Source organism: Oryzias latipes, chromosome 13, assembly GCF_002234675.1.
Source record: "Oryzias latipes chromosome 13, ASM223467v1".
NCBI classification, from domain to species: Eukaryota; Metazoa; Chordata; class Actinopteri; order Beloniformes; family Adrianichthyidae; genus Oryzias; species Oryzias latipes.
In genome coordinates this window covers 21,162,200-21,306,378 of record NC_019871.2, presented here as the reverse complement: position 1 = coordinate 21,306,378, position 144,179 = coordinate 21,162,200, and the positions used below count along the sequence as shown (strand labels likewise).

The 144,179-nt window shown below is 38.8% G+C and overlaps 2 protein-coding genes across 4 annotated transcripts in view; one reads left to right on the top strand and one right to left on the bottom strand.

The window, feature by feature from the left end:
• dync2h1 (dynein cytoplasmic 2 heavy chain 1) overlaps nucleotides 1-21,550 on the top strand; it is a gene marked incomplete in the record, with an annotated part of 109,720 nt that extends 88,170 nt beyond the window's left edge. Inside the window, 11 exon segments of the mRNA XM_023961587.1 lie at nucleotides 2,181-2,256; nucleotides 3,328-3,545; nucleotides 3,734-3,838; nucleotides 6,108-6,224; nucleotides 8,222-8,329; nucleotides 8,524-8,625; nucleotides 12,183-12,272; nucleotides 15,396-15,505; nucleotides 15,596-15,677; nucleotides 16,964-17,080; nucleotides 19,199-21,550. Of these exon segments, the coding sequence (XP_023817355.1) occupies nucleotides 2,181-2,256; nucleotides 3,328-3,545; nucleotides 3,734-3,838; nucleotides 6,108-6,224; nucleotides 8,222-8,329; nucleotides 8,524-8,625; nucleotides 12,183-12,272; nucleotides 15,396-15,505; nucleotides 15,596-15,677; nucleotides 16,964-17,080; nucleotides 19,199-19,360 (1,287 nt within the window).
• A 34,156-nt stretch (nucleotides 21,551-55,706) lies between these two features.
• On the bottom strand, nucleotides 55,707-125,485 carry pdgfd (platelet derived growth factor D). Of its 3 annotated transcripts, none has more exons than XM_011482783.3 (7): nucleotides 124,982-125,485; nucleotides 89,861-90,071; nucleotides 88,214-88,391; nucleotides 76,183-76,242; nucleotides 73,757-73,880; nucleotides 64,077-64,294; nucleotides 55,707-57,915 (listed from the first exon to the last, which is right to left on the bottom strand). In XM_011482783.3, the coding sequence occupies exons 1-7, from the start codon at nucleotides 125,109-125,111 to the stop codon at nucleotides 57,781-57,783; spliced, it is 1,056 nt and encodes a 351-aa protein (XP_011481085.1). In that variant the 5' UTR covers nucleotides 125,112-125,485; the 3' UTR covers nucleotides 55,707-57,780. The 3 variants fall into 3 exon arrangements, with proteins under 3 accessions (XP_011481085.1, XP_011481083.1, XP_011481084.1); XM_011482781.3 differs by having other exon boundaries at nucleotides 73,664-73,880; nucleotides 124,982-125,484; XM_011482782.3 differs by having other exon boundaries at nucleotides 73,664-73,880; nucleotides 89,861-90,050; nucleotides 124,982-125,484.
• Nucleotides 125,486-144,179: the final 18,694 nt, after the last annotated feature.

Here is a 144,179-nt window from a genome sequence, read left to right as displayed (position 1 = left end):
ACACACACTTCATCTACAATGTATTTTTTTGCCGCTTTGACTTTCTCAATCAACACAGAAAGAGCTAAAGATATATAACATTAAAGTCGTCATTATTGTCCTGGTTTTTCATGAAGAGGTGGTGCTTTGCTTTTGCGTAGCTTTTCGTGTGTCTCTCAGTATTTTTTATCTTCACACGTTATTGCTAAAAAGAAATGGACAGAATTTAATTTGGTTTTTAAAGTTTTTATCACATGGCAATAAGATAATACGACAATAATTTATCAGAGATAAATACACGGGTACAGAACACTGCAGGTGAAGTTTTCCAGACTCCTTGTATTTCTTGCAAGATAATTCCAGTAATTGTATATTCAAAATGTGTACAAACAAACAAGTAAACTAGAATTCCTGTCAAATTCATTCACATTTTAGTTTCATAAAGTTCAGCTCACTGTTGTTTTTCCACATCAAAATAATCCAAAGGGAACATTATTAGAACATTCTAGCACACTTTATGGTCACATGACTTTGCTAAATTCAACGTGTTTCCACACATTGGACTGTAATGATGGACAGATCATTTCTTGCTGACATCACATGTGGGTTGTAATGGTAATGGTAAATGGCGTATACTTGTATAGCGCTTTTCTGCCTACAAGGACAAAGAGCTTTTACAGTCACAGTCCCATTCACCCAGTCACACAAGTGTGATGCACTTGGTCATTTTTACACTATAGTAAAATAATCCTACTATCTCGCTATCCAAATGCTATTTTCCAACATTATTATAATCGATGGATTTCATGTTGTTTATAATGATAGTTGTTTATAATGATAGGGGGCGAGTTAATAAACAATTTGCCCCAGGCAGATCGATCTGGTTGGATTGTAGGAATATAACTCGATTCATCAATTAACTGTTACACCCCTAGTGGCCAACAATATATCTATTCAGCTGTATTTGGTGAATGCAGTGCTAGGAAAAACACATATTTAAGTCCGTACATATTGTGATAATAACAGGGCTGTACCTGTTTGACTGATATTACTAAATATAGTAATAAATCACTGATTAATGTACTACAAAAGTTCAACCTTCACAAAGTCAGTCCTCTGGATTTAAGTTATTATTATTAAGGAGTTGATTTTTTGTTTTCTGTTTGCAGAGACATACAATAACCAGCTTGTAGTGCAGTTATTAGCAGATTCAGGCAGACGTGCATTAGCACAAGTTAGCAAACTTGGCTGTGAGCACATTCCTCAGATGTGGCAAAAACAGGCTTTAAAACCATAAATGAGTATGAATCCAAACCAAACACAGCCTGTCTTTATCATTTAAAGAATGATTAGACACGCCCACAACATTTTCCTGAATAACCTCTGTCACCCAAAGCGTCAGAACAATTGATGAGTGAATCGGCGTGAAGTGCAACAAACACATTCTCACACACTCCAGCAGCCTTCACATTCTATTATGCGTCACCCTGTCTGGGATTTGTCTGGCATGGTCAGTGCTTTGATTCTGCATGTGTGCTAAAGCATGTGTTCTTTTGTTCTTGCATTTGCAAGCGTGTTTTCTGAGAACAGCAGTCGTGTTCTGTCATCCTTAAAACTTACGCATTATTGCCTCGATTGTCTGCGCTCCAGGGCGCATCTTTGAACATATTTGAGCTTGTCTTCGCTCATGCAGAAGTGCTGGTCATCTCACAGTTTAAGGTGAAAAAGTTTACATTTTTGACAATTAATTTTGGCTTTATAACAGGCACAAACACAAAAATTACACTTTGGATTAGTAAAATATAGAACTATAGATTTTTTACATATTTACAACTCTGTGACCTAGGGTTAGAGCGTCTGCCCTGAGACTGGAGGGTTATGGGTTCAAATCCATTGTTGAGTAATTCCAAAAATGGGATCAAAAGCCTTCCTGCTTGACCCTTAGCATCAGGGGTTGGAACCATGAAATGTTTTCCGAGAGCGACTGCGTCTGCAGCTCCCTGCTCCTTCAAAAGATTGGTCAAATGCAGAGAACTACTGGGTATTCACCTTGACAATCCTGTTTTTGTTTGTCTTTAGGATCGAGGCCTTAAAAGCAAGGAAATAAAAACATAAAAACAGAATAAAAAAAGCAAACAGCAAAAAAAAAACATTTTACACTGAAATATGAGTAATTCTTTATATATTTTTCTCATTTTTAGGGCTGGACAAAGTTTCATGAATTTTCTTTGTCGGATCTTCGTGCTGGCTTTGACATCATTGACAGACTGTTTGAAGGTAAGATCATGTTTCAGCATCATGTTTCAGTACAGTACAGTTCCAGGACATGTTGTAAAAAAAACAAGAACTACATTGTAGAAAGTGTATTTTTTTTTTCTAAGGCAACATACCGGTAGCTTGTTTTTCCTCAACTTAGATCATCCTGGATTTATTCTAAATCAAGACTGAGGAGTATTCTAACATCCCAGATTTGGTTTTGTTCACTATCAAAATGCAGCTGTAATGCTCTAACAGAAATTAATGTTTTATGTTGTTAATGAAAACATAGTTATTTGATTCTATTTTAGTTTGCATGCTGTCACAAATGGTGGATAAAATCATGTTTACCAATGTCCTTGTTGGATCTTAAAGTCTCACTCTGATCATCTTTTGATCTATTTTCAAAGCGATCCCAGTGGTTTTCTAGGACGCAGTTTCTGCAGAGTGGCAGTAGTTGTGTACGGGACTGTTGGTGAGGAGAAACACCTCCCACCCTTTTCCCTGGAACTCTTTGTTTTCATGCTCTCCTGCTGGTTTACAGTCCCTCATACCCCCAAACTAATATTACCTGTATAACAAAAATGGCAAGCAGTATTGGAGCTATCCAGCCGTAAAGTTTGGAGCCAGATGCCAGCTCAGACGAGGTAAACAAAGACGTACATGGATCTAGTCGTCTGCGAGTGAATATATCAGAATGGAGCAGAGCACAGAGCTTGTGGCCCACCCACCCTGAATACTACATAACAAATATTATCTTTTTTCAACTGCATTTTTTCATCCACTCCTGCTTCACAATGATTTGCACAAAGAAATAAACAGAAATGCTAATTTTAGCTTTTTTTCCTTTTTTTTTAATAACACAAAAAAGCGACAAGAACATGTCAACACCATTTTCATCAAAGTGGGTCTTTAAGACCAAGTTCTTTATGCAATCAACTTCAAAATGTTTTCCAGTCACACCTGATACAAGATTTAGCTTCTCCACAGTTTAAACCTTCTTCCCACGTCATGCTGGTTCCTAAATTGTGTACAAGCTCTGCATGGTTGTAACTGTTTTTCCTCCATGTGTGTGTGTGTCTTTCATTCCAGCTGGTAAAACTGTCCAGTGGGACTTTGTCCACGGCCTGTTCGAGAGCGCCATCTACGGCGGTCGCATAGACAACCCAGCGGATCTTCGCATCCTGCGCTCCTACCTCAAACAGTTCTTCTCTGCACAGTTCCTGTCCTCAGTCGGACAGAGGAACAGCAGAGAGGAAGGGAACGTCTTTCCACCTCAGATCGTCCTACCAAGCTCCTGCTCCATTTTGGTTAGTTCTGATTACAAAGTCGTGGATCCATGGAGATGCCACGCAGAAAAAACTTTGGTGCAGCGAAAGTTTTGCTTGTTTTCACTTTGAAACTTCAGCTGAAATATGTTTCTTTCCTTATAAGCATTCAGAAGCTGCCCTCCGGGAACTTTTAGTGGGGACTTGTGTTTGTTTTTGCATCTATCCAGGACTACCGCAGAGTGATAGAGAACCTCCCAGAGGATGACAGACCTGCATTCTTTGGTCTTCCCGCCAACATAGAGCGGTCCTCCCAGAGAATCATCAGCTCCCAGGTGCGCTCTGTATCTCACCGACCAGCTTTCTGTTTGTTTCCATGCAGCTCACACAAATGAGGAGGAAACCTCTCGCAGCGGGGTCATTTCTCATTCACTATGCATTTCAAAGCATCTTTCCATGCAGCATGTAAAGTCTTTTACCAGAGAGTCAAATGATGTTAGGAGTGCTCAACTTTTCTGTGTTTTAATCATGTGATTAAGCTCTGCAGCAAATTATTAAACTAAGAATATTCATTCAGACATGCCTGAGCTTTTTATGACACATTTACATTAACCCTTTGACACATCTGCTGCTTATTGCCTTTGGAGAGTAATACACACAATCAGTGTGACAGGCATCTTATGGACACCTGCGTATCACGTACACACCCTGTGCATGCTGCATTCGGTCAATAAGGAGTCAGGGCTCGCACCCTACTAATGACTAGAGTGAGGACACTATACGACAGCATCAACCGTACGCCGTAAGCACGTGCAACTTCTAATAGCTGAATGGGTCCTTCATGATATACTTACAACACACATGACAATGGGACATTCCTTTGTCTTGACGTCCCTTGAGATGACTGTACTGGCCTCAAGAAGACTGCAAAATACAACTGTGTTCCCAAGATGCACCTGCTCCTCTCCACGAGCTTTCATGGGCTCGGACAACACTAAAACCCATAGCACCCATACAGGTCGACGGTCCCATATGGGTGCATGTAAAGCTTTTATATAATTCTTTTGTCATAAATTAAACAATATAGTAATAGACAATCAATACCAGGACACTTCAGCAGCTGATTGTATGTTGGTGTTGTCTGCAGGTATTCATTGACAAATATCTTGATCAAAAATAGTCCCCATTTGTTTTGGCACCTCTTAAAGTGTTTGGTGGTGTGTGTGTGTGTGTGTGTGTGGGGGGGGGGGGGGGGGGGGGGGCTGCACTGCTTGTTTCTGTTGGGAATTTAAGGGTTTGATTGTTTTTTCTGTGAGTTATTTAACACTTTTGGCTTTGAGGGAACCGCGATAGTGTCACCCACTATGTGCTTTTTCCAAAGGTGACTATTTGTATGCACCTTGTTTGAAGGTGGACAGGTGGATCTCATCTAGTATGTGTATATGTAGAATTTTTAACATCCAACAAAAAGTTATAATAATTATGTCATTGTTGTAATGGGATTTCAAACATCTTTTTATGCTAGAAAGAAAGCTAAATTTGTAGAGAGAAGAGAGTGGAAAGTTTTGGGTTTTTTTTCTCTTCTGTCGTGTCTGATTCCTCTCTACAAACTTGAAGGCTCATGACGGTCTGCATGCTGCGCTTGTGCAAAATTCCTTCACTACTGTCACTGTGATCTGCTGATGACAGGAACAACAAACCCCCTTCCTTTGTTGCTGAGACTGCCACTTATGCAAATCTGGGTTTGTCTCTGGTCCCCCCTCCATCCGTCCTCCACATGTGTGATTATCTGCTGTCACCCGTCACTACCATTTTCATGCTCCCTCCCTCCCAATATTTTCCAACAGACCGCTGTCCCCTTTTTTTCAAGTTGATTGTGTAGCTGTCCATACACACTCTCTTGCTGATACCACTCATAATCAACGTGAAAGTGAATGATCTGGTTTTGGTAAAAATATCTGACGCCATCTTGTTTACAGACATTGGCTAGGACAACGGTGTGAGCACAGCTCTTTTGCCTGGATTTAATATTAAGGGAACACAGGAGGGATGGTTCAACACGACTCGGTTATTTTTCTGAAATTGTTGACCTATGGATGACCTATTGGGGGCCATTATTTGACAAGGCCATCCCTACATCATACATGCATGTAACTTACATTGGCCTTACTTACCACATGCACAACAATGTTACATTCCATTTTCATGAAGACCCTTGAGGTAGCCGTTCGAACCTCATGGGAGCTGCTGGACACAGGGTCTTCCCACACACTCTTCGTCCCTCTTTGACCCTCAAGGTGCCCGGACAACCCTAAAACTAGGAGAACCTGCACGGGGGTTGTGACTAAGGCTCAAACCTAATCCTACTGGGAACTTCCGTTATGGTTTTGTTTTTAATACCTTGAGTCAGAGTGACGGTTTGTTAAATCTTGCTGTTTACTTTTGAGGTTAGTTTTGTTTTAAATATGCTGAGTGCTTTTTTGATGTGCCTTAATGATGTCTTCTTTCTTGCCATTGTGCATAAAACACACAAGGTCAGCTTAATGAAGTAATCCATTTGTTTTTGTGTTATGTTTTCTGTTGGTCTCCTTATCGTACAAACAGGTGATTTCTCAGCTCCGAATCGTCAGCCGTTTGGTGGCGACAGGTTCAAAGTTTGACAGGGAGCTCTGGTCCAGTAGTCTTTCACCCATCCTTAACTTATGGAAGAAACTCAACCAGGTCAGTCCTTTGCTTGTTTAATTTTTTCTATTTCATTTTCTTTTTCAATTTTTCTGAAAAAAGATGTAGACCCTTTACATCAAACTTTCAATCAGACTTTATTCCTTATAGCAAGTGTGGTTCTGTTTTGAAAAAGCTGTACTTGGAATTGAATTGGATTGACACTTACAGATAGCACAAAGCCTCAGGATTCCAACAGTATGAACTATTTTAAGACAACAATGGTTTCAGCCATTTTGCATTGTCTATGCATTAGAGAGTAGCCCAGGGATAATTGGAAATTAGTAGTCAGCAGCCGTCACATGCAGTGTAACAGCCTCTGGCATACCCACTCAGACAGTTCTGCTCTGCACAGTTGCTTAGAGACCGTCTCTTTTCTTTTTTTAGAAAATCAAACGGACATGTACCTCCAAATTCAATAATTTAACCTCCATTATTCCGTTTTTTTGCCTAGCTTCTTTTATGTCGTCTCATGTTGTAAGGCACACATGCATACTGCTTACTGAGCAATTTTGCTCCCTCTGCCTCTCAGCCTCTTTTTTTCTCCCATGCTGGTTCTTTAAAGGCAGAGCTGTCTGAAAGCTAAATGAAAGCTGTATCACCTGCTAACTTCCTTTAAACGACAATCTGCCACTTCCTGCTTTCACTTTCCCTGTTTTCTCAGTCCGACTTATTTAAAAGGTAGGATTTTTTTAATCAACTTTTTGCATAGATATGTGGGTTAAAAAAAAAAAAAAATTATGGAAAAGTGAGAGCTACACGACAGAGCTCTGCTGAAGATCCCCGTCTTTTCAGGAGTGGTGTGTGTTTGACAAAAAGTTTGCAAGCTGTAAATGTGAGGTGTGTCTCAAACGATGCCGCTTGGCCAATTCTACAAACAGCTCATCAAAGATGACAGACAGCTGCACAGTTCAGTCAACTCTTTATGCCATACAGGAATGTTTGCTGTCAGATTAAGGTCTGTAGGAAAAAAGATGAACTAAATGATTTGATAACAGACAATAAAGTCCACATTATTAAAAATATGACTCCCATCTCCACTGATACGCGAATAAAAGTTGTTATATTATTATTATTATTATTATTATTATTATTATAATGGTGGACACATAATGAAAATTTAGCTTGAAATTGCTTTTCTTAGTATTTCCTTATTCAAATTGTTGTGAATTGAGAGCAGATGAAAAAATGCTGTTTAAAAACGTCCTATTTGTGACCTACTTGTAGACAAATTGATCCATGTACGTGTCGGTTTTTCTCATCTGAGCTGGGCTCTGACTGACTGTACGGCTGGATAGCTCCACTATTACTCACCATTCTTGTTGCACCGCTAATGTTAGGTTGTAAGCTAGCGGGAGAGAGTGTAAAAAAGTCCTTTTAGCTCTCAGTAATGTAGAGGGGGTGAAGGGTTGCTCTAAGGTAAATTTCTAATGAACTCCTGCTGCTCTGCAGAAACTATGTCCAAAAGAAAAACACAGTTATTTGGGTTTTGGCTAAAAACTGCATAATCACAATTAAAAGACCACTGGGAATGGTTTGAAAATAGAACACAAGATGATCGGAGTGGGACTTTAAATGGTAAAGCTTTAACTTTAAAGTGACTAAATTCTTCAGAATCCTTCTTTGTGGCAGAAGAAACAATGGCAATCCCAACAACAATAAGCACTGCTACAATTAGCACTTACAATTACTTATAGCTGCAGGCTGAATCAAATGGTTTGTAGGTAAAAAACCAAACAGAGAAAAAGAGGAGAAAAAAACTAAAAATTTGGAAACTAAAAATGCTGGCTGGCAATCAACAGAAAGAGGTCAAATTCTGTGGTGTTCCATCTTATTACCATCTTACAATCTTTTTTCTCTTGCAACCCATTTTTTAAACTTTGCCCCTTTTTTTCCATCTGTGTAAATAAAGTGGAAAAAAGAAAATCTGTCCTCAAATTCTTTTATTGTGTCTCAGTGAAGTTACACGCTGACCCTTTCCATATTTCCTCTTAAAGGGATCAAGTCTGATTCATCAGAAAGTGGATCCACCTGTAGAAGGTCAAAGGTCTCCAATCTTGTCTTTCATTGTTCTGGAGCAGTTCAATGCCATTCGCATGATCCAGGTGTGTATCCGCCTAAGTCAATCTTAACTTTTTGTTTTGTTTTTACTTTTAAAATATTCAATTAACACCATTAAAAATTAGTATAGCTTTCACTTTTTTTGTAAAACAAAAAAAGATAAGCAACTTAAGGTCAAAATGTCCCAACCTATTTACATGTACTCCTGCTTGGAGAGTAACTTTAACTTCTTTGACAGAGTATTCATCAATCTTTGGCTGCTCTGAGCAAAGTCATCAGAGGAACCCAGCTGCTGACCCCAGAGGTGCAGAAGCTGGCCACTGCCCTGCTGAACCAAGAGGTAAAAACTGAACAACTGCAGAAATTAAATGAAATTCAAATGAATGCAAACAGCAAGGATTCCTGTTTACATCAAGGTTAACTACAAAGAAACAGTATTTATTTCTTTTGTGTTGTACTTTTTTTCACAAAAGTATTGTCATATGTAGGTTTAAAATAAAAAGTACAAACATGTCATTCATACAAAAAAATGTGGAAAATGTAAAGTTCTGAGCTCCAACAGTGACAGCTTTATAAACTTTTTTGGACCTTTGCTTTATGTTTTTTTCACAGATTTTCATTTCAGTTTGTTTTAGTCAACAGAAAACACAGCATATCTGCCGTTTTTGGAGAGGGACTCTTATTCTACTGTGAACCTAAGGCCACAGGAGAAGATACACATGCCATATAGAACTTACTAGTAGATATTTTGCAAACACATCTGGATATTTTCCCCTTGAGCCAATTAAAGAAAACTGAAAAATAATGAGGTAAAAAAGTAACAAACTTTTAGCTTTCACTGCTTCCATGTGTTAGTCCCCTGGGATATGAAGCCTTGAGCAAAATTTCTTCTTCGCTGTGTTTGTCTCTTTTCTTTTTTATATTAATTAGCAGGTGTTAGACCTCATACTGTTTTTTGCAAAGCAACCTTTTTACTTTGCAAATGTTCATTTGCTGTATTTTCTCTGAATTTCTTCGTTTTGATGTCTAGCCAACATACTATACTAATAACCCTGTGGCTACAAGTCATTGCAGTTGCTTACCTATTGCCTTAGTCACAACTGCCCTTACGGGTGGATACGGGGGAAAAATAGGCAAACCTGTATGCATACAGTTGCAGTTTAAGCTTTACCTTTTCATATCCTAAAAGATAGAACATGTGGGTTTCAAACTATTGATTTTCTTTAAAAAAAAACAACAATTTAGTCAAAAATCAGTGGAGATGGGAGTCACATTTTTAATAATGTTCACTTTATTGTCTGTTATCAAATCATTTAGTTCATCTTTTTTCCTACAGACCTTAATCTGACAGCAAACATTCCTGTATGGCATAAAGAGTTGACTGAACTGTGCAGCTGTCTGTCATCTTTGATGAGCTGTTTGTAGAATTGGCCAAGCGGCATCGTTTGAGACACACCTCACATTTACAGCTTGCAAACTTTCTGTCAAACACACACCACTCCTGAAAAGACGGGGATCTTCAGCAGAACAAAAAGCAGTTTCAATGATTTAAACTAATTTAATTTTCTTTGTCCTTGTTGCCCAAAATGAAAAGATGATTTCTGTCGATATTGAATTACTGTTGTTATTTTGAAGCAACACTGCCATAAATAATACTGGATTTGTTTCATTTTGAAGTACTATGTGCTTCCCTTTAACAAACGGCTTTTTATTAATATAACAAAATTAAAATTTCTGCCAATAGTTTTCCTCTGCATCTAAATCTTGAAAAAACATTTTAGTGTTATCAGTTTAAATCTCCTATTTTAGATCCCATTCCTGTTTGATCCAGAAGGAAAAAAAATAAGGATGAGCTGCAAAGATGAGTTATGTATGTGGAAGATGGACCGTCTGTGGTTGTAATAATGTAAAAGTATATGGCAGGCGCAGCCATGAAGAGATTGGCTCCACCACTCCTCTTCTCAGCTTTGCAGTAAAACATAATTAGATGCTTGGAAGCTGCCCAAGCCACCCATCGAAGGAGAGTGGTAAGCAGTGCAGCAAAGCAGAATAGCAGCACGGCCCTCCGTCAGTGTAGAGATCATTAGTATGAAGACATCATGAGTGATGCTGAGGCCAGCGATGCACCAGGAAGTTCTTCAACTCCAGCTACAGAGTCATTACAACATCAATATTTTTGTTTTAAGGCAAACATTTACCTTGAAATATTTGCTGAATAAACACAACATAAACATTGTACACCACTTTACATTTACACAGCAAAAGCAGGTAGGCTAAAAATGAAAAAAAAGAACACTAATCTTAAGAAGAAGAACACTAGAAAGTAGCAAAATGATCTGTCCATGCATTTTTACATAACAAGAAATCTTACATGGAGGACTCAAAATCTCGACACAAGGATCTCCACACAAGCATTCAAAAGGGAAAAACAAGATAAAAAAGCAACTGTTGGATAAAATTACTTCAAACTGAATGTTATACATCCCGATAAATAATTTTTTGCTAGTTCTGAGCAGATGGTTTGTATTTTTGGAGTTTTTACGAACCTAATTGTTGTTTATTTTGATTACAGTGACAAAAGCTAGTTAGATAAATAAAGAATGATTTTAGAACAGAGCAAATTGAGAACATTCGTAATAAATCCTCATATAATCTAAAAGCAGTAGCCCTTATTGTTAAAACATAAATCAGCATTTTTGTTTCCAAAGTAATTGTAAGACTGTCTGAGAGATTTAATGTGGCTTCTCCATGTTATGATGTAATTCTTTTTAAAAAAATGCATTTCGATGTCTTATGAACATCTCTTAAATCAGGAAATCTAAGTTGTTGTTTTTTTTTTTGTCTTAAATTAAGTATTTCTATGATCATTTTAATACTAATTTTTTTATTTATAGATCTTAGCACTTAATGAGACACAAAACTCAATTGTGTTGATTCTGAGAAAAGCTTGATAAGGTTTAGAGCAAAGAGAAGTTGAAACAACTTCATACCTGGTAAAATACCTTGAACATCCAAATATATGGTTTTAAATCTTTGCAAGTGTCAAATAGTTTGCAGTACTTGGTGTTTTTGGGTTGGAAGCTCATTGATTTTAATCAAAATGTAAACACTGACCTATAAGTGAAATACTTCCTGTGTGTTTGTGCCTGGCAGCACAGACAGTGTTGTAACTTAACCCTGCATGTTTGTCTCTGGAGTGTAAAAGCTCACAAGCACACAGCGGGGGGGCCGAAGGAATGATTGACCTACCGCAGAGACGCTTACAAAGTATTTCAATTATGACTAGTGAGCCTGGTTCTATCAAACCCTCATTCAGCCCGCTGCAACTCTGTCTGTATGTGTGCCAGCGCGAAATCCCATTATCTTTGTTTTCTATTGTCTTCATTGACTTAAATAGCTTATTTGTATTCCATCGTTTGTAATGTTCCATTGATGGGACCTTTCATTTCTGCACCCTCACCTCAAGATTTAGCTTTTTGTTCTTCTCCTTATGAAGCAGAGCTTTGGAACATTTACCCTTTGCAAGACTTTTTTTTACGTTATTTTTTTATAAATGAAGTCTTTGCATTAGCATTTAACCACAAATGCTCTGAGGATCTAGTGGCCCATACTGTCCCCTGTTTTATAAATACCAATATGCATCTTTATTTACAGCAGTGCAGTGACTCCTAGGATGTATTGAGCCGTGCATAAATGCTTCAAGTAGTAAGATGTGCTTCTGCAGAGCAGTTGCCACTCTCTAGGCAACAGATTTGTCCCCTAAATAGAAGTGTGAATAACTTCTTCAAACAAACAGCAACTCAACTGGAGCAGACCATTTCTCACTATTAAAGGAAATCTAAAGCTTGTTTTTCTTTTCTTTTTGTTTTTGAAATGACTTCTTCTTCTCTCCTTTAGTGTCCCATAACATGGCAGAATAAATGGGAAGGACCTGAAGAGCCGATGCAATACCTCAGAGCTGTAGTAACTCGGGCTCTCGCCATGCAGGTAAAGCAGTGAAATGACATTTTTCTCTACTTGGATTCTTTTGCTGTTTCTGCACGATAACAGGAACAATGTCAAACATAAAAATGAACACAGCGTCTTCAGCTGAAAACACAGAATTTGGTTTAAAAAAGTTCAAGATTTTTGTTCTTTTCCGAAAGCATTACTTGAATTTGAGTCTGGCTCTAAAACTTAAATCTAGCGGGGGTCCTGTGGTAGTGTATTCTGTGAACTGGAGTAGGGGGCACAGATGTGGACATGTCCCCAAAATATCATTTCCCCACTTCAGTACAAAACCAGATTTCTACATTGCATCATTTTCTCTTTCTTGTCACATTAGTGTGTGTGTGTGTGTGTGTGTGTGTGTGTGTGTGTGTGTGTGTGTGTGTGTGTAGGAAGGGGGAGGGGTTGTCTGCATTGTCTAATGTCTTAAAGGTGCTATAGAAATAAAGTTTGATTTGATTTGAATCAAGAATGACAACAAATTACTCCAACCCCCTTTTTGTGTTTTTTTTGGGGAGCCTTAATACACCACTATACATTTTACATTCTTCCTTGGTCCACAATAAACATGTTATGTTTATAGAAAGAATGCTAATGTGAAAAACGGAACACAATATTCAGCAATTAGCAAATAATTGGCTTATTATTACTTTTGCGAATATTCATAGCGCTTTCCACACTTTCAGGCTAATTACTTATTAACTTATTGGGCATTTTTTGCGAGGTCTGGCAGATTTGGGATGACGTTTGAGCTGGAAACTATGTCTGGCAACACTGGCTGTTAGCCTCAGGGGGTAATAATAAAGCGCATAGTCACCCCTGGTGCTGCTTGAACTGAAAACTGACACCTGAGTCTCACCGTTTTTACAAACAAGCATCAAAAGATTCCCACTAAACCCTTTCACATTATCGTCTGTTCTGGAGGGTTATCATTACTGAAGATTATTATGGGATTCTACTGTCATCCTAAAGATCAAAAGACTCTCCAGGTATCTTAACATGAGGTGGAATAATTTATTTCTTTTCAAGTATCTTCTGAAATGTCAAAGAATTCCTGAGTTGAGAGGGCTTCAAAGGCTTTTAGGGTGATCAGGTAATGCACTTGTTTTATGAGGCTGGGCATTATTATGATGTTTCCATCTATATTATGTGAAAGTCAAGTGTTCGCAAGATTTGAGTCAAAGTTATGTGGCACAAAGAGATGGAGGTGGGTTGCGGTGGAAACGACTGTCTTTCTCACTCAACTGTGTCTGACTGCACGCCTACCTCAGAGTGCCTCGGCAGACTACAAATGCACGCGGACACTCAGAGATTCACAAATAATTTATGTCTGTGTGCATGTTGGTGTGGAGGCATTTTAATATCCATGTGGAAGAGCGAGCGCTGCCTTTGCCGTCTCTGTCTGTGTGCTGGCCTCGCTGCCCGCCCATCTGTCTGCATGTGCGACGGCCTGACAGCTCTCACTTTTTCTTTCTGCTAACCTTCCTGTCTACCTGCACCCCATCTGTTTCCAGGTCTGCTCTGCTTATACCTGTCTCTTTCTGCCCATCAGAAATGACTGATAACTGGGTTAACAGCCTGTTATATCCCATCAGCCAATCAGTCTAATAAAGGTGGAACCATCCAGACATCCGGAGCTGTTGTTGCTGATCTGTTGAACTGACAAGAGACTGCAGAGTTTGAATGAGAGCTGATGGGAGCAGAAGACCTTTTTATCTGCCTTTTATTTAGAGTATAATGGATTTACTGGTGTGCATAAATGACAGATTTTTTACTTAATGACAGACTAGCAGATCGATAGAATATAATGTATAAAACAAACTGGATGTTTTTTTACCTTCATAGTGGCTCCTGTAGGCATCAACTGTGAAATCATTGCAGGCTTTTTTCTGTTTGGAAAGTCTTCTGTAAATGACTTCTGCAGCACTGACAAAAATGAATTCTAAGAGTAGAGCAGACAAATTAAAAGTCCGGTAAGCTGATTTAGCTGTGCTGACTGTAAAAAAACTGGGCGGATTTGGTGCATTTACTGAACATGACAAGAGGAGTTAAAGAAAAATTACCTTCTGGTTGTTTTTAGACTAAAACACTTCCTGGTGTTTCCTTCTTCAGATGTTAGCAAACTTCAGGACAGACATTCAGTTTGAAGGTTAACTTATTGGAAACTGTAATCCCAGTTTCTGTGTCCATGATCCGAAACTCGGATGGAAATCTGCATGATTAGTTATTAATTTGTGTGTGTGTGTATGTTTGTGTGTGTATGTGTATGTCTGCACACACGTGCATCTTTCAATGTAGATGTGTTTGCTTATTTGTTTTGTATGAGTATGTGCGACTGTGTGTGCGTTTATTTGGGTGTGTACAAGTGTGTTTTCATGTGTGTGTTTAAATTGTTTGTGTGTGCGTGTTTACATTGTGTGTGTGCATGTGTGTGTGTTTACATCATTTGTGTGTGCGCATGCATGTGTGTGTGTTTATCTCTGTGCTTATGTGCACACACGTGCATCTTTGCATATGTCTTCAAGTGTGTTTCCATGTGTATTCTTACGTGTTTGTGTGTGTGTACATGCACACATGGGCGTCTGTGCATGTTTGTGTGCATGCTAGTTTGTGTATCAAGGGTTTGTATGAGAGTGTTTGTGTTCATCCATGTGTATGTCCTTGTATGCACATGTGTACATGTATGCTTCCATGCTTGTTTGTGTGTGTATGTTTGTGTGTGTGTGCTTGTTCTTTGTTCTCATTAGCATGTAATTGAGGTTTCGGTGTTATCAGCGTGTTGATGTGGTGAAAGGCGAGAAGTGATTGAAAAACCTCTTAACCGAAGACTTTTAGCACACAGAAACGTCAGTAACACACATCCATGTTTGTTCTGATCGTTTATTAACTGCACAGAATAGAAACTGTGATTATTAAAGAGAAATGCTGAGATCACACTTTTTTTTCTTCTTTTGCTTATTACACCGTCTGAAAGTCAGCGAAACCTTTTTCCCTGACTCCTGCCTGAAACTGATTTCATGCTTGAATTAAATGTTGTCTTGGAGTGTTTACTTGTAATTTTCCAAGAGGACGGTTCATTAATCTGTGTGTGTGTTTCTTGGTATGGTTCTGTTTTGTGAACAGAGTTGGGTGGAACGTGCGAGCAGACAAGCTCTTCTTTCCAACATCCTTGATCTGTCAGAGCTCTTCCATCCAGACACCTTCCTCAATGCTCTGAGACAGGAAACAGCCAGGTAACCCCAGAGGCACTCCGCCTTATGAAAGCTGGACAGCGCTGGCCATGAAAACCTAAATAATGTCTTCTTCTTTTTTTTTTTTTTTAGATCTTTGGGTTGCTCAATGGATAGCCTGGTATTTGTGTCATCTTGGAAGAGTCCGCTAGCCCAGGCCAAGCTGCAAATACAGGTACCATCCAAAGGAACAGATTTTAATGCAGGTCATGCCTGCAAACAGCAAACACTCACATCCAGCTGCTGTCAACAAAGCGCTCCACACTGGAGGGATAATTGTAAAGTAATTGAGTGAAAGACAACAAGAGCAGATTACAGATAAGAAGCGCAGAGCCAGCTGCAAATATCTAAATGTCTGGATTTCTTTAGATTTGTTTAGAATAAGCCTGAATCTGAATTCTTCCCCTACCCCTCCATTTGTAGGGGTATTTGGGGGGGGGTAGGGCCGTCCAAAATAGATTTTTGAAGGGAAACCTAAGTGGCAGTGGGCTCTGTGTCCCTCCGCTGCAAGGTTGTTCCACATCACGCCGGGGGAGAAACACGTTTTTTTTCCCACGAGTGTGATCTGATGCACAGACGTTTACATGTAGATTCAAGCAATGACTTTTTGTTTCACCATGACCTCTTTAAAGTTCTGAAACCGATGTCATTCTGTATTTTCCAAGCGTTGACAGCTACGCGCTAACGTGGATGACTGGTGAGTATTGATGACATCATCAAGTGAAAGTAACGTCCTGCTTCGTAAGAAACTATTTTTCCATAAGTTTGGAGGTCTAAATGTAGGGGTCGCGGGAGAATTGGGATTCGGCCGAAGAGAAATGTTCCAAACATGATCAAAAACACTTTCATTCAGGCTAGTGTTGAGGGATTTTCCACAGGTAATAAAGTCCACATGTCTGGCATAAAATCAAACATTTATGGACAAAATGACCAGTTTAGGCCAGCAAAAGCAAGTGGGAGATAAATCTGTGTTTGTGCACGTGTGTGTGCATGTGTGTGCGTGGGTGTGTGTGTGTAAAACATATCTCACAGAGCTCATCGCCTTCCAACAATTATCCGTTCTTTTTTCTTTTGCCAGCGCTGGGTAAAGGCATGACAGCAGTTTTCTGACTTTAAAAAGGTCACGCTAAATCAAAAAGTCCTTACTTACATTTAAATGTAAACTTCTGTGCTTCCACACCCAACCACGTGAAGGAGTGCATTTCTCCTCCAGCGCGATGTGGATTACCCTCGGGACGTAAGGACACAGAGCCCTCTGCCGCTTAGGTTTCACCTTCAAAAAACTGTTTTGGACAGCAACAGAAGCTCGAGGGGCAGGGGAAGAATTCGGATTCAGCGTTAGAAACCTCACCGCGCTCTGTCTCTAATGTCTTTTCTTTGTCCTCTGGTGTTTTTTTTCCTTTTTTGGACTTTTTAAGTCATTTTTTACTTTTTTATTTGACACCCTCTGGCGGGTTTCAGGTTGGAGGTCTACAATTGGAGGGGTGTCGTTTTGATGGCGTTCATCTAAGCGAGAACCAACACCATTCTCCCAGTGTGTCGGCAGTTCCAACGTGCTACATGGCCTGGGTTCTGCAGGTACCCTTCTGTTTTAGTGCTGTCCTCATAGAAAACTAGAAAAAGTCAGTTTTTTTTTTTTTTTATAAAATAAAATAATAAAATACTTCGATAGATGATATATTTGTTTTATTTGGGCAATTTAAACCTTTGAGGTTTACAAAATCTGGTTTAGGAAATGCCCTTTTTTTTATTTTTTTGTTGATTTATTTGAAGACAATGGCTTATTCCCTACATCCATCCATTTTCTGAACCCGTTTTGTCTCTGGCGGGGTCACGGGGCAGCCTTCGCCTAACCCAGACACTGTTAGGCGAAGGCTGGGTACACCTTAGACAGGCCGCCAGTCTGTCGCAGGGCCACAATCACACACCCATGCACACACACATTCACACCTATAGGGACTTGTATCTTATGAGTTATAAAACAATGACTGCTCAGATGGATTCATACCTGGTGTTTTAAGCTCTGTGGGCCACAGATACTGCGACCATGTTATTTAGAGAATTTAAAACAGTCTGGAGAAAAGTTGCGAATGCATTTCTCTCCTTCTCCAACCCATTTTAGTGGAGTCCACAGGCGTGACAGGCAGAAGGTTTCAACATTAGCATCACTTGGCAGATGGCGCTCAGGGGCCTGCCTTGTTTAAATGCCAGACGTGTTGTATATCACATGCATCCCAGCGCAGGTTAAACTTTTGATGGACCGGCTCTTTCTTCTGTCAGTCACCATCCGTCTGGTCAGCCTGCGTCCCACCTGAAAGGAAAGGCCTGCAGCGTTTGAGTGTGGCCTCCTGCGGTGTCAGAGACCAAGTCACTCAAACATCTGTCACAACAACTGGCTGCTTGTCATTTAGTGTCATCTTCCTGACAACCGCAAACCTGTTACCCTGGGATGTTTCTCGGTCAAAAGTAGAACTAGTCGGTGTTTGTCCCCATTTCTCATTTCTTATTTGTTTGCATATTTGACACAAGGAAATGGTTCAGACCATTAAATACACGAAAATATTAGGCACATAAAATAAACACAAAATGCAGCTTTTTAAAAAAAAAAAAAAAGGTTTGTTATTAAGAAGACTATTTCCACAGCATGTTGGATGAAGTTCAGGACGCTGTCTTCACTAAAGTCCTTATTTTGTTATTCTATGTCCATTCAGAGACTTGCTTTTGTTTTGGATCAGTGTTCTTCAGCTCAAAGTGTTCTCCTTTTGCAGTGATTTAGTGGACTGCTTCTTTAATATCAAAAGCAGGATTGGAATTATTTACAACTCAACATAAATCAGGAAACAGACATGGATGAAGCTAACTTCTGCTCTGAGAGACCATCAGACTGGATCCATGTATTTGCCTAAACTGTGTGCTTTTTGCACAGCAGTGGGTCTGACCCTAAACTCTGCCATGCCATTGCTGCTCTGTCAGGGTTATTTTGGTCGACTGGTAACTCCCGGGAAGATTCACTACCAATCCATGTTTCTCCATTTAAGGATAGCTGCTCCCCTTGAGGTTCTTTGGACTTTCATGGCTTTAGACATGGCTCCCAAACCTTTTCCAGACTGACACATCTCAATGACTTTCTTGCTTATGAATTTCTTGAGATGTCGGAAGGATCGTGATCTTTTTCGAGGATTCTTTGGTTTGCTCTACTTTGTCAGGCAGGTCCTATCAAAGGGATTTTTCTTTTTCTTTGTGTGGTAGTAACCAGGGCTGGTCTGGTTGAAGAAACAACTCATTTTTCCAAAGATGAGCTCAATCCCAGTTTCCATTTACAATAAACAACATCATCAAAAAACTGCATTCTTTGTTCACTTGTGTCATTTTTGTCTAATGGTTGTTTGATGGGAAACTTTTAGAAGAATCGCTTTTTCACATCACTATAGTTCCTAACTTCAGCCGTCTGTCTTTAGACTGTGAATCACTTAAAGTTGACACTTCTGGAGAAGTGCAGGAATCTTTTCCTCCCAGAATTCCCTTCACTCTGCAGAGCTGTGGTTACTTCTGTACGCCACAGACTCCTATTGTAACAGAGCCGTCAAACCTCTGCCGCCTCCTCTGAATGTCTGCTTCCACGCTAAGAATGAAAGTCTGGGCTGAACAATCACAGATCTCCATCTGTGTTCTAACTCCACGTTCCTCCCGTTCTAGAACGCCGCTGCAGACCATCCTGCTTCAGAGGAAAAGATCTGGCTGCCGCTGTACACCAGCTCAGAGAGAGTGAAGGTGGTCACACACATCCCTCTGCCTTGTGGAGCAAACGCCAGCCACTGGATTCAGACCGGAGCTGCTCTTTTTCTCAAACAGCAGTGAACAGAACCGACTTTATAAGGACTCATGTTTTGGTGTCGGGTCACATTTGGTGTAAAGCTGCAAACCTCAGCATTTTTTGTAGATGTATTCTGTTACTGAAGTGCTTTTTTTTCAAGCGTATTTATTACTTTATTTTCCTAAGAATTCTGTCAGCAGTAAGTGTTTAGTAAAGTACGACTTATTTAATGTATCTTCACTTTGTGTTGTTTTGTCCTCGCGGAATCAGTTTACCAAAAAAGTGTTTGCATCGCCGTTGGTGTGATCTTCCCTCAGTGTGCAGAATTTTTAATCTAGTGGAAAAACAACCAAAAACACGCACACAGACACACACACACATACGGACATGTTGGTCCCTGACTGCTGTGTGATTGGCTCTGAGTCGAGGCTGAATGGAGTCAGTGAAGCTGTGATGGATGGCCACAGAGCGCCAAAGAGGAGGGAGGGGGGGGATTTTTTGAAGAAAAGGTGTTGAAGAAAAGGTTCCGATTAAATGAAGCCTTCTTTATTCCTCTCTTAGTTTTTTAATTGTGTTGAATCGATTGTGAATAAATTCATGAATGTGGAGTTTCGTGTTTGGGCAGACAGGAAGGAGTTGACATGAGGGAGGAGTGGGTTGTGTGTGCGCGAGCACTGCGGTGTGACAAAGTGGGAGCGAAATGGAACAGCAGGTTTAAAAAAAGTGAGAGGATTGGATTTCAGAGAAACGAGGCCCTGTGGGTCACGGAGGGGGAGAAAAAGACGGAGGGATGAAGGCAGCCGAGAGAGACGGATGATGCAGGAAACCGTTGGAAAAGCTGCAAAAAAGTGAAATGCATGGCAGAGAAGCAGGAAAAAGGCTGGGGTCAGAAGTGACGGAAGGGCAAAGAGGGGGGGGGGAGGTCGAAGGGAAAGATAGCTGGCAGGGGGCAGGTAGTGAGTGATTCATGTGAAAATGAACAAAAGGTGGAAAAAAACAAAAGAGGCAGATGGAAAGTTAAATTCAAACTCTGACTTCACTCACATTGCAGACCAGTATCACAGCTAATGTATAATAATCCAACTTACATTTTGTCAACCACACAAAGTAAATAAATACACAGATGAAAACATCAAGAACAGAAAATAAATGTAAAAAAAGCAAGTAACAAAAAATAATTCATAAATACAAACAAAATGATGTACGTTTGTAAGCATGAAAATAAGAATGTAAGTACATATATGTGTAAGTACTTAAGGATCTAAGTAAAACAAGTAAGCTAGTAAAGAGAGCAAGCTAAGTAAGTGAAATTAGTTAAATAAGCACATTAACTAAGTTAGTAAGTAACTTAATTGGGTTCATAAAGTAAGCTAGGAAGTTAAAGGAAGGAAAACAAATTAATACACAAATATTTTGCAAAATCTTCCAAAGAGCAATCATTCTGTGCTTACATTTTACTTTTGAACTAGAAAATGAAACCTCATTTTCAAAAGTCCCCCTGGCTCCAGACATTTGGTTTCTAGAATAGTGCATTTATTTGATGACAGCACCAGGGGGAAATCGACATAAATGAAAGATGCTTGGAGTGAGGAGTTGGGCATAGAAATGTCAGAATCAATATGGGAAAAGTGTTTATCCAAGATTCCCTCTTGCTCTGTTAACAGCAGACATCAACTGATACAATTTCAAATCATCCATCGGCTCCACTACTCCAAAGTACGATTGCACAAAATCTATCCTTCAATTACTCCCATTTGTGATAAATGTCAAATATCTGAAGGCACATTGGTGCATGCTTTTTGGTCTTGTCCCTCATTGGCTGGCTTTTGGAACAGAATATTTGACTCGTATTCCAAAGCCTATGGTTGCTTTATTCCACCCGATGCAGAACTTGCCATTTTTGGCTGCATACGTACCAGAACTATCCCGAACTATCCAGCAGCCACTAGAACTTGGGTTGATGACTGCAAAAAGACAAATTTTGTGAGAGTGGAAATCTACGGCTTCTCCCTACTTTACAGTGTGGCTCACTGACATGCTATCTCTCATTCACATGGAAAATATTCTCCATGTCAGGACTGCCTCAGTCAATGTTAACAATAAACTCTGGACACCATTTCTAAATCACTTTCAGAAAGTTAAAATTATTTAGCTCTATATTGAGACTGCATTTTTCTTTCTTCTCTTTATGTCCTATTTGGACGGCCTGTTAATAAATATTGAATATAATGTAACTGGCAATTATTTATTTACTTGTATTTTTGGTCTAAAGAGCACCTGAACTGTTTGTTTTGCTTGTCTGTGATTTTGTATATTTGAAAACGAAAATGAAATATTGAAAATGAAACCTCAGAGTTCCTAGCTGTCAAAGAGAAGAACATTATTTTAAGACAGACTGCAGGCAAACAAACTGGTCAAAATAAACAGAATTGGTCAATTTTCCAGCATTTAAAATCATGAATGTGACTATTTTCTCTGGACAGCTGCTGCCACTGCGACTATGAAATCTGTGATTGAGAAAGATTTCTTTATTGGACAGAGGATAGTAGTTCCTGTTCTTTACTCAATTACATATACCTAAAGATAGTAACTTTATCTCTAAAAAAAACTTGTTAAAGTACTTTCACTGAGCAGTTGTTTTGATTTTAGTAGATCTATGATTAAAACAACTCTCTCATTACAATGAGCAGGCCCTGGTTCAAATCCCAGCTGGGACCTTCCTGTGTGGCGTTTGGACGTTCTCCTCTTGCATGCGTGGGTTTTCTCTGGGCACTCTGACTTCCTCCCAGTCCAAAAACATGCTTCATAGATCATAGATTAATTGAACTAACTGTGAATATGTGCTTGTGTGATAGGGTGGCGACCTATCCATGGTGAACTCCGCCTTTACCCAGCAGTCGCTGGGATAGGCTCCAGCAACCCCAAAATGGATTTAGCAGATTCAGAAGATAAATGGATGATTACAACAGTCTGTTTACTCAGCCTTATTGGGCTGTTTTATATTTTTTTTCTACTCTTTTGTAGGGACACGAACAAAGTTAAAACTAGATTACCAGTAGAATGGCAAAAGTAAGGATAAAATAAATTTAGGAAATGTCTTATTCATTTACAGCATTGACGATTTAATGTTATTGATCAAATCTGAGAAATATTGACAGTGTTTCAGAGATGGCCTAAACACTTGCAGTTTGCTTTAAAGGAATCACGGATAAGTGCTCCCAAAAAAAAAATATTTGAATACAATAGATTCATGATTAACTCTTAACAGAAAAAACCTAATGTTATTCAATAAAGGGCAAACAAGTAAAAATATTATCTAACAATATCAGCTAATACTAGTGGAAAAAAACTTTTATTTTAATTTTCTTACCAATTTTATTCCGCAATAAAAGACTAAGCAGATATTCAGTTAATCACTTTTTTTTTCTTGCATCTGAAAATGCCAGAATTTTCACATTCATTTTATACTTTTGTTTACCTGATTAAAAAAAAAATGTTATCCATCATTTCAGTAATTATTTATTTATTCTTTTTACTTCTACCCAAATAGTATTACTTTGAAGTACTGCTACTTTTTTTTGAGTACTAGCTTTAGATTCTCTATTCATCTTTGCTTTGGAATTTAGTGATTAAACCTTTAAATCTCACAATGAAACACAAACTCACAGGAGAAATTGCACACAATGAGACGCAATTTCCAAAGTCCTGTAATCTGATTTATTTTTTCCTGCTTCAGCAGCAGTATGAACAAAGTCTGGAAAATGATTATCTTCACCCCACCACTGATTAGATCTGCTAAAAAGTTCACTATAGAAACTCACAAGCATGTGTTGTTAGGACAGGTCTCTGAATGTTTAGATTACTTTAAATCCTCCAAGCAGAGGGAAGGGAGGAAATGTGACGTTGCAATCAGAGAATATCAGCTCGTTTCCTTGGTGATAGAGGAAGTTTGTCCTTTTTAAGAAAACATACCTAGTTCACTGGGAAACCGGAGTATTTTTGCTCCTGTGACGTTGTTCTGCAGCTGCTTTTGCTGCATTTGTTTGGACTGTTAATCACAATCCCACACAGTGTGAGTAATCCACTTCAATACCTGAACATTTGTTTGAGACGAGGGTTATGTGATCTGAAAAAGGACCCGTTTACCTCAGCAAGATTTAAAAATACATCCAGAAAATAAAAGCTTGTTAAGTTAATAAACATGATGCTTTCTTACCCCCATCAAGACTGGCAGGGGACATACTGCTGTGACGGAAGAATTAAAATCAACAAGATCTCCTCTGAAGCTAACAGCTTAAACTCCCATGAGGGCCGACAGAAAGAACAGCCCCCCCTTACATTTTTTAAATTCATTTTTGCTCCAAGTCAGTGTTTTAATGATTCATAAGAGCATAGATAAAGTGCAAATTTAACAGTTTGAATTGTGTCACAGGTTTAAAGACACAGTTTGGATCATTTTTCGGATCAGTAAAAGGAAAAAGGAAAAAGAACACGGCAGAAACCAAAAATAAAAGCTTTGGATTGTTTTTATTGGAACACTTCCGAACAAATATACACTCCTTGGCCACTTTATTAGGCACTCCTGTTCAACTGCTCGTTAACAGGAATTTCTAATCAGCCAATCACACGCCAGCAACTAAGTTCATTTTAAGACATGTAGATATGGTCAAGACGATCGGTTGCAGTTCAAACTGAGTATCAGAACGGGGAAGAAAGAAGATTTAAGACGCTTTGAATGTGGCATGGTTGTTCTGATTCTGATTGTTGGTGCCAGACAGGCTGGTCTGAGTATTTCACATTCTTTTTTTTATTATTACAACCTCTCTAAATCCAGTGCCCTGGGCAGGGAGCCAGTTAGTGACGTTCAAATGGTAAGTGTTCGCTCCCTGCCTGCAACCTAGACAGACACTTATGGATCATGTGCACACTCAGTAAGGGGGGCAGTACATACACCTTACGACTAGAGGGTGGCGTAAGGGCACCGTACGGTCGCATCACCCATACGTCATAAGTGTGTGAAACTTGCGTTATTCTCACAAATACTTCAAAATACACCTACCAAACGCACAACAATGGCACGTTTCATTTTCCTGTCATCCCTTGAGGTGGCCGTACGAGCCTCAAGGTAACTGGAAGACACACCTGCGCTCCTCTCTACGACCCTCCAGGGGCCCGGACAACCCCCAAGCCTGTAGCACCCAGACAGGCCAACCCCTCATATTAGGGAATGTGACTAAGGGTTTGGGTCATGGATGAGAAAAAGATAGATAGATAGATAGATAGATAGATAGAGTACTTTATTAATCCCGAGGGAACTTGCATAAAAAGAGCTAAAGATTAATTTCAGTTTGGTAATCTTTCTCAAACTTGTCAATTTGATTAAACCAACAGTAGAAACTAGACAACAGGAACAGAATATATGAAACCCTTTTGATTGGCTTACTTTCACATTAGAAATGTAATCCGTCCAGCTCAGACTGGAGTCCCATTCGTTCACTCAACACAAAGCTTTATAGCTCACTCTGGTGTTGTGGGATAACTCAGGCTTTATCTGGTGGGTTACCTCAAAACAATGGAGATTTTTTTTTTGGGCTCCATTTCATTAAAGAACCACAGAATCCTGGAATGATCCACAGCTGGCTGCTTGAAACATCAGCATGCGAAAGTTCAGACTTCAATCCCACTGCTGCCAAACACTGAAATCATCACTGCAGCATCACAGCGTTTGTCAGACGTAGTTAAACCAAACTGATATGAGAGGCGTTGGAATTTTTTTATTTTTTTCTTGCTTTATGCAGCATCTGTGCTGTGGAATTCCAGGGCTGGAAACGGCCCTCTGGGACTTCAAGTGATGACACTTCTGTTCTCTACCTCTACCTTCATCAGCTTCACTGTGCACAAATGGAATTCAAGCGTCTCACTGAGCTGCTTCCCCAGTAAACATCCCAGATTACATAAGAAAGCCACACAGTCCCAGCTCGGCAGAGGGGTGACAGGGACAAAATGTGGGACCAAACACGAGACTGTCTTCACCTGAGGAGGAAGCAGCTTCTGGGCTGCATGTAGCATCACTCCAATACTATTCCAGTGTCTTCATGGGAAGAAAAACACAAGTTAGATGGGTTCTTCTACAGAGACGGTGTGATCCCAGGGCAGCTCAAAGTATGATAAACTAAAACAACGGTTACTACAGTGAGCATAAAATATTTGAAAGTCAAAAAATAACGCATGAAATCACATTTTTCATGTTTTAAAGAGTTTATTTGTATAACCCTTGTGCTATCTTAGATGACCCCACCCTTGTATTGATGTGTTATTCCTACTCCCATGACAAAGGTGGATAAAGGTGGAAAGATTTCATGTAATCCATGGACACCAGTGAAGATCACAAATCATTGAAGAAAAAAGGTTCAGCGCACTGTTAAACCAAACATGTCCAGGCATGTCTAAGGTCCTCCAGAGACCATTTGGATGATCCAGAGGAGGATTGGGAGAAGGTCAGAAACAAAAAAAGGCAAAACTTGAAACACTCAAAAATCACGAGTGTATACATATACCAATGCAAAATTTTACCAGCAGTACCTTAGGTTTATAAAAGGCTGAAAGGGAGCAGAAAAGTAACTTGGTGAAAAACCTTTAATTACGTTTTTTCAATAAGGAACCGAAGAGCTGCACAAAAGGCAAACATCAAACTGAGCTAGGTTCATTATCGTTGTACATTATCAAGTTCAGTCCAGTTCATTTTAATGAGCCCAATTCACCTTAAATGTTCTTTAATCAGTCAATATTAGTGATTTTTCAATCAAAGGGTTTCTAATGGTCAACCAAAGGGCGCCAGTAAAGAGGAAAGAACCTTCTAAATGAGAGATTAGGAAGAAATCTTCAGCAGGACCAGACCCTCCACTGCGGGGTCAAACGGTTTTAAAAGCCAAACTTTGTTATTCAAAAACACGACTGGATTTCTCAAGTCTGCTAAGTTCATCTGACGTGAAGAAGCAGAGCCACAGAAATCTATTACTTATTTCCATAAAGGCAACTTTCCAAATTTATTGTGTAATTGTCAAATCTTTTGTCAAGTTTTTCCATTTTTATTTTGATTGAGCATTTACACATAAACAGTCAGGACCATAAATATTTGGACAGAGACACATTCTTTCTAATTTATTTTCTGTACATTACCACAGTGAATTTTAAATAAAACAACTCAGATGCCATTGAAGTGCAGACTTTCAGCTTTTATTCCATGGGTTGAACAAGAAGATTGCATAAAAATGTGAAAAACTAAAGCATTTCTTGGGCTCGTTAGTAATTGGACAATTGACTTCCATGCTATTGGATGGGCAGGTGTGGGCAATTCCCTTATGTCATTATTACTGAAGCAGATAAAAGGCTTGGAGTTGATTAGAGGACTCGTGCTTGCATTTTGAAGATTTTGCTGTGAACAGACAACATGCGGTCAAAGGAGCTCTCCATGCAGGTGACAGGAGCCGTCATTAAGCTGAGAAAACAGAAAAAAACATGCGAGAAATTGTTAAGGTATAAGGAGTGGCAAAATCAACAGTGTGGTACATCCTGAGAAGGAAAGAAAGCACTGGTGAACTCAGCAACGCAAACAGACCTGGACGTCCACGGAAGACAACAGTGGTGGATGATGGCAGGATCATTTCCACGGTGAAGAGGAACCTGTTCACAACAGCCAACCAAGTGAACAACACTCTCCAGGAGGTAGGCGTATCAATATCCAAGTCTACCATAAAAACAAGACTGCATGAAAGTAGATACAGAGGGTACACTGCAAGATGCAAGCCACTCATAAGCCTCAAGAATAGGAAGGCTAGATTGGACTTTGCTAAAAAGAATCTACAAAAGCCAGTACAATTCTGGAAAAACATTCTTTGGACAGATGAAACCAAAATCAATCTCTACCAGAATGATGTCAAGAGAAAAGTATTGAGAAGGCGTGGAGAAGCTCATGATCCAAAGCACACTACATCATCAGTAAAACACTGTGGAGGCAGTGTGATGGCCTGGGCTTGCATGGCTGCTAGTGGCACTGGGACACTAGTGTTTATTGATGATGTGACACAGGACAGAAGCAGCCCAATGAATTCTGAGGTGTTCAGAGACAGACTGTCTGCACAGATCCAGGTGAATACAGCCAAACTGATTGGGCGGCGTTTCATAATACAGATGGACAACGACCCAAAACATACAGCCAAAGCAACTCAGGAGTTTATTAAAGCAAAGAAGTGGAATATTCTTGAATGGCAAAGTCAGTCACCTGATCTTAACCCAATTGAGCAGCATTTCACTTGTTGAAGACTAAACTTAAGACAGAAAGGCTCACAAACAAACAGCAACTGAAAGCCACTGCAGTAAAGGCCTGGCAGAGCATTCAGAAGGAGAAAACCCAGCATCTGGTGATGTCCATAAGTTCAAGACTTCAGGCTGTCATTGCCAACAAAGGGTTTTCAACCAAATATTAGTAATGACCATTTTGTTTTTAGTTATTTCATTTGTCAAATTACTTAAGAGCCCATGAAATTGAGTTTTTCACATTTTTATGCAATCTTTTTGTTCAACCCATGGAATAAAAGCTGAAAGTCTGCACTTCAACGGCATCTTAGTTGTTTTATATAAAATTCACTGTGGCAATGTACAGAAACAAAACTAGAAAGAATGTGTCTCTGTCCAAATATTTATGGTCCTGACTGTATACATTCATAGTGATTGGACATTATTCATCTTGCTTTTCAATTTCTGAAAGACTAAAAAACAAAAAATTCTTAGTTCTTTGTGACTTTAATCTCCATTTTTTAATTTAAAAACACCATTCTTGTATTAAGATGTTGTATTACTGGATTCAAAATCATAAATAATGTGTCATTCCTGTCCACATTTGTTTCAGGTCTACTTACCAGAAGGAAAAATGTCAATCCAGAGCATCTATCTATCTCTAGACGTCTTGCATTGTAGAGTTGAAATTTAGGACTGTTGTCTCCATATTGAATCAACCTGTGCTGGAAAGCAGGTTTTTTTTCTTAAAACTAGTTTGATGAAATCTTTCGATCTGATCCTCTGAATAATTAGAAAAGTGTGTCTCAAACTTTCTGTCTAACTCTGAGGTTCTTCTTGTGTCTACTAAATGCAGAAACAGTTGATGCCGTCATAACTTTTTAATTAGTCTTTATGTTTTCCACACTGACAGAATTCGATGTCCTGCTGTGAGTGAAGTCCACCACAGCGGTATTGGTTCTGCATTCACAGCAGTTTCCTATCAAAACTTTCTGACTGTTGGAAATCTTTTAGTTTTAATTACTCTGATTACTTTTCCATGCATCCGCAAGGGTCCGACCCCCCCCCCCCCCCTTACAGGGCAGAGTCTATGTTGCCCAAAACGCAGCAATTAATGCGTGCGACATATTTACAAGAACTCAATGAGGCTTACAAACACTGATAGGTCAAACTCTGCAATCTGCTTGGACTACTGTCCTTCCACTTGCAGATATGGTTTTTAGCAGACAGATGGCCTTTCAGAGCTGATGACCGCCACGAGACGTGGTGGAACAGGCTGTCCGTGTCTTTACGTGAAGCGGAGCTTCTGCACGGTGGCCAATAAACTGAAATAGGTGGACCATGACATGTTCATGTTCTCTCCAGGCATGGTGGGTTATGCATAAAACTAACATAAAAACATTTGAGGAGGAATTCACAAGTACAGATGCCAGCAAGACTCAACAGAAAAACCATTAAAAATACACTTGCTTTAAAAGAAATATATATATTTTCACCTTTGCCTTTAGATGTGCATGATAGGAAAACTGTCATGCACATGTGTATATTTTCTCCCCTGTTTGATGCACACTGGTTTGTGCGTTCAAGCTGAGATGACTCAGAGACAAACATCTCCTCCTTTTTCTGCTCCCTGATTCTGTCAGGAGGAACAAATGCTCCTAAATTAAATTGTTACTGCTTTGACACATTCTGTCAGGTTTTCTCTTTCATTTCTTACATTTTCTTTGTTATCATACCTTTGTTGTGTTTATGCTTATTAAGGAAAACCTTTTTAAGGAGTACCAACTGATTAAAATAAGTGAAGCAAATTGGAAAAAAAGATTCCACACGCTAAACACTAAGTGTTCGATTGATTAAAGATTTAATGAAAAGTCTTTTAAAAGACTATCTGTTTGCTGAGGTGCACTTTGCTACAGCTGAGGTCTAATGATGCAGCACTGGAATAAAAAATAACAATATACTGCCAAAGGTCAAGAATGTGGAATCCAATGGAATAAAAAGGAATTTACAAGTTAGATTACGGTACTTAAAAGGAGGTTGGATTCTGAATTCACGTTTCACCACACCTGACATTTGACTTCACGTTGCTCATTGTGAACCACGTAGCAGCAGCAAGTTTAACAGCAGGCGGCAGAACGGAAATAGTGGACAGTGGGAGAAACAAGAAGTTGTTAAAGTCCCACTCTGATCATCTTTTGATCTATTGCAAAGTGTTCCCAGTGGTCTTTTTATTATGATTGTGCGGTTTTTGTAGTCAAAATCTTTGTCGTTTCCTAGAACGTAGTTTCTGTACAGAAGCAGTAGTTCATCAGAAATTCGCCTCTGAATTTTGGATAGCACCGTTGACGTGGAGTAAGACTGCGCTAATTTGCCATCATCTCTTTGTTTCCACTCTCTCCCTGTGGCCCCTCACAACCGCAACCTAACATTAGTGGTGCAACAAAAATGGCAAGAAATTTCTATTTTTCTACAAGTGGATGCATTGGTATGGAGCGGAAAGGGGAGCTTGCTGCCTGCCAGGTGTAGTTTGTTTGTATCAACGACAAGCTTTTTTTACTCAGCATTTTTTGGACTGCTCCTGGTTCAAAACTATTTAAGTAAGTACATAGAAATGTAAATATTATCTTAACATATGTCCTCCATTATCAGAAAAATGCTACAAGAACATGCTAAAAAAACCCAAACCACAATTTTCCTCGGAGTGGTCCTTTAAAAATTCTCCATAGCAGAAACTTTGGCCCATTATAGCTGCTGGCTTCTGTCCACGCTGTATTTGACTGGAAGAAACATCCGATTGGATGCATCATTCCATCAGTCAGAGTTTAGTATCTAGGAACAGAATTTAAATCAGAGTAACAAACCCGGAAAGAAAAAAGTGGTTATGTATAAAACTTATTCTCATGCACCTGTATAGGGGTCGACCCGTATAGATGCTGCAGGATTTTGGGTTGTCCAGGCCCATGCGAGTCAAAGCGAGGAGAGGCTGCATCTTAAAGGGAGCGCAGGTGTGTCTCTTAGTTCCCTACAGGCTCATGCGGCCAATGCAAGGAAATGAAACGCAATGAAAATGAAACGTACTCTCGTCGTGCATGTGGTAAGTGTATCGTAAAGTATTTATAAGGCTAAGCTAAATGTTTCACTTAGTTTAACTTAGCCTTAAAAGCCGTATAGCCTTATAAACACCTGTTGTTTCCATGTCATTTCCAGGCTTCCTAATGTGGAAAATAAATCCTCAAAACTAAAAAGTAATGAGACATATTCTTTCAGGTTTCTGATGCTGTTTACAAAAACCAACTGTGCCTAAGGGAGAACCACACCAGCTTCCATTGTTGCTGCACAGTGTATCCGTTATGTTCTCCTCTGTAAGCAGGAGCTCTGAAAACAAACTGGAGAAGTTCAAGTCCAGCTTCTGAAAGAGTGCGGGATTCTGTTCCAGATGCAAAGCCCTCTGCCGAAGCCACGTCCATACAGGTATTTTACTGAATACAGTGAAGACGCAAAAGGTTTAAGCTGATCAAAGGAAAAAAGTGGATATGAAATAGATTTTAGCTACGAGGTTGAGCTAAATTCAAAGACGGTCTGGGATTTTTGAGTTTGTTCTACATGAATATTTTCGCTCAGTTGCAGTGTACGTCCTGGGAATTTGGGTGAAGAGGTCCTGAGCTTCTAGTTTTGCACCTTATTGTGCTAAAAGCGAAACGCCTGTAGAAACCAAGTGTGGTTGCAGATCTTTTTCAGTCACTCAAATCTGTACGGGCATTGTCCCTTTTGTTGGTAAAGCTGGTTCCTTAACAGTGTGTTTTGTTTTTTTCCTGCAAACTGCCTTTTGGCTGTGTCATAGGAAGCAATAAGTGCATTGTTGACACTTTATTTTCCTCTCTCTGTTTGTGAACGGTGATAATCTTGGAAAATTGTTGTGATTTATTTACATTTTCATTCACATCCCCAGTAACGTCTCGGGGAAGACTATTCAATGTGTTCCATCTGAATCACACCTGGAATGCTGCAGGCTACACAGGATTAAATTCACTATAAAGACTTAATTAAGCGCTACTAATTATAATCCCTAAATGTTTATTGCTGACCATTTTAGTGCTTTGTCTGTGCTGTTTAGTGTTTTTTCTTTTTATCTATATTGTAAAGACTTAAAAAAACGGAAAAACTGTGTTTTAACAAGCTGTGATGGGAGCAACAATTATTCCACATAATACACCCTCAGTAACTTGTTTATGATAAGACTAACCTCCAAAATGTAAGTATTAACAGCAGCGAGACCACGAGGTGTTGACCAAATGAAAGAACCTGCCTGCCTGCACCATCCAGCAAGCACCGTGCGTGAGTCACAAGGTGCTCGACATAAAAGACGTAAATAAAAAAAAAGGTGAAAACTGAAAATGACAACAATCAAAAGAAGAACATCAGATGGTGGGAAATGTTGTGACATATAGTTTGAGAAGGCCCTCAACAGATCAGGGGAGTTCAAATTTTCTGCAAAGAGGGCCACATTTGGTGAACCCTTTTAGTAAATGCAAACAAGTAGTTTAATTTGAGTTTTTTTGGTTTTGCAAGGGTATTCTTTTCATTTCTCCAAATGGAGAAGAAATATATCTGCTCCATTTGGGCATTTGGGATTTGGGGACAAGAAATAAAATTGAAAAAGTTTGTAAAAAAAACTTTTTTTAAATCTGGGTTATATGAAAAAAAACGTTCACTATTAAAACTCACTGTAAACTTCTAAATGTAATTATTTTGTTGGCCCGTAAGGCTCTGAAGGTCAACTAGCCACAGGTTGCTGCCACAGGTTTATCGTAGCTTTAGAAGGCGCCAGGGCTGCGTGTTTTTGATTATGACGGGAGCAACCGGGCCGACTTTGGACATGCCTGGTTTAGATTAGAATATAGAAGAGTAATATATGTTCAAATGATAAACCATAAAAGCCTGAATAAATAAAGAATTTAGTTACATGATTCAAGTAAATCATGTAAATGCTAGCTCAGTGGCCTTGTGGTAGAGTGCCTGCCCTGATACTGGAAGGTTGTGAGTTCAAATCCACAGCAGAGTCATAGCAAATCTCTAAAAAATGGGATCCAGTTCCTCCTTGCGAGAGACTCAGCATTAAGGGATTGGAACCACTGAATGGTTCCTGAGCACAGCTGTCTCTGGACCGTTCTGCACCCCATGGAGGAGTCAAATGCAAAGAACAAGTTTTACACACCGAGGTTTGTGACAAGCTAATTTGACAGTAACTTTAGGTTAAACAGATCGCTTAGGGAGACCAGGTAAAAGAAGGTGATGACAGTCCAGTCAAGAAGGGATAAAAGCCCGGATGTGCTCATTTTGGAAAGAAGAGTTCTGACTTTGGAAATATTTTCAAATGAAAACTTTAGTCTTAGTTGTGTTTGAGAAGGGATTTTTAAAGATCTGCAAGTTTTCTTATATTTGTTTTATTGCTTGTTGTCAGTCACTGTCATTTCTTTATTTCTCTTAACTTAAATGACTAAACCATATTTTGTGTTTGGCTTCACAGATTCAAAAATGTAAAACATTAGTTTTTAAAGAGTTTTTGAGGCAGTATTATTAGTTACATCACTCAAATATTGACAAGGCACTTCAATGAGACGTTAGAGACAGAAGAAGTGTCTCTAAATGGACGAGAGTTTAAAGTTTCAGGAGTTTGAAGTTTTTGTTCTTCATTCCCTTTTTTAAAAATGTGCAGACATTCGTCAGAAAACCTAACTGGCAGTGGGCGTATTATTTTGTTGGACAGGTATTAAGGTAGCTGTATTCCAGAGATGAACAGGAAGTTAATTGCTGTGTTGTAAACAATACACTGAAAAAATAAATAAAAAGTAAAAAAAAACCTATTGGACAGATAAATCTAATGTTTTGAGAATGCAGTTTGGCCTCAGTAATGATATGCCCTCCTTCTAATTTTGAAGAATGTTCCAGATTAAAGAGTTGACAGCAGCTAACTGACCAGCTGCACAAGCCCCTCCCCACCGCCGTCACAGCCAATGGAGCGGCGTACATTAATCAGCTCTCAGACCGTTGGCCAATTACCGAACTCTCATCTCTGCAGTCAGGGATGCCCTTGAACAAACTCATGCGCACACATTAAAGCAACACACACACACACCACTTAATTCAGCCTCCTCTGAGGGCAGCGGGGAGCTCACTGCCGATGTTTATGGTTTCTCTGAACCTGCAAATCACCGTGGTTACAGCTGGGTAAATTTATGACCACGGCCTGTCTGCCAGCCCGGAGACAAACCGTGGATCATGCGCTCAAACAGACGTGCCCTCACAAGAGGGGAGGATCTTGCATCAAAAATTCTCCACAGCTCAGCTGACCGTCGTTTGCAGCCGTGCAGCCTGACTACAAGTCCTCCACCAGCCTCTGCATCAAATATGAATGCCGGCATCCATGCAGGGTTTTCAGCTTGTTTGGAGAATTATGTGCAACTCAGTAAGAACTTCACATAAAAAAAGTGGATCTTAGTCCCTTGAGGCAAAAGTGCAAGGCTTAAAGATTTTCAATAGTGCATGGGACGAGGTGGGTGTTTGCAACGCAAAAACAGCCCTTTCATCAGTTTTCTCTTTTCTCATCTATACCAATTTTGTCTTGTGATGAGTCATCATGACCTTGGCTGCAGCGATGTGAGTGCAGAGGCACAGTCGGGGAAGTGTCACTAACAATCAAGCAGCGAACGCCCGCTGATTCAGAGCATGTGTGGGCTGACACGGGATCATTTGACTCATAGATTCCTGAAAGAAAAAGAAAAAGAAAAAGAATAAAAAAACCTGCAACTTTATACAAGATCTTTGTAGCAGTGACAGAAATCTTTGGTTGGGAACCCAGAGCTCCCATGGTCGTTGTGATGAAGCCTATTTACTTTAAATCCTCAGGCAGTGCAAGGTAGAAAATAATAGCCTTTCAGGATGTGATGTTATAATTATGTATTCACCTTTATATAACTCTGAATGATTCATTTAACCTTTACTGTTTTAAATAGATATTTTTTGTTTGTTTTTATGTTTCTATTTAAATATTTTGTGATAGTTTTTAATGCTGGCAAGGGGATTTTAGTCTTGTGGATTTATTAATTCTTTGAGCCTTTAAGATCTATCAGATAACTAATATAGATCTATTGTAGTACAACTCTATTGTGTTACTCTTTTAGAGGTGTAACCAATATTGTTCTGAAAGATATCTGCATACAGAGGTCTCCTGGTCTCCTACACGTGTACTTATAGCCGTGTATTCTGTCAGAGGACTTTTTTAGGCAATTGCTAAATATGAAATAACAATGGCGATTTTACACTTGGTTTTTTTTTTTTTTTTTTTTTTTGGATCACAGATGACTAGGAATATGAAAAAAGGTGCATTCCAAGAATTACCAAATGTTTCTACTGAAACCTTTATCCATATGTGACTATCAGATTCAGTCAGAAGAACCAGAACAGCAACATCTTCATTTTTAAACATCTTATAAGTCAAAACCTCACTTGGTACATTTTAAACACTAAATACACTAAAATGGGGTGCAACAACCTGCTCTAAATACATACTTGATCAGGTTTACTTTGATCTGTCACTTTCACCAAAGTGATCCTGTTATTAGACACTATAAGATCAGATCATTCTTTAGCAAAACAGATCTTGCTGTCTGCCTCTTTATGAGTTTTCTGTTGCATTAAGATGCCCTTTAAAGCACACAAAACCACCATTAATGCACCTTCTAAATGATTCGTCATGTTACTTAGTTAACCCATTTAATGAAACCCAACCCTCCATCAGAAAAATGGCTGCTTGCACGATGTGACTGCAATGCCATTATCTGTGGAAAAGTCAGTGATGTGCAACAGGCTTTTATGAATCGATGTCTATTGGATAAACATCAAAATAGCCGTTATTTAGACATCATATACATGCGTCCATCCCCAGTGGGTTAGTGTTTTAAAATCTGATAAGGATTTTAAGGAAATAAGGCTTCGTTTTTACTCAAAGATTTGATAAAATTCTGCTTTTAATGTGGAATATGACGAGTCGGCACCCTCTGCAGAGAAGTACATGAAAACATCTCAATACAAAAAAAAAAACTTAAAAGGGAAAATCTGAACGCTAAATATTCTAAATAACCTCTGGAACATGACATAAAGTAATGCTCTTCCTGTGCACAGAATTCACAGTTTTTAGTCAGTACACAATTTTGAGCTTTGTCTTGTGTGTGTGCATGTGCATGTGCACGTGACCGTCTTTGACTTACGTCTGTATCGTCAGCATTGCATCAGCAGAGGGTTACTGAAACTAGTCACCCGTTAGGCTCCTTGGTTCCATGTTGAGGAAAGTCAAATGTTGGTGCTAAAATAAGTTCCTTAAATGTTCTTTCATAATTGAAATTCCTCTAGAAATATCACGTTGAGCTCAGTGCTGCTGACCCTACATCATATCTGTATTTCTTAAGAATGTAACTGTAAGAGTTTTTACATCAGAGGCCTTTCCTGACCTCATGATAGCTGCTGTGTTTCTGTTTTCATCTTAGTCCTTCTTTGGGGGGTCTGTGAAAATGTTCCCCCTCCTGAACACTTGAATGTCTCTTGGATGTTGAAGGGCTTTAACGCTGTCAGTCAATATTGCAGTTGTCCCTTAAATGAAGCAGTTGGGAATTTTTGCCTTCTTTTCTAGGACTAAAATTCTTATTTGTATTTTTTTCCCACGCTGATCCACTTTTTGGAACAAATTGTTCCATTTTGTAAACAAAATGGGAAATAACATTTAAAGGGAATCTGCTGAATTTCTGCTGAACCAGAAAGTGGAACTAAAGGCACTGAATGAAGATTCTGCTAAACTGTTGAAGAAATTCCCAGAAGGAGAATAGTTTGCTAGTTTTATAGAAATATGGACACAACAACAAAACTCATGGCTTACTGAGGCAACTTTTTGTCATCGAAGCAACGCTTTTTGAAAAAAAAACATAATTTATTTTTTATTAGCTGAAGTAAATAGATTTTTATAAAATAAAATTCTAACAAAATATTTTACTTTCCTTAAAAGCTCTTTTTTTTCTTGACCCTAACCTTTATAATGAACGCTCTTTGACATACAATAGCTGTTAACACGATTAATGTTATTTAGCTGATTCTGGCATGGTAAAAAGTAGCTTTGCATAGCTCCAGAGTTGAAGGGTTCAAGATTGTTTGTTTCGTGTTGCAATCAATGTCAGAATTCCTAATTTTCCTGAGTCAATTTTCTACTTAAAGATCCAAAAAATGTGATTTTGGATGGAAGTTTGACAATAAATATCCAATGGAATAGTACATTAACATTAAAAGAGTGAAATTGAACCAAGTCAGTAGTCTAGCAATAAACTGATTATCTCAAACTAGTCCATTGCTAACTGATCCTTTTTGTCTTAAAGGGAAGTTTAACTAAAGCACCTTCCAGGAACAGATAACCATAACTACCTTAGACATGTAGGACCCTTGGTAGGGGGCGCTTGGAGCAGGAGATGTCTTCTCAGTTCCCTGCCCGCCAATTTTAACTGCACCATTTATCACACACACTCCTTAAGTCTGAACAATATATACTCCAACACACACACACACACACACAAACAACACATACCTTAATCATGGAAGGTGGGACCTCTGACCATCTGTCCCCTACTCCATCCCTGGTGGGTGGAACCAGGCCCTCAGCAACAGGGGCTGTGTCCCTTGGATGCTGGCTTCGTGGGCCTGGCAGCCCTCTCTCCATGTCTGGTGGGACCATAAACCGGGAATTATGTCCCATCTGAACCGGGGGGTGTCCTTGTCCCTGTGGTGTGGGCTCTTTGGCGTTGTGGGTCCCTGCGGCGGTCCTGCTACCCCTGGTCTGGGAGTCTAGATGGACTGCCAGGTGGGCGGATTCCCTCTTTCTGACAACCTTGATATTTCCTGCATGAATTCTGCATATTTATATAGCAATTTAACATCTTTTTATTTGTGAATTTTGTAGCTTAGAAAATGTCTTGGGTTCACTAAAAATGCTTAAAACTTTTTCTTTACAGAGTTGAGGTTTTGCCGCATGATATGAACCCGTTGCTAAAGCAGCTGTCTCGGGCTTTCATGTGCACCTGCTTGATGTTTGTGCTTGATGCACAGTCAAGCTCGTCTGCATTTGTGATTCCAAAAAAGCAGTGTAGCCAGAGTCGCATTCGCTCAGAGCCTCTGTCACTAACAAGCTTCATTAGTGAAGACAAATGCAGCCAAGGCTGCAGGCAGATCCGCCTGAGAAAGTGCTGGACAACACTAACACAACACAACTTCATGAAGGCATCCCGCCTTTAGTTTTTATTATCCAATGAAATGCTTTAAGATTTAGACATTTTCTGATTCTTCTAATGATGTAAAAAATTAATTGATTTTGGGATGAAAGGTCAAAAAGGAAGATGTTTGTGAACCCCTCCCTGAGGAGATAAACTCTTAAAGAAAAGAAAGATTTGGGTTTTTTTTGTATTTTTTTTCTAACTCAATAAAAAAGTGACAATGCTTGTGAAAGTGAGACAAGGATGGAGAGGAGGAGGTGGAGAAAGGAGCTGGAGGAAAATTACAGCTTTAATGGAGGAGTGTGAGGTTCTTCTTTTCATCCAACATGAGCGTTGTGGTTGTGATGGAGGCAGATACATGTTTACCGCTCACATCATCCAAACATCAAAGTGAATTGCTGTAAAATGATGTGAAAGTAGACCAAAAAATGTTTAATGTCCCCAAAGGACCATTAAACACTCCTTCCCACTCAACTCCATCTCCTGCTTTCTCCAGGCTTCTTATATAATTCTGAATCGTCTGTCTGGAGCTTAGAAAAATGATGATGTGTCATGTTGTTTTTGGTAGAAATGATGGACAGAGCATCTCCACTAAATTGGTTGGCGTTTTCCACACACATACAGTATGGATGTCCTGATAATTTGACATCTTTGCAGAATTTTGTCCATTTGATTAACCAAACCAATCATTTGTTATTACTATGATTAAACCTCTTCCTGTGATGAACCCTGCCTTTCAGACCATTTGTTCCTAAAAATAGAGACTGAAATCTGATAAATGCCTTCGTTTTAACATGATTTCACTCTTTCTCTATAGTCTAAAGGCTCTGGTGTTTTCTGTTGATTCGATGGTGCGTCTCATGTAGAATTTCTTTGCCTCTTCTTGTATTCATTTTTTGGTAGCAGCAAACCAAAGCTTAAAAAAACTGCGCCGAGCATAATTTTATATTTTTTAGTAATTTTGTGAAATTTGAAGAAACATCAATATTTTGACAAACTAATACTCAGAAATGGCCTGTCTTTTTGTGCAGTTTGATATTTAAGGACACACTGATGAAAATGCTGTTTTGGTGTTTTTAACATGTTCTTGTAGCATTTTTCTGATGATGGACATATATAGCGAAAATTCAGATCAAAATTACGTTTCTGAGTATGTTCAAAGTTCAAATTGTTTTGAATCAGGAGCAGATGAGAAAATGCAGTTTGAAAAAGATCGTATTTGTGATGCGGAAAATACGATACGAAAATGCTTCACCTGCAATAAAGCAGTTTTGATCACATGTTTTCCTCCTCATGTGAGCACAACTTAAGTTAATTCCAGGTCTTTATCTGCTCTTTCGTTAGACCACAAAAGGCTTCTATAAAAGACATTGTTCTATTTAATTATTCATTCTGTCAAGGTTTGCATATTCACATCAGAGAATTCACTGATGCTCATTTTTATCTCCATTTATTCTGTCCAAACATTGTTGAACAGTGTTGGTATCTTGATCAGAAGCAGCAAAGAACTGGCCAGAGTTCAGAAAGGTTTTGGACGTGTAGTCAGACAGATTTGTCTTATAGCACATTGTTCTGTAGGAACAATGAAAAAAGGTTTTGCACAGACGTGAAAAATGATCCAGGAGTTTCCAACAGCCTCAACAACAGGTCAGAGACTGGCTATGAATTATTTAAGCAAGCACCAGAAAGGTCAGGCAGTCTGGACTTTATTTAGCGATAGTGTGTCTTTGTGTATACGTTTATATGTGTGTGTGTGAGCACAATTTTGGTGGTAACGGATTACAAATTAAGGAATTACTGTAATTTATATACTTTTGTCGGAAACAGAGGAATGTAACAAATTACAGTTCAAAATTCTGTAATTAAATTACAGTTATTGGACTACAGAAACCATCGTTACTTACTTAGGCTTTGTAGGCTCTGACATTTCCCCCCAGTTAAATTATACAAAACAGAGGTTAATAACAAAACAAACCAAAAGAAAAACTGAGCTACTGGTGCACACGCCCATGCATGCATGTGTGCATTGGTCAAAGTACAGGCATGCCCTCATTGCTGCAGTCACATTGTTTCACCAAACTGGCTCAAAGATGAGATAAAAAGAGATGCTGCAAGGAGTCTTCTCATCCCCGAGGAGCAGCAGGTGAGCAGCAGAGCAGAGACCCACCCTGTATACTGATGTGTCGGTTGTGAATGAAACAACTTTAAAGTCGGGTCTTTGGTGTTAAAGCCAAGAGCTTTTTTCTATATTATTTCACACTTTCTTACCTTGTTTTACTCTCTAAGCTGCATGTGACTGCGTCTCTGGTCAATGCACAAGGGGAGGGGGTTAGTTAGGTAGTCTTGCAGCAGAGCAGAATTGTGCACAAAAGGCAGATGTAGGCAAAGACACAGGTGCAACTCATTGTAATGCAAAACCTAAAGTCAGTGAAAATGAACATGGCGGCATTAAATAGTTCTCTGTGTTTTCAAAACATTGGCTTAATTTCAGATTTGATAGATGTATTGGCACAAGGTTTTTCCACAGCTCACTTTGAGCTGTGGCATGGACCGCATATGTTGTAATTTATGTTTGTATCAGTAAGCCAGGTTATGTCTTAAACCAGGTTCATACTTTGCACAAAGTCATTGCTTTAAAAATAAAGTTAAATGAAACACAAGAAAATCTTGTTTGAGCAAACTGTTTTTCCCTTGAGAATTTGTATATGAGAGGAAAAAAAGTAACAAGTAGTAGAATTACTCTTTCAAATAAGTAACGAGTGATGAGTAAGTAACAATTTTAATCCAGAAACTAAGTAAAGTAATAAGTTACATTTTTTAGAAGTAATTTACCCAACACTGTGTGTGCGCGTGTGTGTGGGTGTGTGTGTGTATGTGTGTGTGTGCGGCATCATGCTAGTGCGTGGACGTGTCTCTGTGTACCGTGATGGAGCAGTAATTCAGGACTTGTGACGGTCATGCTAAGGCGTCTTCCTCTCATAATGCTGATAACCAGCCTGCAAGAAAGACATGCTAACATACAGACACACACATGCATACAAACACACTCCCATACACACAGACATCTATGCTCTCACACACAGGCATGCTAACCCACATGCACACACAGGTCTGCTGTGATCATAGTTTCCGTAACAACATGAAGTTTGTTTTACAGCATAAGGACCCCTCTGGACTCGGTTTTTGACTCTTTTTTTCCCCCCACAATAGTTCCAGTTTTCACCTTTAGACAGATTCTTTTCCCCACACAACCTTCAGTATTTGCACAGCAGTGTAGATACTGGTTGTCACTGTCTGAGAAAATTGCAAACATTCTTGAGGGACGGTTTGTTATTCGACTGTCCTTTGCCTGTCTGTTCCACTAGACTTTTTTGTTCTTCAGGAGAAAGTAAGTAGAGAGTCTAACAAAACCCAGATTGTTTGTTTTTGCAGCCGGGGGTGTTTTTCAGTTCATATTTGTTTTCCTCCGAATATAAGGTCATTCCTCGTTGGCCTGGCTTTGCTCCTTTTTCAGGAGAAGGTTTTGGACGTGTAGTTCTACAGATTTGTCTTGGGTTTTCCAACATTGTTTTTCCTTTTAGTAAAATGTTAACTCAAAAAACAGACATCTTTTTTTGTTTGCTTTTTCTTGCATGACCCTAATTTATTGATGCTGCCGGTAAATAATTCCTCAACAGAAAATATCTGTGACTTTTCATGCAATGTGCAGAATGTTACAATGCTTGCACACTTCAAACTGCATTCATTTACTGAGATTTAGGTAAGATTATGATTGGATTTGTAATCTGCAGCCTGATGATGGAGAGTTGTCATCGGGACACAGCCATTGTCTGTCATGTTTTTTAAAGGTCTCTGACGTGTTTTTTAAAGGTCATGTATGTTATCTAAAACAGAAACATGAGAACACAACGTTACTCTGATGACAGGCTACAAATAATATGTCCTTTCACATTTTACAGCAGCTCCTTAGAGTTGTAGCACAGAGAAACAAAGGACATATATCTGGGTTTGTTAACAAATCAACAAAACAACAGTAAACATCAGTAGAACATGACTTTTTTCATAAGCTGGGCAGCCACAGACAGAGAAGCTGCATATTGACTTTTGCAAAGGTGATAGTATCTCTTCAGCCACAGTTTAGACAGCTTTATCTGTAGTTTGTTTGTTTGCTCAGAGAATTACTAGATACGTCTCTTAAACATTGATGCCTCTGAGTAGACACGCATTTTTCTGAGAACTCCTTGAAAAAGGATTTTAAAATTTGCTGTCACGTCTTCAAAATGTGGCACAGCGTGTTTCCGGATAATGTGTGTCTATTACAAGGTTTGTGGAATTGTTTAGATCATTTTTGTTATAAACATGCAGGTAAATTTGACAGAAATGATGGGTTATGGCAGCATCACAATGTCAGGACCCACATATCTTAACAGTTTTGATACCTTTTTTTTTTGCATTTAAATGCAAGGGTGGGAAAAATATAATAAATATTGGCTCACTAAAATAAAACCTCTAGTTCCTTCGGATGATTGTTTTTGCTAAATAAGCAGCAAGTGACTTAATTAATGTTCAAAAAACTTGCAGATCATCTCAAATCTGCTGTGTACATGGGCGGCAAAGCAATAGGAAAAGATCTGCTCAAGTCATGGAGGACCAACGCCTGCCAAGGCTCATATGGCCACCTCAAGGGATGTCATGACAATGAAACGCACCATTGATGTGCATGTGGGAATCATGAAGAAGTTTTCTTAAGGCTAAAGAAAGTTGCATTTGGGTGATGCTGTCTTACAGTCAGCTTATGACGCACTGTGGTCATTAGAAAAGTGGAAGTTAGGACTGGGAGATAAATCAATTTTATCAAGAAATTAAAATCTGTTGTTTTAGATTTTTTTGGGGGAAAATCAGGATCTTCTTTTCTCAGCACTCTGCTTTCTTTGGTTTCTGTTGTTCAGCGTCAGCTGAGCATGCACAACAGTCTTCGACCTTGATATTACATTGGGGGCCACCTGCATGCCCCGTGCAGGTTTGATCATTTTTCAACACAGACACAGTCCGTATCCACCCACATTTTTCTCATTTTAGAACATAAAATCCTCATTTTAATGTTATCAATTCATGTTAATGAATGTCACAAAAATAATGCAAAAAATAGTTGAATTCAAATATTCAAAATTATTTACAAATGCACATACAACACAAGTTTACCAGCGACTGAAATGCGGAGAAGCAGACAGGAGCACAGTCACTGCCAGCTCGGAGTTGCGTGTGCAGACTGAGGCCCTGCCAAGCCTCGTCATCCTGCAGAGAGAGTCCAGCAGCAGTTGCCTGCTCAAATCTACAGTGATGAGTGTCACAGTCATGTTGCTTCCCGCAGACTGCCCCATCGCTGCTGTGTAGGCGTCCTCACTAACCTGTAGCTGTCATGCAGTGAACATGGCATGACTGGCAGTGTTTCTATCTGCTTGTAGTGCCAGCTCAGTTTGTTGTACAAGCTGAGCCAAACACACTGGTGACTGCAACTTTGGCTCAGTTTTCTCTCACTGGATGGGAGACTTTAAGATTTCCTGACTAAGATCTGCTTGATCTTGATAAAAAGAAAAGTAAGAAGTGGCATTTCTTTGATTTGCCCCTGGATGCAGTCTGTTTAATGAGACAAGTTTGAATGTAGTACATCTGCGTTAGGTTTAAAGCCATTAGCTTATTGTTTTGGGTAATTTCTGCATATTTTACATTAGAGAAACTTTTTCGTTTTCAAAAAAAGAAAACTTAAAGAAAAAAGCTTAAAATGGAAGAGTTAAAAGGCCACAAACATGTTTTAAAATGTCACACTTTAAATTTTCTGCACAGACAAAACTGCAGGTTTAATTTATCTTGACTTGTATGGTGGCCCTGAAGTCCAAATCAGACCAACTAATCCCTCAATGGATAACATATTAAGGATCACAACGACAATTAAACAAGCATAACAACATTTTCAGAAAAAAAAAAAAATTCAAAAACTAAAATTAAAAAATTAAAAAAGAATAAAAAAACTTTTCAGAAATAAAAACTAATTCCCAAAAAACTAAATGAAATATTAAAAGTGAAACAAAATAAGAAAGCGGAAAAGGTAGCTATAGTTGGACATCACTGATTGGATGAAGATGTACCAGTTTTGAAGACGATGGAAAGCAGAAGGATGTTTTGTCTCAAGTGTGGTAAAGATCTAACCAAACTTTTGCAGTGGCTGCGGCCAGAAGTTTAAAGAAGACATTGACAAATACATTCCTGTTGAAAAAGTGAACGAACATCATTGTCCAATCAGTATCTCATAATTGATATTTTTTCAGTTTCTTATTTAGTTTCATTTTTAAACAAACAGTATAACAAAACTTTGTCAGAATGGAAAGTAAGAACTCCGACTCTGTGGGCCAATTACAGGACAACCCGCACACGTGAAGGTCTGTTGTGGATTAATTAGCCCAGTTGCCAAACCAACACAAATCTGCCATTAGTGAGGTTGAGGCTGCTGGTACTGAAAAGAAAAGAAACCAGGGGTGAGAATTTATGAACTGAAAGGTAAACATGAGAGCTAAGGTAAAAGTGAGTAACCAAGAATAAAAATGACAACTTCATTCCTCTTTAAAAAATACTGAATGCTGCTAAAATGAACTCTTCTTCAGCAACACACACAGTATGGTGAAAGACTCCCGTCATATTAAAGTGATTTCAGTGCCTCAGGACATTTGTTGTTTATTTCCTATTTTATTTCCTCCGCTTACCTGGCTGATCTCTTTGCCCTCTTCTTTTCCAATACAGACTTGCAGGGATGTCTGACTCCGGGCCTCGGGGGCTCTTCTCTGGCTTTTTTCCAGCCTGCACTTGCAGCTCAGTATTGATGGAATTGACCAAATGCAGATGATCGGGGGGTAAAAGACACGAATACCTGGGAAAGAAGAGGGGGGTCTTGTGTATTTGGACACCCAAATATTGCAAAAAAAAAAAAAAGTGATTCTACTTTGTTTGTTGTAAACAAGCAGAAGAGGGAGAGATGAAAAAGATTAAACAAATGTCATAGTCCACACCAGGAATTCAAATTTTGTAAATGCAACCAACCAGCGCTAAAAACATTTTATAAACCAAAGTGGATCAATATTACTAAAACCAAGAGCTGTAAACAGGAAGACCTAAAACGCTTTGTGGTTTGAAGTTAAGCCGCTGTTTGATTAGAGAGGAAAAAAAGCATTAATTGAGAGTTGTTCTCTTTCCTGTTCATTTTGTTGAATTTCAAATCCACGAGACCTAAAGATTTATTAAATCTCCAGTGATCCACATAATTATTTCCTCCACTGGCAGAAGCGTTCTGCACTTTTTCCATGTGTTTATGCAAAACCTAGAAATATACTGACCATTTGGAAAACCTGTCAGTCTGAAGCTTTACACTGGTCCGTCTGTGGTGCATCTTTGTTGCATTGACACAAAAAAATAGATCGCTCATTAATCAATCAATTAATCAGTAATCAAATATTGCCTCTGTCATGTTTGCGTTCCACGGTGTCCCTCTGCACCGTAACGCAAGCTTTACGCAGGGGTTCTATTTTCAGTTTTCAGACACTTTAATTTCTTGGCAAAAAGCAGGAGAAGCGTGGACAGAACCAAAATAGGTCAAAATAAAACTTTATTTCATATTTAAGGTGACATGCAATAACGCCTGTTAACACCACAGATAACCAGCGTCCATTTCCCCCATGGACGGTGACAGTTTACTTTTGGAAGTACAAAAACATCACATCATTTATGACCCAAAACATGCATTTTACAAGAAGAGGGCTTGAGGACTGATTGGTTTGGTTTTAGATAAGCAAAGAAAGGAGGAAAAACCTTGTGGCTACAGTGTCCTTATGCCAAACTATAGCTGTTAGTACAGTGCGAGACCTGGCTCCTTACTAACTGCCCATGAATGTCGCACACATGGGCAGTGCACATGATATGGAAGAGCCTGATGGATGTCCACACAAACTACGCTCTTTATAATGTCTTCATTGTAATGTCTTCAGCTTGAACATAAGGAGCATGCACTTATGTAAACAGCAATAACGGGCTGTTGGTGAAAATGTTTTTAACCCTTGTGCTATCCTAGGCACTTTAACATTGGAAGTTGGGTCATCTAGACCCACTAGACAGTGCGCTGAACTTTTTTCTTCAATGATTTGTGATCTTCACTAATCACAATATTCACTTCCCAATCCTCTCCACCTTTATCCACCTTTGTCATGGTAGGAATAACACGTCAGTGTAAGGGTGGGGTCATAGGATAGCACAAGGGTTAAACATCTGTATGACACGACCTGTACCTGCAGCATGGCTGTAGAAAAAATGTACATTATCTCTCTACGGATTAATTGGATGATCTACAACCTTGATATTTTGTGTGGCCGTACAGGTTTGACCATTTTTTGTCTACAGACGGATTGTATCCACCCATCAGGGCAGCGGTGACAAAGGCTATAGTCAACCATCCAGTTTGGTCAATGAACCTGTTTTTCTGCACAGAAATCTGACTAAGAAATCCTGAGTAATTTTTGCAGACAAACATAAAGTCACAACAAATTAATAGAACACCGAAATGCTTAAACATATGAAGGACAAATAAAATGAAAAAATGATGTTCCCTTGAACCCGATCATGCTTGTGTATGATGTTTGGTGTGACTGTCAGTTTCTGTACACTGAGGCTACACTAAAGAATTTTGCATTTTTTTTTGTCACAGTTCTGCTCAGCTTTTCAAATAAGTTACAGTCTGGCTGTTGACTGGGTTATTGTCAGATCCTAATTGCTTTCTATGTCACCTTTTCTGTTGTAATTCTATTCTATGTGCTTGAGATGTTTGTCACTTTGCAAGGTCTAATTTTAGCACAGCTTTAGCTGCCGGACAGAATGATCCTTTATTCCATGTAGCCTGCAGTCATTTCAGTACACAGTGGTTTTCATTGTTGACTGTGAAAGTAGTCCGAGCCCAAATCTCTATCTGTATGTGCAGTAGTTGTAATGTAGGCTTTTTCATTTTTTTTAACCCCCTAAATCATATGGACTGTGCAAAGAGCTCGTCAGTCCTGCTCATGTAATAAGTGTGCGCTCCATGAATACGGTCTGTTAGAAATGAGGAAATTAGACAATCTGAATATAGTTTGTGTGGACATCCTACTCGGACTTGCTTATCGTGTCCACACTCCATGCATGCAGCAATTCTGCACAGACTAGAGAGTTCAGTAAGGGCACCGTATGACAGCATCACCCATATATATTAAGGGTGCGTAACTTCCATTAGCTTTAAGAATACTTCCTGATACATTTACCACACGCACGACAATGGTACATTTTGTTTTCATGACGTGCCTTGATGTTTGCCGCATGAGCCTAAAGGGAACTACAAGACACTCCGCTTTCCCCTAAACATCTCTCTATAACCCTCCACGGGCCGGACCACCCAAAAACCTGCATGTGGATAAGGCTTTTTGTTTTTTGTGCCAACTTACTTTATTTTTCTATTGCTTCCTAAATTCATCTCTCAGTTGTTTTATAGGGTTGATTCAAAATCAAAATGAATCTGATTTATTATTCTACAAGGAGACTTTTTGATAAAAACCTTGATGTGATTTTGCTGGGATGTACCATCTGGGAAGATTATGCGACAAATGAATTCTTTCCATTCATGAATAATCTGCTTTATTATGAAATGCTGAAAGTCCAATTATTTGTAAATGGATTTCTGCCTAATCTCAGATCAATGTACAGTAACAGCTGCTTTTCTAAGACAACTGCAGAGATCTTTCCAGCATTATATCAACACATGTTTTCGTAAAGAAACACAAGAGCTCTGCTTTCATAGAGGTGCATCAACTTACAGATGGTCGGTTTCTACATATTATTAGTAAGAACTTTACATACAAACAAGAAAACCAAATATTTTTAGACAAAGTGCTCTCCTCTGCATCGGTTTTGGCTAAAAACTTTCAGATTTCACTGTCTCTGAGACAGAACAGAAAAACATGGACCTCTGCCCTTCTTTTGCACTTTACATAAATGTTTCATTCAGTGGAACAGTTTGGGTCTGAGAGTGTCATTTTTATGGAAATACTCTTAATGTGCTGGAGAAGACCGACAAGTACAACTGTCCGTTTTCTCGCTACCTCTGCAGATTCGTCACATACAGCCTCTGTTCATAATTTAAAGGAAGTATCTAATATTCATACCTAAATGAAAGCTGTTCTATAATGTAGTGTGAAGGAGGGGTGGGGAGAGGAGCATGGGACAAGGACGAACAACCAGAGGTTGAAGCTCACACAGAAACGGCAGTGTCTGTGGGTGCAGCAGGATGGTCTTAGTTTTACTGACTTTTCACAGTGACGACAAAAAACGTGTTTAGAAATGCATATGTAAAATATGTGGAGAAGTTTACAAAAAACAAAAATAAAGTGGTCTAATCTGCATTCTTGTTTGTTTTTCTGGAGGAAGAGTCATCATGAAACCATTACAATGGTGAAAAGTTGTGATAAACTGGTGAAGCATGATGTTTTGTGTTAGAAAACCGCTTTAAAAAAAAAAAGATGACAGACTGACAGCACAACTCCCATTCAGCTCTGCTGCATTCCAGCTCAGTGTTTGTGATGTAGGGCAGTGCTGTCTCACTACATCGTGTTTCAGTTAAGGGTCATATTCTCACCCCTCTTTCCTACACGCCTCGGTGACTTCATCAGCTCTCTTCCACCTCCTCATCATCTGCCCATGTGTCACTTTTTTCTCTGTGTCTGTCTTGCTGAAACCCGCCTTTTCATCTCAAGGACTTTCCTCTCAGCCTGTTTGTATCGGCTTCACTTTGTCAGATTCTTTCAGTCTTTTTCCTTTAATTACTTCCTGTCAAGCCTTGACTTTTTATGTCAGAGATAACTTCCCTCTAATTGAATCCATCTGTTGTTTTGTCAGTTTTCGTAGCTTACCATCCCATATACTGTCTGCGCTAATTATCTGTGAAGAGCCTCCGCCCTGGATTAGATCATGCTTTGACCCGATTGTTGTTTTCCTACACAACACCTATGTATATGCAATGTTTAGTAGGATATTATATTGGTTTTAAATACTTTTTGATCAGCAACAAATGATGTACTCTACCAGCCCTTAATGTGTCTGCCACCACACTTTATATGTGGGATGAGTTAATTTTAGTCATGTGTGACTGTCAGATGGACTGATTAGCCTTTAGACAGTGTGAAAAAGATGTGGCGTGCTGGACAGGACACCTGCCAATCATGCCAAGCCTCCCACATCCAGTCTAATACCTTTGAGTTTCATTGCCCATGCTGGCCAAGTTTGATTGCTTCAAATTCAAAAGGAAGAAATCAGAGGGAATTTTGCTCTATAAGCCATAGTTATCTGTATGCATTAATCAAATATAAATGAACCACGGTAATAAAATACAAACATTGAGGGATCTTATATCACCTGCATCAGGTGCTCTGAAGCTTCCCCGTAATGTCATTGACATAAAACATTATTATTGTGATATTGTTTTCAAATGAACAAGAAGATCTGTCAAATGATCTTTTTTGAAAGCATTTTCTGGATTATAGTTGAATGATGGTCGTAGAAAAACAGCCCAGGTCTGTGGCGGCAACCTCTGCTGTACAGCTTTATGTTTTAACCCTCAACAGTGACTTCACCTGCTGTGACATCTAAACCACATACCCTCTTTGACCCATTATAACTCTTCGACCATGTATGCGATCAACGTTATTCGGGTGATTCTAACGTGAAGAAAAAGTGCCTTTGCACAATTTTTTTTCCCTGACTAGTGTAAAGTATTGCATAATGCATAATATTTATTATAAAATAAAATAAATAAATAAAAATAGGATGGCATTTTAGCTCAGGCGGTAGAGCAGGTCGTCCAACAACCAAAGGGTTGGCGGATGGATCCCTGCTCTCCCCAGCCAGCTGTCGCCCCCCCGAGCACGGCTAGTCTGCAGCTCACCGCTCCCCCCAGGGGATGGGCCAAAATGCGGAGGAAAAGTTCCCCATTGTGGGATGAATAAAGTATCAATTAATTATTATTATTGATATTTTTATTATTAATGGTGCTAGGCTGCTTTCCTCCGATTCAGAATCCACTGGAATTATGTTGACTGCATCAACAGTTGAAGAGTTAGTAGTGAAAATTATGTAAACACTGGAGCTAAAGCTCCAATGTTGAAATGGCGTATACTTATATAGCGCCTTTCTGCCTACAAGGACAAAGCGCTTTACAGTCACAGACCCATTCACCCAGTCACACACACATTCACTCACACATTCACACACTGGTGGCCGCTCCGCTGCCAAACACAGGCGCCCGCCTACCACCAGGTTCAAGGTGGGGTTCAGTGTAATGCCCAAGGACACTTCGACTCATGGGCGTGCAAGGCGGGAATCGAACCTGAAATATTACAATCATGGGTCGACCGCCCTACCGCTGCCCCACGTCCGTTAATCTGGATTTTATCTATATAAGTTTAGAAATATTTTCTATATTTAAAATGTTGCTATCTATTTATCATTTTTAAAAATGTAATTCAAGGTAAATTGTTTTTTGTGACTACATCATTCAGTCTGTTCAACCTGTTCATTAAAGTTTAATTTATACATTTATTTTATTATTAATTTCTGATTTTATTTTTATGTATCTTACTCTTTTTAAATGTTATTGTAAATAATATGTCTCTTATTTTAATGATATGTCGTGTTATGTTTCATGATATTGGGTGGAAGGGTTGGGAGGGCATTCTATGTGTTGAATATTGTTATTCTTAATTGTCCGTTAAGCACTTTACATAACCGTTGAATGAAAAGTCGTTTGATTTTATTTCAGCAATAAAATCAGTCTAATGAAAGGCCCAAGATTTTGGGTGCGTATGCTGGTTAACGCCGAGCGCTCCGTGTTTGTCATACAAAGGTTAAGGCCACAGCTGCCACAACAGCTCCCTCACACTAACAAAACTGGATTATATGAACAAAGGCTTCTCCTTCTAATGACATTAAGACTGGAATGTGACAACACAAACCATCTGACAGAGGGAATTGTGGGAATCAACGAAAGGAGAATACTTCTTTGGGCTGAGCGTAGCAAAGGGACATTTCTCTGCATCTTTTATGCCTTTATTTCCTGCTTTGCCAGAGGAATAAAAAAAGTCTGTGTCCTGATAAGAGAAAAAGGGAAGAGTACGAGGGAGGGAAATAATAGAGAAGGGAAATACATGTAAAGCATGGCTGGATGAAGATGATGTGCGATTAGAGCAGGAGGAAAATGCATGAGAGCCTGCGTGGGTGGTGAGGCTACAAACCAAGAAGCACAGAACCGGGTCAAGATGGGGATAACCTCCCTGATGGCACTGGAGCACGGTCATCAAAAAGTGTGTACGTTTAGGAACAGATGTAAACTTGGCCTGAGGGCGGCCTCATCTGTAAGACAAAGCACGCTGACATTTGGTGTGTTTCTGTCCACAAAGAAGAGATAAGAAGCTGCTGACAGACGCAAAAACAAGCGCGTCTAAATAATGGGTTCAAGCAAACAACGTGCCCGTCTGTCTCTGACCTTTTTTCTGATTGATCTGCCTTTGCCTTCAGTCTCCTCTGTTTACTTCATTTAACCTTACTTTTAATTCTGGTCAGCCATTTTTGTCTGCGTCATATTCCATCTCAGCCACGCAGTTTTTTTTGGTCGTTGAATTTTTTTAGACTTCTTTAAAAAGTCTCTGATTGATGCTGGTGAGACAAAGGCTGCTCTTGTGCATGTAGAGACCGGCCTGTAATGATGCCCGAACAGGAATGTTGCCACAGCAACAACTGAAACAGGAAAGATACAGAAAAAGAGAAGGGGGAAGAAAGAGTAGCAACACTGCTGCCGTTTGGAAATGTGAGCTCTCATGAGATAACGCCTGTTACTGTTGTTTGGACTTTGAGGCTCACGGATGTGTCAGACAGACGACGCCGTCATTACGGTTCTCTGATCTGTAAATGAACTCCACATTAGGATGCATGCGTGCAATTATGAATATGCAATGAGAACTTTTCAAGTATCTCTAATCAATATCGTGTTGAATAGACATTGCTGTCCCTCAAAGGCAATTAATTTTGAACACATCTGCTGCACATCACTGTTTCCCAAACAAACGACAACACGAGACATCGTGAAGAAAGGGCGTAACACTTTATTTAACAATGAATTAAATTAAACAGAACAAGCAGAAAGCGACGAAAATGTGGCAGAGTCACAACTAAAACTGACAGCCAATGAGTGCAAGAGCTGAATGACCCCCCCATTTTAAATTACACTATCAGCTAAAGGAATTAATTAATGTTAAAATGTTATATTTACTGGAGTGCAGAGGTGCAGACAGTGAGCCTCATCAGCTAATGCCTGTCTGCGCTCACAGCTGCTGCAGGGCAGCAGCTCTTTTACTTCCCATGACCTTCATGACTGCTGGATTTTTACTGTGGTGTTGGGCCAACATGCCATGCTAACACTCCACATCTGACTGTGCTTTGATTAGAGCCTGCAAAGATTACCAAAACATCTGCAAAAAACTTATCAAAGACCCACTTTGTTAATCTTTATATCTATTGTTAAAGTGTTCCCAGTGGTCTTTTAATTATAATTACCCGTAATTTCCGGGCTATAGAGCACACTTGATTATAAGCCGCACCCATTACATTTTTAAAGGATAAACCATTTAGTACATACATAAGCCGCACCTGTCTATAAGCCGCATGTGCCCACAATGAAACGTGTTGTAGATTGAGGATGTGTGTGTGCTGAAACCGCGGGCGTTTGTAGGAAAGAGGAGGGAGCGGAAGGAGGGGAGAGCGCAAGAGGGAGTGAGAGGGAGTGAGAGCAAGAGCAGCGAAAGTGTGTGGGGGGTGTGTGTTTATGTTTGTTGTACAGAGTGAAAGAGAACTGTAATAAAACGATGAATGATTCTTTATAAACCCACTCTGGAGGCTCTGAGGGACCGAACATGGAAGTGAACAACCGAAGGAAGATCCTTCGGCGGAGAGGAAAGAAAGAAAAATAAATTCAGGAAAGGTTCAACACATGATATTTACAAAGAAAGACGGTACACAGAAAGAGTTTTCAAAGTATTAATGCTATACCTAAGCTTTTCTTTCCAAACAGTGCCTAGATCAGAGCTCACAGTGGTGTCCAGCAGTAACTTATAGGTGCGCACATGTGCCTCTGCACAGAGCGTGCACCGGAAGTTTTCTTCCATAACAGTGACACACCGTAACACAGCGCTAACAGGGCTGGTTTAAAAAACATGAACATAAAAGTCACTGAGAGCTTTCTTCATCTTCCTCCTGTTCACTGAAACCATGCAAGTCTTCTTCCTCAGTGTGGGATTGGAATAACGTCAGACATTCTTGGCCGCACACTCTCTCAGTCTCTCCTTCGTTGTCGTTGTCAGTGTCACTCTGAGGCAAATTCACTCCTAAGCTCACGCTGTCCTCTCCGTCAGCAGACCGGCTTTTCCAAACCCGTTGGTGATGGTGGATATTTTCACACTGCTTTTAACGATTGCTTTTAACTTGAATGCTGCGTCATATTGTAGTGGTGTCACGTGTGCACATTTGGTCTCATGGCAGCAAGGGATTGTGGGATGTGGCCAAAATAGGGCTGAGCATGGGTGTTTCTTTTTGTTGCACCATGAGTGAGGGGCCTTAGAGCAAAAGCCACCTGCATGCTGTTTGGCTGCTTGTGAGTCAAAACAAATTGGCTTGATGCCAGAAATGAAATTCTACATTCAATTCCTCTCATTGCCTCTTCCTCTCTGAGACGGTTTGGTCCCCCCCCCCCCCATTACAAAGCGGAAATTTACATTAAACTTGTGTCTTCCTCAACACATAAACCGTATTCCCTCTGTCTCATGCTTACCTTTTCTGCTCGAGCCCCCCTAGCGGCCGTTAGAAAAAATGCATATATTAGCCGCATCATTGAATAAGCTGCAGGGTTGAAAGCGTGTGACAAAAGTAGCGGCTTATAATCCGTAAAATCCTTCTTATTCAAATGAATGGGAAGGTATGTCCAAACTTTTGGTCTGTACTGTATGATGTAGCTCGTCTTAGGGAGGTTTTGCAGCAGTTGGTTCAAGTTTTTCTTGTCTGATGGTTTCTTTTGATTATCAGATTTTTTTCCTTCCTGTCTTCATGCTTCAGCTGAATGAGCCGTTTCAAATTGAATGGTTGTTTATGGAGAGAAATCATACTCAGTCGGATTTGTGCGTGCGTAATTCTTGATTTGAGCGTAAATTAAGATTTGTGTATGCATATTCTTGCTTTGTGCGTGTGTAAATTAGGATTTGTAAATGGCGTATACTTGTATAGCGCCTTTCTTCCTACAAGGACAAAGCGCTTTACAGTCACAGACCCATTCACCCAGTCACACACACATTCACTCACACATTCACACACTGATAGCGGCTCCGCTGCCAAACACAGGCGCCTGCCTACCACCAGAGGCAAGGTGGGGTTCAGTGTCTTGCCCAAGGACACTTCGACTCATGGGTGTGCAAGGCGGGAATCGAACCTACAATCTTATGATCATGGGTCGACTGCCCTACCGCTGCACCACAGCCGCCCCGTACATAAATTTGGATTTGTGCGTGATTTGTTACTCACATAATACGTTTTGTGTATAACTTAAAAAAATTTCAAATTAAAAAAATACAAAATGCAATTTACGTATTCACAAATCAAGATTACAACAGCTTGAAACTACTTACACACACACATCTTTAAAAAACACGCACGAATCCCTTGTTACGCACACACGAAGCCAAAGTTACGCACGGATCTACCGTGAGACTGTTTTCACTTCTCACAAATTCGTCCTAAGTGCTGCGTTTAAATACCAGTGGAATGCTCGGTCATTAGAATTTTCCATAGTTGTTTGGCACTTGATCCAACATTGAGCACAATTTGCATTTTTTAGACTGTTCTAATTCATTCATAAAACTTCCCTCAAAAGTCTTCCCCTTTACAGCACTGGTGAACACTAACAAGAGTAAACGGAGCTCATTTCTCCTTCTTCCAGTGAAACGTCCTCGTTCAGTCAGCATGGATGCGCTCTTTGCCACAGTCATTTTACTGTTTTATCAGTTCATCACCATCATCATCATCCAGATTCATTTATGTATTGGTTTTCCCAGAAGCCTCGGCTGAATTTAACATGCCACAAAGCTGACAACAAGCATTGGTGGAACTTATCGCTGCTGCTCTGGAGAAAAGAAGAAAAATGGGGCAAGAGCTCTTACATCCACTCCTTTTCTTCTTAAGGTTATTGCTGTTATTCAAAGTTACACAGACTGTAGTCACAGAACGTTATTAAACCAAGCTTGTATTTATAGTATCCAATCATAAAACATAATCGTTGGACACAATTTACATTATTAAACATGAAGACAGAATAGAAAAGTATTAACGCCCATTTTTATTACGACTTTATGAAACAGACTGACTCATTTATGTGAACCACCCTAATGACCTGCTTTAAAAGCAGGCCGGTTTCCACGGTGATGTGTTTTCGTTGGACAGCCAAGGAGGTGGCTCCTGTCTCTTTGGTTCATTCTCGAGCCTTTTCTCTTGAAATGTCTTTCCAAGTGTGAGGATTTCACTAAAACATGCAGCAGCTCATTTCCCATAACATTCCAGAGCTGGCATAACAAAAAAAGCCCTCCTGATTAAAAACTGTATTTGGAATGAAAACACAGAGGAGTGGACACACTGATGCTGCAAATATTTTATTCATCAAAAACAACCAGCTAATAACTTTAATAAAACAATACAGAGCAATAAATTATTTAGGAAAAGCATACTGTTTTGTCATGAAAGCAGATTGACTTTTAATATTTAAAGTTGACGTCAGGAACCTCTCTGCTGTGGAAACACAGCTAAGATGGAAAAGAGTCAAATGTCTTTGAAAGCAACATCAGAAAAATCAGTAAGGATGTTGAAGAGAATTGAAAGAAGTTTGGAAGAACACAGAAATGATTGGTCCTCACAGTAAAGAACAGAAATGTCTTATTTTTATTGCTTTTTTGCTTCATGCATTAAAAATTGATGCTTCCGTCTGGGCTGCTTTTAAGTAGTATATAAAATCGTCTTAATGATTTTTTTTGGCCTCCAGTTTTCCTTAACTTTTGAGGGTAAAATGTATCTTCATTCTCTAAAATATATGCAGCTGCTTTAAACTTTATTTGTACGCTAGATTTCATGCAGGAACCATTCAATTGTGATATAGATTTAAAAGCCATAATTGTCAAAGTGGAAGCTAAAAAAATCCAAATTCTCTGGCTCTTTTCTGCTAAAAGAAACTTTCCAAAAATGTTTGTTTTTTTTAACTTTGCTAGCTTACAGGGTTCAATTTAGCAGTTGGCACAGCTGCTTTAGGAAAGTAGCGGATACCCGGTACCAACTGTCCCATTGATCAGTACTGGCCTGTGGCCCTGGGGGTTGGGGATGACTGCTATAAAGTATGATTTTTTTATGTGATTTCTGCAATGCCTTTAATGAGTTTCTTCATTTTTAAGCGACTTCAACACCAGCCAGAAACACCTGTAACCCACAGCACATGCAGGCAGATTTTCCTGTGACTAAAGGATTGTTTTGATGTCTTTCCCCTCCATAGCAGAGCAGATGCAGGAACAATTCCCATTTTCTCCTTTAGAATTAAGCTGTGCCTTGAAACAGACAGCTGGCTGGGTGTTATTTGCTGCAGCTGGATCATATGTCATCTTTTAAATTCTTGTTCATTTGCTTTGATGCTGTCTGTAGCTTTGCAGCTAGCCTGTACGCGGCACACGCTCATGCACAGCCATATGCCAGCCATTCCCCTGCCGGCTTCTGCTGCCTGCTCCCACAGATTGCTGGTAACCCTCCACCCCTTGAAACAAAAGAGCCTTTTCCTGAACCACAACACTCACACAAAGCTTCACTGAAGGAGAAGTGATATCATGAAGTAAAAATGCTACAAAATGAGAACCTGAGAAAGCTCGTCCACATCTGAGCGGCTGCGGGCCATCTCGTGTGTTTTTACATCTTTTCTGAAAGGCAACTTGACCGTCCCTTTTCTGTTAGCCTGAAAACTTCCTCGCAGCCTCTTTTCCTGAGTTTCTATCTCCCTTTCCTCTGTTATGTGCTCGGGGTCACGGTTTTATCCATAGCAGCAGAATTCCGTTTAGCAGCTGGAATGTCAGGAATGCTGAGAAAAGCGGGCACAGCTCATCGCCCTTCTGACATTTTCTTTGATGTGTTCGATGCTGAGCAAAGAAGGAAGTGGTAAACAAGAGTCTGGTAGAGGAAGAGGAGAGGTGTGAGGATGGACTGACACATGACAGAAAGTGTGAGGAGGAGGTTTTTTTCCAGACAAAAATCCCAGCAAAACTGAATACCTTTATTTTTGAAGTTTTGAAGCTTCTTTTTAGTGTCGGTAAATATATCTAAATAGAATCTAGTTGTAGAGGCTCAAACACCTTCTTATAAAGTCGTTGCATGGATTATTATTTTTTTTGGATGAAGCATGAAGGTCAAAGCACCAAGTTGCAAAAAGTGTAAATAACCAAAGTATTGCAAAGATTTACTGCGAAGGCGTTTCATAAGGTTGACCTGTGCACAGGGAAAGGTAAAAAGGTTTATCTGCAGGAGCAAATGTTTCAGATGCGAGCAGCAGTTTATCAGTCAGAGTGTTGCCCTCCTCTCTGCTTCATGTTTGCCAGTGGTGCGGTTTGTTATATAAAGTCCATTGCAAAATCGATAAAAGGCCTCATCCATCAGTTCCAGATGCACGAGCCAGAATGAGCGTCTCAGCGAGGGGGCTGGGAAGGACACACACACTCACACGTGTCATGATGGGAAAGGAAGATTTCATCGATGACCCAGCGCAGTCTCGGGCTCTGAGGACGTTTATGCAGGGTGGGGTCTGGGGCATACTTCAGCACCTGCAGGTAAAAGATAGAGGTGGGGGGGGTGGGGGGGGGATAAGAGTTCACATAACAGCTTTTTGGTTTGGTTTTAGGTGATTAGGAGGTGGAGAGTGTAATGGTGTCCTTCATAAAGTCCCACTCCAATCATCTTTTGATCTATTATGAATGTGTTCCCAGTGGTCTTTTAATTATAATTATGCCCTTTTTAGGTAGAAAAAAAAATTATAGTCATTTTTCTATGACATAGTTACTGCAGAGCGGCAGTAGTTCCCTGTTCCTGAAATCTTGGAGCAGGGAGCTTGTGGTCTGCCCAGTGTATTTTCTACACACACAAATATATTCTTTTTCTAATGACATTTGTTTTTCTGCTCCTTATTCACAACCATATGAATAAAGAAATACTCAAATATATAATTTTTAGCTTATTGTTTTTTTATATAAGTACTGTATCATCACAAATTTGCCACTGGAACATGTTAAAAACGCCAAAAACACAATTGATCATTGGTGTAAGACTTTAACATTGGCAGACACTCAAAAACAAGACAGCACAGCCAGAAAAAACAAAACAAAAAAAACATGTTTTTTTTTTGTTCCCAAGCAAAAGAAAGAATGTAACAATCATTTCTCCAATAGCTTGTTACCACCACAGTAACCAACACTGCCCTCTCTGGGGGGTTCCCTCACATCTCCCTAACCCCTAAACTATTGTAGACGGGACAATCTAGTGTCCTGGATTGGAATGTAATTTGCACACATGCTCAGTACAATATTTTAAAAAATTAGATATGCAGATATGCAGAAACCTCCTGCCGAGGTGAAATCCTAATAAATGTGAACATTTATTGAGGAGTATTTATAACTCCACTGTGATGTGATCTGGTTGATTTATAAAATCAAATCTACAAACATTTTTGTTTCAAATGAAAATTGTACAAATGCAATGCATTGTGGTCTATATCCATTTTTTTCTGAGATTTCTGGGACCCTGGATTTTGAAATAGTTGATTTGGGCTGTTGGTGAACACACGATATATTGCTCTAAGTAATGAAGGAGTTTGAACAGAACCTGGAACTTCTTTTTTTTTATTTTAATGGTGGTCGGCACACTACTTTTAGGTGAATGTCTGCCACCTAAGGCTTAGCCCCTCCCACTGACCAATTAACATTTCTTTTTTCCAAAACAATTTTCTACCTCTGCCTTGCAATTACACCTCAGAAAACTCAGAAATGAGAAGTATTTCAAACTGGATTTTAACTTCTGAAATATGAAAATATCAAAACAAGTTTAATTTGGAAACAAAAAAACAGTTGCACAGGAAAACAAAAAACAAAACAATTTCACATGTGGCATCACTTCCTGCTTCCGGATGTAAAAAAAGTATGTGTGTATGATGGGCCTGTTTGAAAAATTTCTGTTGGTAAAAGCTTGATGGCGAGAACAATTCTATTTCAAACTAAGTGTGCACATTTTGTTTCAAACAAAGCTGACTATTACATTGTGATGAAATGTGAAAAATGTTTTAATGTATGTGCATTTGAGAGGTGGGTGTGTTAGGTGCAAACTTTAGTTATAATGCTGATGAACGGGCATTAAAAATATAAATACAGGTACATAAAGTAAAAACTCAGGTGCAGACCTGCAATCTGTGACGCCAAACACAATTTCAATTTTATTTTTATTTTGAAGTGAAAGATAAACATTCTTGATCATAACTTGAAAAGATGACAGAATCTCAAGCTATTCATTCTGCTCCGGTCCTCTGGCCACCAGCATCCCTCCAAAGAAGAGGAGTTCCTCTCTTAGCAGGACAGAGGGCATTCCTTAAAAACCTCTGCTATCCAACCTTTTGTTTTTTTTCTGATGAAATTATAGGGTTTTAAAACCAATACAACCATAGGGAAAATATGTTTTTATTTCTATAAAAGATAACAAGCTAATTAACATGTTCTCACTTTGCATTTTATAGAAAAGAAATAAAAGATCTGCGGGGAAACATGCAAATAACTTTGCCAAACAGCTCTAAGCTGTTCAGACAAAGTTATGTGTAAAATATTTTATCGAAAGCATATCTGAGGGGCTTCTAAATAACTAATTATGCAGAAACCATCCAAAAGAGAGGCATAACAGTTCATTCCAACTTTTTAAAAGTTGCGTGGTAGGCTGGCAAGTGATTCACAAATATGTCCAGAGAAGTTCACCTGGCTGCAGTGTTTTTACAGACTTCAGGATGACGGAAGAATTTTTACTGTGTCATAAGAAAAAATAGGTATGACATGTCGGAGAGAGTATGTAAAAGTTAACTATTTATGAATCTACTGTGATCTGGTTGATTTATAAAAATAAATGTACACGTCTGGAAAAATCACGTCATCTTTCTGGAGTGCTGTTGAAAAAACAGGGAAATAATTGCATTTTTTGAGTTTATTTCCTAAATTCATCTCTGGTTTGTTTGATGAAATAGTAGCTATCAGTGTGATACATTGGAGTTTCTCAACCACTATACTGTTGCATGGGTGAATACTCAATTCTGATTGGCTGTGGGGTGTCTGTTAAGAAATAATATTGGATACCTAAAAAGAAGTTCCGGTCACGTAGCCTTTATGTTCTATATTATTCAATATTGAAAAAAAAATATTGTTTTTTGATCCGCATTTTATGATCAGAGTTACTGGTGGATATTTCTTGCATTAAAAGGGATCTAGTAAAATACTTGTGGACTTTGTTTTGTCATCTGGACAAAAACAAGCAGGAAGAGGTGAACTTAACTCTAAAATGATGCTTTGTGTCACCTAACATGACACTTTGAATACATGCCACCTTCCACGAACTCCAGCTGCAGCAGACGGAGGGCAGTGCAGGTTCGGTTTATGTTACCAAGACAACAAGAGTATCAAATAGTCCACCTCTTGTGAAAACATACTTAAATCAATAAAAAAAGTAGATCAAAGTACTAGTATTAGATTACTGTACTTGCTTATTCATTTTCAAAGCCACCATGGTATTAGTGGGATAATTCCCTTTCAGGTGTTCATTATCAGAAATGACAACGTGGAGAAGTGAACCGTCCTCTGCTTCACGTCGGAAAGCAGCTGGAATTGTTTCACCTAAGCAAACTGGGTGGAGGTCTTAGAGAAGCACTGGAACATTTTTGTGATAAAAGGATTTTTTTTAGTTTTATCAAAGGAAATACTCTTGCATTAGAACCTGAAAGGAAATTGCATGAATTCCATTGTAGAAACTTTGAAAAACTGTTATCCATATCCAGAGCTAAATGACATTAGGGGTTTGAGGGATTATTAGCACCACTATGCACAAAAAAACAAAGAACGTCGTTTTTTATTTTATTTTCATAAGACCTTGATGATAAAATAAAAATTTCACAAACACACTCATCTAAAACTCACACATGACAAAACAGTCATGAAAGAATCCGCCTGTGATGCCACACAATCATTTCAGACACACTGCAGCATTTTGTGTGTTGGTACTTTGTGACACACATGCACACAGGCTCAAAGTCACATGACAGCGACAACCCAAATCCATCTTTTTGTCTAAATACCTATTGTGTGCATTTTAACAGTGAGAGAAAGAGAGGCAGAAAAAGGAGCCCCATGGACCACGTTTCAATAATGAAGCTATGCAAGAACAAAGACACAAAGAGGTGCAGGGACTAAAGGGAAAGAAATGAATGACAGGCTTAAAGAGCAAGAATGGTGCATTGCAATGGAGCAAATTGAAAATGGGAACTGGGAAGAAAGAAAGATGATGGAAGCCTGGAGGGAGAAGAAAGGAGGGATATAATGCCTGGTACAGAAAAAGAAGCAGGACAAAAGTGTTGCGTCTCCTACTGCATTGCTGCTCCTTCACTGTTGATGCAGCACCGGTCTATGCACACCCAATTCCTTCCCGCTTCTCCCACATTCAGTCTGTCTAAACCAACGCTAGCAGAAGCATACACGATTATTGATGGTTTTCCTACATCAAAGTCAAATCATTTGGGGTTTTCTGCTCTTTTGTTTTCAGTTTAAATGCTCTAAGTGATGGACAGTCCATGTGGAAACTGCAGCCTGGAACTGTCCTGCTGAGACAACCAGCACCTCGGCTTGAAAGACAATCTGGGTAGCAGCAGTCAAAACTTTCACACTTCATTCAGCCCTAATGCCGGTTCACTGATGTAAAAATTACACATGCAATTAAGATTAATTCCTCCTCACATCACTGCAGAGGCTCGCTTTTGATCTGCCAAAGCTGATAGGTCTTTCCGTTCATTAGTATGTAGCCCGAACTCCGATTTCCAATAGAAACAACTGCCTTACCTAAGTTCTGTTAAAAAGGCAGCGGCTCCTTGATCTTATTCATCTATTAGATCTGTAGTTTTCTTTATTTAATCTCATTTTCTTTTCTGGATGTAACTATCTGTGATGTATTTCTATGTTTAGTGGGATTAAAAAAAACATTAAAAAACTTTTACATACTTTTATATGCGTGTTTTTGACGCAAGTAGATGTTTAGATGATCGAACCAAAATTTTTTCATTTTGGCTGTAACATAAAACCCTAACATGCAAGGTACCCTAACAATGTCCTTGTTAGAATTAAACACATTTTCTGTTGTGTAGTTCAGTGTTTTTCAACCTTTTTTTAGCCAAGGCACACTTTATCCTTGACAAAAATCCCATGGCATACCAGCATTCAAAAATGGAAAAAAGGAGAAACTCATAGTCTGTATTGATGTAGAGTCCCTCCACAATCTCACATGCATTTTTGTGATAATTGTGGCATAAAAAGCTGGAAGTTGCAGCTGTTTTTTCTAAAAGATGTAATAAAAGTTAAGTTAGATTTCCGTAATAATTTTCAACTAAATTATTTGACATTTTACCCTGGTACCTGTTTTTTCTCCCAGTTTATTAACATGAAATTTTATGTAACCTCACAAAAAAAATGAATATATTCCTTCTAAATAGTGCTTCATTTATTTCTTTTTATGTTTAGTAAAATGTATACAAAAAGACAAGCATTATATTTATGTTTCCTGTAGCTACACAAAAAGTGAACATGTTGAAGTTTTATTAGTTTTTCTCTTGACTTAATCAAATATGAAGTCTTTGAAAACTTTAACAAATGTTTCTACTTCTTTTTAGAAAAGTGTTTCACTTAGAAAGATGACTTGAACCAAACTCTGGGATGTTTGGCTCTTAATAAACACAAACCTTGAAGGAGAAACAAACTGTTGACCTCTGATTTCATCAAGAAGATTTAAAAACCATTTGATGTGCGTACGTTGTGGTTTCGAGACGTTTAACAGGGAAGACTCGTTTTACGCTGAGACGCTGTCACTTTGACCTGATGCATCATGGGAGATGTAGTGCAGAAACTGGCGCCGAGGGCAGTAAGACTAGCGTCTCTGAGCTTCATTGTTTTGTTCACTTTTTCCACGGTCTGACACCGGATCCCGCGGAAAGCTACACCGCTAAAGACGAGCTTTAGCTGTTATTCTTGTTGGAACTGAGAGACTTTATGAGCAGAATCGGAACAAGGAAGTGAAGACTTTAACCACTTCTGATTGGTCAGACTGATGACATGTGATTAAGCCTCCAAGTATGATTGGTGGAGACGGTTAGAGGACTTTTCCGAGAACAGCTGAAGCTGTGGCTAAATCGCGGTACCGTCATTTTTATCAAAGTGTCTTTAATAGAATCAAATAAACACAAAGAAAAAAGTCTTTCATGATCTTATTCCTAACTACTCAGTGTTTTATCAGGGCCTGTTTGGATGAACAAAGAGCTAATATCCTGGAGATGGAAAATGTTTTTAGATCAGTGAATGGGTAATATCCCACGGCACACCTGACCATCTACCACGGCACACTGGTTAAAAACACTGATGTTGAGGACAGTATTTTCCGCAGTTGTCTGGGTTCCTCTGTCTGTTCCCAGTCTGGATAAAATACAAGGTTTTTTTATTAGTAAATATCTAGTTGTGTATGAAATTAAATCATTTTTTAAACTGACATTCCTGTGCTCACATCATTGATGTCATTATTAAAAATAGCCCCTCCTGGACTGAAGGGGAGACAGCAGTCTTAGTGATGCTGTGTGGGCTGTGAGAGACACACCTGCTTATTTGTAGCTGCTCCTCTGTGGGCTCACATCCCTTCCACATGAACTTACCTCGTGCAGTTTGGTTGCCGTTTTGGTGGGCTGGCAAGTGCAATCGAATTGCCAGCTTTTGCTGCCGCAGCCACAGTTTCCTCCGCACCGTTTCACCAGCAGACATCGAGGGAAGAAGACGGCGTTGGTGATCCTCAGCTCCTCGCGCAGGTTCACTGAGTAGTTGCGAGGGGTGCAGCTGTATCTCTTGACGTCGTCATAGAGACGGTTCAGATCAACTGGGAAGTGAGAGAGAAGAAACTCCAGTTATTTATATTTTCTTTGCAAATGAGAAACTTCTGACAACTAGCCAGCTCAGTCAGTCAGCTTCCCAGGGCTTTTTCCCTTACCTTTACCTCTTTTCTCAAACTTTCTGAGGAAATACAGCATAAATATTCACTTTTCATGAACATGACACATCCATACTGTAAATAAAGCCAAATGACACCATGTGGTTGGTCAAATTTCTGTCATGGCCTGAGAAATTACATCAGGTGGCCTTCAATATAAAAACACATTTAGCTGAAATGTAGACTGGACAGCATTATTTTGAATTAATTTAGGCTGAATTTACCAACACTTTACCTCTAAATTGTGTTAAGATATCTCAGAAACATCTTGCATTACACATGGAGGTTCTTTTTCTGGACAAATGTCATAAAAGTGTCCATGTAACTCCATAAAGTTTCTGGCTCAGCAGGCATGCTGTGATTACCTCACAAGACTACATTTCATTTCTTCGGGGCTATTTGCTCACACACTGCAGACTCTATATGGTTTCAAAAAATCCCGACAGATTGAATATGAAAACAGTGCTTTATGCTCTGCATGAACTGTAGCTCCTATAGTCAATTCAGCACAGATACTGTTTCTCTAGGAAAGGAAGTCCTGTCCTTCCAGTAGTTGTATTTAAAGACCTACGCTGACATGATGTTTTTGGTGGTTTTAACATGTTCCTGTGGCCTTTTTTTGATTATGGAGGACATATATAAAGACAATTAAGCTCAAAATTGCATTTCTAAAAATGTCTTTATTTAATTCGTTGTGATTCAGGAGCAGATTGTCAAAATGTTGTTTAAAAAAGATCATATTTTTGATGTAAAAAATACACTGAGTGGGCCACAAGTTCCCTACTCTGCTCCATTCTGATGCATCCACTTGTAGATGACTAGATCCATGTACGTCTTTGTTTTCCTTGTCTGAGCTAGCATCTGGCTCAAAACTGTATGGCTGGATGGCTCCTATGTTGCTTGCCATCTTTGTTAAACCAGTATTGTTAAGTTGGGAGTGTGGGGGACTGTAAGCTAGTGGAAGAGCATTTAAACAGTGACATTTCAGCAACAAAGAATGGAATTTCTAAAGAACTCCTGCTGCTCTGCAGATACTATATCCTAAAAAACTGCACAGGAATTTGGATAAAAACAGCATAATCATAAATAAAATACCACTCGGAACACCTTGAAAATAGATCAAAGGATGGTTAGAGAGGGTCTTTAAAGGGTCTAAAGTCTATTTAAAACTTTGAAACTGAAAGAGAATACTACCATAGGTGTTGTTACCATTTCTATTTACCCTTTTATTCATTTTCTATCATGTTGGGCAATATTAAACCCACAACGCAAATGCCATTTCTATTAAACACCCTCATAAATAAGATTATGCATCAGTTTTGTTGAACATTCATGAAATAAGAGGGACAGAGAGCTGAAGAGATGACTCATTACCAGGGTGACCACAATAATAATTGACTGCAGGGACCCTGAGAAGAGTGGAGGAAGACAGGACAGATAAAGAAGCAGGGCCATTAAGTGATTGTAGATCAATGCATTGATCACTGTCTCACTTGTTGTCAACAGTTTGGAGTGGAATTGCCTCATTTGTGCATATAAGACCATCTGCAGAGGTTCAAAACTAATTTCAGGAGAGGGGAAATGGATTTGAACCTTTGACAAGACATAAAGGACAAAAGCTTTTGTCCAGAGGGAGGAAAAAAACTGCAGAGATTTAATCAAATCTGCCTGATCCGCCGTGGATATGCTGGAGTGGGAACATTTATTTTGACATTGTGGAATGCTTGTGAGGCTAAGACACAGTGGTGATGAGCTCTGTTCTCAAACAGAAAGTTATCAAAAAATATCATTGCTGTTAGAAATGACAGGAAAACTAGATTTTCTCTGATATAGAACAACCAAGGCTGGCACAGTTTGCTGGAAGCCACAACAAAACCTGAAGGAAGAACACTGAAGGTGAGGATCGATCAGAGCACAGCAGTCAGGCTCATCAACCTGGTAATTTCTAGTGATTCCAATCACTTGACAAGCACAGCTGCTTAAAAGCTATTTTAAAGAGAAGGTAAATCAGTGAAGGTCTTTCTTTTAAATCACTTATACTATGGTCTGGGTGAATACTGGATTCTGATTGGTTGCAGAGTGTCCATTAAAAAGTGATAATGGTTTTTGGTCACATTTCCTGAATGTTCTATATTATTGTGCTGGCCTAAACGCCAGTTGGTAACTTGAACAAAAACGTGGAACATAGGTGGACAAATGTCATTCCACAGAATTAATCAAAGAAATATATTTTTTGTTGATCTTCACATAATGATCAGAGTTAATGGTGGATTCTTCACCCTATTATATAAACCACTTTCTTCCGCTGCAGTAGCGGTAGCTATTACCATGACAACACGCCATGCAGCATACTACACAGTCTGCTTCTAGTGAAAAACTATTTAAACATCAAAAATAACAAGATTAAAGTACTAATAATTACTTTAATATTTATTTCTTTTGCACGTGATCATGGCATGCGTGGAATAATGCCCTTCGAAATGTCCATTATCAGAAATTACTGGACACCTTGCATTGAACGGTTCGCACCTCAGCGTTGTCTAATAACATCTGAAAATGAACACCTCGTTGGAGATGATCCCTTACCTATTTTAGCTAGTTTTGATGACACAAAACTGCATTGAGACTGACTTTTAAAAATAACAGTTAGAAAGGTTATAGGCTGACTGCAGAGGTCATATGTAACTTTGTTCCATTTCACCATAAAATGTAAAGCACTCAGAAAGCATTGTAATGCTCATAGCTTGACACAAACCCAGTGTTTCACCCATTTCCTTGGCAGTGTTGGAGATAGTAGACAGAGTGCAATTTGCATATTAATAGATTTATGCATACTGAATGAAGTAAAAGGTGTACAGTTACGTATGAGGTCTTTTAAAGCAAGAAAAGGATTAGTTTCAGGAAAAAAAATTGAACCTGTCACTCTGAGGAACAGATGGTAGATTTTAGGAATTTAATCAATACTAGGAGAGGAGTGTGGGAGAAATGAAAAATAATGTGAGTGAAAAATAGTAAAATATTGGCAAAGATTTCAACACTATTGCACAAAGGAACATACACATCATAGGAAAATATTGCAAGGTTTGTGTCTCTTTGCTTTGCGTGTTCTTATTGTTTGCAGCTGCTTTGCTCTCTTTAAAGAGGAGAACATTTGATTACTTTCCTCTTCTTTGCCTCTGGGCTGGTCCCTTTGGGGGTCGCCACAGTGAATCATCTGCCTCCATCAAACTTTTTCATCTGCATCCTCCTCACTGATGCCAACTATCCTTATGTCCTCCTTCATTACCTCTTCTTTGGTCTTCCTCTAGACCTCTTTCCTGGTAGCTCCAACCTCAGCATCCTTTTACCAACATCATCACTGTTCCTCCTTTCAACGTGTCCAAACATCTCCGTCTGTTGCCCTGCATTTATCTCCATAACATCTACCATTAGCTGTTCTGCCGATGGATTCATTCCTGATCTTCTCCATCCTCCTCACTCCCAAAGAGAACCTCAGCATCTTCATCTCTATTACCTCCAGCTTTTCCTCTTGTCTCTGGATCTGTCTCTAAACCAACAACATGGCTGCTTTCACCACAGTCTTCTACACCTTTCCTTTCATTCTTCCTGATACCCTTTTGTCACACATCACACCTGAAACCTTCCTCAACCTGTTCCAAACCGATCTCTGTTCTTCTGGGCTGTTGAGCATAAGAACTTAATGTCCTCCACCTTCTTCATCTCTGCTCCATGTGACCTTAACGTTCCTCTCATTCACACAGATGCTATGTCTTTCTGCAGCTGACCTTCATTTCCCTCCTTCCCAGAGCAAACCTCCAACTCTCCTGCTGTTCCTCCACTGCTCCCCACTCTCACTATATATGTCAATGTCATCTGCAAACATCAAGGTCCACAGAGATTTCGGTCTAAATTAATTTGTCACTCTGTCCATCACCACAGGAAACAAGAAGGTGCTCAAGGCTGATCCTTGGTGTAGTCCCACATCTTGAACTTCCGTCCCACCTACAGAAGATCTCACCACTTTCTTAGGTCATAAATATACGTCCTGAACATTTCCAACATTCCTTTTCTTATTCTCTTACTCTCATCCAAACCACAGCTCCTCTCTCTGTATTCTTTCATAGACTTTCTCTAGATTTATAGACACAACACAGCTTCTTCCGACACTGTCTGTTCTTCTCAAGAAACATCTTCGAAACAATATTGCATCTGTGGTTGTCTTTCTTTGAATGATACCAAACTGTTACTCACTTCTGACCTCAGTCTAGCTTCCACTGCTCTTTCCCATAACTTCGTTAAAGTCATTGTGACTCATCAGCTTGAAACTGCTCCCAATCCCTATGCATTACTGCTTTTCCATCTGGTCTCTTGAACACACAGGAGATCCACCTTTCTTGTTTCCATCATGTCGGCCAACTCTAGCTTTCCTGTCAAAGTCCCTACATTTGAAGTTTCCACATTCCAAGATCCTAGTCCTTCTGTCTTTTCTTGTCTTGCTTTGCCTACAAACATGCCTTCCTCCTCTCCGTCTTCCATCAACAGTGGTCTAATTTCCAATAGAACCCTATAGGTCTACAGAAGCAGTGGCGGTAGTTGTTATCCTGGGCCGTGACCGGTCTGGTATGAAGGTTGTGTTTGTGATTCTCATGATTGATTGATTTTACAGGATGCCCTCCCTAAAACAACCTTCTGCTTCGGATTGTTTTATTTCCCTGTCTGAGTAAAATAGTGATGGGTGCAGACTACAGAGTGCAATGTGGCCATTGGTCTGCATAGTCTTATCATTGAGGCAGAAATTAGGTTTTGAGTCCATTCATAAAGGAAATTCTGCACCAAAGGAATGAACAACCAGAACTGCAGCCATTTCGACTTCAAATGCTGAACAGACACCCAAATATTGGCATCTGCTCTTTGCACTGTTCACAAATTGATTTTCTTCTGTGTGTTGTGGCTTTTGTTTTCCATTCAACAGCTATTTCATTGACTGTGTGACAGTACTCTGACCCTATCAATGTCCTGTGCACCCCCTGCAGCCTGAAAGGAAATTAAAGGCTATTTTGTTTATGACAGTCATCCCAGCCAGTACAAGGTGAAGTTAAGTCACAAAAGAAGGTTCTTTTGAAGTATAGCAGTATATTTCACAAAGAAATCTAATATACCATACAGTTCAAGATCTATATGTGCTCTGAATGACATGTAAGATGCAAAAAATTAAGTCCAAATAGAGAATTTAGGTTTTTCAAGATATCTGGAACACTGGAGCTTTTCTCAAACACCTAAAAGGTTCCAACATAGCTGACTCCACAGGAAGAAAAAAGCGTCTCCTAATTACACCAACAACATCATAGTCTGTCATAAACCCATGAGAAATACAATAAATTCACTCTAATCTTGAAGTAGAATGGAAAAATAGCATAGAAAGCCTTTATTCTCTTAAAAGTGGACACTTAAGATGGACAAGTAAATAGTATAAAAATAGATTAAAATGTAAAATAATCAGGTGAATCTTTGTGAAAAGTTAAAGTTCAACGCCTGACATAAGGCAGCTGGTTGAAAAGAGCAAAACCAGGATGACTCAAAGTATCAAAGTAAGACATCAAGATGTTGATATTTTTTGAAAATGGTTGCAGATCCCCAATAGATTCACGTGCGTTGTTACAACTCTCAATTGATATTTATTTAAATACTTGCACAAATGTCTACTCATCCATTTTCAGAATCCTGTCTCCCTTTTAGGGTCACAGAACACAACACCCTAAACCGATGGCCAGTCTGTCGTAGGGCCTCACCATCACACACTCACCATTAGAGGCAATTCAGAGAAACCAATTAACCTATGCAGAATGTCTTGGAGAAAACTCACACATACATGGGAAGAACTTGCAAACTCCACACAGAAAGGTCCCGACTGGGATTTAAACCAGTGCTGTGAGGCGAGAGTGCTAACCACTGTGACACCATGCAACCCACCTACACAATTGTGCACTGTTTAATTATTATAAATCTCTGAAAATTGTTGCATGTTGCAATGCAGTGCAAATTGTACTAGATTCTAAAGATGAAGCTGGTACTATCTGTTTATGAGACTTTGATGGATGCACGTGGATCTGCCATTCAGTCCTTAACCTGTACCCCGGCCATGCCATGAATTTACACACATTTCCTTTAATAAAAAAAACCAAAAGTGGCAGCAAACATCTGTCATCGGCTTTATCACTTTTATTTTGTGAGGAGAAAAGGGACTCTTCTTACAGAAGACTTCATCTTTGATGTTGGGATTTCAGAAATTTTAGGCGTTTTTGTTTTGTTTTTTTACTTTCCTAGCCTGATGTTGAAGAGCTGGTCATAGCTGGTCATAGTGTGTTTTATGTACGTGAGTGACATTGAGGACACAGGTCCTCCGTCGGTGTTTACGTTGCATGCACGGGCATGCGCGTGCTGCTGCGAGAGATTTCTAGAGGAGTACAGTAAGTGTAATCTCTGGGAAGCAGTGAAGTGGAACCCTGTCAGGGTGTTTGAAAATGACATGGGGGGGAAATGACACAAACTCAGACAGCAACATGAAAAAAAAAAGTTTAGTGCTGGTGCACATGTGAGTGGAAATAACTGAATTTCTTTCTGCCAGAATGTGCAGGACAAATGAGCTTGTGGGGTTATTTGTGCAGAAATTGTTGTAATTATTTCAACTCGTATAAATATATGAGGCAGGATGTGTGAACATAGCAAAGCTTCATTTATCTCAGCATCTTTCATGTCATCCTTCAGGGGAGATGGGTGGCTTGTGTCTTAATGAAAACAAAGCTAAGATGCTGACTGAAGCACATTTCTGAAACACTACACAGGTTGAATTTCCAATTAGACAGCGCCACATTGACGTATTAAAGACTTCCAGTGCCTACACAGCTCCAAACACAGCTCCACACAAACACTATTACATAGAAACAGATTTGCTGCTCAGTGAAAATATTAAGGGACAAGACATCAGTTAGAAAAGAAGAAACAGTGCAGAAGACAAGCATAAAGGTATAGACTGAAGAGAAAGGGGTGAAAGCACTAATGTAGGGTTTTATAAACAACCAAAAATATTTTCATATCACCTCATAAAATATGTACTTCTTGTGATCTTTAATGACTAAATACACTGAGAAATCTTAAAGTCTTAGTCACACCCAGCGTACGGGGCTTTACCCGTATGGGTGTTTTAAGTTTTTGGGTATCTGCGTCTGTGGGGGGTCATAGAAAGGAGCGGCTGTCTTTTAAAGGGAGCACAGCTGTGTCTTACAGTTCCCTCGAGCCTCATTCGGCCACCTTAAGGGCATCATGAAAGCGGAACGTAACAACCTGTGTGTGGTAAATGTATCATGAAGTATTTGTAAGAATAACGCAAGTTTCACACACTAATGACGTACGGGTGATGCTGATGTGTGCCCTTATGCCACATTCTAGTCATTAGTAAGGTGCATGTACTGCCCCCTTACTGACTGTCCACATGACACATAAGTGTCCTCATTTTTAACAGTCAGGGATGAGCCGTGACACCTCAAAGTGCTTTGAGCATCTGGAAAGGCGCAGATAAATCTAAATCTAATCCATTGAATTGCGCCATGACATCTGAAAATGTGCTGCTGTCAGACTGTTGTGTCAGTCCTAAAACTCAGACCGTCGGCAGGACTGCTAATCCAATCTGTACATTGATTTAACATTGGAACTGGATGCCCCTGATGCTCAAATTGCGTTCGGTGTGAATGCAGTGTGCGGTTTATCAAGTGTGTTGGTGCTGACTTCAAATGTCTGTCATGTTTGGCTTCAAATTTTCCATCGTATGAACAGATCCTGGATCAAACATTGTGGCTTTTTTTGTTGCAATTGTAATTTCAACACCTATTCCACCTCTTTAAATTTGTCCAAAAACATCATATTTAGATTCTCTAAGCAGCAAGAAATGAAGCTCTGCTTTTGCAGATCCTGGCCCTGTCAGTGCCTAACTTTCAGCTGAGGTCAATCTGAGTAAAAAGCAGTACAAAGTACCTTCGCACGACTGAGTCATAGAGCTCGACCTCTGCAGTACTCTGCCACTGCTTTTGAAGTACACAGCAAACAGTGGGTGTTGTGTTGTGCGGTTCTGCGGTAAGCACAAGGCTTTGCCCTCTATTAACAGGCTACTGACGGCAGCAGACTTGGATAAAAAATTGTAAACGTGGCAAATCTTTTGAAACTAAGAACAAAAGTGTTTACAAAAAAACATCTGGCTTTATTAACTCCACAAACGTAGAATGCAATACTGAAACTTTAAAATCAACAAGCACGGAATGGAATTGAAAAAAATTCCATGCAAAAAGTTCGGATTATAGAAAATGTCTGATTTTTTTAATTCATACTTCTATACTAATTGGTTGTAATTTTGAAATTATAAGCAGAAGATTGATTTTTTTTTTTATAAATGCATCTTATATAATGACATAAAAAAATGCTGTTGTTGAAAATTATGAGCTTTGAGTTTTGTTACAATAAAATCACGGAAAATGTCAAGCTAGCAAGAAATGTCTGGAATCTAAGAACTTATAGATTCCTGTGCCTAACACACATTTTGGGCATGCAGTATGTTGGTCAAATACACTTCTATAAAAAAAGAACCCTCATGGATATGTGCAATTAAATTACTGCAAAAAGGTCCCATTATTTATTGCAGACAAAAAGCACGCTTGTAATGGATTGGCATGCTGTCCACTGTGTATTCTGCCTTTCCCCTTGTGACAGCTAAAATAGACATGTCAGAGCCCCGCTGACCCTGAGGGCGATGTGTGCACACAAAACAGATGGATATTTTATCGGAATGGATGAACCATTGTTAGAAATAGATTTATGTCCATGTGCTCGACACGTGTTCATCATTTTTGCATCAGAATGAAAAAGAAGTCCAACAAGCCCAAAACAGTAGAATTTAAAATCTCAAATTTGTGTATAGTGATGTGTTTACCATCCATCCATCCATCCATCCATCCATCCATCCATCCATCCATCCATTTACATATTAGCTATTTGACTGCATGTTAAGCCTCAATGAGTTTCTTCACTCAGGTGTTTGATTAATATTGAAGTGAGATGCAAGAGTATTTTAATGTTTCTTTGGACATTCCCTTCAAGAGTATAATTCACTTTCAAACATTTTGCTCATTAACACAAGAATTCTTCGTAGAAGAACCTTTCCTCAGCCATGTCCCAAAAAAAAAAGGATTTTCCGAGTGTTTATTCTCTTACCTTTGTCGTGTCTGCCAGCCAGATAATAGGATCTGGATCTATAGTGAACATATGTCTGTGTGTAGATGCTGTCCAGGTCTTCTCTCCACGTACTTGGACTCAATGATTTCAGAAGCTGTTCCACAGTGTCAAAGGAAGCTATGGTCCTGTCTAAATCCTCCAGGGATAAAGGAACCACTGTCTGTGGAGTTGGCACCTCTTTAACACCCACGTCGTGCTTAGAAGTAGAAGAAAGATGAAATAAAAGAAAAAATATTCTTATTCCATTCACATTCAAACCACAATTAAAGGACATGTTTTTGACAGGTGCATGTTTTAGATCAGTTAACAGAAATGTGGTACAAAAATAGAATCCAGTTGAATTGATTTTGGTGAATCTCGCAAATTATACTCATATGAAGTTCCTATAAAAACAAAAGCATAGCACTGGTCAATATAAAACATGGGAGCATTTAAATATTTTGTCCAGTAAGATTGAATGTAAGTAGCAGGCATGAATCAAATAAGTAGGAAGCACCGTCCCAGTATAATTAAACGATAACTGCATGATCCTGATTATAAAACTAAACGAACGCAAACATTTCTATTTCATGACATCAAACGTTTAGTTTTTTTTCCTTCAAGTGGCCACTATTTCTCCCTTGTCTTTCTTCGACTGCTCCTTTCAATATTCTAGCACAAAATATGAACTTTTTTGAATATAGCACTGACTTTTTCCACATCCAAAACTTTGAGTTTTTCTTTTCACCTTTTACTTTGCAGACATAGAAAGTGAGTCATTCTCTCACTCCTCTGGATTTATCCAAACCATCTCAAACTTTCCAGCTTTGTTTGCAAAACCTCCAACCACAGTTGTTCCATGAAATGCTGATTTCTAAGCATGGCCTCTATGTTGCATCAACATCTTTTGCTCTACTAGCAGCTGTCGTATGTGTCCATATCTATAAATACAGTGCATTTGTGCTGGTTGTTATTGTAAAGTCTGATTGCCTTGGGTATGAAAGACTGTAAGCTGATAGACAACAGCCTGCTGCCGAAGAAGCTCCTCTGTGATGTGATGGTGGTTTGCATAGAGTGACTGACATCATTAGAAATGTTAAGTAGTTTTCTCAAAATTCTTCGCCATAACAGAGTAAATTTTGCAAAACATAGGGATGTTTCAAGTCCCATCCACCAGCATCTCATTACATCTCTAATGCCATGATGCAACATCAGCTTTAGATATTTGTAGTTTCAACGATTTTGTACTTAAGACTCAAGTGTTTTTTGTTTTTTTTTATGCATCAGGATGAAACTCTTTTTCGTTTTTTCTGTTTGGAAAATGTGTTTATTTCTCCAAAATGACATTTAATGTCTTAATAAACAGTTAACCAACATATCCAGACACGGTGGCATGTGCACATCTCCTTTGGTACACCATTCACATCAGCCGTCTTTCCACTCGTCTACACTTCAGAGCTTTCTTCATTTTATTCTCAATAATCTTTTCCTTTGTTTTTCTTCACAGTGTTGATCTCTTCAACTCAATAGCTTCCCAAAAAATTCCTCCCATCTTTTCATAACTTTCTCCTTAACTGTCTGACCTCTTAGACACCTTCATCTCCCCTTATTGTTTAGCTATTGATAGATCTGACTTTGCCTCTTCTTTTATCTTCTTATACTTCTGCTGACTTTCTTCCGTTTGTCTCAGGTCTTCATGGAAAACCCATCAGACCATACACCAACATTTATCAATGTGTCACCACTCTTGAAGCAGTTGTAGTCAAAGACTTCCTGGTCTTTTCTTTGTTTCTTTTCCTTCATTCTTGACCATATAAAATCTTACAAACAACCATCTGATTTGGTCTCACAAACCCTCCATGTGCTTCTACCTCTGCTCCCGGAGGAAGATCCTTATTGGAGCTCCAACAGCTTGCTTCTTTAAGGTTCTCTTCCATAACATATAACCTGTCCATCACTTTTGCATCAATTCTATTTCCTTTACCAATACACCGTCTGCTTTAACCCTTGTGCTATCTTAGATGACCCCACCCTTACATTGACGTGCTCTCCCTACTATGACAATGGTGGATAAAGGTGGAAAGATTTCATGTAATCCATGGACACCAGTGAAGATCACAAATCATTGAAGAAAAATGGTTGAGAGGACTCTCTAGTAGGTCTAGATGACCTAACTCCCAATGTTGAAGTGCCTAGGATAGCACAAGGGTTACTCCTACCCTTGGGAATAATGAGGTTCAATTTATCCGACTCATTCCAAAATTTCTCAGAATTCCTGTCACTTTATGGCTTCAAACTCTTTTGACATTCAGTTTTCCTGGACCTATTATATTCTTCTCAATCTAAATCTAAATCTTCGTCAGAAATGTTTTTTTCCATCCATCAGCCATCTACCTTTGCCTGTTAGAATGACAGCATTCATTTATTGACCACAAAAAACATTTAGTACGTTTACTATTTTGATAAACATTTACTAATTTATGACCGCACAAAAGTATGTGAGTTAACAAATGACTTACCGACATTGGCGAAGTAACAGCCTCCAAATTGTTCTTGGATGTGAGCAGAGAGCGGTCAATCTGCAGAAATGAAAACGGTAGAGTTCAGGACACAGCAAAGGGTGAACAAATGACAGGACAGCCAAAGATGCACAATGGCCCATTGCCCCTGTGCTATACAACAAGTCATGGTTTCATAAGAAGACAAAACTGTCCCAAAACCCAAAACATACAAGAAATTTTTCACAACTATAATGTAATAGAGAACCATTAGAAATGACACAGTTTGGGTTTATGATGAACTCAATTCATGTCACCAGCTTATCCAACATCAAGTTCTTCAGCATTCAAGATCATAGTCATAAGAGCAATGTGGAGTGTAACATGTTTAGCCCTCTGAAGTATAAATAATGATGCATTTGATATACAACATAGCATTTTTTCATACATGTAGGACAAAGGAAGTAATAAAAAAGCAAAACTTTGGTGCATTTTCAATAAGTAAGATCTACCTCACTATTACCAAATTTGGACTCCTACTCCTGCACTCTTCATTCTGAACCATTGAGTGTAAATGAGAACTGGACTGAATGAGTTCAACAACATTCATAGAAAACGGCTTCCTATCAGCTCCAACCAAATGAAGTCAGTTCAGTCACCATTTTTCTCGCAATTTGAACGTTGTCAAGGTAGAATCAGAAATTGTCAGTGAGCAGTGATTGATCCTGATTGGCTGTAGACTTTGTCAATCAATCTTTTCTGTGTCCCCTGTAAACCATGCATTCAGTTTGCCAAATCTACACAAATCTTCAATCGTGATGAGATCTTTAACATTCAATAATTCTGGACTTATAAAGGTTTGAACTTTTGAGTTTAAACAAGAGAGAAAAGTGTGAAAAGGTTCATGTCTGTCAGAGAAAAGTGTAGAAAGTGTGTTGTGAGGAGTTTTGCAGTCTTAAATCATCTGTGATCCAATTTTGCAGATTTTGCCTTTTGCAGGTTATTTTCAGAAGGTACCCCTGCGATAAACAAAAAAAACCCTGTTTTGCAAAGTTTTATTGCCAGCCAATTATGAGCAGCCAAGATTGTAGAATTATTCTCCTACTAAAGTCACAGTTTAAAGTACGACAGTCAAATAGGATTAAAACTTGATAGTTGGACATTATGAAACATACACCTGTAAAGGTATAATCTCAAAACCATTTTAAGAAAACTGTTGCTTTTGCCCATAGTTACAGGGTCCAGGAAATGGGGTGGAATATTACTTTGTGTTCAGTAAGTGTGGGTGTCTGCATGTTATTGCAAAGAACACCATCAAGGTCTTTCCAGTGAAGCTGCATCTGAATCCACACCTTCTCCTGACAAAAAGACAGAAAATGGAAACAGATTTTATGACATGCTGCGGTCAACCACAGATTCTTTGCTGCTTCATCTTTGTCTCTTTTTTTATGCTCACATGCTCACAGGGCTACTCTGTTCAATCACACACAAAGTCTTCCAAGATATTATATTTTGTCTCTTTGAAGGCTTTTAAATTAAATCCCTGGTCAGGGTGCAGCAGTAAATCTGTTTCAACCGCTCTTCTGAAAGACAGTGCCCTTGTTTTCCCTTCCTTTATGCGCTTGTACGAGTGGAAATGTAACAGCGCTACATCAAAGCCAGGGAGTGAGCAAAGGTTTCGCTTCAACAGATTCTCTCGTGGCCTTTAGATGAATGTGTGAACAGTTGAAACATCTGCAAATGAGGTCACAGGGTCTGATGTTATTCTATGAGGACTAACAATGGCTCAGAATGTCGATTTAAGAGTTCTGTTGAAATCATTGTGTTTATTAAAGTTGTAAAAGTCCTAAAGTCAATAGGTATCAAAGACACAGAATAAGATTTTTTTGCTTGACATGTTTTTCATGCAGCTACTATGAAATATTTCTATCAGCCGAACATTCAAAACACCCTCCAAACTTTCGTCCCTGGGGTTTATCTGCATCTTTTCTCCTCTGATTTCACATTTCGCTTTACCGTGAACACTTCTTAGCGCAGAAAAACCTGTTATCTACGGAGATGCTCAGATGATTCTGCAGTTGTTGGTTGTATCAGCAGCAAACAGGAAGCTGATTAGAGATATCTGGTGGAAGTCCTTTTTGGGACTCACAGGAACAAACAAATCATCTCAAATGTGAACAAGATGCAAGAAATAACTGTGGTTTGAGGAGACAACAAGGAGGATTTCATTCAAAGGTGAACTACAAACACCTCGGATTTTATCCTAATGAAAGTTAGGGTTAAAGAAATCCAACTCTGAAAGGCGTTTCACAAAAACTACAGAACAAATGGAGCTTGAGTAAATTCTAGCAGTACGACCTTTGAAGGTAGAAAGTCTAGTTCTTGTATGAAGTCCCCAGCTTTCAGAGTCATCGACGGGTTTAATAAATGGAAAGGTGGCAACCCCAAAGAGCAGGAAGACTCTCTGGGAAAAGTTATGAAAAGAACTAGAGATGATACAAAACACATGATTTAAACTCAAGAGTGACTTACAGCCTAAAAAAAAAAGATACTATTTTATTGTTGCCAAAAAAGTCCACCAAAAACCAATTTCAACACAGCAGCAACTTGTTTATCGTGAGTGTTTCATTGGAAAAATATCCCGCAGTAAAGTTGTGAAGTAGTCTTTTTTTTTTTTTTTTTTTTTTCGCAATTATTATCAAGATTTCAAGGCTGTGAATCTCTCAACAACCAACTTTATACAGTTTTCTCAGACAGACATGAACTTTTCACACTTTTCTCTCTTGTTTAAACTCTCAAAATTCAAACCTTCTTAGAAAAACAAGTCAGGTTTACAGAATGAAAACAAAGAATGAAAATGTATGTAGATTTGGCAAACTGAATGCTATTCTTAGGTAGCCATTCTCTGATAGCTACTTCCAGCAGAATAACATTCCATGTCGTAAAGCTGGAATTATTTCAGACTGGTTTCTTGAAAATGACAATTAGTTCACTGGTCTCTCATGGCTGCACGGAGGCGCTCTTGCCTCACAGCAAGAAGGCCCCTGGTTCAAGTCCCTGCTGGGGGACCTATAAACAGAACAACAGTGTGGAGTGTGGAGTTTGCATGTTCACCCCAAGTTTTCTCCGGGGACTCCAGCTTCCTCCCACCGTCCAAAAACATGCTTCATAGGTTAATTGGTGACTCAAAATTGTCCATTGGTGTGTGTGATATGTGTGACCCTACGGCAGACTGGCGAATTGTCCAGGGGTGTCCCCTGCCTTTGCCCATAAGTGGCCAGGATAGGCTCTGGCAGCCCCGTCACCCCGAAAGGGACAAACGGATGAAAATGACTCTAATGACCTCCACAGTCACCAGATCTCACCCCAACAGAGCACATTTGGGGTGTGGTGGAACAGGAGATTGGCATCATGGATGTGCAGCCAACAAATCTGCAGCAACTGTGTGATGCTATATTGTTAATATGGACAAAACTCTCTGAGAAATGCTTCCAATACCTTGTTGAATCTATGTCACCAAGAGTTAAGGCAGTTATGAAGGCAAAAGCGGGTCCAATGCGGTAATGGCATGGTGAGTGTATAATTAAAACCCCGAACAGATAGAGTGTCAAAAAATTTAAATAAAAATACTAGAACGTATGAAAATGTGAAAATGTGAAGATTCTGTCAACTGACTTGAATTAACTTCTGTTTAGTCAGTTCTAGGCGTTCTGCCAATTTATTTTGAAAGAACCTTTGATAAAACGAGTCAATAAGGTGGACTCCTTTTAAAGTGGATGATTTAGGAAGGATATTTCAGGAAAAGTGAAAGTTTTGCTTCAAGCAAAACCGACACATTCACTACTGGGAGTGAATTGTTCCTCACAGTGTAGATCTGGAGGAGGAACCATCAGGGAGCCTCCCTTTTCATGTGTACAGCTGGATAGAGGAGCACTGAAGGATTAAGAGGCTGATATACAGTAAACGTGAGAGAGTCACGAGTTTCTCCCTGTTGGCTTTTACAGCATGAACAGTTATCTCTGTTACAGGCGGAGGACTTTTAAGACATGAGGCCAGTCAGACTGGATACATCCATTTATAATAATAATAAACTTAATTTATACAGCACCTTTCAAGATAAAATCACAAAGTGCTACACAATAAAACACAGACTAAAACACAATTGGGAAATATAAACAAAATTAGGAAAAGGCTATTTTAAAAAGATACATTTTAAGTTGCTTTTTAATAGAAAGCACTGAGTCTGAGGCTGAGAAGAAGGGAGTTCCAGATGGATGGAGCCACTGCTGCAAAGGCTCTGTCACCTTTAGTTTTAAGACACACAAGGTCTTTTATGTAGACCAGGGCTTGGTTGTGAAGAGCTCTATATGTTGAAAACTAGGATTTTAAAATGCACTTGGAAGCGGATGGGGAGCCAGGATTAGTAACGGGGTGACGTTTAAATACTTGAAAGATTTGGGTAAAAGTCTTGCAGCAACGTCCTGGACAACCCGGAGCCGGTCAAGAGATTTTTTTACTTAGACATGTGAAGATGGAGCCGCAATAATTAAGGCGAGAAGATATAAAAGCATCTCCATCTCAGAAGGTGACACAATTGGATTCAGTTTGGCAATGTTTTTTACATGATAAAAACAAGAGCCAACAAGTGACACAATGTCAAGAGATAAAACTGGGTTTAGAGTTACCCCAAGGCTCATCACAAAGGGCTTCATTCAGTTCAATTCAATTGTATTTATAAAGCCTAATATTACGACAATAGCTGTCTCAATGGGCTTCATATTGGTAATTTTATAAGAACATAAAATTAGCATCATATGCAACTTTGTGAGCCATCTAAAGAAGAACTTAAAATGGGGCAAAAATTATCATCGTTTTATACCTTTCAAAAAGGATATTGGCAAAAGCGTTCAGATTTGCTAAAACTGTTACACCTGAGCCCAGTTTACATTATTTTATAACTGTAATTTTTCAACCATTCACGTCCAACATGAATGATTCTATTCTGTTGCGGGAAAAAGTGGCTTTGCAGCAATATGAAGCACATTATATGCTTATTGGGGAAAAGCCGCTTTGAATTGTTCCTTACAAAGCCCCTTTTCTCTGCCAATCAGCCTATTCACGTTGATTGCGTAATGAGGTACCGTCAGAGAAAATCAGGCTTTGACAGAGACATCTGTGGTATAAAAGTTCTGACACTTCAAGCTAAAAAAACATGTATCTCTTAGGATCACCAGTAAAATTTGTGTTTATGGACCACAAAAAAAAAAAAAAGAGTATTTTCCGTCAGGAATGGGGGGAGCGTGAACTTCAGGTTCCAGACTTCCTGTTCAAACTAAGGATGTAAGGGTGCCATGTTGTCTGCAACCAGGTGCTCTTGAAAAATTCATCCATATCTGGCCCACTGTTACAGCCTACATTAACACAAAGGTGCAGGTCAGCAGACCACAGAAAGAGCAACTCCAAGAGTTGCTAACCCACTCCACGCCCACCAGTAGCTCAAAATTACAGACACGCTTTACATTTGAGTGTAGAACCTGGAGAAGCTCCATATAAGTACAGGGAGATCTTGGCATCTTCACTCAGCCAAGATCTAAACCAGATTCCCTGCTGCTGTATATTAATTTGTATGTAATGTAGTCTGACGGTAAAAATAGATGTAACTAAGAGAATGTAGAGGCTTAAATAAATTGATTAACTGAGCATAATGTTAGTCCTGACAGGCCAGCGAATTAATCCCAGCTCTTCTCAACTGCTGGTTTGAAGCTCCGCCCACATCAGCTGATGCTCCACATTAAAGAAAAAAAAGAAAGCTGACCCACTCCACTCATTTTTTTTTTTTCAAAGCATACCCAGTGTGGTTTTTATAATTATGCTTTTATTCAAAATCAAACAACATGTCAGGTTTTCTAGGACACAGTTTTTGCAGAGCAGAAGTTCCCTCGAAATTTACCTCTGAGATATGGGCGTGACCGTTGGTGCAGAGCAACCCCCCCTTCCTCTACCTATAAATGAGAGCTCTCTGTTTACATGCACTCCTGCTAGCTTACAGCCCCTCACACCCCCAACAGTGCAACAAAAAAGGTGAGCAATATTGGACCAAGCCAGCCATACAGCTTTGAGCCAGATTCCAGCTCAGACGAAGAAAACAAATAAGTACATGAATCTAATCGTCTGCAAGTGGATGGATCAGAATAGAGCAGAGCAGGGAGCTTGGGGTTTTCGCATCATTTCTACGTCATAAATATGATCTTTTTCAAAAAGCATTTTTGCGTCTGTTCTTGATTTATAACAGTGGAAAAACGAAATGCAATTTGAGCTTAATATTTCTTTATATATGTCCTCCATCATCGGAAAAATGCCACAAGAACATGGTAATAACACCAAAGAGAGTGGGTCTTTAAACAAAAAATACCATGCAGACAAACTAAACTTGCCATTTCTTGCAAGCTGCTTCCAACTATTCTTCCACTCTCTTCCTTTCTTCCTTTACTTTTTCTGTACTCCTCCCTTTATGCCGTATTTGAAGTGATCGTTATGTTAGTAATATTGATCTTTGCTTTGTTCTGCATTATGTATCTTTGTTACAGCCCTTCCATAGCACTTGAAAGAGCAGGGCACTGTCAGAAATAATTATGACTGAAGCGAATGTTAGAACAGTTTTACAACCCCCCCCCCCCTCCTCCAAAAAAAAAAAAAAGTGAATTAATTAATAAATTAAAATAAAACATGAAACAGAGCATTCACCGAAATGACAGGTGGAAGCTGCCCTTCATGCCTTTAGCTTTGGGTTAATAAAGTAATGTCTACCCTCAGGGGTTAGTAGTACTATCATGCATTTCAAATCAGAGGTCATTATTTTAATTTGTGTGCCCTGCAGCTTTGTTTCTGATGACTGCACTGATGGGTGCAGAAGGGGAACCCATTTTCCAACCTGGAGAAGGGATTTTTATAAAAAAAAAAAAAAAAAACACTCAATACACCTTATCTGAATTTGTCCCCTATGATTTTTCACAAAATAAACACAGTGAATAAACTGATATCTGAAGTCTTCAGAATAAAGTGTTATACAGCTGTTTGTACTGCTCATACACGACGAAGCAGATTTATGATTTATTGATCACAAATCAATAAATCACAACTGAGGCTTTGGTTTGAAAATGTTTACTTTATCTTATCAAAAGCTCTCATTACTTCATCAAAGTCTAGATTGGAGATAAAAAATTATGTTTGCTGAAGGCAAGATTATCAAAGGATCAAAGTTGAACACTTTAGCATGATAGCAATATAATAAATATCCATATAGGACTGCAGGGTTACGGAGAGGCTTCAGAAAGAAAGATAATTAAATTTAGTTTTTTTTTTGTCCACATACAGAAGGCAAATATCTAAAAATGTTTCTATTTCATCTCATGTTTGACTAGCGTAGTCAACAGTCAAAACTATTGAAAACTGTTAGTTCTCATTCTGCAGGTTAAAACTGAGTATTTGTTGTGAAATATAAACATTTCACAAATGATGCTTCGTTCCAAGAAGTGTAACGAAAAAAGACAAATTCAGCTTTGTGCAAAAAACGGAGGGAGAAGTCTAGGCAAAGATGCCCAGATTTCCCTCTCCCCTGCCACTTCCTCCAGCAGCACTTGGGGGACCCCGAGACGTTCTTAGGCCAGCTGAGAAACATAGTTTCTCCAGGGTGTCCTGGGTCTACCTCCGCCCAGTGGGACATCCCTGAAAAACCCATCCAGGGAGGCGTCCAGGGGACATCTGAACCAGATGCCCGAGTCACTCAACTAGGTCCTGTCGATGTGAAGGAGCAGCAGCTCTACTGCAAGCTCTCTCCAGGTAACTGAGTTTCTCACCCCCTCTCTAAAGGAGCGCCCAACCTATGGAGGAAGCTCGTTTTAGCCGCCTTTATTCGGGACTAGCTAAAAAACTGAATGTAAATGCAAAAAAGGACAGCAAACAACAAGACTTAAAAACCGTGTAAAACACAGAGTCTGACGAGACGTTTCTGGATTCAATCTTTGTCCTCTTAAGTTCATCTCAGACACCTGCTATCCTGACAAATCCTAATTAATTTTTAACTAAACTTAGCTGTGAACAGGTGAGATAATTGTGTGGTTTTAACCTATTTTATTTTTCCTGAGATTAGAGCCTTGATCACATCACATCAAAATGAAAAGTTTGTATGACAGGCCTGAATTTCACCAACTTCACCCTTACTAATCCTTACGTGTTTGTTATATAGGTGTTCACTATGACCTGTAGCCTGTAGCATGCCCGTAGATAAAAAAAGTGCATGAACATCTTCTCTCCATGGTTTCACTGAGTGCTCCACGAGCTTGATATTTCATACAGATCACCTCTGTGCCTCCAATAGGTTTGATCATTTATCGCCTGCAGACAGCCTGTATGCCTCCCTAAGGGGAGTTGTGACAAAGGGGCAAATAGGAAGATGGGAAGAAGAGTTTTTTCTTTTATGACTGAAAACATACAAAGTTCTGGTACTACAGCTCAGGTCTGCTTAATACTTTACTTTGAAGGTCGCTCGCTGAGCTCATTACTATTTCTAACTCCTAAAAATACCACATTCTACTCAGTTGAATACTGTAAAACACACAAAGACATCGCTGCTCACGCCGTTCATCCTGATTGATCACAGATTAGTAAACCCAACACTCTGCAAAAAAAGACTCATCTCTCAGATAAGACTCAAACAGAACATGTTCATGGACTTAGAGATGGCCCCAGTCTATTCTTACACTAAACAGAAACTTTTCTGTCGGTTATTGTGCTTCATTTGCCACAAATTGGGACAAATCTTTCCAATACAATATTTGACCAAACAGATTGGCTGGCAGTGGCGTAACATCAGTGAAAAAGAAAGAGGCACCTGGCAAAGAAACCTAACAACTTCCTCTTTCCTTTCCCTTTCAGTTCAGGCTGTCTTAGTCATTAGCAGATATCCTGATACCATCTCAGACACCTGTTCTCTCCTTGCAGTTCTGCTTCTACATATTCTCTCTGTCTGCCTCTTGCTTCCATACACTCTCTGCCTGCTCTCCTCCTCTTTCTTATCAGCTTGATGGGTCTGGAGAGAACAAATTAGACCGGCTAAATTAAGCCACACGCAGAGCTGAAGTGTAGCTGGAGGAAAGCCGTGCATGTGTCTTTATATGTGTGTGTGTGGGAGGTAAGGACAACAAACACACTCAAACTTGGGAGCTGTTTAAAAATGGGTAAAACTGATTAAATCGGATAGGCCTCAAGAGCTGGATTTTGTTCTAAATGTAAAGATGTGAGATTATTTAACCAGAAGGGAAAATACAAAGGTTGAGGAGGAGGGAGAAAAAGCAGTGACAGTCTGAGAGGGAGAGATAAGAAAGTTGTTTGTGGTTCATGCTGTAGCAGGAAGAAGCTGGGAGCCTTTGGGTCAGAACTTCATCGTCAAACTTTCTCCTATTTTGTTTTTTTCCGCTGGTTATGGGTATTTGTTTGTGACAAGTATGTAAATATATGTCTTTTTTAAAGTGTGTCTTACTCAATTGAGTCTTAATCATCTTATTTCAAATTATTTCATTATTTTATTCTGTTTTGCATGCTAGGTAGCATTGACTGCTGCAAAAACTTTGGATAAATGTTTTTTGACCAGGATCTATCATTTAAGGCTCACATATCTCAGGCGTGTAGAACTGCCTTTTTTCACCCGCGGAATATGCTAAGATCATAAATATACTTTCTAAGAGTGATGCTGAAAAACTCATCCATGCATTCGTTACGTCGAGGCTGGATTACTGTAACTCCTTGTCAGCAGCGTGTCCTCAGAGTTCCTTAAGAAGTCTCAAGTTTGTTCAGAACGCAGCAGCTAGATTGTTAGCAGGAACTAGCAGAAGAGATCACATCACTCCTGTTTTAGTTTCACTTCACTGGTTCCCAGTTGATTCTAGAAATCAAGTTCAAGATCCTCCTGTTAACCTATAAGGCCTTACATGGACTGGCCCCGTCCTATATCAAATACCTCATAGTCCCTTAACCACCCAAACAGAACACTTCGCTCGCAAAATGCAGGACTGCTTGTGGTTCCTAGTATTAATAAAAGTACAGTTGGAGGTGGAGCGTCTGGCCACCAAGCCCCTGTTTTATAGAATAAACTCCCAGCTCATGTGAGAGAGGCCGACTCAGTTTCTAGATTCAAAGTTAGACTGAAAACATTCCTCTTTGGACAGGCTTATTATCAGACTAGTTAGTATTCAGAGATTATTTAACTTAATGTCAATGTGTATAAATTAAACTTAATAACAATATCTGTTTGTTTTAAAAGGCTGCTAGAAGTTGAAGCTGGGGTAACTATGGTGCTCTGGGGTTCTGTCCTCTTTTCTCATCTACTTCTCCCTTCCTTCTCTTCTCTATTCTTGATCATTATTCATCATTTAGTTCTCCATGCCTCTGTTTGGTGCAATGCGATTCATGTACTGTCCCTCTTTCCCTCTCCCCTCCTGGGGAGTGGGAGTGCTTCCAGATTCCAGTTGGCTCATCCGTGCTCCTGTTCCTGACCATGTACCTCGTCTCTGCTACTGCTCCAACACTTGGCTGTGGATCCTGTCTACGGCTCGACTCCGCGCCCCTGACTGTCCCCCCAACTTTGGCTGGACGAAGCTCGTCTGCTGGACTTTAAATATGTAGCTGTAGCGTTAGATAAGTTAATTCTTCTCTATAAGTTCTGGTAAATCGCCTGTCCGTCCTGGGGGAGGATCCCTCCTTAATGTGGGCACCCCTGAGATTTCTTCGTTTTTTCCGGAATCCGTTTTTTTTCTTTACCGCGAAGGGGGTCTAAGGGCAGGGATGTCCAGTTTGGCTTAGTCAGTATGTTAGTTCAATTTAATATTTTCCTATTGAATTCTATGTATTCATGATCCTTTTGATTTTATGTTTAACTTTTACAATTACCGGTACCTATACGAAAGCCCATTGAGACGACTGTTGTGAATTTGGGCTATACAAATAAAATTGAATTGAATTAATTTTCCCTCTGAAATGATGCTCTGTGATACTTAAAACAATGTTTAGCATATATACCATTTTCTTCCACTGGTTAATTCCCAAACGACAGCTGTGGCAGAGTGAGGTCGGTGCACGCTAGGTAGCCATTACCATGACAATGTGTTACACCACTTTTAAAATAGTCTGCTTCTTGTGGAAAACTATTTAAAGATAAAAAAAAAACTAACAAGATCAATTTAAGATTTATTTAATTTTTTTTCCCTTCATAAGTGGCCAAGGTATGAATGGGATAATGTCCGACAAGGTGTCAATCTTCAGAAATTAATGGTCTTCGCGGAAGTGAGGACATAAATTTGTGTTGAAGAGAAGTCAAGTGGCTCACAGGAGACAATAGTTATAGCACAGTTAGCATCGTTTTTTTTAATTCATTTTAGGGGACTGGGAGGATTTTACACCCCAACCTCTCAGTATACCCAAACTTGATTGTTTAATATCATATCAATCAAGTATAAAAATGACACTAAAGTCAAGGGTCATAAATAATTGATCTATTTCCCTTCTTGCTGTCTGTCTTGGCTCGTGGCAATTTTTCTTTGTGATAAAAATGGGGAGCCACTCGCTCTTCGTCTCACCGTCCTCATTACTCATAAGAGAGAAAGTGTTTTTAAAACCGGCTCTCATCTGCACTCACTCCCTCCTTTGCCCTCGGATAACAAAATGGGGGGAACATCTTTACAATCAGCCTCTTCTCGACAAAATGATAAAGTTAGCCTCCTTATTCACTTATTTGACAGCCTTTAAGGGAGCACTTTGCATTTATCATACATGTCCTTCATCTCTCCTATACTTTTGAAGTGTTGGGTGAGAAAAAACATTTACTATAGCATTTTACTGAGTTATATGAACCACCCTCATGCCCTTCCCCCTCCTTTCATTTGATCCCTCATCCTTCATTTTCTATATAGCCCATAATGAGTGTGGAAGGTGAAGAATCCCTCTGGATGCTGACAGTGACACAGCCATCCCAAACTGGCTGCATGTGTGAGTCTCTCACCAGCAGCGAATAGTAGATTTTGAAGCCCGGCTTTGCCACAAAGTAATCATCAGACTTGAAGGTGACTCTCAGCACGTTGCTTTTAGACTTCAGACTTGGAGGTGCGTTCTGCCCACACCAGCGGCCCCAAATTATGGTGCTGGTCTCCGCCTGGTCCTCCACCTCAACAAAGTCATACCTGGAATGGGTTCAAAGAAAAATAACTGAGTTTTAAAAATAGAGGTGAAAGTGTCATGTCTTTAGAGATTGAATGTGATTTGTGCTTCAGTTGATTGTGTTTGTTTACAGTCAAATGGTCGTCGCTAACTTCATGCACTAGGATTTGCTGATTAGCCAAGACCTTGACTGATTTTGAACTCCTCTCCCCCCTAATTAATTCGCCGCACGCTAGGGTGACATTGCTCAGGAGGGTAGTTAGCAACTAAAAGAAAGTTTGTGCAGTTTTTTTAAACTCGTGGGAAGTCTCTGTCTTCAAATGTGTGAATGCATCCATATTTTCACCATGCACTGACTGTAGCTGTATCTACTGTAGCTGCTGGCACAGTGTAGCAGTACTTTTGATGAGAACCAAGCAGGTTCATAGTAAAAATCATTATAGGAAATTATGTCATTCTCATTAATCTTTTGAAATCACAAAAAATAAAAATAAAAATGTATCTCATTTTTTGTTTGTTTTGTTTGTCAATCTGAAACAAAACCATGATTGAAAACTCGAAGTTTGAACTAGATTGTGGGGAAAGTAAAAGGTTACATCTCTAGTGGAAACAATGCTAATAAACGCAAAAAATCCACATGTCTGTATTATATTTTATTTATGTTTATTTTTTCATAACTAATAATTCATTGTAAAGGAGCTCCTGAAAGGCAAAAAAGAATTAAACTGATTTGAAAGAAAAAAGGATAAGATGTTTTGGTTTCAGACTAGTTTATTTTTGCAAATGTGTTTGATAGAAACCTCCCTTTTCAAGATATAAACATTTAATAATATTTAAAATTAGTAATGTAATGTAGTATTTAATTTAGAAAATGAGAACATTTACAAAAGTAATCACAGTACACATGGCAGGAATAATTTTCTGTTCTTTTCTTCACCTTCTGTGTATTTCTTGGCTTCTTCTCCTTTACTTTTCAGCAAAATGCTTACAAAGACAGCTGAGTTGCATATTGGGATTAAACGGTCTATTTTCTTCCCTCGGCCCTCAAGGACAAACTTTATTTATTTCTTGCCAAGAAAGTAAGCTCCCACCATCTATCTCCCTCACATCCTTTCAATCACACTTTACCACTGATGTTCTAATGGCCGTACATTACCAAGCAGCTCTTCTTTGCTGTCTTTTAAGCTCTATTTTTATGCAATAAACTTGTGGTGTCCTCTTAGTCACGTCAAACTCAAATTTCCATCATTCTACTTCAAACTTTTATAATCTCTTTTGTCTTTTATCTGACTTTTTCCACTTCATATGCAATGCTTCAGTTCCCTCTCTTGTTTTTAGTCGCTGTCTAAATCCCTATTTTATTTAAGTATTGCGCTCTTCATCTCATCTTTATTTCCTCTCAGTTTGATATGCTGTAATCACATTTTCTGAATGTCACTGGCTGCATCTGGGTTACTTTTCTATGTCTCCATACTCAGTGTCAGCTCCGTACCTGCAAACCCCATTCTCTGGCTCCTCCAGACCGAACTGCGCATCAAACTCCAGGTGTATGCGGCTCCCTGGCGCTGATAGCAGTTTCCATGACAACAGCAGGTTGCGAGGATAAGCGTTGGGGTAGCGCGGGCTCTGGATGAACCCACCCGCCGATGTTACCACAATGTTTTCCTCTTTCTGGTACAAGTCTGTGGTGAGGTGATTGCTGTCTGTTAGTGGTTACAGCTAATCAGTTAGTTTGTCCAATTCACAGAAATATACAGACAAAATACAAGATGACTGGCAAAAAGCAAAGACATGGTGATATTGACAAAAAGAGAGTTACACACCTCTATAAAGGCTCAGGTTTTTATTCAGTTTTTGTTGTGATTGACATATAATAGAACATTTCCATATTTAAAAACAAACTAACTAACTGGGGATTCTTATTGCTCCATTTTGATTAATAACTTCTTGCTTAACCTTGAAGAAGCAGCTTTTACAAAGCAGTGTTTACAAATATCAACAACAAATTATTGTGGCTCCAAAACAAATCAAGCTCATCTAATGATATTGTTAATATTTAAACAACATTGTGCATTTTGAAGGCTTTATTTAGAATCATTTGTAACACTTAGGAACATTATCAAAGCTGTATGTCAATGAAGACGGAAAAAGTTGAGGTTTGAAATGTATTAATGGTAAGAACCAAACAAACAACTCACTTAAAAAATGGAAAAAAAAATTGTAGCAGAAAGAGGCTTCTGAAAACCAGAGAAGAGTTTCCAAAAATGCTACTTGGTACTCCCACTCTAACTATATTACTATCTATTGCAAAAGCGTTCCCAGTGGTCTTTTGATTATGAATATGCAGCTTTTAGCCTAAATGAAAAAAAACAAAAACAAACCTGAGGTATTTTTGAGACACATTTTCTGCAGAGTGGCAGTAGTTTATCAGAAACTTGCCTCTGAGTTGTGGGTGGGACTATAGGCACAGAGCAAGCCCACCGCTGATATCCCATGATCTATTTGTTTATGCTATAGCGACTGGATGGCTCAGTTGGCTTCTTTTCCTAGGGGGCGTGATAAGCTTCTTACAGTGTGGGTCCTTGGCCAAAATCCTTTTGCGCTGCTGTATAACTATATAGCCATAAAGGGGCCCAAGTCTGGGTCCCCCTGTGCCGGTCCCCAGGCCAGATAAGATACAAGGGTTGTGTCAGGAAGGGCATGCGGGGAAAAACTCAGGGAAAGCTGGTTTGCTGTGGCGATCCCTGAAGGGATATGCTAAAAGGTGAACAACAGCATTTGTTTACACTCTCCTGCTAGCTTACAACCGGTCACAGCCAACCTAACATTACTGGTGCAAAACAAATGCTGAGCAATATTGGAGCTATCCAGCTGACATTGCTTAGCTAAATGCCAGCTCAGATGAGGAAAATGAAAATGTAATTGGATCTATATGTCTACAAGCGGATGCATCAGAAATGAGGGAAAGAGCGATACTTTGGCCCGCCCATTTTAGTTGCTGCATCAGAAATAAAATCAGGATTTTTTCGTCTACTCCTGATCCATCACAATTTCTATACAGAAATACTCAAAAATCGAGTTTATATCTTAAATTTTTATATATATCCTCCATCATGAGTGAAATACCACAAGAACATGTTAAAATAAACAGAAACACAATTTCCATCAGCGTGGGTCCTTAAAACAAAAATTACTCCAAAAGTTCTTATGCACTGTATAACAGCTTAACATTACGTGGTTTTCGGTCTAAAACTTGCAAATCCCAAAATAAAGTAGCTTTATGTTGTTTAAAGACCCATTCCAATGATGATTGTGGGACATCACTGATTGGAAAATGATGTTTGTTCACCTTTATCACCGGTATTTATTTGGCATGGCGATATCTTGGAATAGCTTCTGTCCTCAGCCACTAATACATTTTCCTACAGTTCAGGCATAACATCCTTCTGCTTTCCCTTTAAAATGTTTGTCTTTCTGAAATGCTTTTTTTTTTTTTAAACTTTTTGGTTTCTGGAATTTTGTTAATTTTTAAAATGTAATGTTCTTTGTTTATCGCTTGTTTGGCTTTTTTAACTGTAATCTTTAATGTGTTTTTGCACAGATATAATTCTTTCATGAGAAGTCCATGCTGTAAGATTATTGCAAATAAATTTAAAGGATACAACGATTAGAAAACAAGGGACCAGGAAAGTATCAGTCCAAAGAATTGATAGATCTTAAATCTATGAGCAGCTATGAAGCTAAAAGAGTTCCTGAGGTCTGTTGTTTTACTGACCTATATCTAAGGGCTGAGAATGAATGACTGATCAAAACACACTATACCTCCATATTTATGTCTCTGCTGTTTAAAGTAGCTCTATAAATTTAAGTATAAAAGCCTTTGAGAGATACAGAAATGAAAATGCCTGCTTCAAAGCAAGTGACAAAGAAACCATTTTCTGCCTTTTGTATTTATGAAACACATCATAATATAAAGAAATAGATTTTAAAATACAACACAAATGTTTGGGAAAACAGTGTTTTGATGGGATATGACCATATACTATAAAAACCTTTTTTACAAACAGTTCTGGCTTTTAGATTGAAAATGATCACAGTGGGGATTTTTTTGTTGTTGTTGACGTTTAGTCCCAGAAACCAAACTGATCAGAAAAAAGACCATACTCTGAGTTATTCTTGATAATGCTATGTTTATGTGTGTTTCAGATACAATCCTTTAAAAATACCTCAAACATACATTTTCTGATAAACACTGACATCCCATTCAGTGGGACGATGGCTGCCTCACTCATATACTTATCACACCCTATTTATAGTCACCATATTTATTAACGGCACTAATGTCAACTGGAGCCATCTTTATCCAGATCCCAGAGTTTGAATTGAATTTAATTAAAATAAAAAAAACATGTCTGCTTCTGTTTACCCAGCTTTGTGTAAGATTCAAACTCCCTGACTAGAAGGTCGTTGGTTCATTTCCCAGGTCTGATGGGATTTCATCTGGGTGGACCAGATGCCCAGCAGTTTTTACCTAATCCTCATAAGCCTTAACCCCGAGAAAGGTCTCCGATGATCATTTCTCCTGAGGAGGTGCTGAGCGGTCACAGATAGGAGTCTGTTAAAAAGAGATATGCTCTCCGTGGAGTTTTCACTCAGTAAAACAAGTAAGAAACCATTAAGTTTTGTCCATGTTTAATCAGCGTATGTTCACAAGCAGCAGCTTTGTGTAAATAAATCAGCAAATTTTGTTGTTGTTGGTACCGAATAACCACATTCATTTTTGAAAGAAGAGATGGGCCAAGTCAGTTCTAACAGGTAGAGACAATTTATTGAGATAATTTAAAGTTGCTATTTGTGTAAATGATACTTCATTACAAATAACTTGATTTAGGATGCTAATAAAAATTCACAGCTTGTTTGCACATTTGAACCTCAAATGTCTTAATCTTTTTAAGTTTTTTTTTTTTATTATTATTAAATCTATGCAAAAATCAAAACAAATATTTTCAGTTTCTATTTTTTGTTCCCTCATGTTGTCTGTTCTGTTTGGCTGCTTGCTGTGCAGCAGGGGCAACATAATCCAGGTATAATAACGATGACATAAATTTCCAGTAAATATTCTAAGATGCTGAATATTTCTGTGTACAAATAACAGCTTTCTGCTGTAAAGATAGTTTCACAGTCATCACCACTATAAAATGTTCTCTTGTAGCCTGAGAACCAAATCCATGGTTTTTGGTTTGTTTTTGTTATCAACTCAAAAAGGTGGAATAAAGGCGTAACTGAAATGCTCTTCTGTTCTAAATCTGTTTTTCACACAAACAAGGAGCATCACTTCTTGCACTGACATGCTTTTGCTTGAAGAGAGAAACACTTCAGTAAAGAAATCACTCAATCAAAATGTGTTGTTGCACAGCTTTTACATTCAGTCTTCCATATTTTACATATCAAAGAGTAATTGCAGGATTTCATATTAATCAATAATCCATATATTCAATGGATTAAGTAAAACAACTACACTTTGACCAAAATGTCTAATACGTTAAATATTAGGTAGAACAGGAAACTATTATACAGAAGGTAAACTATGAACAGAAAGTTTGATATAACTTAACTCTTGTGCTATCCTAGGCCACGTCATCTAGACCAGTGTTTTTCAACCAGTGTGCCGCGGCACACTAGTGTGCCGTGGGAGGTGGTCAAGTGTGCCGTGGGAAATTGTCCTCATTACCTGATTTAACAACATTTTCCATCTCCAGGATTTCAGCTCTTTGTTCATCCAAACAGGTCCTGATAAAACACTAAGAAATTAGCTATATGAACGATCATAAAATACTTTTTTCTTTTTGTTTATTTGATTCTATTAAAAACATTTTGATAAGAATGGCGGTACCGCGATTTAGCAGCAACTAAAGCCGTTTTCTGAAAAGTCCCGCCCCTTTACCTGTCTCCACCAATCATTCTTGGATTCTTAATCACATGTCATCAGTCTGACCAATCAGAAGTGGTTAAAGTCTTCACTTCCTTGCTCTGAATTCTGCTCCTAAAGTCTCTCAGTTCCAACAAAAATACAAGCTAAAGCTCATCTTTTGCGGTCTAACTTTCCACAGAACCCGGTGTCAGACCGTGGAACTGGTGAAGAAAACCATGAAGCTCAGAGACGCTAGTTTTTCTGCGTTCGGCTGATTATGTAACTACATCTCCCATGATGCATTGGGTTAAAAGTGACAGCGTGAGCGTGTCGGCGCACAACGAGTCTCTCCTCTTAACGTCTTGAAACAACAGCGAACACAAATCAAAAAGTTTTTAAATCTTTTAACTTAACTTTTATTACATCTATTAGATAAAACAGCTGCAACTTCCAGCTTTTTCTGCCACAATTATCACAAAAAGGCATGTGAGATCTTGGAGGGACTGTGGATCAATACAGACTGTTTTTATCCTTTTTTTTTTTTTTTTTTAATGCCAGTGTGCCGCGGGATTTTTGTCAAGGTTAAAGTGTGCCGTGGCTCAAAAAAAGTTGAAAAACACTGATCTAGACCCACTAAACAGTGCTCTGAACCTTTTTTCTTCAATGATTTGTGATCTTCACTGGTGTCCATGGATTACATAAAATCTTTCCACCTTTATCCACATTTGTCATGGTAGGGAGAACACGTCAATGTAAGGGTGGGGTCATCTAAGATAGCACAAGGGTTAAAATGATTATACAGAATAAAACCAACATTAGGCCATGAGCAGCATTGTAGGGCCCACAGACACTAACCATTCCTTCCCTCGCCACCCCAACCTGGTCTTTCAGTCCAGGACTCTTCCTGGACCAGTAAATATGTATTTGTTATCGACACTAACTTATAATACAACAACAACAACAACAAAACTCTCAAATTTAGATATGAAAGACATTAAATCTGAAACTTCCAAGTAACCTGCCTTCACCTACAAGTGGCTGGGATAGGCTCCGGCAGCCCCGTGACCCTAAAAGGGATAAAACGATTAACAAGATAAATGTAATTAATAAATCTGAAACTTTTTAAATCTTTATTTCATTTTTCAATTTTTCTTTTTAACTTTTATTTATTCCAATTTAAAAGGATCTATATCATGCAAAATAAAGTTTTTGAGCCTTATGATGCTCATTCCTCACTATAAACAACCCCAAAGCAGTATTTTGATCCATTTACGCATTTTTTTAGTTTTCCTCTAAAAAGCTGTGCTTTGATCACCAGCCCCTACCAATCCACAAAAACGAGTGGGTCCTCACATTGTGACGTAAATAAGGGAAAATAGCCCCTTCCAGGAAGAATCTGTGCTGTCAGCGCTGCCCCCAGGCTACCAAAAACACTCACTTTCTCTACGAAGCTAGCGTTGATCTGCAATAACGCTTTCATTTTAAATGAACAATATATAAATCCATCTTGGCAAAAAGAGAAAGTCGATGCCGTGTAGGAAAATGAACTGCAAAAAAAACAAACAAACTCATATTTCATTAGAAAATTGTTCCTTAGTGTGACAAAGGTAATATCATATATGGTTATAGTTTTCTCTGAAAGACTTAAGAAAAGCTTAATATAGGCTCTTTAAAATGACTTTTTGATTTACATTAGTAAGTTTTATTGTGTGTGTTGACCACCCTCTGTTTTTTTGCATATCTGTGCTTTATCTGTTCATCATCCATTCCTTACATGTTTAAACGTTTTGAATTCTAAATATTGAAATACTAAACATGATGTTTTCTTTGCCAGTTTTTATAAGTGATTCTCAAATTTGTGGTTTTGCAGAACCCATCTTTTAGAAATGAATGAAATGAAATGAAAAAATGAAATAATTTCTGTTTCCCTGCAACAAGCTGCATAATTTTCCCCATTTTTCAACATTCAGATTGCTGTGTTTGCTCAAATATGAAATGTGATTAAATCAACACTTTTGGGTCTAATTTTCTTCTTACAAATTTCCCAATAAATGAAAGATTTCTGGTGAAAAGTGGGGGAAAAATCAGAATAAATGTGCTGTGTTGCATGCACTTACTGGCTGGCCCCTCATGTTCAGACACAGTCTGTCTAACACAAACACACACACACTGACTAAAGAAACTGTGACAGCAATGTCGCGTGGCTGTGTGGTGAGTTCGTGTGCACCGTGAGCAGATGGAAGCAAACAGTATTTGTGGATGAGGTTTTGAGAGAAAAGTTCTGAATATCTGCATGAATTTGTGTCAGGAAGTTGAATGTGGGCAAAATCTCACTAATTAAATTTGGCTCTCCCACCTACAGTGGCAGGGTGTGATGTTCTTCATGGCTCAGAGATCTATTCCTGATTCAAGTGCCAATCACACGTTTATTACTCAACAATGCTGTCCGTGACAGACTGAAATACAGCTCCTGTGAGAGATTACTGGAGTCACACAGGAAGTCTGCAATGAAGGCTAAGGCAGGAGTCTGATTTCCCTTTTTCATCTTTAATCAAGGGTGGGATTTGGGACTGATAGCTGTGCATTTTATTGCCCAACTTTGTTCTTCTGTTGGAACAAAACTTTTTTTTTTTTTCCTGAAATAAAATATTTTTTCTTAATGGCATTTCACACGTTCCTACCTAGAGATAATATATATACATATGCTTTTATTTCGATGATCCAACCCTTATTTGCACATTAATAATAAAGAAAAAAGCAAATATGAATTCAAACAGCTGCAGTAAATGCAATTATCCAGCTATATTCTAGGAATGTCTGGGGGAAAAAAATGAGTGTGACTCCTTTTCCTTTGATTGGAGTTTTTCAAACACCAACAGTTAATAAACTATTATGCCCTTTTTACTACTAATAATGTTTTGCAAGTTTATGTACAAACTTAAAAGACAAGGAGAGAAAAAGCCCTGCTTAGCTTTCACCTTCAGCTTTTGGTCTTCCTCACAAAGAGTGAAAGGCCAGAACTAAGCAGCGAAAAAGCATTTCAATTAAACGGTCAACACAGAATGAAGCTTTTTGCAGACGACATTGAATTACCTCAGTCAGCTTCAATCATCATGTGAAACAACTTCTGACTCAGTCATGCAGTCTGCTTTTACACCGATTCAATTCAGAAGAGGACAGACATGCAGCTTTGGCTTGAAAGAAACTTATAAAATGTGTTTTTATATGCAAACATATAGGTTACTGATTGATTCCTCAGTTATTCCCACTTTTTCAACACAATACAAGTATTAAAAAAAATAGCTTGCTAACAAAGCAACTTCATTTTTAAATAAGCATGAAAATGGCATATTCTGCCCCTTTTTAGAGGGGGTGGAGGATGTGTGCACATCTGTACTACCCTACACTGTGTTTGAAATGGTGATTGTGTGCATGTATGTCTGCACTGGCTGTTTATGGGAAAACTTAACTTGCTCCTGAGAGCATTTCAACCCATGAGATATGACCAAAGCCTTTTCCATCTGTGTGTGTGGGTGTATGTGTGTGTGTGTGTGTGTGTGCATGATGATGCTGCTTTTCAAAGCCTGTGTTGGCTCCACTGTTTTGCCACTCTCTCATGACAAATCAGCTTTAAATATTCTCTCCTGTTTCTTGGTCACGCTCACAAACGCACAGAGGCATGAAAAAAGGCGCAGACATGCATGCACACAAACACACGCCCATACGCACACACATAAAGAGACACACCCTGGGGGCGAACACTGCATGTTGTGGGGTGTCAGCTTTGGTAAGCATAGGCTCGCACCCCACTTCTCGCCACTACTTCTTGTTTAGAAGTGTTCTCAATCTCGTGTTCTGCTCCCTTTTTTTGTTTCCTTTTACTAACGAAAAAAGCTTATTTCTATAGTTAAATAAAAGAAAAAATATATAATTTCAAAGAAAACAATAAAGTTATCTTAGTAAAATTTTGTTGAACTGTATTCAGCTTTATGCTCTCTTTCTTCTCTCAGATTATTACCTCAGTGAAGGGTTTGTCTGTTGCTGAAACCAATCAAGCTCTGTAATTTTCTTTGACTTGGAGACTGCATGTTTGTGCAGGGAGTGCAGAAGTGTTGGGAATTGGGATTTTGAAGTGCGCTCATGACACAGTCAAGCGAAACAGAAAGGATTGAGAAACAGAAGGTACTAGTTTTATCCACTCTAAATACGTCTCAAACAAAAGCTGTGAGGATCGTCTAGTACATTTAGAAGGTTAAGGAGGACTTCACCGGATCTGCTGAAGGACTCATTCTAGCTAACATCATACATTTTTGATGAGCACAAATACATTTATGTATATTGTTATAGTTAAAGGCATCATTTTAGTTTTTTTTTTACTTTGAAATTGTGTTTTCTGTCTCTGATTTTCTGTCACTGTGGGAAGTTTTCTTTTTTTAATTTCTCTCCTGCTACCTTTACATTTTTTCTTAATTGTACAGAACACCTGAAATGCTGAGGACCTGCAATGCAGCATTCAAATTCTTAGCATCTTCTGGTGTGGCCACACCCTCCCTTCCTCCCCCCAGTTGGCAGCAAAAGAGCTGACTTTTGTTCTCTGTTTATAAAGGCTTTGGTTCTTAAAATGTTTGGTTATCTTTCTAAATAGCTGCTTTTTTTGTAAATAAAACCTGTATTACTTTTATTCCTGCGGTCTTTGTGAGAGTTTTTGAGTTACAGCCTTAGTCACAGCTGCCCTCATGGGTAAAAACAGGCTGTCTCTAGGCTAAAAGCGGGAAAAAGGGACATGCAGGTGACCCACACAAGTAACAGGGTGCACCGCTTGGTAAACCCCTTAGAGAGAAAATGTACATACACATTTTCCCCTACGGGCATGCTGAAGGCGATAGGTCATAGTGAACACACAGGCATGTTGTACAGATTTTGTATTTTTTCGACCCCCCCAAATCCTGCAGACCAGCATAACTAGGCTTCCAGTATTTGCATGCAGTCAATGATACTCATACCTAACTAACAAATAGTGTGGCTTAAGGATTTAAGGACACCGTATGAAAGCATCATGTCATGAGTGCATGCAACTTCCATCAGCCTTACAGATATTTCACAATAAACTTACCACACACACAACAATGGTACGTTCCATTTTCATGAGGAGAATAAGCCTAGAGGGAACTGCAAGACACACCTGTGCTCCCCTTAAAATGCAGCCGCTCCTTTCTATGGCCCTCTATTGGCCCGGACAACCTAAAAACCTGCGGCACAACCCCCTGTATCGGGGCAAGTCACGTAGGCTTAGGGCGATTCCTTTATGTCACATCCTTTTGCAGTCCTCTAGACTGGGCTTAAACATATATACCCCTTGTGCTATCCTAGGCACTTTAACATTGGGAGTGGGGTTCTCTAGACCCCAAAAGACAGTGCGCTGAACCTTTTTTCTTCAATGATTTGTGATCTTCACTGGTGTCCATGGATTACATGAAATCTTTCCACCTTTATCCACCTTTGTCATGGTAGGGAGAACACGTCAATGTAAGGCTGGGGTCATAGGATAGCACAAGGGTTACACTAGGATGTAATGCCAAAAGAAAAGAACACATGCAGACAAAGTATCGTGAATAAGAAAAACTTGCAAATGCACACATATCTATGTCCAAACACAACCACTATTACAAGTTACAGGTATAGCTATACACACACACTGTCTTTGAATGTTCAAGGACAGGAAGCTGGAATTGGGAAAACACAACCAAAGTTTTTTTTAACACATACAAAAGGGAAAACATCACAATGGTCTGTGGCGTAGAACTGCTGTCAGCTTCTCTCATCTATGTGAGTCAACCGCTACCAAGAGAAAACAGCCACTCAGTCCCAAATCTTAAATATATTTTTCTTTCTCTATATAGAACAAGATACTACAGTGTAACCAATGTCTGTTTGCTTGAATAAAACATGTTCAAAGCAATGTTGTTGTTTGAAACATGTGAACTGAAGTTTTACTTTAGATTTTTTTGCCCCACAGTGACATGTTTTGGTTTTCTGCAGTGGATGTTTGTTTTAACATGATCTCATGCTTCTTTTTCTCAGGTTTTACCAACGCTAAAACTAAAAATATGATCCTTTTTCATGCGTACATCCAATGAAATTGTATGTGAACAGGATCTTTTCTTATTTAATTACAGTTTCAGGAAGCCAAAATAAAATGCATAACGGTCTTTCATTTCTAAAATTCTGAACTGCCATTTGTTAGAAAAGATAATAAAACACCTGCAATAATATTCTTGGCAGCTATTGGTCTTTCATTTTGTTAAAAAAAAGTTCTTTATCAAAAGAAAATTTAGAACATCTGCTTTATATTGGTTTTCAGAAAATAGCGGTTTTTATTTTTATTATTTTAGAATATTCATCCGTATCTCATAGGCATAGACATTATGCCAATACCATCTCTGTGCCAAACAGTTTGATGGATTATAATCTTATTTTTAATTAAACAACAGTCGTCTCAATGGGCTTTCGTATAGGTAATTGAAAAAGTTAAACATAAAATCAAAAGGATCACGAATACATAGAATTCAATAGGAAAATATTAAAATGAACTAACAAATTGACTAAGCTATACTGGCATCCCTGCCCTTAGACCCTCTTTCGCGGTAAGGAAAAACTCCTAAAAAAACGGATTCCGGAAAAAACGAAGAAACCTCAGGGGTGCCCACATGAAGGAGGGATCCTCCCCCAGGACGGACAGGCGATTAACCAGAACTCATAGAGAAGAATTAACTTATCATTGCATTTACAACTGTTCTCTACAGTAAGCATGACTGACTTTTTAATTCCGCAAACATCTATTTTGAAGTGTATTACTTGTTATTCATTGACATTTGAAAGTGACTTTAAATATTAATTTGCACACATTTTGAAGCAGGAATGGAGAGAATTTTTTTTTAATCTGGTTTACTTTTTAAAAATCTGTTAATTGTCTGGAAGTTTGACTATAAAACATTGCATTACATCCATATTCTGTGAAACACATCCATTATGTCAGTGGCCTAATTCAGTGCTTCTCAACAATGCTCCTTGGATGTTTTCAATGTTACACAAACCCATTTGATTGATGTGTTAAATGCAGGAAAGCAAAAATGGCAGTGTGCGCTAAATACCAGGGTTGGTAAAAACTGGCCAAGCCGTATAGAGTCTGTCCTGAGATCAGGAGGTCATGGGTTTGAATCCTTTGGTTGGGTCATATTAAAGAATAAAAAATGGGGAAATTTGTTTGAAGGGTTAAACCACCAAAAGGTTCCCAAACGGCGGCTATGATCTTTAGAAGATGGGTCACAGAAAGCACAGAAAGGAATTTTCCAATGACCATCTAATGGGATTTCAACTTTAAGCGTTGTTTTAAAGTAATTTTGACCATTTTCTTATCGATCAGTATATTTGGTTTCATTTTGATCTTGACTCAGTGGTGCAATTTTAGTCTAAAGTTCTCTGTTTCTGATTAGGGCAGGATTACGGATTTTGATGCTACATAAAGCTTTTACTTACATTCATTTGATGTTGTCGTGTTTTTTCAATTTATTTTTCCCTGAGTTTATTTTTGAAAGTAAATATATTTTTCCATCAAAACATTTAAAAAATGTCTTTATCTATTAACCTGTATGCTTTCCATTTATTTTCTGCTTACCAAAATATCAAAGTTGAGCAACTGTGGATTTCTCTATCTGTATGGTGGTGCCTTTGTCTTTTTTTTATTTAGGTTGTTTTTTCTTTCTTTTTGAGTCAGAAAGGATAGTTCAGCATTATGTAATATTTGTCTGTGCAGACATTGCCAGTAATTATACGTAGAACAGTCCAAACCACTGTGGGGGTGTGGTGTCTCTGCATCCTCCACTCTTGGTGGAGGTAACACCCTCAGTGTGTGTCTGTGTGGGTGGATGTTTTCAGCGTGACAGTGGCAGCATGGAAGATGCTGCATTCAAAAGGAATCTGGGGTGATTGGGTGACTGCATTAATCTGTTATAAGATGCATAGAAGATTAGTTTTGTGTGTGCACTAAAGTGAAGCTGAAACATAGGCGCATCATGTGACTCGGGCCGGGGAGGGTAGACAAACAAACTTGTGATGACCTGTTCACTGAGCAGGACAACTACATACATCCTCAAAGAGGATGCCTCCATATGATGAACATATAAGCTGGAAAACAAACAGAAATTCAAAGAGTGACTTAAATTAAAAAGTGGAAACAGGAAGAAAAAAGGGTTGAAGAAGAGACGGACAGGGAAGACTGAGTGACACAAAGGAGGAAAGAAGTGTGAAAAAGCGAGAGAGGTACTGACGGCAGTACTTCTAATTGTGCTGACAGATACCAAGACATAAAACATGGACTACAGCTAAAGGCATGTCTGAATTACATTTACCCACTAGGCATGGAAATATTTATAAGATATAGAAATCATGGCTATTTTGACGTTTACAGCTTCATTATACATTCAATAGACATCAGTGCATAGCGGTCCATTGCACCTCACCACTAGTGAACTCATGCACTATATCTAACGTCATATTAAATATTAACCTAAAACTTTATTTTAACAAAACAGCATAAAGGAAAAATTAAAAGGTTTCTCAAACTTCATATAATGCAATGGAGGACAGTATTTGTAAAGACGCAGACAACAAGATCCATAATGCTAAAGGGCGATCTAATAATGTCAAAAAACAGGATCACTTTGGTGAAAGGGACTACTCAAAGTAATTATGCTAAAGTGTATATTAAGCACAGGCTGCTGCATCCTCATCCTCGTTGTTTTTTGGGGGATTTTTGTGGTTAAAATGTCCCAAGTTGGGTTTTGACCTGTAAAATTGTTGAAAAATGAAGAAGTTGATTTTCTGGTTCTCCTGAGGGAATATGCTGTTATGAATTTTGCATATGTATGCTGAATTCTGTTTTGATGCAAGTTTCTGAGATCTTTTCATCCCAGATAGATATTAAAAGAAATCTTTGCTACTTTTTGGAATGTAGAATTTTGTGATTACTATGAACAAAACCACAAGTGTAAAATTGCAGTGTTTATTTTTTATATATTTTAAATACTCCAATAGACAGCTAAGAACATCCCAATATAAGTAGATTTGTAGGAGATCTCTATCTGTGGGTATCTTTTTAGAACCATATTGTTACAGACCTCTAATAGAATAACAAAATAGAGCTGTCTGAGATGTCCAGTAGACACTTACAATGATGTATGTTAGTTATCTAATTGACGTTTTGTGCCTGATGGGTATGAATCAAGAAGTGTTCATCTTCATAACTGCATCAGTCTTTTTAATGTACAATGGTTTTATTTTGCTCATTTATCATTTATCTACAACACATTTAAATGTTCTTTGGTTTTGGAGCTGTCCTGCCAGTCCCTACATCTTCACCGGTGGGTTTCAATTATCCTTTTGTGCCTTTGATTAACTTTAGCATCCACTTAACTTTTCAAAGTGCCTCTAAGGCATCTAGGACTCTTTGATGGGCTGCATTAGACTAATGGATACAAATGAGAAAGATGGACTCCTCTTTTTCTTTCTGCATGCTGTGGTTTCATATTGTGTAGAGTCAGGTTGAAAAGTTCAGTGTCATGTGGAGTTATGAAATTCATGAAAGCTTGTTAGCTCAAAAAATACATCCAAATAATGTGATAACTTTCTGGGATATGATTACGATTAAAGACATGTCCTGTCTTATTCTGAACAAAAGTTCACATTTACTAACAATTTTTTTATCTGTAAGGAAAAGTAAAACACAACACATGGAAGTCTTGTCTTGCTTTTCCTTTGGTATCCAGCGGATTTCTGTCATACATAGCCAGATCCACTTGTTGGGTAACGTCTCATGTTCTTTCATGTCATTTCCTTCTGGTAAGTTCAGTGGTTCATGGAAAAGACCATCTTTCTCATTTGTATCCATTAGTTTAATGAAAGTTTTTTTATGTCCCTTTATGTTTTCTCTTCTATAGATTTATATATAGTTAGTGTTCCAGTAAATCTATGAAATTAATTAAAGATTTCTGTCTAATATCTCCTGAATAATTCCCAAACCATAAAAATTATTCATATATGATAACTTTGCCTTTATAACTGATGCATATTTTCTTTACTGCTGAGAGTACACTGATTTGTTTTTGCAGCAACAACCACTTTACATTAGGGCTGCACGATATGAGGAAAACTTGCGATATGCGATATTAGTGATCAATATTGCGATAACGATAAATTTGCGGTAAATAAACAAATAGAAAAATAAACAAAAACATAATTCCCATTTCATTGCAACAGTTTAAAAATTATACTCCAAATGACCCTCATCGACATGGGGGACAAACGTCAGGGTGGCTAACCCTGGTCCTCAAGAGCCTCAACCCTGTCTGTTTTCCAATTCTACCTAGACTGCTCGATAATGATAACCAAAATCAGGTGTGTTCAGTCAATCCGGATGTGAAATCACTTGAGTCAGCCAATCAACAGCAAGCTGGTTAAGGAGAGCTGGAAAACAGGCAGGGTTGAGGCTCTTCAGGACCAGGGTTAACATAATAGGCCTCCATCTGATTGGTCAACAATGGGAAGGCGTCCATCTGATTGGTCAAAGCATAAAGGGATTTATTTGATTCGTTAAATGCTTCAAGCTGCTAGAAGATTGTTTTAACACATTTTGGGTTTGCGATTTATTGCGATATTCGCCGTCTTTTGCGATATGCATATTGCAGAGCTGGATATTGCGATAACGATAAATTTGCGGTATATTGTGCAGGCCTACTTTACATGTACTTTTAAGTGTTTTATTCATATTGTTCAATAGCTCCTGCTCCTTTTTTACTTTAATGTGGTGCGATTATGCAATAAGACTTTACAAAATCAAGTAATCTGTAATGAGAAGACCGATAATGATTTATTTTATAAATGAATCAATTTTCCTTTAATTTTTTTTTTCTTTCAGGCAATTTGCAGATGAATGATAAACTGGTATAAATAAAAATGATCAACTCTAGCTTTTTCTTCTCTGAAAAATGTTTATTTTTAATCAGAACACCCATAAGCAGAAATCCAAGAAATCTATTTTTTAAAAGTTAATACAGTATTTGCATAAGATATTAAATGCCACACATTTTCTTCCACTTCATCCAATTAAGCAATTGAACGTAAACTAGAAAGAAAATCTTCAGATACAAGCTTTGACAAAGCAAATCAGATTAACTCAGGTCCTTAATAAACTGATGTGTTTCCAGCAGACATGCATGTATTAAAAATAATATTAAAACAAACACAATTAAATTGTTGCTTAATTAAATCAGCGAGCCGCATTGTATGGCTTGTGCGCTCTACTCACTCCCTCTTTGACCTGCTCCACTGACTAAGCGCCTGCTACACCTTATTCTCTCCCTTTTCAACTGCTGCCCTTGTCAGCATGTGACAAATTTATGAATGAAACACCTTTTCCAAAATGATGACTTTGATGACTCTGTTGGTTTTATTTCAATGTCAGCCATTTTATATTTGGGTCACTTTGAGGTGACAAACAGAAAACAATTGGAAAAAGTTAGCATTTGGATTCCCTTGGCAGCTGAGTTCTTTTGCTAACCACACCCGCATTCCTAATATGTTCATATTGTATGTCATATTATCTTACTAAGCTTGAGCCAACAATTCCTGTATTACATTTTCACAATATTCCGGTAAAAAATGGGCAAACAATAAAGGAACGCGTCTTTTGTGAGCACCCCAAACACGGTTAAAAGTCGGCAAGTTCTAAAATGGTTCCAATGATACTCGAGGAGTTTGGAGGCGATGGATTGAAATCCCTATCAAGAGAAGGTGTTTTTCTTTTCTTTTTTTTACAAGACGGTAACCTCTTCCCGAGCTCTTCCTCTGGATATCCCTGACACGTTTTCTGTCGTTCACTATGCTAAGAATTCAATTCTCATTCAGGTGTTAGGTGTTCGTAAATGTTGGCAAGTTTTTGGGTATGTAGCGATGGCAAATTTTAAGTCAAACTCCAAGAAGAAGTAAGAAAGAAGAATTGCTAAAACAATCTGGTCCTTGCGGTCCAGGACTGCTGCGGGACAAATGCATTTTAAAACGGGGCTTCATTTTAGGAAAATGCAGTAACAGGAAAATATTTACATAGACTTAATCCCAATGTAAATAAGACCGGATGGAAACTCTATGTAACCTTTTAGTGGAACTTCCACGGGTTAATCTTTGTGTCAAAGAAAGCGAACATCTTCTCTTTCTCCTTGGCTGACGTAAGTCCACTTAGTAAACTCCCATCCTCTGCTGTGATGTGCTCCTCTTTAACACCTTGGCTGAGCTTCCTGAATAATGCAGAGGGGAGCAACACCTGCTGAGTCAGCACTGAGGACAGGTCAATGGAGATGCTGTGTTTGAACGGTTCTGGCAGCCTTGAAACGTGAATGCAGAGGCGGCAAATACAGACAGATGCATGGCTGCTTGGCATTCACACTCACACAAGCACACAGGCAGAAGAACACACTGCTGTACAAACTAGGGAGATGGGCAAATGCATAATCAATGCAGATTAAAATATGTTTCAGGGTCAACACATTTGCAAGTGTAGGAATAAATTATACCACACCATTTCCCTAAAATAACGAACAAAAATAAGTCAACATCCATGACTACAACTATACTGCAGAGGTAACAAGGATGATGGGTCAAAGGACAATGGCTTGACAACTACAAAAAGTATATCATAAAATCAACATTAGTATGGGAAAATATAGCTTGACTGAGGAGAAATGGAGGACATGCAGAAAAAACAAGGATAGGTTTGAGTGTAGTGCACGTCCCACTCGAGTAGGAGATGAAAGCTAAAGGAGGAGCAGGAAAAGATGAGGCATGAAACCGGCTTGTTTTGTAAACTCCTAATCTTTCATGGAGGATTTTAACTGAGACTTCAGCGAAAGAGTGCACATGTATTCACTACCCTGTGCTTGCCTTAACAGCAGAAGATGGGTAGCATGCGTTGACTGTTTCCTGATCCAAAATCAAGCAATTTAAATGCAAACTGCAACACTAGTAAAACAAATATAAGGAGCTTTGATCAGCATTTTTAGGCTAGTTGCTGATACAGATGTGTGGAGAACTGTATAGGCCAAATCCTGATTGAAGGCTCCATTTAAAGCCACTAAAGAGGCCGGTGTGCACGCCGTCCATTACCTCATCTACTTTGCGAGATGTAGTGAAAACAAACTTCAATAGGACTCATTCTCACAGAAGTGGTACATGAGTATGCCATAAATTCTTGAATGGTTTCATGGCTATGCTGAGCTTATAAAGGAAGGGCTCTCAAATTCAGAGCTCCTGAAACTTTATTTTGTTGGCCCCACATTGATATGAAAGTTTACCATTAATGTGATTCCCAAGAGGAGTGGGCACCTGATGGGCCCACTCAGCCAGTTCCCAGCTACCATCCTTTGACAGGGTTGATGGATAATGGTTGGAGTAACTTACAGTTCACACCAAAGCAGCAGTATAGTTTCATACATGAGTTAATGCTTAATGTAACAATTTAAACAGGAGCTTTACATTAAGCAACAGTAACATCAAGTCAGACCTCTAATAGAATAATGCACCAATCTGGTGAGTTAAAGCCAGATGAACACAGGAAACAGGCTCCAATAGTCAAAATAAACTTCCCCTTCCTTTTCAAAATGAAAATTTTCTGTGAATTTTGAGGCAAACAGCTTCATGCAACAAAAGCATGGTATGTAATGAACATTCCAAAACCCTAATCTTTGATGTACAACATTCCTCTCTCGTACTCACATGGAGATCATTGACCTGCAATGCAACATTGACCTGAGAGCAAAATTCAGCGAGGTCAGTGGAAAATAAGATGAAAATTGGAAAATTTTCAGAGAATTAGCACCCTGTTTTCCCAAATATTCAAGTGAATAATGGACTGTGGAGAAATGTTTGCATACATTTGTTCTACAAATTCTCCCCTTTGAACTTCAATACATTCTATTATTACATTTAGACTAACATGATCATCTTCAAGCAATATGGAAGGTCTCAACTGCTTCCTCTCTAAAATGTGTCTCAGATACGTGAAGATAGGAGCTGCCAAGTCTTTGGCTGCAAAGAGAAGGCAAGAGGAGCCATGATCAGAAGAGCGTTCATGATCTTCATTCTGTGTTACATTCAAATTCAGGGAACGTCAGTCATGATCAAAGAAATTATTAAAACAGTTAATAAAGGGGTTTGAGGATTTTCTTTTTTTTTTTTTAAATCCCAACCTCACCCACACTTTGCCTCCAATGGCTCCTGGGTAAATTGAGTTTGTAGACCAGTGTTGTAGACTAAAATTGTCTTTGCAGTTGGTATTTTTGAACACCATTACCAACAAAACCTTCACTTTGAACCAGTAGCTAAATAGCCCACCTTCTTATCAGGCACTCAAAATCATATTGTTACCTTTAATTTCACGAATGGTTGTCTCTGCATTCTAGAATGTTCGCTGTCCCTCCTCCACCCAGTTCCCCACCTGGAGCAATGCTTTGGCCTCAACCACCATCAGAGTCTATGCTCTGAGGTTCATACATCAATGGTTCAAGTTCCTGCCAAGCGCGCAAGACGTCATCAGCTCAGAGCCTAACTGCCAAAGATTATGGACCTATTTCTAGCATTTCTTTCCGTAGCACAAATAGGTCTATCCTCACAATCCTAATAACAGCCTTTAGAAATGAGAATAAAGACCTTCTACTACACTCATTTCAGAAATTTAAGATCATACACTATAATTACTACTATGTCTAGAACAGAACTATTAAATGAGGGACCACTGCATTTAGTTGCTGCAATCGACCAGCTTTGCTATGAACAAGAACGTTCCTTTTGCTGCAACACATAAACACAATGTTCAGAATGTTAACTTATAAAGAATTTGCTCATATTTTAAAGTTTTCCCACACAGTGTAGTCAATGAGTTGGGATGGTAATGAAGCGAGACAAGGACTGTCCCGCTACAGCAGCTAAGTCACTTGACTGTAGGTCAGGGGTGGGCAAATCTTTTGACTCGTAGGGCCACAAAGGGTTCTAAAATTTGACAGAGGGGTTGGACCAGGAGCAGACGCATGGAGTGTTTTGGTAATCCATCTTAAAAGAAATAACAGAATCTGGACGAAAACATGCTTTTATTTTGATTGAAAATTAATATATGTACTTTAAAACAGAACATGTTCGAGTTTTTGTTTCAAAACTGTGGCTTTTGTTCTCATTTTAGTGGCAATTGCACCAATGGGTTGATGCCCCTTGGGGAAAACACAAAATTAGAGAAATGCTTTGTTCGTGGGGTGTTGGAATGATTGGAAAAATTACTTTCCGACCTGGAAAACACGCATGAATGTCAGAAAGACAACAAATCTTTCTTCATGTAAACAAAGGTCAATGCATTTATATTGTGCCATTTATGGGTAGATTCCTGAATTACAGGGAAAATAAATATTAATAAGGATCATCAACATAATTTCTTACAGTTTGGCGGGCATGATTAAATGGTAGTTTGCCTACCCCTGCTGTAGGTCATTATGATAGAGCAGATAGAAAGTCTTTGTTTTATATAGAGCAAAAATGAAAAAAAAAAATCCTCTTGAATTTCAAAATAACACATCTTGTGGAGAGCCTGCACAATACTTCAGGGTAAACTTGTAAAAGCACTCATTTCTGCTCACCTTCTGCTTTATACTCAGCAGGACATGCAGTGTAGACAGAGCACAGCCATTCCTTATCTGCTTTTCGCATCTGCCTTTAAAGGAAATTCTCATCAAACTATTAAAGTCCATATAAGATGAGCTTGAACAAATTTGGTTTATGTATGTGTGTCAGTTTTTCTTGCTTTAAACAAGGTCAGAGAATTTCCATTAGCTTCTCAATGGCTGTCTATCAAAACACCAAACATCATTACATTCATCTGAAGCACAACAGTATCATGTGCAATTTCAAGATCTGTTGAGGCTTTGCTTGGTATAAGTATGTAGGCTTGTTTGTGAAGCTTGTGGCTAAATCTCATTTAGCCTTTAACTGCATTAGGAGTCAATTGAATGATGTGTCTGTGCAAGTGTGTTAATGTGTGTACGTACATGTATGTGTGGGTCTGGTCTGTAAGTGTGTATGTGTTTTTGTGAGGCTTATAGAGAGGCAGTTGGCCCCTGCTGACAATTACCGCAGTCTGAACAGCATGGCTGACAAGGACAATCAATTATCCCTGATTTTCACACACACACACACACACACACACAAACCAATAGATAAAAAATAAAACATGACATCTATGTGGTCTTCAGTACTTTCTGAAACGATGATCTTTTCACAACCAGGGTTCCATCAGTTTCATACTTTGGCATGTTTTGGAATGGCTATGAACTATAAATGTAACTGGATCGAGAACAAAGAGAATATGTTGGAAAAAACAAAAGTTTTCTTTTTTATTTGTCCAAGAAAAATTCTGTGCAAAGACAGGAAGAAGGGCTTGTGTAACCATCCAACATCCTGAAGTTTTATGCCGTTTTGTGGACAACACATCCTCAAACTGGTTGAGCACTGCAGAGCAAAGTTTTCCAGAAGCTGAATGAGCTTACATCACAAAGGTGAATCTTCACATCCTTTTTTATCTGCTTGATGCACAAAAGTCAAAGTCTGCAGGGCAACTAAAAAGCTTAACCATGAAAAAAAACAAGCTCACCCACATGCAATTTTATCACTATATTTTTAACTTGACATCCCTACAAGAGCTATCCTCCAGTTTGACCCGCAGGTTGGAAATGACCACAAGGCAAGCTATGTACCAAAAGGCTGCATACCATTGCAGCAAATCTCAACAGGCTCAGGACAGACAGCAGTGGAAAAAGCTGGTCCAGCTGGTTGGCTCTAGGCATGGGGACAGAACCCCCCGTGCAGTAAATGATGCATGGATTCTGATGCATGGATTAAGTTAGTTGTCAGAAATACATTCTCTTTCAGTAAGATCTGTCAAAGTCAGAACAACACAGGAGCAACAGCAAATTCATAATCCAGAAATGACAAAACACCCAACTGCATACATGAACGGAAGTCAACAGGCGACGTTGTGTTTTGTCATCTCACAACCCATGTATCTTCAAATTCAATGATTGTTTATAAGAGTAATTAGACAACTGTTGCATAGTTAGTTGAAAATGTGAAGATGGCAAAGTTGCAATAATCAGTTTTCCAAGGACAATATTACCACTCCACTGCCATCAAGCAATGAAAACAACTGATTGCATGCACAGCTAGCAGAGGTAGCGATTAGCCATGAACACTTGAACAAACTTTTTAAGAATGATTAAAATTAAATAATTTGTGTCTCTTGTGGATACATGACCCACCAAAGAAAAAATGTATGTTACTTTGGCACTGTTGTTGTTGGTTCTATTGATATGCTAAATACAGAAACTGTGAGATCTGAAGTCATATTTCATTACCATGAAATGAAACAGATGTAAAACCTGTCTTCAGGAGGATGAATGAGTTCTACATCAGCTCCTGGAGAACATTAGGTCTATGTGATGGGTTTAGCACCTTTGCCGAAACATGATCATATGGGAAACCCATGATATACAAACTTATGTCGACTAAGAACATCCAACAAAATAAAAAGTCAACAAAATAAATCAGCTGACAAGCTTTTATCCACCCCAAAGAACCAAAACAGCCTAAATAAATACTGTTTTTCTTAAATACTCAAAAATAATTGATTCCAACATTAAATAGGGCTATGTCATATTTGTGCATGACTGAGGCCGACAGTACAAATTATGAGTATTTTATAGTTTTCTCAGGCGTACATTTTGTGTGCTTTTATCGCAACCATCTAGGAACCTGCTGAATTCCTTTCGGACACAGGGTTGCTGGAGCCTTTCCCAGCTACTGTTGGGCAAAAGGGTACACTCCCATGCAAACCAATTCAGAGATACGAATTAATCAATTAAGCCTGTTTTGGACTGTGGAAGGAAACAAAAGTGGCCTGAGAAAACTCACACATGCACAAGGTAAATACATGCAAACTCCACACAAAAAGGAGTTGAACCAGGGCTTTCTCACTGTGAGGCGAGAGTGCTAACCACTATTCCACCTGCTTTTAAGACAGAATATTATTTTATGAGTCATCAAATAGGCTACCACCAAAGAGAGACATAAAGTCATAGTAAGGTATTTAATAGAAAACTTTTTTAGATAAGGTTGACTCCATTTATATTTCCATTTCATTGAACCTTTTTTCTTCAATGATTTGTGATCTTCACTGGTGTCCATGGATTACATGAAATCTTTCCACCTTTATCCACCTTTATCATGGTAGGGAGAACACGTCAATGTAAGGGTGGGGTCATCTAAGATAGCACAAGGGGATCTAGTGTTGACATTTTTCAACTACCGTAACTCTTCAACCGGATTCTGAAGCGGAGAAAACCAGCTATGCACTGATATGCAACACTTTACAGTAGTGAGGTTTCTACGCAATCAACACAAATCAGCTCATTCTGTTGCAGTATCAAACTCAACACTCCAAGCTACACACACACACACACATAAAATTCATGGCTGTCTCAGTCATGCACAAAAAAGTAAATGAAGTGTGCATTTGTATAGGTTTAGTTCAGTAGAAACTTACAATCAGAATCAGAGTCCGCTGATTTACAGTGTTCGCATTAATGATTGAAGAGTTACGGTATCAGCCGATGTTATTTAGACGTCACCGACGACATCTCCAGTGTTAAAGGTTAAAACAACTGTACAAGGTAACAACAAAGACGAAAGAACATTTTTGCACCATTTGCACTGTGTGTGCGTGTATGAGTTAGGGGCTTTATTTACCACAGCTACCTTAGAACCAGTATATCAAAAATGAAACCCCTCGAAGGACTGCTTGGTTGTCGTTGGAGAAATGTGTGTGCATGTGTGTGTATGTGTGCGTAGCTTTCGGCGTTGAGTATGATGCTGAGCAGATGCTGATGTTTTGACAGCCATCCTGCTCCCAGTCTGTCTGCCTCACATCAGCTGTGCGTTTCCACGAGTGTGCATTTGTATAAGTTTATGTCAGTGAAAACGTGCACAAGAGCACTCCCTAAGTGTGCGTGTGAGTCTGTGTGTGGCTGTGCAGCAGGGTTAAGCAATGGTCTGGCTGTCAAGTGTGTCTGACCTTCTATCTACCACTGGGATCACTTAGTGCAGGCTCCACAGCAGCACATTATATCTTCCTCCAGCTTCTTCACTCCTTTTTCTTTTCATTTTTCTCATTTTTTTCTTTCCTTATCTTTTCTCTCTGTCGTTGTGTCTCTTATTCTCATTTTGATAGCCTGTTACATTACCTCATCTGCTCTGGCCTGTCCTCGTCCCCCATGACAATCCTCCCTTTCTGCTCTGAATTTTTTTTCTTTACATCTGCACTCGCAGACAGCTCAAACACAAAAATCTGAGTTACAATCAACTGAAAACAAGAAAGAAGAAGAAGCTCATGAAGACAAGAGGTGTCAGGGTTGGGGAGGGGGGCACCAGAAATGCTGAGATGCACAAATGAAGAATTAGAGAGAAGGAGGGAGAGAAATAGTGGAGGAAGAAATGCTGACGGTTGAAAAGATAAAAGTGTTTGACAGAGAAAGAGAAAAAGGAATAACAAAGTCTTACGCCATCAATCTGTCTTCAGTACGACTGTGACTTGTTACTTACATGCAGATTTAATTCGATTCATGAATCACAATTGTTTATGTACAGTTCTTACTATTTAAGATATTAGCATATTTTTAACTACAAGTCAAATCAGCAGCTATAGTCAACAAACTTTCTCTCATGACTAATTATCACCAATATTTCCTAGTTAATAATTAACTATTTTTCTAGTTCATAGTTGCACTGTCTTTGCTAGATTGTTCAAGATACTTCACAGATGTACTCTGTTAAAGTCTTCAATGGCAATAGAAGGTTAAGGAAAGAAAAATAAGGGACAACCTGGACCTGTTTATCAAATGTGTTCATTTTTTTAAACATGTTACAAAAGTATCGGGTTGGGACTTGATATTGGCAGATACTCAAAATCAGCTGACTCTGAATCAAATCAGGACCAAAACAACCTGATCAGATGTGGGCTTTATTGCTGATTAGATCCTGACCAAATGTGGGTAAGAGAACATGCAGTGTTTGTCACTTTTTATTTATCAGAGACAAGCTGAAGGTAAACAAATATATATATCCTCTTGTCATCTTTCTGCAGTGTCGCTTCAAACATTGTTAAGTTTTAGTAGATGTTAAACGAAACTCTTAAAAGGATCTAAATTTGTCTTTTTTCAAAAAGGTCATTTGAATTTCTTTGACTGTTTCTCAGTACTTTGGTGAAAAGAGCTGAGATGGCTCACACTGAATCTGGAGGAAGATCGCTTAAACTCATAAAAGAACAAGCCTGCAGGTCTGAATTTAGTTCAGTTTGTGAGAGTCAGACAACAGATGCAGAAACACTGGAAGATCCTTCGTTTTTGCACACCTTTGCCATAGTTTTTTATAATAACTTTATTGTTATAATTTGCTACCCGAGCCTTAATGATTTGAAATAAATTAGCATACACTTTAAACTTGCACTAACATTGACTTCAGAGAGCTTGTTTCCGTGCTGCACCTCGCCTGTGGGAATGAAAATGCAATTAACACACCAGCTGTAACTACACTGACTTTGGAGTACACAAGTCAAAAGAAGAAGCATCCACGTTGTGCTGACAGCTCATGCTGCTTATATCCCCTTCTACTTTTTGAAGTTCCCAATGTATCACTAGCAAACTGTCCAGGGTGTACCCCAGGTTTTGCATAAAACTAGCTGGGATAGGCTCCAGCAACCCATTGACCTTGACCAGGTTACCATTCTTTATAAACCATTTTGTTATCAGTGTGCAGTTTTATTGCCTGTGTTTAGTTGTGCAGTGTGTTTTGTTTGATACCTTTGTTAGTTTTGACAACAGAGTCAACATTGTGACCTCAAAGTGAGCTTTTGGCTCAAGTATTTTGTATATTTAGCCTTTATTTTGAAAATTGTGTTTGGTGTTTTTATTGCAATAATATATAGTGCAGATCTTAACAATGACAATAAAATACATATCGGATCATTAATTGTGATAAAACATCAGATTTAGATTGAGTCGGAATCTACGTGATTGGGCCCAATTTCTGGTCACGTGATCTTATTGGAAGATCACTTGTGTTAATGCACATTAAAACTTACCAAAAAACAGTTTTTTCTTATTAAAAAAAAGAAAAAAAAACATTTAAATCTAGCTCTACTGTTGCAGGGTGTGCTGGAGCCTTTCGGAGGTGTCTGCAGGCAAAATAAGTTCCTTCTGGATGGGCTGACTGTAAACATGGCAACAATTTTAGAAATAAGAAATAAAGGGTAAACGTTGGCCAAGCTCATGGTAAGATTTTAAAACAAAACTAAAGACTCAGATGTTTGATGTCAGATTATTTGTCCAGAAGGCACTGGGAGTAACTGACAGTGTTGTTAATCTATATTCTTTTCAAGATTCCAGTCATTTCTTCACACTGTTTCCTTATTATCTGTGACTGTTATGCATAACCGTTGCTGGGAGTTGCAGGAAAGTCGTGAATCTTCTTCCATCTCGGCTTGTCTTATCCTTCAATCTCTGCTTTATTCTGCTGCTGCTGCTTATTCAGCACAGCCATCTAATTCATCTGACTTTTTTGGATGCCGTTCCTTCTTCTCTGCACAACTCTTTTCACACCTCTACTTTGTCTCTTTCATATCACCAGTACTCCATTTCTGTTGTCTAATTCTGTTCCTCTCCAAACTCCGTCTTTCAATGTCTCTTTATTGCATCTGCTTGTCAGCTGTTTTTTGCGAGAAACTTGCACTTTGGCAGAACCGCAAACAGACTACAGCATCTGCCTTTCCTTAATTCCCTGCTTCCTCTTTTCTTCGTGTCCCATCTTCTACAGTCAGAAGTGTCTGCATGGTTAATAGCACTTCCACTCCTGCTCATTCTCTTCTTCACCTAATGGCCAAGCTCCTTGGTTTTTTAATCTAGAAAACTTTATTTCTGTGGTCTCTTTATCTGTGTGTGTTTCATCTTTCCTCCTCGCCTGTCTCTTGTCATCCTGTTTCCTGTGAGCCGCATCACACTAATGGCTTCATTATTCTCTTAAAGCAATAGTGTTCACTCATTCATTCATTGTCAACCACGCCTCAATTCAGACATCCTCATCAACGTGGTGGGAAGAGGTGTGAGGGGGCATGATGTGTCTTTGTGCATGACTGCAAAGGACAGGCCTATAATGCATGAGCTCATTGGTTTTCAATACAAACAACATCAATGATGAATGCATCTCAGGAGAACTTTCAAATCTCGAAAACAGAGCGAGATGAGCTGCAACCTACTTAGACTTTATTACCAAAGAGAAAAGCGCCAGGGGGCCATTTTTACCACCAAAGTATTCAGTTGCTACCTGCTTAATGGAAAGCGGTGTATGTGTGAAACAGGATATCCTCCCTTACTTTCTATTCACCCTCAGCGTCCTTCCTCTTCCTGACAGATTTTTCTGCCCCTCTACTGACTGCAGGCAGTCAGATGGTTCAGCTGCCAAGACTTACTACTCTGAAACATCTGTCCTGCTTACACTCTATTCCCCTCCACTGCGTCACTAAACTAGTTCATTTTTAGAAGTGCCTTATTGGCTTTTAAATTAGGTTTGTATTGCCAAAAGTAGACAATACACACAAAAAGAGATGAATGAGTCTAGGTAACAAACTGCTTTGTGTAAACACTGTGGATGAGCTACTTCAAAGTAAAGGAGAAGAGGGATTATCCAATCCCATCATGTCATTGAAAATCTTTCATCTATGATGCTATGCATCCATTGACTGTATATTAGAACTGGAGTGAGTGAGAGTGAATGAAGCCAGTTCAGTCACCTTTATTTGCAATACGGATGCCGCCATGTAGGAGCCAGACATCGCCAGAAAGCAGTGATTGGTCCCATAGACCTCTATAGAGAAATAAACAGATATTACTCAGTCATTCTATTTGTCAGAACAACCATTCTTGCTTTGCTACCTTTTTTTCAACACGTTCCTGATATTTTACTTTTTTCATATTTTTGCTTCATCCCAAGTTATTCAAGTTATAAACTGACCAATCAGATGCTTCAATTAAAGTAAATGATTGCACGTCCAATGTTCGAAACTCCTGCATGCTGAGAGTGGTTGCCATAAAACATTGACTCAGACTGATTTGGGCCAATCACTGCTTATGGGTGATGTCACACTCACACACTCACACACTCACTCACTCACTCACTCACTCACTCACTCACTCACTCACTCACTCACTCACTCACTCACTCACTCACTCACTCACTCACTCACTCACTCACTCCAATTCTCATAAGAAATCAATAGGTGGAGTCATTGTTTCAATTGTATCAATTTGGCCTGTGTACATCCTAAAAAAATTATATCAAATTTTGACAATTCTTATTCATTCATTCATCTTCTTTACCGTTTATTCCCTTTCGGGGTCACGGGGTTGCCGGAGCCTATCCCAGCCACTTGGGCGAAGGCAAGGGATGCCCTGGACAGGTCGCCAGTCTGTCGCAGGGTAGAATATCCTCAATCACACATCCATTCACGCTCACAGTCACACCTATGGACAATTTAGAGTTACCAATCAACCTATGAAGCATGTTTTTGAACGGTGGGAGGAAGGTGGAGATCCCGGAGAAAACCCACACATACACGGGGAGAACATGCAAACTCCACACAGAAAGGTCCCCCATTGATGTTGTGTTTTTCATGTCCCCCAGCCGGGACTTGAACCAGGGGCCTTCTTGCTGTGAGGCAAGAGCGCTAACCACTGCGTCACCGTGCAGCCTGACAATTCTTAATGTATTCATTATCAGCATAAAATAATTTTTTTATTATATACAACATACATAGTTTCACATATTTAAATCATGCGATGATGATGCTTAATTACATTTTAAACTTCAGTGGAGAAATGTATTTAAATCTAACCTTTCCAACCACAGAGATAGGAAGTCAGGTTTGTGTCATTTCAGTTTTTTTTTCTCTCCTTGGCTTTATCGCCGATTAGATCCTGGGATCAGATAATCTCCTTACGTTTCATGATACTGTATATTTGGTACTGATCTCTGTTTCCAGGTTCCCTTATCTGCTCTGCAGCAGTCCTCCATTAGGCCTGCTTTCGTTTATCCTGTCCTTTATTCTGTGTCCATTTGGCTTGTGGTTGGTCTGACAGTCTCACTCTGGCAGCTGACGGGGCAGAAAAGTGGAAGAACAGGTCTTTTAAATTTATCTCTCTGTACACACCTTTTCCCTCACCTCCTCCTCTGCGCCCTTCTGTTGCCCTCAGTTCTGCCCCTGCCCTCTCTTCCACTGCCTCACTCCACTCACTTTCCGAGGCTTTGTTCTCGCCTCTCATGCCCCTCCTCCTCCCAATCCCCTAACAGTCTGCTCAGGGTCTACGCCTTCATTTTTGTGTGCAGGAAAGGAAAAGGGTGTCTGCCAAACATTTCGGGGTGGGGAAGCTTTGGGCCACGAGAAGAATGGATAAGTTAATGTGTGTGATGAAACTGTTATTTATGGTGGGAGCCCCTTGAAAAGGAGATCCTGTGATTGTGTTTGAGACAGTCTGGCATATGGGTGACTGGGTGGGAAGCATGTTGGGGTTCCCAAATGTGACTCATGGGTCCTTGTTGAGAGCCTGCAGCTCTGAAAAAGTGGTAAGTAAGATCGCTGTTATAACACCTTATGATCAGACTAGATAAATAAATACGTGTAAACCTTAATGACCCACTCTGGTCATCTTTTGATCTATTGTAAAAGCATTCCCAGTGGTCTTTTAATTATAATTATGCAGTTTTCAACCAAAATCAAAAGAACTGTGTCGTTTACCAGAGACACAGTAATTTATTAGAAATTCGCCTCTGAGTTGTGAGTCAGATCCAACAAAAATTACTAGCAATAATGGAGCTATCCAGCCGCACATTCTTGAGGCAAATGCCAGCTCAGGCGAGGAAAACCCAAGACATGGATCTATTTGTCTACAAGTGGATGCATACGAATGGAGTGGAGTAGGGAGCTTTTGGCCCTCCCAGGATTTTCTTTTTTTTACATCACAAATACGATCCTTTTTCAAATGCTACATTTTTTTGTCTGCCCCTGATTCACAACAATTTGAATCAAGAAAGCACAGAAACGCAGTTTTGACCTTAATTTTCTTTATAATTGCACTCTGTCATCAGAACTTTGCCATGAGAACGTGTAAAAAACACCAAAAACACAATTTTCATCGGCCAAAATCTGGTTGAAAACAGGAACTTCTTGACCTGAAGTGGACTTGGCTGGCTTACGATATGAGCTGAATGACTCATAACGGTTGTTACCGTATAGATGTTGGAAGTAGACAGGCTAAGATAGACTTTAGAAAAAGCTTAATACTTTTTCCCTTCATTCTCATACAGAGGAGACCATCAACTCTGCTTTGATGTGCACAAACATTCAAATATGACCTGGTTCGTCCTTGAGGTTCTAATATTTTTTGTTATTTTTCACTAAAACTTACTTTAAAGGCAAAAATTCCTGTGAAGTCCACACTATTTTTATTAGCTAAGTAAATGTGTCATTGTTACTCAGTGTGCAATGATGACAGTGGGCTTTACACCCTAAATCCACTGCCCTGTTTATTTATTTGCTGCAAAAGCAAGAGCGGAACTTGAAGGCAGATGGAAAGATACAGTAGAGAGATGAGAAGAGAGGCAACTAAAAAAATGAGAATCTGGTAAGATGGAGTGATATAGAGCAAGACATAGAATGATAAGACCAGACTGAGGGAAGAATGAAAGATAAGAAAGGAATGATTAGAGGGGAAAAGAGGAAGACTCGGGCGGCTATGCCAGGCCTCATTCTCTGCTTAGCAGAGATGCTGTATAATTAAATTATGGTTGCTTTGAACTGAATGCAAAACCAGTGCAATATGTCCAACCTCATTTGTGTTTAGCAGGTTAACCACAGCAGTATGGCTACGCTCGGCATGTCTGCAGTCACTGCCATTAGCAATTTTGTCTAAGGGCAGCTGCACAGAGTTCTGCTGCAGCTGTACGTCCTGTGTGAGGGCAAACCAGGATTTTAACCTCAATAACAGCATGTTTATGTCATCTTGATATCACCTGAATATAATATATAGAGTGCAATTAATTCTTAAAATGTCACAGATAAAAGGACAGGTGGACAGAGCATTTAACTTAGTTATAAATTCAATCTTAGCCACACAGCCAGTTTATTAGCAGAAAATGAAGTTGTTCCCAAATGGTAGATTTGTTTAATTTCATAGTTTACACCTGTCCAAAAATAAAATAAAATGGTTTCAAATAATATTTGAAACCAAATCTCAGTTTTTTTAAGATTTAATTTAATTTAATCTGCAGAAAATTGTGAGCTGCTGATCTTTGCTCTTTTGATGTCCTCCAACACTTTCTGTGATGTTTATTCTGAGCTTTAGTAACATTTATGAATGAGTTAATCAATAAATTAACAAATTAACGAATTTTTGAATGAAGGTAAATTTAAACAGGTTATAGAAGCAAAGAGTGTGCCAACCTTTTGAGGTCAAACAAAAACAGGTTCATATAGTAAAAGTTGTTCTAGAGAATTGGAAAGAAACAAAAAAGGTCAAACTCCTAAGATGTTTTTAACAGGTAAATGCTAAACATTTGCAACAAAAGTGAAAATAATAATAATAATAATAATAATAATAATAATAATAATAATAATAATAATAATAATAATAATAATAATAATAATATTAAAGGTTAAATATGTATGTAGTACCAATCGATCCTCTGATCACAGTACTTTTACTATGATTTTACCAACACTTCCTGTTTTGGATATTATTTTGAAGTCAGGACTTCCTGTTTTACCCTTTTTAAAATAGTTTGTGTCTGAATTCCCTCAATACTGACTATTTAGTGCACTGTAATGGTTGTTTACTATTTTTTCGGGTTGTCTGAATCTACAAGTCCAAAATCCAGACCCTGGAAATTTCACAGAAGCTTCTGCAATAAACCAGTGTGCATTGATGCTCACTAGATTAGTAAATATAGACCATAATCCATTGCGCTTGAATTGTCATTTTTTAAAAAGGTATTTAAATGTATTTCTTGTAAATCAACCATATTTTCATCATCAGAACACATTGGATTCATAAAGATTTTTTGTAAAGTTTTCATATTCTGGTTTTGCACTATATAGTCTTAGGGGTTAGGAAGTAGTTAGGAAATTTGGATATAACCATGGTTAGCTCTACCACCATATATATGTGTGTGTGTGTGTGTGTGTATATATATATATATATATATATATATATATATATATATATATATATATATATATATATATATATATATATATATATATATATATATATATATATATATATATATATATATATATATATATATATATATATATATTATTTCCTTCACCTGTGTGTTCTCGGTTTACTTGCTGTCTGCCAGGTTGTCTGACTGCACTCCATCGATGGCCTGATGCTGCTGATCCTGAACTTGACTTGCCTACTGGATCTTCCCTGTCTGCGTCTGGCTCTTTTGATTCCATATCTGCCTCTCCTGTTTTACTGGACCTCTAGATTATAAAGGAATTTGGATTTTCTGACCAGTTCCGCAGATTCTGCAGAATTCTTTGGCCCACTCTCCTACATAAACACTCCACTAATGGAAGCCCATCCACACGTCCTGCACATAGTTCTTTAATAAATCCATATTTCACTTTATTCATATAGTACTGGTTTTGTTATTCATTTCCACTATTTATCTGGTGAGTTTACGCTAAATCTTGCAATATTTGACTGACTTTCAAAACAGACAAGGAGTCTGTTTGGAGCTCCAGAACCTGAAAAAAAATTCAGATAAATGTGACACAATTTTAGTGTCATTTTAACCAGTGGGGGAAAGAATTCAGCCATCAACTGGTAAAACTAAAGGTACTACTTGAAAAATGTGGCATAAATTACTCATTTGATTATTTTACTCATTATCAGGGATTAGCATTGAATTGGAAAGGACTAGAGCGGTAAAGTCCAAAGTAAATATCAGATCAGGAATTTTAAAATCCCATCATGAAATTTAGGCAATTTTCCTACCCTAAAACACTGGACAGGATGGTAAATTTCAGTCTATCTGCTTTCTTTATCCACTAAGGGGCTGTAAGCTAGCTAGCAGGAGAGAATGTAAACAGAGAGCTTTCAGCAACTAGAAAAGAAGGGGGGGGCTTCTCTGCGCCAATGGTCCTGCCCACAATTTAGAAGCAAATTTCAAATGAACTCCTTCCAACCTGCAGAAACTATGTCCTTGAAAACGATACAGGTTGTTTGATTTTGGCTAAAAATAACATAATTATAATTAAAAGACCACTGGGAAAATCGATTTGAAAATAGATCAAAAGATAAACAAAGTCTTTAAGCTGTAACCTTTCAAATTAAAGTTTCCCAATGCCATTCTACTGGTTCTTTGACCCAGAGTTTAACAAGTAGCCCTGTGTTCAACCACTGAAAAGGCTCAGCACCATGCAACTTGTTCTTATAGCCCTGTAGTCATCACATCTACCTTAAAATCCAAACTCCAACAGTCTGGCTCATATCTAGCACTGCAGGCAAGCCACACTATACTTTCTTTTATGCCAACAGCAAACCAGATAAGTCACCAAAACAAAAGCTTTGCATTCTTTACAAAAACAACAAAAAAAAAACAACTTTTTTTAGTGTTAATGCAAAATAGTTGCCAGACTGTAAGAAAATCAAAACAACAAAAATCCTCATGACTTTATTATCAATTAACTTTGTTGGATTATGGAGCCATATCTGAGGTGGGGGAGGGGGCCTTAAGGTCAACATACCAATAGAAGGTTATTTATATGTTCTTATATAATGATAACTATAAAAGGAAGAATCATGGGTAATATTTCTCACAATACTGAAACGTAAAAATCCAGCGAGAAATCTATTCAAACTGAACATAAAATATTTACACATTTTATAAAAAACATGATATGGATGTAAAGCAGTGGAACTTCAAAGTGTCTTAAAGTTCCATCTTTGTTATGTGTGACACTGACTGTATTGCAATGCCTGTATCTGTCTCTGCCTACACTAACATCTTGCTTTCTACTAGCACAACTAGGTCATCTTGTCTTCTTATTTCAGGTAAGTTGCAGAAAGAAGAAAACCAAATAAGATCTGCTTTGTTCTTGGTTACGTATGTGCTTCCTATTAAAATTACTCACTTGCTTTATCCTTGTATACCTCACTGTAGCCTTTTTGTTGAGCACTCAAGCGCACTTCAATGGCACAGAATAACACCGAGCAAAACGCTGAAGAAACGCAGACAAAAAAAACCTCGGAGGGAATTCCTCGAAGTGAGCTAAGACGTTCTGTCAGAGCATTTCCGCACAAACACTCACATTCAGACGCAGCAGGGTACAGAAAGAGCACGCCCACAGTCGTGACAGAAGAAGCCAAAGCCAAGGAGTTCCTATCAGTATGAGGTTCCCTCCTGCACACGGAAGTTCCAATAATCAGCTCCAGTCAATCAAATAACAGAACTAAGCTTTCATGTTGCAAAGAGGGAACACACACTCACACACATGAGTGAGGATAACTTTTAAGTAGTAAAGCTAAACGTCAGGGGAGTCCAGGGCCTCTACTGAAACTGCAGTTTATCTGAAAACTAGAGCTAATCCTAGCTCCTAGTTTGACCTAAATTGATCACATCTGTTTTGTTGCACCTGAAAAAACAAATGGTTTGCACTGTTTGTTAAAAAAATGTTGAGATATAATTCCCGTCATGCATGTTTAAATTTTCTTTTTACTTAATGTTGTTACTTGATAACTTGATCTGCAATGTGTAGCAATGATATCTGTATTAATATGAATTTGTAATCTGATTATAATTAATGAGTATTACATATGTTATATGCCTAGGATAGCACAAGGGTTAACTGAATTGTATATATATATATATATATATATATATATATATATATATATATATATATATCCCACAAACCTTCATTCATTGGTATTTTCACGTTTGCGTGTGTCTATGTGGGCAATCAAAGGAACGGTTGTTCAAAAGTAAATGTGACACATCTCCAGAACATCATATGCAACATGATAGGAACATCTGAGAACTTCAGCTACAATGAGAGACAGATGGTCTGCATCAGTCTCAGTGGAGTTCTCCCACAGGAGAACACCTCCACTCAGACGACTGGAAAATGAGTGTCACACGTCTGGAAAAGCGCAGATAAATCCAATCCATATTATTATTATTATTATGGAAAGTTCATCATCAAATACAACGTTAGTCACCCACATACTTTACTTCTTTATGAAGTCCCCTACATTTTTGGGATAGTCAGTGATGTCGAGCTGTGTCAAAATATCACAAGTTAAGATTAAACTCTCAAAAAAAAAAGGCTAAAGTCAGCTATGCAACCGGAAACAGAGCGCACTGTGTGCTGCGCATCTGTTTCCGGACTATTTACTTTCTTTAAAGATATACAACTAAACAGTAAACAACATAAATACATCTCACCGTCTCTCCTGGTGTTTCCCCTCAGAACTCTGGCAGTTGAGACCTGGGCTCTCCCCACTCCACTCACGGCCCCCAACAAAAAAAGTATCCACATCTGGAGAAGCCCTGATCCTTTCATAGCGCTGACCATCTTATCCCAAACTCCTCTCAAAGTTACCTTTACTTTCTGAACACTGGCCTCTCTCCTCCAGATAAAAGTCACTTGTTGAGAGTCCTGTCACTAACTCCCGTCCCGCGCGCCAAGTTGCAGAGATTACCAGAGATCCCGCTTTCCTGGGAAAGTTGAGCGCGCACCGTCACCGACCAGAAGTGTGAAACAGCGAGAGCAGGTGGAGGATAATATAGCTCCGTTCACGGCCAGACATCAGACTGCGGGCGCCGAGCGTCTTATCAACGTGACACGAAACGTGGCAACCGAGAATATGGAGAATATTCTGCATAGTCTGCATCGCTCAGCGCTGCTACATCTGATGCGTCTGGCGTCAAACTTTCCCCACTGACTGACCGGTGCGCGCTGGCGACGCATGTGTGCGCTTCTCCGCCTGCGCGCACACGCATTTTGAAGGACGTGGAGTAAACACAACAGAAAAGAAAAATGCTGCAGATAAGATTCTGCCTTTTTAGTTGTTGTTATTAAATTTTATAGTGTGGCACTAACATTCAGCAATAAGTGCTCATATTAGGAGTTTGCTGTGAAAGAACAGATGTTTGCTTCATTTCACTGTTCAACAGGTTACATCATTCAGTCTCACGAATCCTTCAGGAAACCAAACAAACCATTTTAATGTTTGACCTGAAAACCACAGCAGTCTTTTGCTCAAGCATCTCTGTTTCACACACTGTCTTGCTGATCAGATTCAATATGTTTTATTTATCTGCCTTCTGCTCAAATAGTCAGAGAGGAACTCCTATGAGGAGTTTAGACAAAAGCCCAAGAAAAAGGAGTCCACTTCTCACAGGAAATTTTACCTCTGAGTGATTGATGGTTCCAGCTTCCAGCTTTCAATGCTTTCTTTATTCAACTCTGATAGAATTGTTTTCCCCAAATGTTACGTCTGGCCGATACTGGAATACACAGGTGTCAAAGGTTTTAATAACAGAAAAAACAAGCATGGGGAGAAAGGCTAACTTAACGCAATACTAGAGGGGTAACCAGAAAGCACAAAAGACAAATTGACAGAGAGGGTAGAACAGACAACCCCTTAACCTTTTAACACCAGAGCTGTCATGGGTGACACCTAACTAATACACGCTCTTTAAACTACCTTATACTATGGTCCGGGTGAATACTCGATTCTGATTGGCTGCTGGGTGTGCGTTAAAAAGTGATAATGCACAGGGATAATGTACGCCTAAAAAAGAAGTTCTGGTCACCTAGCTTAAATGTTCTACATCACTACGCTGGCTTATTTAAAACAAACTTTACTTCATCATCTGGACAAAAACTAGCGGTAAGAGGTGAACTTTCTCTATGAACTTGTGCTATATATATATATATATATATATATATATATATATATATATATATATATATATATATATATATATATATATCCCTTTCCTTTGCCACTGCAGTCGAAGTTGCTGCGTCATGTTACCATGACAACGCACCGCACCACGTAACAGTCGGCTTTCTGTGAAAAAAGTGAGCCACATAGAAAAAAGATAACATGAATAAGGTAATAAAACTGATTGAATATGTACTTCTTTTTTAAATGACCATGGTATAAGAGGGTCAATGGCCTTCGAAGTATGCATTACCAGAATTAACGCACTTCGCAGAAGCAACCATCCAACGCGGCACGCGTTAATTTCTGATAATGCACACTTTGTCAGCCATTAACTCATCAACCGTTTATGCAATTAATGTAATTCCAATGGATTCTGATGCGGACAAAAGCATAAGAGTTGCATAGCATTCCAAAGATACTTTTCTCCATGTCAAAATCTGTTGGAAGTTCATTAATTGCATAAAGAGTTGGTGAGTTGTGGTAGATCAAAGAACATCAACACATTTCTATGACTCCTATATCTCTCATTAGCATGATCCCAACTTTTCTTAAAACCCTTTCTTTATAACTCGGCCCGTTTTCTGCCCCGTAGTTTATCATCATTCCACTCGGAGAAGTAGAGGGGCTCTTCCTCCTCATGTCAAAATGCCTGCTTCTATGAAATCTCAAAATGTGTGGATCAAATTTGAGACAGTGAGTAAATAAGGGAAAACTAAGCTTAAGCTAACATTGTTGTGAGCAAAACCTTACCCAATGAAATTAAATGAAAAGAAATCAATTTTTGTTATGTAAAATTAATGCAAATCACAGCACCACTAAAACGTATTTTTTAAACTCTGTCAATTGAGTTTGAAAAAGAGTTATTTCTCTTTAAGGTTGACTCAGAAAATCTTTTCACTTATGAAACTTACATGCTTCATCTGAGTCTGCCATGAACAATAGCTACTCTGCCTTACTAAACAACAGAGTGTTATTGGGGGGATGCATTTGCATCATTTAATGTTTCCTGCAATTGTTACTGGATAAAGTGCATAATCCACGATTACATTACATTCACTGTTATTAACAGCATTTAAAGGATTAAATATTCAAGGTACCCCAGTAACAGCCATATTGGCAGTTTTTAAATTGAAAATTTGATTTCTGCTTTCTTCATTTTGTCACTCACTTTTAGCTGCTCTTCCTCATTTTCATTACTTGTCATCAAGTAGTAGCCATGTGGAGTCTATTTATTGAACTTGATTTTTTTAGCTGACTCAGCATAAAGTGTGTAATGTCTAATGCAGCTGAAAGTTGGAGCCACTTGGGGAATTATTAATAAGGGAAGAAATTAATTAAAATTAAAAGCTGTCAGACTTTCCCACTGAGCTTCAAAGGCACCCAAAGAGTGTATTATAAGTGCACATAAAGAGCTGGTAGGCATGAATATATCACTCTGCATGTGCACAAACACACATGCACACTCACACACACACACACACACACACACACACACACACACACACACACACACACACACACACACACACACAGAAGGCTCTTAACTATAGTGGAAAGATGACAACATCAGGGCCATAATAGCATATACTGAAAGAATATTTTGTAAAGAAAAGAAATCACTATTAGGAAGCAAAAGCATGGATAAGATAAGTCGCAAACACCCGTATGTGGGTGTTGACCCGTATGGGTGCTGCTGGTTATTAGGTTGTCCAGACCCGTGAAGGGCTGTGGAGAGGAGCGGACCCATCTCAATGTGAGCACAGGAGTGTCTTGCAGTTCCCTCAAGGCCCCTCAAGAATGTCATGAAAATGGAACCTACCATTGCTGTGCAAGTTATAGGTGTACTATGAAGTATTTGTAAAGCTGACTGAAGTTTCACGCATTTCTGACGTACCCTTGATGCTGTTGTATGGTGGCATTACGCCACAGTTGCTAATAGGGTACGAGTACTGGCTCCATACTGATGGCATGCAAAAGCTGCACGCACAAGATGTGCATGTGATAAGTAAGTGCCAGAAGGACACCCCTAGTATGTCCACACAAACTAGGCTTTGAACTAACAAGGAGCATGCACGAATCAGGTGAACAGCACTAGCACGCCCCACAAGCATTGTCCCCCTTAATTACCCTCGCATGGTTTCTAAGTGTTATCTACACACTGTCGCTTGCAGCATGCCCATAGATAAAAAAAGGGCATAAAAATTTGGGTCTACGGCCTCACCGAGCTGCCTACAATCTTTATATTTCATACGGGCCACCTGCGTGTCCGTACAGATTTGCCTATTTTCCTCCACAGACTAAAGCATAACCAAAGTGATGTAAACAAACCCTTACAAACAGAACATTACAACCATCAGACTCTGTAGAACTGGAATCCTCAGCACATCAATACTGTTCAGTGGATTACAATGCTGTGCCAGCAGCAGATCCACTCATAATCCTACAGTTTTTCCATCTTTCCGTCACTGTCGAGTATTTGTGTGTCCACGCCGTGTGTCTGCATGAACAATCTGGCATTTGTCCTGTCTTCCCTGGAGCAAGCAAGCAGTGTGTAGACGTACTGTTAACGCTCATGTCTGATACGTGTCTGTTTACATGGAGTTAGCAGGCTTCCCTCTAAAAACCGTTGATTTAATCTGCCTTCTTGACAGGCTTGTCTGAAATGTCAAAGTTCCCTTAGGCAGATTCTCTGAATATGGTTTGAAGAAGAACTTTCTACCAAGGGATTAATATGAAGGAATAAAGACAACACTGTTCGTGAGTAGCCTTTGGCCTGCTTGACTTTAGTGGTTAAGAGGTCATGTCAATATTTCACATTTGTTCACCAGGTTGTTCTTAGGCTCACAGGCCATTTGCTAATCTGTAGGCTATACAAGGAAAGCAGAATTTCATTCTCCAAAAGCAAAGTTAAACCTTTACATGTTAGACAACACTAAAGTGAGTCAGACTTAAGGAAAAGTCGTTTAAAAATAACATATTTTTTCTACCCATCAAAGCTAATGTTTAAATAGGGGATGTTTGTATTTGCAAAAAGGAAGAACATAAATCACAAAGCTCCAGTCACACGCTCTTCATGAAAAATATTTAAATGAGATTGCAGCATACTCCCTTGACTCAAAGCATGACAATAACTGGTTCAGTACCTTTCACATTGTGTCAGCATCACCAGTTTCCTGGTTCCATAGTTCAGTGTTTTTTAACTTTATTTTTAACCGATGTCTACTTTTTTCCCTGGTAAAAACACAAGACGCACCAACCAAAAATGTAAAAACAAAACTCAAAATCTGTGGTGTGTATTGAAAATATACAGACATTCTTACCAAAGTGTCCTAAATAGGAATGAAAAATCAAAACAAAACACATGTTATGATCTTTCTCATTTTTATTTGTTTTTAATTCCTTTTTCTTTTTAATTCGGTTGGTGCAGAGGCGTACATAGATTGCTTTATCCGTTAGTGGATGCATCAGAATGGAGCGGAGCAGGGAGCTTGTGGCCTGCCCATCATACTTTCTACATAGCAAATAAGCTCTTTTTCAAATGGCATTTTTGTCTACTCCTGATTCACAACATTTTGAATAAAGAAATACTCAGAAATGCAATTTTAGGCTGATTTTTTTTTAATATGTCCTCTATCATGAGAAAAATGCCACAAGAACATGCTAAAACACCAAAAAAACAGCATTGTCATCAGACCGGGTTTTTAAAAGGAAAATATTTTACAGAAGAAGAGTTGGAGCCATTTGATGGAATTTCATGCAAAAGTTTGGTCCCGAAGGTGACTTGGAAAGCTGGGGGTCATGGTGGGGGACCAGTTTATGCAATTCAGAGCCTCCTGTACACTCCTGCATTAGTTATTTCCCTACAGCAGAACATCGCATATCCTTTTGAATATTTTAAGGAAAAATCTGTATTTCTTGTTTATCTTATTACTGTCAATAACTTTTGGTGCTCCAGTTTGCTTGAAGCAACTTTGAAGAACGTACCACTCATTTGTGGACCAGCTGCTTCTGCCTCATGTATTGATGGACAGAACAGGGCCTCTAGGGACTGCGTAATGTGCTGCCTCCTCCTCTGTTAATGATGATGTTGTAGAAGTTGTTGCTGAGTTTTGGCTGTAGGACTCTGACTGTTATTGTGATTCAACTCCAACGGCTCCCTTGAGGTCTTCTAGTGCCATTTGGGAACATGAATAGCAACAAAGCTCAAATCTTATTTACATAAAGTGTCCATCATATACGACTATCACACCTTACTACAGGCACAGTTGCTGAAACAATAGGGTTTAATTTCTACTTTTTGCCACCAACAAATTTCGAGCAAATAATCACAAATATTACAACATTTGTTTTATTTGGTTTTCCCTGCAGGGTCAGTGTGGCTCGAGCATCTTGGATAATATTGGTGTAACACAACTGAATACTTTGGTTTGTTGACTGCATTATAACACTGAACTCTGCCTTCAAGAAAGAAAAAACAATTATAAATTCCTTTCAACAGTCGTCTTGCAGGATGATAAACTTCTGTAACATATTTGTCCCTGGCAGGTTCGGGTAAGAAGAGTGTCATGAAAAAGGAGTTTAAAACCTCTCAACGGTTCACCTTTGGCTACTCATTGTCCATTCTTTTGTGCTTTTTCATGTGCGATAGAGAGGAATCCTTCCTGATATTACAGTCTGTATGTAGATAAAGGAGACTGACAGTCTGCCATTTGGAGAATTTTTCTAAACAAGTCTCCTGTCCGTCTACATCCCTGCTGTCTTAAATGGCTCTGACTGGCCTTGGATCCTAAATACCTGTCAAACCATGATCCAAAACTGATCTGTCCATCAGTACTGAAGCATTATGATACTGTGTTATTATCGCCATGAATGCACTAAATGATTCAAGTTTTTCTCACCTTTTTCTGTCAGGCTAAAGAGTTTATAATTGTTTTGCATTTCCCTACATGTAAGTAGTCAGCTAACAGTGAGAACTAAATCTGAATGTTGACACAGGATTAAAACACACACAAATTAGAAACTTGCTGAAGACCAGACAGTTGAAAACACAAATTTGAGATTATTTGCATTTGCAATATTTTTTTCCGGTGGTAAATTCTTCTTTTTAATAAGATTTTTATTGTTAGTGTAAATTTTTCTGATAATATGGTTCATCCACCTCACCCGCAATCAGTTTGACCTGTTTAGTCCTCCTTCCAAACATCTTTAATCAGATTGTCTTGTACCTGGTTCTCAGGCCAGCGACTTGCCTTAAGCTGCTCCTATTTGTAAGTTTGATAAGTTTGACCAAACTTTGGATGAGTTTGCTCTCTTAGATGCATATCTGTGTTATTATTTATAAATAAAATCACACTAGGACGATCAGATGTTTTGTTTTTTTGATATCTTCACCAGTCTAAAGCCAGCCTCTTCTGCTGCTAAGCCTTCTCATAAAGTTTTATTGCCTGCCGGTAGTTCCTAAGGGGTCTTCTATAAATCATCAAAATCATAATCAATCATAAGCTATAAATCTTTTAGCCGACATTTGTGTTTTTCTAGTTTTGGCTACGTTGTAATATGTTATTGCTCTTTTTCTTAGTGGTTTACTTTACAATATTAACTTACATTCTTATCAGAAAAGTCAAAACGTGTTGGTAAATTGTTTAAATAATTTCTCATTGTGAATTTAAAAACTTTCCTTATTCTAAGAATGCATCTCAGTTGAGCATTTAGCAGACACTAAAACACCACTGGTACATTTTACCCTCTCATTACAAACATTCATGGGGATTATCTTACTTATAATTGTATATTGCATTCAAACAGATTGTGATGTGCTCTTTAGTATTTTAAAGTATTATATAATTTTAAAATGTAGAAAAAATCCACCTTAATCATTGCCATCCTTCACTCCTTTAATTGGTCATCCTTAAATTATTGCTAGAGATGTTTGTTTTTTTCAGTAAATGCAGTAATAAATAACAAAAAAGGATGAAGAGCCACTGTTTGTAGGTCCCTAAAGAATCTTTATGGGCAAAACAAAAGCTGGGTTGTTCTCAAGCTGTGATGAGGTTTCTATGTTTAAAGATCTTCATCCCTTCATTGTTGCTCATTTGCATAGATTTTTGCACTTTCACTAATATTGGCTAATAAAAGCAAAGAACTAACTCATTAGGCCACATTTAAATGCAAGTAACTCCTCTATAGACAACCAATTAGCCGATGATTTGCTTCTAATTATTTTTTTCACTGCAGTGACACTGTTTGGTTGGCAATGCTTGACTTTACACAGATCTATTTGTTTTTATACACACTTGTATAATAAGAACATGAAAACCTTCAAAGCGAGAGTACAAACTGAACAATGTGAGGTCTTATGGTAGTCTGACATTTGAGATTTTATATAAGAACATGAGTTGTGTGGTTAAAACATGACTAATGCAGATTAAAGCCTGAAATGATCCCGGGCTGTCTTTGGGAAAACTGTGGTCAAACCACTATGCAAAATGTTCACACACAGGTAGTAGTTTGTGTGGGCATCCTACAGGCGTCCCATGCACGGGCACTTATGTATCACGTCCACATCTCAGTAAGGCGCCAGTACTCTCATCTTACTTATGACTTGAGTGTGGTGTAAGGGCACCGCATGACAGCATCACCTCTACATCATAAGTGCTTGTAAGTTCGATTAGCCTCCAAATGCTTAACAATACACTTCACACACTCACAACAATGGTACACTCCATTTGACGACATCCCTTGAAGTGGCCTTATGAGCCTCAAGGGAACTGCAAGACACACCCGCACTCACCTGAAGATGCAGCCCTCCTCTGTGCAATGTTCACGGGGCTGGACAATCTAGAATCCGTACGGGTCAACCCCCATACATATGACCAAGGCCTCAAGGCTAGTAAATTAAAAGAAAATAAGTGGGCCAAAGGTGTAATTTTAGGTAATAACAAAAGAAAAAGAAAAAAGAGATTAGGGCTAAATGCCCAACTGACATTTTACCCAAAAACGACTTCATGTTGGTGTAAAACTTTTTAAGACTTTTACGATTAACTGTTCAACATTTACTTCTGCACAAAAAAATAATAAATCTGTGATTAAAAAGGGATATCATCAGTTGCTTTTTTTGTTTGTTTTTTTTCAATGTAAGAAAAATGTGTGTGGGGGGGGGACTCCATTCTAATAGGAAGCTTCATAACTGCTTTTTTTATCATAACTTTTAAGAAAAACATGGTTCACGTTCTGTTTCCAGGATTTGTGTTGCTCCTGTTAAGGTCTCCCCTGGTTTCATTCCATAATTATCCACAGCTGTTTTCTGTTCAGACAGTTGTCCTCTTTGTATTGAAGCTTTCAATTCAGCTTTGCCACCAGCTCTGCTTCTCTCTTGTGTCATAGTTTGCTCCTGTCTAAGTTTATTCTCTATTAAAGTTTAAGAAATTCCTGCCACCAGCCCAGTCTCCAATGCTTTGAGTCTTACCCTGGTCTGTCACAACAGTTTAATTAATTTAGTAGAACTGATGAAGGGACCTCGCCACACAAAAAAACCTCAGACCAGACTGAAATCATCGTCTTTGGTCCACAGAAACAAAGAAAAAGTGTCTGCAGTTACCTTCACTCTCTGTCTCTAAAACCTTCAAATCAAGTCAGAAAACTAGGGGTAATCATGGACTTTGACCTGAACTTTAAAAGCCATTTCAAGTCAGTAACATCAGCAGCATTTTATCATCTAAAAAACATTGCTAAAATCACAATGTCAAAGCCAGACTGGAGATACGTATTCATGCATTTGTCTCCCGTAGGTTAGATGACTGTAACTGCACTGGCCTCCCCAAATGAGCTGTAAAACAGCTTCGGTATGTCTAGAACGCTGCTGCTTGAGTCCTGACTAGAACCAGGAAGTACTCTCACATTAGTCCTGTGCTCAGGTCTCTGCACTGGCTTGCTGTAGCTCAAAGAACAGACTTTTAAAAGCAGCTCTGCTTGTTTACAAGTCTCTCCATGGCCTTGCACCTAAGTACATCTCTGACATGTTAGCGCCATAGTCCTGCCCAGAGTCAGGACTAAACATGGACTAAACATGGGGAATCAACATTTCAATCTTATGCAGCTAAAAGCTGGAACAGTCTCCCTGAGGTTGTGAGACAGGCCTGTACTGTGTTAAGGTCCAAATCTAGACTCAAAACATTCCTGTTTAGCCGTGCATATTACTGAAGGGTCCTTATTGACATCTCTGTTCATTTTGTTTTCTCTTTCCTTTCTTTTAAAGTAAATTTTATAATAATTATGTATGTTTTTAATCTTTGCACTGTTATGTATTGTGATTTTGATACATTTTCCTGTTTTGTGAAGTGCTTTGAATTACTTTGTGTACGAATTGTGCTTTACAAATAAACTTGCCTTGCCTTGCCCTGTTAGACCTTGTTTTAAACAATTTTGTTGACAAACCCTGTTGGCTTAAAACCTGTAAATTTATGTTAATATCCATTTCGCATCTACTGATTTTTATAATTTTACAAAAAAAAAAGGTGACATTTTTTGCTTCCTATTCCTGGTTCTTGTGACCTACCACCCTGCCAGTTTTTCCAGCTCTCCCCACACTTGCTGCACATTACCTGGATCACTCTGGAAAAACAAAAAAACAACAAAACAACTAACAGACTTTAACAGTTACGGTTTCTCCCATTTTAAGCTTTAACATTTTTTTCTTTTATTTATTTATTTTATTTTTTTACAAATTTAAACACTTTAGAATTAGTGTAAGGGTTGGGGTTCGGGTTAGGGTTAAGGTTAGGATTAGGATTAGGGTTAAGGTAAATTGCATCATTTCTACTTCTGGCCAATGATGTCAGGCATGTCCCTCTCCATTTAATGCTATTCACATAAAAAAAGTATGTGTTGCTTGCGTGCTGGTTGACTGTTAGAAATGAGAAAACTAGACAGTGTATTTCGTGTGGACATCCTACAGGCACTTGTTTACATACCCGATTGGTGCTGCATTTACGAGCGTTAGGAGGCAGTACAGTTAACAACAATTAGAATGTGCTGTAAAGGCACCCTATGACAGTCTCATCCATACGTCATAATTGCATGCAACCATTAACCCTTCAAATACTTTACAATACACTAACCTCACTCACAACAATTGTACATTCCATTTCCACGACATCCCTTGATGCAGTCGTACGAGCCTCAAAGACTCACCTATGCTCCCCCTTATTCCTAATCCCAAACCTAATCCCTAACCCTAACCGCTAACCCTAACTCTAACACAGACGCTTTAGCTACAGTAGTTATATTGCTTTTGATTGCAGTAAATCTTAAACCGTTTCCACAATTAACATAATTCCAGCGGTTTTTCCAGTGGAGAAAAGAAGCATTGCGCTGATATGCAACACTTTATGTTAGTAATGTGTTGTTAATTTTGAATTTTCGCAGTCAGAATCAGCTGATTCACGTTGATTGGATAAAAGTTTTAAGAGCTGTGGTATCTTACAGAGTGTGTGTTATTTAGGTGTTGCCAGCAACATCTCTGGTGTGTTAGGATGCGGCCACTCCTCTCTACAACCCTCCACGGGCCAGACAGCTCAAAAACCCACAGCACCTGTACTCGTCAACCCCGATACAAGGAACTAAGACATCAGCAGAGAGGGGAGTAAGAGTGGTAGATCTGTATGATCAGGATTGAACGGTGAATGTTGTTGTGCAAATATATTCCATTACTGATACTGATAGGAAAAGCTTTTGATTCCTACAGAAGTGACAGTAATTTCTATACAAACTTTTATTATTATAATTACAATTTATCGTTTTTTAACCTTGTTGGCTCAGAAGCTGCCTAGACTGGATGGCGTTTACTTTTTTAAATTCACAGATATAAGACTTTTATGTATGTGAATGTAATAAACCTGGTGTGGCTTCACAGTCTGTAACAAAAGCTGCTACAGTTTGGTTATTTTTGCTGCTCAAGGATTTATTTTTCTGTAGAAAAATGGTGCAACATTAGCATTTTCATAAAGAAGAGAAAAAGCAATGCGTTCTTTTTTATTGTTATCTTTTTTTTCTTTCTTTCCTCAACACATACAATGAATCAGTTTAAATGCCTGGAAGGAAGGGTCAGGCTTTGTTTTAAACACTGTACTTGACTAAATCCTGATGATAATACGATGCAGATTCGTTTTGGCCACAAGCCAGCTCTATATGGAGGACGTTTATTTTGTTTTTGCCATGTCTCAGCCTCGAGAGCAGCAAGCCGGACGACAAACTGATCCTATTCCAATTCTTTACTGACTTATTATCCGCTGGCCTCCAGCTCTGTGCAGCCGGACTGGAACAAAATAATTACACACAGTAAACAGACATAGTGAAACCCGGGCAGCCTTCCTGAATTAAAGGAGTCCAAATGATGGTCAGCCTGTTACAGCTATTTCTATCACTTCTGCTTCAGGCGCTTCTAATAAAAACACCCACTTACATTCACTTAGTGTGCATCACAATTTGGGGCAAAACATGCGTTCTTACATTTGAGACCTTAGGACAGGTTTTAGACCCATTTTCTTTGTGAGCTTTGGAGGTTTTTTGGGTTTATTTTTGGCAAGTGAACATTTGAAAATAGAAATTGTTCGAACAGCATAAACATGTGAATGAATGTCTACCTTCCAGATAAAGTTTTCTTTATCATCTTTTCTGCCCCACACCAAAATAATCATCACTTTTATGGCCAAAATATTTACATTTTTCTCCCCATTGTTATTTTTATCTGTACTGACATTAATGAGTATTTCATTTTGTCCTTATCAAATTATGATTTTTGATGTTTTCAAAGGAAACTGTTGGAGAAGAAGACATTACAGTAATCGGATAAGACATGGATGATGCTAGGAAATCAGGTTTATTTATTTTAAAAAGTTCTACAAAAACACCAGTAATCATGTCTGGGTTCATGAGATCATTCACCTACTGCACGAGCTGTGTCGGAAAATCTGCCAATTTCAGTGGTCCCTCCGTCTCTCTGTGACCCAGTTTGATGAACTGCTGTCTTGCATAAGTCAGAGCAGGGGAAAAAAATAAAACTGGTGGACCCTTTTATTATTTCCTGGATGGAAAAAAAGAAAAATATCACAAACTTAAGGAGGAGAACAATCTGATTCTTCTCTATGTTAGTTTTGGACTCTACCCACTGATCGCATCATCAACACATCACTGACTCTGAATCTGAGTCTCTGATTGGTCTATACGACATGTCTTCTTTATCAAAGTTCAGATTTTTAATCTCTCAACGTACCACGAGGGCCAAATCATGCTGCTGGCAGAATGAGCCACAGGACCTCTGATCGCGTCTACTCGAAGACGTAACTTTAAAACTGGATGGGAATCATGTTTGGTGTACGGCCTGAGGATCTACACAATCAGATTAATTACACCTGAAAGAAGCAGTTTGATCTTTTTATTGAGATAATCATTAACATTTCTTTGCCACATTGGGACACATGTTTGTACAAATCTGCACTGTTTTTTTATGCCCCTTATAAAAGTTTAATAAAAACATTTTTTGTAATGTTGAATAAAATATCTTTCCTAATATTTTTAAACATTTTACAAAAATGTGACTTGAGGGAACATGAGGGGATGAAGTAGCCAGGAGCTTGTTACAGTTTTTAAATGACTGTTTTTCTTTGTATAAAGAAAATTGGGTTCGTATACATATTTAACAGAAGATTTCTAAAACCATAGGACTGAAAAAGAAGAGAGCAGATGTGTCACGCTTACTTTTTTGCAATACTTGCATGCATGGTGTTTTTATAAACCCGATTAGAAATTACAATTCAAATCAATATATTAAATTGCTGCATGCTGGACACAGTTGAGGACAGCTTTTTTTTTTGTTCTGAACTTTCAGGCCTGCTTTTCTTTATGATGAATTTCTTAGACCTGTGGTGGATAACTGAAATAAAGCATCTGCTGCTCTAGCTTATCGTCTCTTCAGTCAGTTAAGTCTGCCTCACACAGTGGAATCTGTGCGAAGTGAAAGTAGGACCTACAATACTCAGCTTTGTGCTTTCAACACTGAGGGATTTGTGCTTAGTGCTCTACCCACCTTCATCCCACTGCAGCAACACACACTGGCTGTTATTTCATAGCTTCAAGAATCTCTTTGACGCAAAAAAACTATTCTGCCTCAGGGTGTAATTTCTGCAACACCCAACTCTGAATATTACTTCAAAATGAAACTAATAAAAAAAAAGAATGTAAAACTTGTACGTTTATGTTAGTTAAAAACGTCAAACAACTACAACACAATTATGTGTTATGCATATGATCAATCACACTAGCATATTTACTAGTTAAAATTGTGTTATCTGCGAATCTTAAAAATGATTTAACTTGTACAAATTAAAATTAAGTTATTTAACGAGACAGTTTGATGTCAATGCATATTTGTTTGCAGACCTTACAGGTCAGAGGCGAAGCCTCGTCAAAGTTTGGATAAAATGTACGCAGCTTATTTCCAGCACCTGGCAGGATGTAAACACAACCTTCCAGGCAGGAAGTGCTTGTATACGGCTGAGTTTGTGTCTAAAGGCTGAGCCTTTTTACGTTTTGACTACATCATCACAGTCTTATTATCTCCTTCTGCAGTGCTAGTCTTTCCCCAAGCTAAGTAATTATATTTGAATGTTCTCCTACAAAATTACAGACGGATAGATGCATTTTAAACTCATGCACGTTCTTTAGGATGGTAGGTAAAAGTTTGGTTTGTGATTGGTTTTAATGTTTGTCACATCGAATGTTTTGAGTCACATAAACAAGTGTAAATATCAGGCGAGTAGAAATGGAGCAGTTTGAAGGTGTTTACTAAGGTGAAGGTATTTAATATTAAATGAAGAAAGTGGGAAGAGGGTGTGTCTGCTATGCAGTTTGTTTACTCGTATTACTGTATCTTAAAAAATGGAATTATCTTTAATGGTTTTATGATCCGAGTGCCGATCCGATCATCTTTTGATCTATTTTATAAAGCGTTGCCAGAGGTCTTTTATTAGGCCGATTATGGGGAAATTGTACTAAAACTTGTCCTTTTTCTCTGATATAGTTTCTGCAAGGGGGAAGTAGTTCATTAGAGATTTGCTTCTGGGCGGGACTGTTGGAAAGGAAGAGTCCTGACCTCAGATTCTGTCACCCATCTGTTTACACACTCTCCTGCTAGCTTGCAGCCCCTCACACCCCCAGTTTAACATTACCAGTGCAAGGTAAATGGCGAACAGTATTGGCGCAATCCAGCCATACAGTTCTGAATCAGATTCCAGCTCTGACAAAAAATCGAAGACGTACGCGGATCTATTTGTCTGCAAACGGATGCATCAGAATGTGCAAGGTGTAGTGGGAGCTTTTTGTTAGATGAGCTCTTTTTCAAACTGCATTCACAACGATTTAAATAAAGACATACTCAGAAATACAATTTGAACCTTAATTTTCTTTATATATATGTTATCCAAAAATGCAACAAAAACATGGTCAAAACACCCAAAACACAATTTCTATAGGGGTGTGACAAGCATGTGTGACAGTCATGCAAACATGTCCTCATCCCACGGTTTGCAGGTTCTATTATTGATTCTCGATTCTTAGGAATAAAAATTGCATGGTCTTCATTTGAATTTGTTGTCCTTCTTTTTTCTTTTTTATTCAGTAATCAGTTGTCTTTACTTCTTAATTATATCCTAAAGTTTAAAGCAGTTGCAGTTTTTTTCTTGTCTTGTTTAACTTGGTCTAAACTTTTCATCTGCTAATCAGAATCTCCCACTCCCACCTTCAACTGCTAAATCAGTGCTATTTATTTCTACACACCGTGACTCACACTTACTGTGCAGCTGTGATTTTAAAGTTTAAATAACACTGCTTCCCCATGGCTGATGAATACATTCTGTTTATAGAACATACCAAAAGATCTGTCTCAATTTTTACAAAAAGTTTGTCAAATACAATTTTTTGATTTTATTTCAAATTATTGTTAATTAGTTGAGTCTTTACAAAAAGGAAAGAATTTGAAAAAAATCTTTAAAATATATATGTTTCAAAATATAGTTAAATTTTGTGTTCACCTCCTCCCTTTGACTGTATCTGAGAACTGGACTGAGTGAGTGTGACGTCACTCTGAAGCGATGTTCACATCACCCTTGGTAACACGCATTAAGCAACTACTTATAATAAAAGGTTGATGCAAATGCGTGTAACTGCCACCATGCCAAGACACCAAGTCTTTAATATTTCGAAATACAGCTGTAAAAGAAAAAGCCTGGGCAAGATTCGCAAGATTTGCATTGCTGCAACATTTAACACAGGGCCTCTTCACAGTGTAGGTGGAAGACATGCGCTAGTGAACAGTAGAAAAAGAAAAAGAAGAAAAATCCACTCCATGTTGTCCAGTGTGAACACCATGGTTTAAATGTTTGTTCAAGAATGCGACCTTTGTGCATTCCAGAACGCGCATCACATCCGGTGGGAATGTAGCCTTAGAAAACAACGTACTTCCGGCTTCAACCAAATGAAGTCAATTCAGTCGCCATGACACTGTCATCTTGGAGACAGATGTTGTCAGTAAGCAGTGATTAGTCCAAATAAGTCTAAGTCAATATTCCTATGGCAACTGCTGTCACCTAGGAATAAGCTTGTTGCAAGTCCACACCACTACCATCTGAAAATATGTTACAAACATTTTGAACCTTTGACGTGGGGCCCAGCAGGCAGCGCCTACTTTTAATGAGGAATCTTAAAGATTTTGTCCAACCTAGCCTCAAACTGCACCCTAGACCCCATGACACTGGCTGAATGGCTCATCTCCAGAGACAATTCTACACAGAGGCTCCCAGTGCACCTGCTGCAGGTGAAGTGCTGTAACGATTGTATTGGCTCTTTCATTAGACTCTATAAAGGGTCCAGCTGGGATTTAATGGGTTTTTGATTGAGACAACTTCTGACTGTTTTCTTTAAAGGTAATCTGATTATGCCCCCAAATAAGCAGGACTTCAGACAGGTAAAAGATTCTCCTGGGGGATTTGCCATCCCACCTGGCCTGGTGAAGCCTATAAAAAACATACGTGTTAAAAACGCAAATCATAAAAGGGTTTGTGTATTCCATGCTTCCAAAGAAAAAGTAAAATGTCTTCATTCTACAATCATGAGCTGTGGTATTTCACTTAAATTCATCATTGGGATTGCAGGTTAAACTAAATTCCTGAACATGCCTGTGACTTGGGCTCACTGCTCATCCAGGGCATGAGGAGTCATATGTGCAGAAAAAATTTCACACTCCCAGATGTGGCACGACTAATGGGGCATTTATTTGAACTCATAGCATCCTCTTTCTTGTACCACTCAGAAATAAAGCCATTAGTCATATGATCCAGTCAATCCCACTGCCACATTTGGAGCATGTAAGTAGCAAACCTATAGACTCTTGATGTTGCAAAATCAGTGAAATGATTGATATGAAGATGTTAAATCAAGCTTGCTTTTACCCATCTGCATGCTCAGTGCCATGGCCTGCAGTGTTTTTGCACAAGATTTCCAAATGAGAAACTATACAGAGATAATATAACAGGCTTAGTACATCTGTGATGCCCTTCAGTGACATTTCTTGCAGGAGTATTCTGGGGTGTAGCAGTGACTTGCACAGAGGGGATTTTTTTTTTACTGCTTCCCTTCACACTTTAAGTTATGTGGTTTGACAGGTGATTACCAGTAGGTGCAATGCTGTCCCTCAGTACTTTGAATTGTCAGCCATGAAGAAACTGATGGTGGATTTTTGACGATATGTGTTTACATTTCATATAGGTCTCTGTAATGCTCAGAGTCACAAAGACACATGGACTTAGGTTTTAGTTTCAGCTGCTCTGGTGGTGTTTACGCTGTTGTTTTTAGGGCTGTTCCTCACTGTTGAGCTCTTTCACCGACAGAATAGCAGACAGCTTATCAGCAGGGAGCAGGCTGCTCCGTGCAAAGACTGTGTTGATGAAACTTTCAAATTTATTCAAATGTATTAATCCGTCAACTTCATTAATACGTGGAAGCAAATACTGCAAATAAATCATTAGGTTATGAAAAACACGAAGTGTTTAGACTGATGGTTTTGACAGTTATATTCTCACTCTTTTCACTAAAAAAAGTATTGCACCTCTCCTTCTGATATATGAACTGAAAAATTTGTGGAAAAACAGAAGCAAAATGTGAAAAAAAATTAAGGTAAATAAAACGCAGATTGTGTTAAAGGTAATATGACAGGATCTGCTCATGACTAATGGAAAACTAGGGATTCAAAGTCCCATGCTGATCATATTTTGATCTATTTTCAAAGTGTCGTCAGTGGTTGTTTGATTATGCGGGCGCATGTGGGATTCCCAAATAAGGTCTTTTTCAAAAGTCTGCTTTGCTCTATTCTGATGCATCTACTTGCAGACAAGTAGATCCATGTATGTCTTCATTTTCCTTGTCTGAGCCACCATCTGGCTCAAAGCTGTATGGCTAGATAGCTCCAATATTGCTTGCCATTTTTGTCGCAGCTGTAATGTTAGCTTGGGGTTGTGAGGGGCTGGAAGCTAGCTGGGGAGAATGTAAACAAAGGGATGATGGGAAATAAGCGGAGGCTTACTTCCATGCCAACAGTCCTGCCCAAAACTCGGAGGCAAGTTTTTGATGAAGTACTGCTGCTCTGCAGAAAATAAGTTCCAGTTCCTCATAATTTACAAGACCACTGGGAAGGCTATTACAATAGATCAAAAGATGATTGGAGTGAGACTTTAAGGTAAAACCATGCAAATTTTGATGTTCTTAATATATTTTTGTAATGAATGCTTTATTTAAGTTAATAGTAATTCAATTATGTTGGTAGTAAGTAGTTTGCATCTTTGAAAATAACATGCTAATATCATTGAGAACATGTTGGACGTATGCTTGGGGACTTTTATGAACATTGTTCTAATCTACTGACATTAATAATTAGCTGGACTGTACATTACATCCTAAAAGATTTCCACTGAAATGATGTAATTTATATTTTATGTAGTCATTATTCTAGTTATTGTGTTTTTGCATGTTAAAAATGTCTTGTGGATTTTGCTTTGGAGCTGGAAATGTGTGTTTGGAAGGCCAGTAGATGACAAAAGTGTATGTGTGTGCACCTGTGTGTATTAATTACTATTTACACTGTTGTCCCCCAGCCAGTTGGACAATGGTGTGCAATAAAACAAAGTAATTGCCCTTGCAGGCCTTTAGGAGGAGAGCAGAGAGTGTAATGAGTCAAAGTAAGATGAACGGAAGAAAGAACATATAAACAAATGTTAGTGGAGCTTCAGAGAGGAATTTTTAAATGAAAATGCAATTTTTAAATGAATGAATATATGAGCAAAAGTACAACAAAAGAGTTATATTTTCCTAAAAATTATTGCTTCTGTCTTCACAACAGTGTCCATAAAAGTAACAGTTATATACCAACAACGCCCTTACAGCAGGGGACTCAGAAAACTTTACTTTGCTTTCAGGTGATTTAACATGAAATCTTATTTGGTTTTGCTGTCATTCATAACTGTAACAGATTACAGCTCAGATTTGTACTCTTTCATGTCTTTGCTTATAGGCAGGCAAAAAATGATAATGCTTTTTTTCCCCTCAACCTAAATCAAAGTTTATTTTCTTGGGATGTTGTTCAA

Excerpts from the sequence above, each read along its gene's own strand:
- pdgfd (XM_011482781.3), bottom strand. The coding sequence starts at position 125,111 with ATGGTCAGCGCTATGAAAGGATCAGGGCTTCTCCAGATGTGGATACTT. Across the intron at positions 64,295-73,663 it reads GGCTGGCAGACACGACAAAG|TTGATCTGAACCGTCTCTAT; the intron begins GTAAGAGAATAA and ends CTCACTTCCCAG. Across the intron at positions 57,916-64,076 it reads CGGCAACCAAACTGCACGAG|GTGCTGAAGTATGCCCCAGA; the intron begins GTAAGTTCATGT and ends TTTTACCTGCAG.